General features: G+C 44.2%; 1 protein-coding gene across 1 annotated transcript; it reads right to left on the reverse strand.

The window, feature by feature from the left end:
- Nucleotides 1-10,327: 10,327 nt before the first annotated feature.
- Nucleotides 10,328-92,703, reverse strand: LOC309560018 (uncharacterized protein). Its single transcript, XM_082263513.1, has 3 exons — nt 92,669-92,703; nt 60,251-61,294; nt 10,328-11,373 (listed from the first exon to the last, which is right to left on the reverse strand). Exons 2-3 carry the CDS (start codon nt 61,265-61,267, stop codon nt 10,357-10,359), a joined length of 2,034 nt encoding a protein of 677 aa, XP_082119639.1. The 5' UTR covers nt 61,268-61,294; nt 92,669-92,703; the 3' UTR covers nt 10,328-10,356.
- Nucleotides 92,704-144,179: the final 51,476 nt, after the last annotated feature.

Raw genomic sequence — 144,179 nt, forward strand, 5'->3', positions numbered from 1 at the left:
AATCAGAATTCATACCAAAGCAGTAGAGGGATTCTTATTGGATCCGCTGGGAACTGCTGCTTTTTATTTGCTTCTTGTTGAGTAAGTCTGATAATCGAATTAGACAGAGAGAATGACATTACACAAGAATGGCGTGTGGCCGTTAATTTAATGGGATGGTGTAAAGAGCAAATACAATAAGGTTGTAAAAGCCACAACTGCTAGGAACCAGATATTACTTTTGGCAGCTTACAGCTTTTATAGAATAGGAAAATGGCTATTATGAAAAGGAACTATTTTCCTTCTTTGCCTTCTTAAAGAGGAACACATCCATCAATAAAACATTGTTCTTGTGTGTGGACACCTTCAGTGTTCTAAGGCCAGACTGGTGTAGGAATAGAAAGAAGACACAACAAATCTGTATGCGGAGTGCTGGGTGGTTTTGCAAACCTTTCTGGATAATACATGGTAGGTGGATGTGTTCTCACCATAATATATGGCTGATTCTCACACACCATTGTATTGGCTGATTGGTTTATGGGGATATCAGCAAAGATAGGTAAAGGGGGGTGTTTGGTATGAGAATTTGATTGTACTGGTTTGTGTAGGTTGTATGATAATTTGATTGTACTGGTTTGTGTAGGTTGTATTACAAGTGTTGACTTCCTTTACAGGTAAACCTTTTGGCCAGGTAGAGACATACACCAGAAAATGTTGGCTTTCGGTGATCTGAAACTTCAACGCATGGCTCCATAGGAGCCTTTGTGGACAGGAGAGGCAAAGTTGTATTCAAATAAAACATAAGTTAGAAAAGCAAGGCAGCGTAAAAATTGTAGCTGCAAAATGTTAAAAAAAAAACAAGTCAGCCTAAAAAAAAAAAAAAAACCTCTCCATTGTGGGTGGAGGACTTGGTCCACGCTTTCCTTTATGTCCCGGATGTGGCAGAAACATTCGATCTGTTACATACTGGCTTTGCTGGTTGCAGTCACCTTCCTATATATCAGGGATATGCAAACTGTGGCCCTCCAGCTGTTGCAGAACTACAAGTCCCATGAGGCATAGCAAGATTCCCGATAGCCATAATCATGGCACGCAGAGGCATGATGGGACGTGTAGTTCTGCAACAGCTGGAGGGCCACAGTTTGCATCTCTCTGCTGTATATGTTCTTAAGTTGCATATGCTCAAAAGACGATGGAGCCCTTTCCGCATTACCCATAATGGGGAAATCAACTGTTTGGGGAGAGTTGCTCTTTCCTTGGCACAGGTAATCAATAATCGTCGGTATACTTTACAAAACGTGGCAGTATTCATTTACAGGCTTGCCTTCCACCACTATGAGATCAAGTTCTTTCACTTGGTGTGGAGTGCACCACATGAACTGGAAGCCATTCAACAAGTGCAAAATGATTCAAAAAGTAAAAGGAGCCAGGGGCTTATGAATTTCAGAAAAGGATATGTTTTTTTTTCCATTATAATTTTTTTAAATTAATATTGCCTTTAAAATGTCAGTGTTTAAATGCAAGTGAACTCATTCAGTTCTGCAGAGAGCTGGATTTGCATGTAAATCTGTTCATGAGGGTTTCAAGAGAAACTCCAGGCAAACCAGTTTAAACACAGTTGAACTATATTGCCTACCTTATGATTACTTGAATTGTGGTTCTGTTCAGCCAGTCTGGTTATTTTATAGACCTCTGCCATACTGCACAGCAAACAATATAAAAGATGTCCTGGTTCAATTTTGCAGTTTGTGGTTATTGGCCAGTGAATTCTAGCAGTGTGAAGATGGTGATTCACCGTACAGCAGTAAAGCCTAAATAGGCAATTGGAGTGTCCCCTACCTGGCTATGCATGGTGCCTCAACTTTGTGAATCACAAGACTGGCTGAACAGAATTACAGATCCTTGGGTGGTATGTTCTGCTTGGCAGATGTCTGACTGGGTGTTGTCTCTGGCATTAGCAGTCCATTTACATTTTGCAGGGGAAACAATAGTGGAACCGGTATTGAAACTCACAAAACATTATCGGGGAAATTCATAAAGGGGGTCATAGACATCCTTTAGAATTCGGTCAGAGCACAGCCCCAAAACAGTTGGTGTCTGCGCCCGTTTCATGTACCCGTCACAGACAGGTGGCCATAGTGCGACTTACAAGACTCCATAATGAATGTGACCTACAGCCATTTATTATAAATGGACTGCAATAGTCCAGCTGTAGAAGGAAATGTACTCACTTCATGACATTCTATGCAAAATATTGAACAGCTTTGGGCAATATCTTTTTATCCAGCCATGGGCCAAAGCCAAACTGTCATTTCTGTTTCTCAACACCAGTCAGTCCCGATGGCTACAACAAGCAGCAGCCATTTTGTGAACTAAAATGTTTTTTTCACAATGGAGTGCAGACATTACTGTGAAGCATAAATAGTAACTAGGCCAATGAATTAACAAGGCAGCCTGTCAGCAAAGAGTAACAGTTGTTGAAGGCTGCATTAACACCTGGGCCTTTTTAATTTCACAACGCTCTGGTAAAGTGACATAATCACACAACGCGCTTTTCAGATGCCATTCATTTTAATGGCACCTGAAAATGCGGTGCAGTTGTGCCGCGATTGTCGTGTGATAAATTGTGCTGCAATTGCCACAAACCACATCACGTGAAGCTTGTCACCCCAAAAAGGGTTCAGGAGCCTCTTTTGGGTGACAAACTTCACGCAATGCAGTTTGTGGTGACTGCAACACAACAATCCCTGCAGAACCGCACCACATTTTTAGATGCTGTTAAAATGACATCTGAAACAAAAAAAGTGGAGAAGCCAGGAAGGTAAAATATAAGCAGAATAAATGTAACATCGATCTAGCACACAAAATGGCTGCTTCTGTGTAACCAATGGCCACGTCTAAAAAAATCCACGTATGTTTCACAAGCACCACTGCATGTGCCCTTTTCACAGCCACATAGCACAGTGCATGCCTCAATGACTGCTGCAAGGTAACACAAAACCTAATTTTCTTGTTTTCATCAGATTTTTTTCTTTTAATTTAAATACCAACAGAGAGTACATATATTACCTGGGCCCGCTGCATTCACACAGCCCGGCCCGCTTTCAGAAAAGTGGCTTTACTTCTACTGTGATAACTCTTGCAACCAGAACTGTACTTACACAATGTTAACGGTGGCCATATTGGCCCTGGAGCAAAGCATGCTGGTCTTTGTTGTTGATGTCGGATTCCAGTGCTACACCGTAAAGTGCTTTTTTAGCTTTTCGTTGGCTACTGGAGGATGTTCAGCACCAAAGACCACCAGGTTGGTAAGGTTGCAGTGATGCCACGTACGTGTCTCAGCCACTATGACCATGGAGAAACAGTGACTGCATGCCATAGGTTACATAAGGGAACTCTAATGCATGAGCTGGTAATGTCCTCTCCAACTGGATTCTGTTCCTGCTGCTGGAAAATGGTTTTCTAGAATGGGTTAAAAAAAAAAAAAAAAGCAAAATGTAATTTTATTGTAAAGAATATTCAACTATTACAAAAAAATAAAACACAAAAACGACATGAATATGTAAACATGTATTTTCCCAATGGGCTCAGTGCAACAGGTCCAATAAAATTCAGTTTCCAGAGTTTTATCAGGAGTGTCCGGCTTTTTTTTGTAGGAGACTGGTTGGTTACTTAGAGGTCTCATTTCCTCAACAATACTGTTCATAGCAATACAAGACAACATACACTATGTTGCCAAAAGTATTGGGACACGCACATTAACTTTAATGGCATCCCAGTCTTAGTCCGTAGGGTTCAATATTGAGTTAGCCCACCCTTTGCAGCTATAATAGCTTCAACTCTTCTGGGAAGGCTGTCCACAAGCTTTAGAAGTGTGTCTATGGGAATGTTTGAACATTCCTCCAGAAGGGCATTTGTGAGGTCAGGCTCTGATGTTGGGAGAACTCCTGGCTCTCTGCTCTAATTCATCCCAAGGGTGTTCTATTGGGTTAAGGTCAGGACGTCACATTCCTCCACCCCAAACTCGCTCACCCATATCTTAATGGCCTTGCTTTGTGCACTGGTCCAAATCATTTGGTGGTGGGGGGGGGGGGGGGGGGATTTTGGTGTGGGGCTGTTTTTGGCTCCTTAGTTCCAGTGAAGGGAACTCTTAAGGCGTCAGCATACAAAAGCAAGTTTGTGGTGGAGGAACTTGACTGGCCTGCACAGTCCTGACCTCAACCTGACAGAACACCTTTGGGATGAATTAGAGCAGAGACTGAGTCAGGCTTTCTCCCAACATCAGTGCCTGACCTCACAAATGCGCTTCTGGAAGAATGGTCAAACATTCCCCTAGACACACTCCTAAACCTTGTGGACAGCCTTCCCATAAGCATTGAAGCTGTTATAGCTGTAAAGGGTGGGCCAACTCAGTATTGAACCCTACGGACTAAGACTGGGGTGCCATTAAAGTTCATGTACGTCTAAAGGCAGGTGTCCCAATACTTTTGGAAATATAGTGTATGAAAAAAATGACACATGAACATGAGATGGTAAATGAAAGAGGGAAACAATTTCATGTCTGTGGGGCCTGTGCACAACCACTAATTGCTCTCAGGGGTAGCAATCTGTTGGGCATGTTTGGAAAGCTGTCCCGATCACTATTGGCTCCCCTTGTGCTAAGAGTTGTGTTCCTGGGGCCCCTTTTAGTGAGAGTCGTGTACAGCAGGGTCCACCTGTCCAATCCTGAGCACATTTCTGTCATGCATTCACATCAGAGGGCTGCTCGCCCCCATTTCCTACTTTAGTTCTAGAGGAGCAATGACAGATCTTGTTTTGAATTCTTTTAGCAGAATGTCACTTGAAGTATTTAGCAATCAAGCCATCCTCCCAAAAGGAATAATTATATTAAGGTAGTAGACACAAAGAAGACTCACATGTTAACATAGAGCTACATTATAGTGGTTGTAAATCCTCACATATACGCAGCGATGTAACTGGCCTCAGGTGATACAGAGATGAAACAAAGCCAACGTTGTACCCGTTTAACTGCAGTCTTCTCAACAGCCAAAGTCTAGGATTTATAAAGCTTGCCTGAAAGTTCAGAAAATAGTGGGTGGAGAGCTGAAGTTACACGCTGCAGAGCTCAGTGAGGAGAGCTCTGAGAGCTGAAAGGAGGAAAAGGACAAGCCCTCCTTCACACAGGAACAGAGCGGAGACTGCCAATCAGCTGGAAAATGCTGTTCTGGGTTGCCACCAGTGCTGCTAATCTCACCAAAAAACCATATCATGTGGTTTTGTAAACTTATGTATAAAGGAAAGCTGAAATAGCAGTCTGATGTGCAAGGCACCACCAGTACCTTCCTGCAGAAGAATATTAGTTTGGAGCACAGCATTCAATGCCTGTACATGGAATTTCCACACCCATATCTTCTACCAGATCGGTTATTTTGGCACACTGTATGTGTACTGGGATGCCAAAGGGAATGGATAGCACCCATTACAACGCACAGGATGTCACTGTACCTCTAATTGGTACAACAGTGTAAGTGCAGCATTAAAAGTGGTTGTAAACCCACCTTTATAACTTCTACCTATAGGTAAGCCTATAATAAGGCTTACCTATAGGTACTGTAAATAAATATCTTCTAAAATTGCACCGTTTATGAGATATTTACATTGCTTGCAGCCGATGACGTCATTGGCACATGCGGTCTGAAGAAACGCCCGCCCATACTGTTCTTCAGAGCCCCGTGCCATGACCGGCGGCTCGCGCGCACATTCACGGGAGTGATGTCACGCGGCTCTGGCCAGTAATACAGCTGGAGTCCGCAGACCCGGAAAGGAAGACAGGGGAAGATGGATGCGGCCACCAGCAGGGGACAACGCAGGCTTTGTTTGCAGGAAAGTGTCACATAATGTGCTAGTATGCAATGCATACTAGCACATTATGCATTTACTTTGCAGGGAATAAGAAAAAGAATAAGAAAAAACTGAAGACTTTACTTCCTCTTTAAGGGTTAGTTCACAATAAAAATGCCTATGCAGGTAATAGGTGTCGGTAGATGGAAAAAAAACTGCAGCTACACTACATTTGGATAATGCCCTTGCTATAGGTGTAGGTCACCTATGTACTTCCCAAAGCCTGGCTGAAAAACTCCCTGGTCCTGCCTTTTTGCTAGGACATTGCCAACCGTTGCTGCTCACCCTCACCATTACAAGAGCGAGCTCTCAAAACCCCACGTGCGCAGTTCACCATCGCAGAGCTCACCGCTTTTGCAACAGGAGAACAAGAGCACATGCAAGCTTGAATCGGAAAAGGAGCTCGCACCAGTGATGGTGGGGGTGAGCAGGAACATCTCGGAGTGTCTTAGCAACAAGGCAGGACAGGGGGATGCCGTTTCTGGGAGTTTTTTGGGCAGGCTACAGGAGGTACATAAATGGCCTACACCTTTAGCAAGAGCATTATCTAGCTTTACAGGCAGAAAATATCCAAGCTCAACCGCACAATTGAGACATACATGCTGAGATTCAGTGCTCAGGCTGGGGGGGTCCCCACTCCCCTTACAAACATCCAAAGCAGAAATTCAGCTCGGAAACTTGATGACTCCTTCGTATTACCCTTTATTTGGCTACATCAGTGTTTCTCAACCTTTTTCAGTCAAGGCACCCTTTAAAATTAATGACAGTCTTGAGGCACCCCATTCTAAAATGTAAAAAACTATTCTAATATCTACACATAATGCAGAAACATCCACACATAGTACACTCAACATTAGTGGTGAATTTTTTTTTTCTAAAGCAAATACACTTTGCACACACTGGTACTGGCTAGTATTCCAATGTTTCTCCTCTCCCTTAAAGTGGAGTTCCACCCATTTGTTTCACTTTAGATCTATGTAATCCCCTTTTAAAACGACTTTTACCAATGGAAAGTTTTTTTTTTTTTTTTTTTTTTTTTTGTTGCTAGTAAATACCTGATTTTCTGCTTTATTTATCCTCTTCTCACTTCCGGGTCCGGTCGGCGATTACGTCATTCAGCGATTCGCAGTGTGTGCTGGGATTTATCTCAGGGCATGAAATCTCGCATTATTACACAGGAGATGAGCTGTACTGTGTGTTCTGCCCCGCCTCCGCCCCGCCTCCTCTCAGTGAGCTGTATGTATGTAGTGTATTCAGGCCGTGCTCCGCCCCGCCTCCTCTCAGTGAGCGAGGACTGAAAGCATTATATCCTCACTGAGCTCACTGAGAGGAGGCGAGACGGAGCACGGCCTGAATACACTACATACATACAGCTCAATGAGAGGAGGCGGGGCAGAGCACACAGTGCAGCTCATCTCCTGTGTAATAATGTGAGATTTCATGCCCTGATATACATCCCAGCACACACTGTGAATCGCCGAATGACGTAATCGCCGACCAGACCCGGAAGTGAGAAGAGGATAAATAAAGCAGAAAATCAGGTATTTACTAGCAAAAAAAAAAAAACTTTCCATTGGTAAAAGTAGTTTTAAAGGGGATTACATAAATCTATGTAATCCAATTTATTAAAAATGGGTGGAACTCCACTTTAATTTCTCTCCAATAGTCAGTTAATGTGACCCCGGTGCTGAGAGAGAGAAGCACAGGAGGGTCAACCATTGAGGTCATTGGTTGTTAGGAGGCCAGTGTCTAGAACAGCCTTTGTCAACCTTTTCAACACAGAGGAACCCTTGAAATAAATGTCTGGTCTCGGGGAACCCCTGCTAAAAATTAAGAATCTATAACTCATGAAACATTAGTGTGATGGTCAGTGGGAAGAATGTTCCTTACTCTTGTCATCATTGGGAAGAATTACCTCCTTACAGATAGCTAAAAGGAACAATGGCGTCATTGGAAACTTATCTAAGAGGCAGAAATTGCCCATTGCTCAAGGAACCCCGAGCAACCTCAGGAGGAACCCTAGGATTCCATGGAACCCGGTTGAGAAACCCTGGTCTAGAAAGTCATAATGGTTCATGTTGAAAACCCGTGGTTTTGCGTAACTAAAGGGCAGCTTGTATACAATTTTTGATCAATTTTTAGGCATTTTTTTGCCAAGGCACCACTGAAGAAACCGCAAGGCACCCTGGTTGAAAAGGGCTGGGCTACATCATATATACAGGCAAGCATTGATCCTGATGTAGCCAAATAAAGTATAATACTAAGGAGTTATGGAGTTTCTGGCTGAATTCCTGCTTTGCATTATATAGTTTAGTTCAAAGGTGTACAGTTTGTTTTTATCTACAGACGCCTTTAACCTGCATAACCAATTCTTGGAAAATGTGAACTTCCCCTTTAAAAGTGCTGCTGTCTAGTGAGAGAAATATCAGGACTGCCACGGATAACCTTCTGAAATTGCTCGTCTCTTGGTAGTTATGCTCACCCACTGGCTTCAGTGTTATGTGAGTGCTGGGCCTGTAACAAGCATGCAGATCAGGAAAAGTAAAGTCAGAAGTCCTTATTTACCTATTGAATCCACAGGTTCAGTATGACAGCCAGGCAACTAGCATTTGCAGAACAAGAAGTCTGAAATGGCAGCCGCTGCATCCTCTTAGGAAAGGTTCGCCATGAAGAGCAGTGATTCCACACAAGTGGATTTCTATATCTCCGCACAGGATAATCCAAGTCCACCCCGCCGTCCTTCATCCAAAGTGGAATAGGTTTGGTGACTTATTTTAAAGCATTGGCTACACCTTTCCTCATGTCTCCGGAAACACTCAGAATAGGTGAGCAGACATTCACCCGTCTGAGGCGGCTCTACAAACACTGGAACTAAACGGTAAAAAAAAAAGTGCTTGCCTATGAAAACCAGAAAGGTTTTACCTTCATTCTCTGGCGCAGTGAAAGTAGGAATGAGATTATTATGGGTAACAGTTGAACTTTTCAACCCTCGCTGTGGTCCACGGTCCAGAAGACAGAACTCTGGCCTTTTGTTCAGTCTTTGCACATTCGTACATGCTCCTTTTATGTACTGAAATAGCTTTCTCTGAATCCACTGCACAGTGTAAGCTTCTCGCAGTGTGCATTGGAAGCTGAGGTCAGATAGAGCCTACCTCCAATATCATCTAGCTTTTCTCCCCACCCTGACTGTCCATGGTCTTCTCCTTTTATTCATTGGTTTTTAGCACTGTCAATTGTGTATGCTCAGTATCACGGGTGGGTATTACCTAGGGCGGTATGCACGAAAAGCCTGCCTAGGAATGCCTACTCCTCAAGAATGCTATCCACCCATGAAGGCACTTTTACATAATTTCTCCTAGGAACCAGCTTGCATCTGAGCTGAGGGCACCTGAGAAGAGGGTGTTGTGATGTTTTCAGCAAGGTATGTACAGCACCCTGCTGGCCCCTCCCACCAGCCACCATCTGCCTGAATTGTATGGAGAAAGCCAAGGACCCGGTGATTTCACTGGATCTAAAATAAGTCATATGGTGAAAAAAGAAAAGGTTTTTATATAAAAAATAATAATTAGCATATTAATAAAAAAGGAAAGGAGAGAACCAGGCAAGGCAAGGTAAAACATTAACAGATTAAACCAGCAATAAGTAGGCCCTTTGACTTCAGGTCTCATGTACAATGTCTGATTTGACTTTAAGCCCCGTACACACACACAGATCGTCGTCATACAAACGTCGGCGGACGAAAGATCTGCCGATTGTACGCGTGTTAGTATGGTGCCTCCGACAGCTGTCTGCACACAATCCGCGGACAAGAGTCTTTCTTGCAAACATGAAAATTTTTGTCTGCAGACACCAGAACGGACGATTGTTCGCCTGTCAGTACAGAAATCAGCCGACAGACCGCAGATTTGCAAGACTGGGCATGCTCAGAAAATAAAAAACACAGGGAAAGTTAACCATTACATGACATCACTTCTGCAGTCAGCTGAAGTCTGCGGACAAAATTCTTGTGCTGTCCTTGTGCAGTCTTTGCACTTTTCAACAGACACCGACATCCCGGGGAGAAAAGACGAACATTTGTATGACGACGATCTGTGTGTGTGTGTACGGGGCTTTAGTCTCTAGAACAGTGGTCTCCAAACTGCAGCGGGGGGGGGGGGGGTCAGATGTGGCTCTTTGCTTGCTTTTATCTGGCCCTTGGGGAACTTTTTTACCACTGATAATCCCCTCCCACTGACACCAATGAAGGGGCAGAATTCCTCCCAATGACACCAAAGATGGGGCACAATGACAACAAAAATGGGGCACAATTTCACCCAATGACACCAATGATAGGGTGCTACTCTGCCCACTGACACCAAAGATGGGGCATTAAGTTTCTCCCACTGCTGTCTGGTCCTTTTCTACTCCCAATGCCCACAGTCTGGCCCCCGTTAAGTCTGAAGTTTAGAAAGTTTGGAGACCCCTGCTCTAGAACAATCAAAGTGCCGTGTCTTCCTTTCTTTCCACCAGGAGATGGTCATTTTCTTTTTGATTGAGCACTGTATCATAGCCAACAACCTTTGAAGACTGCCTGAGCGAGGATCGCGCATGGCGTATGGATCGGAATCCAGTCCATATAGCTCGGACCTCCTTCAACAAGTCTTGCTTGATACTTTCACTGACAAATATATTGACAAAAGGGTCCAGAGCACTGCTAAGGCTGGTGAGGGTGAATGTGACCCGATAAGCTGGTCGTAATTTATCCTCCATAGCACAGGGAATGGGATAGCGCTCGCTGACATAGGAACGGAAGAAAAGCACGATGTGATACGGGAGGTAGCAGATGACAAATATGCTGGTCATGGTTAGGAGGAGTCCGATGATCTTACGCTTCTGATCTTTCTCCAAGCTATGACTCCTATGGACCACACGGACAACAGAGCAGTAGGAGACTACAAGGATCACCAACGGGATCAGGAAAACGACGAAGATGCGAAAATAGTTGACGCGAACCATCCACATGTCCAGCGGATATTTCTCATAGCAAAGCTTGATATTGTGACTGGAATTGAAGAGCTCATTTCGACCAAGGAAAACTGAATGGGTTCCTAAAATGATAATCCAAACCACAACACAGATGATTAAGGCGCCTCTCATAGTCCGCAAGGCTTTTGCCCTGAATGGAAAGACGGTTGCTACAAAGCGGTCAGCGGCAATACAGCTAAGGAAAGCTATGGTGGTGTAGAGATTGGCATTAAAGAAAAAGCCGACAATCTTACAGCTGACAGCCCCAAAGAGCCAGTCTTCTTTAGCGGTGTAGGCAATCCAAACCGGGAGGGTGCAGATGTACACCAGGTCAGAGGCACAGAGATTGGCCAGATACACCCCCAGAACATTTTTTCGCTTTACATGTTGGTATATCACGCCTGTAGCTGCCACGTTACCAAGCAATCCAAAGAAAAAGACCAGTCCATAGATGACGGGGAAGAGGGTGCTCTCATACGGAGCAGTGTAGTTTTGGGTGCACACCATGAATGTTCAGCTGTAGACACCACCTAAGGGGAAAAAATAGAGCAATGTAAACCAAGTGTAAAAGCAATACATATTTTCATGTAACAATACTGAAATAACACACTGCATTGCCAACTTCATGAACATATAGGGGTTGATTTACTAAAACTGGAGAGTGTAAAATCTGGTGCAGCTCTGAATAGAAACCAATCAGCTTCCAGGTTTTTGTCAAAGCTTAATTCGACAAGCTGAAGTTAGAAGCTGATTGGTTACCATGCCCAGCTGCACCAGATTTTTGTACATATTCCCATAATGTTGTAATTTTACTAAAAAGTATTATCATCCTTGTACTACATGTACAGATATTTAGAGCATGGCATAGACTAAAATGCCAATTTATAACAGCAGAGAATGCTATTCACAGGACACAGCAATGTCACTCCATACTGCACCTGCATTTTAGGCTGGCCATAGACGGTTCAAATCTTGGCCGATTCTGCAGGAACCAGCCAAGATTCTAAACGTGTGGGCAGGCTGAATGTACCAAGTTAATTGATCAGCCTGCCGGATTTACTTATGATTATCGCTATCGACTGCTATAGCCGCTAACAATAAGCATGGTCTTCTCCCGGTGGGTGCAGACAATGGCTCGGCTGGAGGGATTCCCCTGTCAGCACTGTCTGTGTTGATGGGAAAACCATGCAAATATTTCTTTCAGGTTGCAGGAAAAAAAATTTGCACTGTCTATGGCCTGCCTTGGGCTTCATTTTAAAATGCAGAGCATGCAACGAAGCATAATATACTACACAAAAATAGTGCCGAGCAACAGTATGTGATAAACCACTATTTAAACTGCATTGTAATGGAGCCTGCGGTGTCCTTCCGAGTGTTATCTGCAAACGCTGCAGATAACCCTCCAGGACAGATGCCGGCAGACAACCCTCCAGGACAGATGCCGGCAGACAACCCTCCAGGACAGATGCCGGCAGACAACCCTCCAGGACAGATGCCGGCAGACAACCCTCCAGGACAGATGCCGGCAGACAACCCTCCAGGACAGATGCCGGCAGACAACCCTCCAGGACAGATGCCGGCAGACAACCCTCCAGGACAGATGCCGGCAGACAACCCTCCAGGACAGATGCCCGCAGATAAACCTCCAGGACAGATGCCCGCAGATAACCCTCCAGGACAGATGCCCGCAGATAACCCTCCAGGACAGATGCCCGCAGATAACCCTCCAGGACAGATGCCCGCAGATAACCCTCCAGGACAGATGCCCGCAGATAACCCTCCAGGACAGATGCCCGCAGATAACCCTCCAGGACAGATGCCCGCAGATAACCCTCCTGGACAGATGCCGGCAGATAACCCTCCTGGACAGATGCCGGCAGATAACCCTCCATGACCGATGCCGGCAGATAACCCTCCATGACCGATGCCGGCAGATAACCCTCCATGACCGATGCCGGCAGATAACCTTCCATGACAGATGCCGGCAGACAACCCTCTGATGATATCACACTTCGTAAGTATTTAACCACTTCCAGCCCAAGGACGTCATATGGACTTTGAGTGGGGATATCTGAATGATGGGTGCAGCTGCAGGCATCATTCAGATATCATGCAGAAATGTAAGGATGGTGGCTCTGCCCAGGGAGAGAGGCTAATATATGTGCACTAGTGCAGTATTAATACAAATAAGGTGTAAAATCACATAAAATATGAATATATAAGGTGACACAGTGCTAGGTCAACAGAATTAAATCCAAATAAATATGAGTAAGAGGTAAATCAATAAATTATTAAAAAGGATTACTGTATTTTCTGGCGTATAAGACTACTTTTGAACCTCAAAAAAATCCTCAAAAAATGGGGAATCTTCTTATACGCTGAGTATAATATCTCCAAGGTTCCCCGAGTATAAGTATTACCGGTAGATGTAATTTCTCAAGACGCTGGCTGTGTGAGAATCCAGTACCGGAATACCGTATGTACCGTAGCTTCGGCTACATACAGTGTACCGCGCTGAGCCAATCACAGTGAGCGATGTATTCTATTATTGAATGCAAAGCCTGCTCGGATTGGCGGAGTAACATCAGCCCGCCTCTCTGACTCTGCCAATCCTAGCAGGCTTTGCATTAAATAATAGAATACATCGCTCTACGTGATTGGCTCGGCGCAGTATACTGTATGTAGCCGAAGCTACGGTATACCAGTACAGGATTCCCGCACAGCCAGCGTCTTGAGATTACATCTACCGGTAATACCTATACTTAGGGTACCTTGGAGATCTATGAGAAATCTGATGTTTTTCAATGGTGTTGCCTTGCTTCGGAAGGGAGGTAGTCTTATACTGCGAGTATAGCCCAAAACCTATGTTTTAACTTGAAAATTAAGGGGGTCGTCTTATACGCCCAGTCGTCTTGTATGGCAGAAAATACGGTATATATAATAAATATAAATGTATATAAAAAGTGAAAATTCATTGACGTATAATATAAGGTGTCCCACATTCAATAGTCCATGCAGGTATCCAACAGAGGATAAACGGTGTGAATCTTCCACCCAGGTGATAGGCCAAGAATCTGCCAGTGGCGGAAGTTCACCATAGAGAATTCCAAGGCCCAGATGGTCCCCGGCAGTCTCTATGACTCTGAGGCTTGGACAGGCTGTTATGACTTCCCGTTTGGCCTGGCAGTTGTAAATATTGGATAGGCCGAGATCGGTTTTTTTTTTTTTATCTCAGTCTTTTCAGCCTAGAGGAGAGATGTGGGACCTGAGTACCGGTCATGCCCCATTCTTATTACAATAATAGTATTAAGAGTAAAAGTGATCAAAAAAAAAAAATGGGGAGGGGAGCTGGAATTTAGAAAAATAAGGTGAACAGCTTCATCTTCTTCATATATCCTTGGTGGAGGAAGACTCACAGTAGGGTGGGACAGCTGACTTTTACATTTTTACAAGCTTCCCCTTCCTTTCTTTATTTTATTAACCACTTGCCAACTGCATAACACAGTGATACGGAGGCAAAGTGGCTCTCCTGTGCTGGATCAAGCATCTAGTATGCGATCCGGAACTACCGGTAGAGGGCGCGCACTGGCTGTGTTGTGATTAGACAAAGCACAAGCTGATCAGCGGGTGCCAGCAAATGGATGACCGCCGACACCTGCTGATCGGCAAGGAGAAAGACAGGACAGAGCTCTGTCAATATAAACAATATAAACAAACAATTTGGAGAAAAATCCAGCACATCCCTTAGTAAAAGCAGCACACTGTACACACATAAACACTGGTTAGGCACAGCATTTATCCCTTTGATTGCCCTAGATGTTATCCCCTTCCTGCCCAGTGTCATTAGTACAGTGACAGTGCACTGTGCACTGATCACTGTATTAGCATCACTGGTTTCCACAGTGTCACACAGATGCTATAATGTTCATGTAAACTAATCAATATACACTTATTGTGATTTTGTTTTACCAAAAATATGTAGCAGAATACATATTATAAATAAATATATTAATTACAGTCCGAGCAACCCAACCTAGGCACAGTGATCACAACGCGCAATACATAGAGAACTAAAAAATTGTAACATTAAAAAAAGTTATGTGTTGGCACCCAAGTGCCACAAAAACCTGAATGTAACACCCTCTTACATATAAAGATTTAACAAAATAGTGCAGCGCTACCCTAAAATTCCAGCATTAGTGATACTCAAACACCTCTGAATTAAATTCTAAACATAGCATATCATAAAAAACATCTTCACACTATCAAATGCAGTCCCAGTTGCATAAACACCGCAGTGCATTTAGTATTCAGCATTCAGTGACCGCCACCTTTGGGTGAAAAACCTGCTCACCACAACTTATTAGACTCAACGTATTAGACTCTGTTGTGGCGTCTGAAGTTGCGGTGAGCAGGTTTTTTCACCCAAAGATGGCGGTCACAGAAGTGAAGACTGTTTTTTCACTGAATGCACAGCGGGATTTATGCAATTGGGACTGTATTTGTTTAGCAGAATACATAATGGCCTAAATTGATGAAAAAAATCAGATTAAAAAAAATTATTTATTGGGGATCAAGGATTTTATAACTACTGTCTGCAAAGTGTTTACATTGTTATTTTGCCTATTAATAAAGACATTGGAAATCAAGACAGATGATAATCTGACACAAAGAAAAGTCCCACCTCAAAATGAAATTGTACTTATGTACTAAAGGTTAGAATCGTTTTTGGACACTAGAGGTCAGTATAAAGCAAGCATTTCCTCCAATAACCAACAGATGACAACTTTTTTCTTTTTTGAGTGGCTTTACACTTTGCGATAAGTGATCGATAGCCAACAACACAACTGATCGATATGACACACACACACAGAAGCGGAATTCAGTCAATAGCTGGAAAACAGGATCATAAGTTATTGATTACATCTCTGTTTCCACCATGGATCTTTATAATCGACCAAAATATGATCAGATTTATGAATTAAATAATATCAGTTCAGCCAACGGATGCGAAACAATGGATACATTTCCAATCTGGCCGATTAAAAATGGATTTTTGTAAAATCTTACCGTAAAATCCTTTTCTCTTAGCTCATCGACAGACGTAGTCCTCGGTGATACACCACCTTCGGGTTATGTTACCTCCGCAGGAGCAGGACTAGACAGGAAATTAAAAAGCTCTGGCCACACCCTAGGGGCAGTCCCAGAGGGTATATCCTCTCTCTCTCTGCCTCAGCAAATCAGTTATGTGAAAAAGCAGTGCTTAGAGAATTTAACCCAACCCAACTCCAAAACAGAGGGGCGGGGACTACGTCTGTCGATGAGCTAAGAGAAAAGGATTTTACGGTAAGATTTTACAAAAATCCATTTTTCTCTAGCGCTCATCGACAGACGTAGTCCTCGGTGATACACCACCTTCGGGACGTCCCAGAGCAGTATCACAACTGAGGGGTGGGAAAATGGAAATCAAATCCCAATCTAGAAGGCCCAACCGGTGCCAACTAGAAGTTTACAATGCTCATCCTTAATGATGAGACTCAACAAAAAAATTTTTCAAACAGAAAAAAACCCTCGAGGTAGACCACCGGTCTCCTCAAATTGCGGCCTGCAAAACCTTGCGGCCAAATGAGGCATCCGCCGATGCCGTCACATCAATTTTATAGAATTTAGTAAAGGTATGTACCGACGACCAAGTGGCCGCCTTACATACCTGGACCACTGACGCCTGATGGCGAAAGGCCCAGGAAGTACTGAGCGCTCGAGTGGAGTGCGCCCTAACAGGGAACGGAGGACTCTGACCCTTAATAGAATAAGCCTGTACCACCGTTTGTCTAATCCATTTGGCAATGGTCGCGGCAGATGCAGGCAAACCCTTTCTGGGGCCATCCGTGATCACAAAAAGTGAATCCGTCTTACGGAATGATTCCGTAGCTTTCAGGTATACCCTGATTGCCCGAACCACATCCAAGGAATGCAACGCATGTTCCCGATGATGCTTGGGCTGAGGACACAAGGAAGGTAGTACAATATCTTCATTCAGATGAAAATCTGAAACCACCTTAGGAAGAAAAGATGGCTTAGGATGAAGTACTACCTTATCCCTATGAATCACTAGGTATGGGGACTGGCATGATAATGCAGCCAGTTCTGACACCCTGCGAGCAGAAGTAATAGCCACCAAGAAGACCACCTTCTGGGATAAAGTAAGCAAGGGAATCTCCCTGATGTTTTCAAAGGGAGGTTTCTGTAGAACCGACAAAACCAAATTAAGATCCCAGGGCGGTAAGGGCGCGCGGACTGGAGGAGCCAGGTGCCGCACCCCCTGGATGAAATTCCGCACCAAGGATTTGGTAGCTAAAGGTTTCTGAAAGAAGATTGCTAATGCTGAAACTTGACCCTTGATGGTGCTCAAGGCTAGCTTCTGCTCAACCCCTTGTTGCAAAAAGGCCAATATTCGAGACACCGAATAGGTACGTGGAGGAAATCCTAAAGATTCGCACCACGCAATATAAGTCTTCCATGTGTGATAATAGACTTTGCTGGAAGTCGCTTTCCTTGCCTTAATAAGGGTAGGAATGACAGAAGTAGACAAACCTCTGTCCTTCAGTACTTGGGTCTCAATGGCCAGGCCATTAAAACCAGCGACTGTAAAGCACGAAGGTAAATAGGTCCTTGAGACTACAGACACTCCCTGAGACGAAGTTCCCACGGAACGTCTGCGACTAACCTGTCCAAGTCGGCCAGGCCGGCTTGAAGAGGCCAGCCTAGAATTTCTAGGACCACTGGCGCTGATTGGATCTGAACCAGGCGTCCCTAGAGGTATCTGGCCCCGACCATCCGAGAAAGTCTGGTCGTTTTCTGTTCCCACACATTTATCAGATACCTGATAGTTATCAGGCAAGGTGATCTTTTCTGGTTGAACCTCAGGGACCGAAGTCACCCGACTAGAGGCTACTTGGCCTATCTGGTCAATCAGATCCGATTCCTGTGAGGTATCGGGACTAATCTTGGGAAAAGGTAAAGGAAAAGATCTATACAGGGAACGGTAACTACCGCTTCCTGTACTTAAATGTTGGAAGGGAAGAATCGCACCGGTAGTAGTGGTTGATGCTCGATCTGATGTCCTGAATACCGGTGAAAACGTCCCCCCACCCAGAAATTGGGTGGGGGCGCACCTTCAGGCTGTGTACTCCTTTACTTCGGGTTTGGCTGGGTTGGTCCTCTGCTTGTCCGACCAGCCCTTCTTGAACCCTCCTGGAGGAGTCTTGCCTTTCCCGGAAGTACCAGCCGGGCGTCCTTTATGGGCGGTAAAGAAAGGTCCTCGCTTGTTGCGAGGTTCCTTAGCTTTTGCAGCCTGTGGCAAAAAAGTACTCTTGCCCCCGGTGGCATCCTTAATGATTTCATCTAGGTTGGCTCCAAATAGACGATTCCCCTGGAAAGGGAGATTGGTCAAAGTCTTTTTGGAACCTAGGTCAGCTGACCAGCATTTTAACCACAGCACACGTCTGAGGATCACTGCTAACTTAGATGCATGCCCTAACAAGGGAGTAGTGTCCAAGGCTGCGTCACAGATAAACCGTAGCCCTTGTATGATCTGTTCTATCAAATCAGATGTCTCCTGGGGAATATCTTTTCCCCTAAGATCTTGGCGTACCATCTTCGCCCATTCTGTAAGTGTCTGGGAAACTAGACCAATAACAATTACTGGTCTAAATGCTGACCCTATCAGAGAAAAGATAGTGCGGGACTCCGCTTCTATCTTTCGATCCACCGGATCCTTAAAGGACGAAGTGTCCTCCACTGGAATAACCGTGGCTTTATTCAGCCTGGAAATAGGCGGATCCACGACTGGTGGTACCGTCCATTTCTTAATGATGGATTCCTCAAACGGATAGCGTCTAGCAATACGCTTGGAAATAGTAAAGGTACGTCTAGAATGCTCCCATTCTCCTTTAATCTGATTACCAAAACATTTAGGTACAGGAAAAGACTTCGCCGTCTTGATGGGCTTATTAGTACCAAAAGGCATCTCTGTTTCAGTTGCCTCTGCCGGTAAAGCCTCAAGTTTTAAGGTTTCTTGCACTGCCACAACTAGTGCGTCCACCAATGCTTCTTCCTGAATTATAGCAGGAGAAGAAGCGTCCTCCTCACTGTCTGAGGGGGCTTTACCTGGGATAACAGCCCTTGCAGAGGAACCTGCAACTGCAGTGACCATCTCTGAATCAGAGTCAGAGGTGTCAGATAGTATAGGGGTAGGCGGGGGTCGCTTCCTTGACCCCCGTCCCTGACAGGCCGCCTCCACCCGAGCCACCATAGACTGCAAAATTGCTGTAAATGACTCTATACTCTGTACACCGGCGGGTCCCGAGGCCCCCTCGAGGGAAACAGGTGGGGGAATCTGTGTGGCAGGGTCCATAATAACTCCAGTTACTTCCTGGATGATATAATTCAAAGTAAAGAAAAACTTTTTTTTTTTTTTTTTTGACCCTCAGCGCCACAAAAAACCCCTTAGTGTTACCTGCTAGGGATCCCTATCGATCGAGAGAGAGAGAGATAGACCCCCAGGCTCACCACTTGATGTTCAGAGTTGAACTGCAACAGCTTACAGCGCTGTCTTAGACAAACAGGAAGTCTTTTGGCTGGCTGCCCAGGAAGAAAGGAGGCGGCTCCGCCCCTCTGTACGCCTTCCGGCGCCTCCCCCAAGCTCCACGAGGTGTAGAATCACCTAAAACATGGCCGCCCCCATGCTGGAGACACGAGGCTACGCCAAAATGGCGGCTCGTGCGATCCAGCAAAAAAAAAAAAAAATGGCGGCGGCCTGTGCTGACTAGTGGTGTGCTGCAGGCACACAACACTCTCTCTGCATGGGGATATGGCGTGTTTGGCGGTACCGGCCCTGGCGGACCGCATGGCCGTTCGGGAGGCCTGCTATTAGCTGGAGATCTGACTTGGAAGGCAGTCTACATGTCCATGGCTTCTGACTGGTAGGTAGCTTATACTTAACCCATAAGATTCCCAGAATGCCACAGATTACATCTTAAAAACATGTATACAATAGATTGTTAGCTCCCAAACCAAGCCTCCTGGCTTTTGCACACATAAAATCACACTCAAAGTAGGAGGATTTGTGACATGTTATAGGATAGAAAGAAACTCTTTCTTACCATACAGAGAGGGGCCCGCGTTCACCACAAAACCCGTCAGGGAAAACAGGGGGAACATACTACTCACCATACCGGAACCAGGCGGGCACCAACTCCTGACAGTACCCCTCTCCACCGGGGCGGGAGGGCTGTCGACCGATACAGACGCCGTGACTCATGGTCTTTGGCGTTTCAGCGAGACGTTTAACTCGCGGGTTCAGTCCTTTAATGGGACTTTGTCGCGGCCGACTCAGCGCGGAGCTATGGCCTGCACGCGCTCGTAGGCTGAACTGGGGTGACCACCGGATCTCAACATCCAGCCCGTCGCCCAGTTCAGCTTTCTTGCTTGAAGATCTCACAGGAACACTGGAGAAAAAAAGCTGTCCAAAAATCCTTTTAGAAAAAAATTTCTTGCCAGGACCTAAGATCCCAGCAAGGTATCTAGGTCCTTACTCCTAACTAGACAGAAAATAACTGATTTGCTGAGGCAGAGAGAGAGAGGATATACCCTCTGGGACTGCCCCTAGGGTGTGGCCAGAGCTTTTTAATTTCCTGTCTAGTCCTGCTCCTGCGGAGGTAACATAACCCGAAGGTGGTGTATCACCGAGGACTACGTCTGTCGATGAGCGCTAGAGAAATGCAATTGATTGAATATTTTGTAAACTTAGTCTAAAATAAATTGGAAGGGGGGTTATTGCTATTCGATCAGTTTTGGGTTGTTATTATTATACAGGATTTATATAGCGCCAACAGTTTGCACAGCGCTTTACAATATGAGGGAAGACAATACAGTTACAATACAATTCAATACAGGAAGAATTGAAAGGCCCTGCTCGTTAGAGCTTACAATCGAGAAGGGAGCGTCAAGTGAAACAGAAGGTAACTGTGGGGGATGAGCTGATGGAGAAAATGGAAGTACAGATGTTAGGTGTGGGTAGGATAGGCTTCTCTATATAGAAGGGTTTTCAGGGATCATCTAAAAGCTAGTAGAGTAGGAGATAAATCGGACAGATTGGGGTAAGGAGTTCCATAGGATTGGAGAGGCTCTGGAAAAATTATAAGTTCAGTTTTGGATGGATTGAGTTTGAAGAAGTGGTGTGACATCCAGACTGATATATTTGATAGTAAATTAGTGATACGTGAGGAGACTGAGGGAGTGAGCTGAGGGGTGGATAAATAGATTTGGGTATCATCAGCGTAGAGATGGTATTGGAAGCCATGGGAGGCTGTCAGCTGACCCAGAGAGGAGGTGTAGTTTGAAAATAGGAGGGGTTAAAAGAACAGAACCTTGGGGGACCCCAACAGAGAAAGTAAGAGCAGGAAGTAGAATTGTAAGTAACGCTAAAGGTGCGGTTGGATAAGTAGGAAGAGAATCAGTGAAGGAGTACAGTCACGGAGACCAAAGGCGTGGAGTTTTTTGAGAAGGATGGGGTGGTCAACCGTATCAAAGGCAGCAGAAAGGTCCAGGAGTAGGAGTACAGAGTAGTGCCCATTGGTTTTGGCCCTAAGTAGATCGTTTGTTAGTTTTAGGAGAGCTGTTTCTGTGGAGTGTTGAGGCTGAAATCCAGACTGAAGGGGATCAAGAAGGCTATTCTCGGCAAGGTGGTCGCACAGTCGGTTGTAGACCAGACACTCAAGGAGTTTGGATAAAAAGGGGAGCAAGGAAATAGGGCGTAGGTTGTTAAGATTGGTTGGGTCCAGTGAGGGCTTTTTAAGTATGGGGCTGACTAGTGCATGTTTTAGAGAGTTGGGGAAGATGCCAGAAGAGAGGGAGAGATTGAAGATGTGGGTTAGAAAAGTGTAGAATAGAGCCAGAGGGTGAACATAGCATTTGCGAGGGAACAGAATCCAGAGGGCAGGTGGTTAAGTGGACATTAGCAAGTAGTTTAGCAACCTCGTCTATAGTGGTGGGGTTGAATGAGGGAAGTAGTGATTGCACCTTTGGGCATGAAGAGTAAAGCATGGAAGGTATTTGAACAGCAGAGATCTCCTCACGAATTGTATACATTTTCTGTTTAAAGTGGTTGGCGATCTCTTGGGCAGTGAGTGACTTAGTGAGTGGAGGACAAAGTAGAGAATTAAAGGTAGCGAAGAGTTGCCGGGGGTGGGATGAGAAGTTGTTAATGAGAGTGATAAAATAGGTCTGCTTGGCAGTGTGGAGACTGGAATTGTATTTTTGGAGGGCAGATTTAAATTGTTTGAAATCTTTCTGAGACCTAGTCTTATGCCAGAGGCGCTCAAGAGCATGGCTATACTTTTTCAGACTTCTAGTGTTATCTGTTTACCAAGGTTGAAGAGGTCGGGGCCTGATTCGATGTGCAGTGAGTGGGGCCAGTGTGTCCAGGGAGGCTAAAAGTGAAGCGTTGTAGAGAGAAGTGGCTAGGTTGGTGCAGGACAGGGGTGCAATTTTGTCAGAGGATGGTCGGTAGCAGAGTAGAGAAGAGAAGGGTTGAGATGCCGTAGGTTTCTATGGGTAACTGTAAGGCAGTTGGAGGGAAAGGAGGTGGAGGAGAGGGAGAGTGAAACTAATAAGGTAGTGATAAGGTAGTGATCAGAGAGAGGGAAAGGATTGTTTGAGAGGTTGTACGGAGTGCATAGGTGGAAGAAAACAAGGTCATGGATATTGCCTTCAGAGTGAGTAGAAGCATGTATCCATTGCTTCAGATCAAAGGAGGAGGTTAGACTGAGAAGTTTGGAACTGCTAGGAGTGTTAGTATTAATAGGGATGTTGAAGTCACTGAGAATGATTGCGGGGATTTCGGTAGAGAGAAAGTAGGGTAGCCAGGCAGAGAAGTCATCAAGAACGGTTGACACTGGTCCAGGGGGGCGGTAGATCACAGCTATTCTTAGAGAAACAGGGGAGAAAAGACGAATGCAGTGTACCTCAAATGAGGAGAGGTAATGAGAGGGAGGTGGGTGAAGTACCTGAAAAGTGCTATGTGGGGCTAGAAGGATCCCGGCACCCCCTCTTTTGCATCCACTGGGTCTGGGGGAGTGAGTCCAGAGAAGACCACCTTGGAATAGGGCAGCAGAAGACGCAGTGTTGGATTCATGAAGCCAGGTTTCGGTAATTTAAGTAGATTAAATGAGTTAGCGATAAATAGGTAAATGGAGAGAGGTGAGTTTATTACAGACAGAGCGGGCATTCCAAAGGGCATGGGTTGGATCATTTTGATTGATTCGCACATGGATCAGATGATAAAATTGAATTGTGTGTGGCCACTTTAAAGTACAGTCATGGCCAAACGTTTTCAGAATGACACAAATATTAATTTTCACAAAGTCTGCTGCTTCAGTGTTTTTAGATTTGTTTGTCAGATGTTACTATGGTATACTGAAGTAGAATAAGACCCCGTTCAGACAGGGGCGACACAACTTGGTGGGGCGACCTGCTGTGCACCGCGACCTCGGTGCGACTTGCACGGACTTCATATCATTGAAGTCAATGCAAGTCGCCTCCAGGTCACCCCAAAGTAGTACAGGACCCTTTTTCTAAGTCGAAGCGACTTGTGTCGCTCCTATTAGAACGGGTCCTGTACTATTCAATGGCGAGCGACCCACCGCGACTTGTCAAGCGACCAAGTTGCCTGACAAGTCGCGCTAGTGTGAATGGGGTCTTAGTCCCCGTTCACACTAAGGCGACCTGGTCGCCTCACAGGTCGCCTCCCATAGGGAAGCTGCGGACCCGTTCTAATAGGAGCGACACAAGTCGCTCTGACTTAGAAAAAGGGTCCGGAGCTTCTTTGGGGCGACCAGGAGGCGACCGCCATAGACTTCAATGTTATGAAGTCCGTGGCGGCCGATCCGAGGTCGCGGCGCGCTGCTCGCACCGCGACCTCGGAGGTCGCGGTGCGAAGTAGCGTCGCTTGTATGTGAACGGGGCCTTCCAAGCATTTCATAAGTGTCAAAGGCTTTTATTGACAAATACATGAAGTTTATGCAAAGAGTCAATATTTTCAGTGTTGACCCTTCTTTTACAAGACCGCTGCAATTCCCCCTGACATGCTGTCACTCAACTTCTGGGCCGCATCCTGACTGATGGCCGCCCATTCTTATATAATCAATGCTTGGAGTTTGTCAGAATTTGTGTGGATTTGTTTGTTCACCCGAGGAGGATTGACCACAAGTTCCCAATGGGATAAAGGTCTGGGGAGTTTCCTGGCCATGGACCCAAAATATCGATGTTTTGTTCCCCCAAGCTACTTAGTTATTAATTCTACCCTATGGCAAGGTGCTCTATCATGCTGGAAAAGGTATTGATCCTCACCAAACTGTTCTTGGATGGTTGGGAGAAGTTGCTCTCGGAGGAAGTTTTTGTACCATTCTTTATTCATGGCTGTGTTCTTAGGCAAATTTGTGAGTGAGCTCCACTCCCTTGGCTGAGAAGCAACCCCACACATAATTGGTCTCAGGATACTTAAATGTTGGCATGACACAGGACTGATGGTAGCGCTCACCTTTTCTTCTCCGGACAAGGTTTTTTTCCGGATGTCTCAAACAATCCCCAGCAGTCCAATCCCTGGACCTTTTGCAGGATATTAATCTGTCTTATGTTTTCCCTGGAGAGAAGTGGCTTCTTTGCTGCTCTTCTTGACACCAGGCCTTCCTCCAAAAGTCTTCTCCTCACTGTGTGTGCAGACGCACTCACACCTGCCTGCTGCCATTCCTGAGCAACCTCTGCACTGGTGGTGCCCCAATCCCGCAGCTGAATCAGCTGTAGGAGACGGTCCTGGCACTTACTGGACTTTCTTGGACGCCCCGAAGCCTTCTTCACAAATGCAGTGGAAATGTTTTTTTGGGATTAAACTCATTTTCATGGCAAAAAGGGACTTTGCAATTGCTTGCAAATCATCTGATCACTCTTCATAACATTCGGTAGTATATGCAAATTGCCATCATAAAAACTGAGGCAGCAGACTTTGTGAAAATTAATATTTGTGTCATTTTCAAAACTTTTGGCCACGGCTGTATAACTAAAGGCGAAACTTTTTTTTTTTGGTTTTGGATAGAGTGGATTAGAACCCCTGTCAGTTTTTATTGCGGTCAGGGATCCATTAAGGAGATTCATCCTCTCTATTTTTCTTGTTTACGATTATCATTCAAAGTAAAATAAAAAAAAAAACACATTATGGGTTGACCCCAGAAAAGTAATAGAGGGGAAATCTTCCAATGAGGACACTAGTTCTGCTGATCTGGGGGTCCCCAAGGGATTCCCTCACTTTGAAGGGATTTCCTCTCACTTCCTGTTTAGTAATGGGACAGGAAGTGAAGAGAAAAATCGCTGAAATGGGACACGGGTGGCAGAAAAAAAAAATCTGACAGGGGTTACAACTCTCTCTATACATACAAAAATATAGTTTTGCCTATAGTTCTACTTTAAGATTTTAACAGTTGATTCTTGATGAATTAGCTTGCAGACCAATGGACCAGGTATCTGACTTGCAGACACTCAGACCCTCAGTGTTTTCTTAGCTTAACACGTGAAGCACAATAAAATAAACTTGCCGTTTACAACTTTCAGTGCTGCTGTTCCTACCCTTTCAGTGCTGCTTTCCTGAACTTGCAGTAGTCACAAGAAATAGTTAACACCAGACACTGCAGTCTCCAGTCTGCCTGTTAGTTTGGAGAAGGTAAGGGGGAGATAGAGGAGAAGGTAATGAGGGGGGGGGTTAGAGGAAAAGGGGAGTACCTTGCATTCCTAAGATATAGGGCTGTGTGTTTCTATAGATGCGCACAGTGTGAGGAAGCACAATTCTACTCCCAGAATGTAAGAGTGGCTACATAAGATGCTGCAAGTGAAAGGAGAGATTCTGACACCAGAAACCTGCAGCAGTAGTCATGGTGTGGAACATAGCCAATGGTTATTAGATAAAGAAGCTGCATACTCCATAACTGATTAAATCAGCTGCTGAAAATGCTTGAGCTTATTAGGGGATTAGAGGACCTTAACTACGAAGAGCATTTGGAGGTGCTTGATTTATTCTCCCTGGAGAAGAGACATGATAGCAATTTACAAATACCTCAACAGTGTCCTGAGAGAGGACATGATAGCAATTTACAAATACCTCAACGGTGTCCTGAGAGAGGACATGATAGCAATTTACAAATACCTCAGCGGTGTCCTGAGAGGGGACATGATAGCAATTTACAAATACCTCAGCGGTGTCCTGAGAGGGGACATGATAGCAATTTACAAATACCTCAGCGGTGTCCTGAGAGGGGACATGATAGCAATTTACAAATACCTCAGCGGTGTCCTGAGAGGGGACATGATAGCAATTTACAAATACCTCAGCGGTGTCCTGAGAGGGGACATGATAGCAATTTACAAATACCTCAGCGGTGTCCTGAGAGGGGACATGATAGCAATTTACAAATAGGTAAAAAGGCGCTGGTAATCTTAATATATCACGTGTTATAAAAATTAATAGGTGATTTAAAGTGTAATATATGTGATTAAAAATTGCTACAAATATATATATGATCTACTATTGGTGCAATTAGCAAAGAAAAGTGCATACCAGTGCAATTTCAATTCAGAAGTGTTTGTGCTTCATCCACCGCTGCAATACAAAGAAAGGGGGAAAGGAGATACAGGGTGCTGCAGATCCCCGGAGAATATCTTCCTAAGACCCAAAAAAACGATTTTGTACTGCCGAATTGCCCAGTGCCAGGAGGGCACAACAAATAGTAAGAGGCTAATTGTCACCTTATAGTGTATGTTTTTTGGAGAATAAAACAGTATTTCACTATTGGAGGCTATTTGTTCTTCTATATCTTTATGTGTATGGGGGGACTACATGGTCCAACTCGAGTAATATAGGAGCCAGAGATCCAAGCAATCGAGGAGAGGTCTGATCCACCCAATAAAGGGATCACAGGCGTTGGGGGTCCTTGTGACCTGCTGCTAGCTGGTAAGAGGCCACGGTTGTCACATCCCAGCACCTGGAGCACTGTGAATGGATTAATAAGAATTCACCAAGCACAATTTTGATTGCATGCTATTGCTTGGACTTTTAAACACTACTTGGAGCACATTTATATATTTATACTTTTTTATATATTCTTATGTGATTTTTTTTATATATCCTTATGTGATTTTTGTATGGAATTCTTTATATATTTATTTATTGGTTCACTGATCCACACCTTTGTGGATTAATTTACTTTGAGAAGCACAAGCACTTCTTAATTGACGGTTGTCACATCCCAGCACCTGGAGCACTGTGAAGGGATTAATAAGAATCCACCAAGCACAATTTTGATTGCATGCTATTGCCTGGACTTTTAAACACTACTTGGAGCACATTTATATATTTATATTTTTATATAATCTTATGTGATTTTTGTATGGAATTCTTTATATATCTATTTATTGGTTCACTGATCCACACCTTTGTGGATTAATTTACTTTGAGAAGCACAAACACTTCTGAATTGAAATTGCACTGGTATGCACTTTTCTTTGCTAATTGCACCAATAGTAGATCATATATATATTTGTAGCAATTTTTAATCACATATATTACACTTTAAATCACCTATTAATTTTTATAACACGTGATATATTAAGATTACCAGCGCCTTTTTACCTATGATATATACCTATTTATTGTTTTATTACAATTAAAAGGGCAGCAGGTTCAACAATCTTTTATTTAAAGGGCCAGGCGCCTTCTCTTTTCTTTTTATAGCAATTTACAAATACCTCAACGGTGATTAGAGCATAGAAAAAAAAAACGATTCAGTCGCAAGGAATGCATGAGGACACAAGGCCAAACAATGCAATTAGAGGAGAAGCGTTTTAACCTCAGGCTACGGAGGGGCTTCCTTACAGTAAGGGCTACAAGATTGTGGAATTCTCTGCCACAAATAGTAACTGCGGGCTACTTTTAAAAGACTCTTGGACATACATCTCAAGGACATTAACATTCAGGGGTATGGGAAATAATTCACACCTACACAGGTTGAACTGGATGGACTATTGTCTTTATTCAACTTCAACTACTATGTAACTATGAAAAAAAATGGGGGTTTAATATCTCATAGAATTTACCATAAATTCAGACACAGAATCACACATAATATGCTATTTTAATTGAACTGCTGCATGTCTAATCCCCAGTTCACACTGATGTCATTTGACAGTTCCAAATCTCATGACAAGTCTCACCCCATTGCTGGCAATGGGACTGTTCATGTCGCAGCAATTCTGAAAAAGGTTCCTGCACTATTTTTGGGGATTTCATGTGCGACTTGCATTGACATCTGTGAATGAAACTGCACAGATGTCAGAAAGCCGCACATGAAATCATACTGAACAGCGGCGTTAAAATCATGTTTAACTAGCGCGATTTCAAAGCTGCATTTAGTGTGGGGGCTTAAACCTCTTTTGTTGGTGACAGGTGCCCTTTAAGCTGCCAAGCATCTCTGTATAACTGCTAATTCAACAGCTCTGAGTGCGGTTATGAATAGTCAGGTAGCACAAAGTAGATAATATATTTCTTTACATACCAACTGCTGCCCACAGCAACGGAGAAGCATTCATCCAATCACCAGCCTACGCACTCAGAATATTTTAGCTCTGTACGATGTATATGTGACCATCATAAATATTGGCAGTTCTCTATGTGGACAGCAGTTCCTATGTCAACACACAATGACAAGTTTAAACTTTCAGTAAGTTGTATTTGGACACACCTACGCATTTCCACCCAGCAGCTGCTTGCAGATCAATGCATGTCACTAGCAGAGACATTTAAAGGATACGGCAGGCAATCACAATGCACTCAGTGTAGATGGAGCTTATAATAAGTACAGCTCATCATCGGTACTCTATCAGCACCTGTCTGTTGTATTAGCCAGTGTTTATCAACCTTTTCTCAGTCGAGGCACACCCCAGAAATTATAGACAGTCTCAAGGCTCCCTTTAACCACTTCAATACCGGGCACTTTCACCCCCTTCCTGCCCAGGCCAATTTTCAGCTTTTAGCGCTGTTGCATTTTGAATGAAAATTGCGCGGTTATGCAAAACTGTACCTGAACCAAATTTATGTAATTTTCCCCCCACAAATAGAGATTTCTATTGGTGGCATTTGATCACCACAAAGGTTTTTTCTTTTTTGCTAAACAATTTAAAAAAAGACCGAAAAGTTTGAAAAAAAAAAAAAAGTTTTTTTGTTTATGCTATACAATTTTGTAAATAAATAAGTTTTTTCCTGCACTGATGAGCACTGATGAGGCTGCACTGACAGACACTGATGGGGTGGCACTGATAGGCAGCACTGATAGGTGGGACTGATAGGTAGCACTGATATGCAGCATTGGTGGGCACTGATAGGCGGTACTGCTGGGCCCTGATAGGTGGCATTGATGGGCACTGATAGGTGGCATTGATGGGCACTGATGGGCACTAATGGGCACTGATAGGCGGCACTGATGGGCACTAATGGGCACTGATAGGCGGCACTGGTGGGCAATAATGGGTACTGGTGGGCAATAATGGGCACTGGTGGGCGGCACTGATAGATGGCAATGATGGGCACTGGTGGGCAGCACTGATGGATAGGGCACTGGGGGGCTCCCTGAGCCCTGATTGCCATCCCTGGTGGCCATAGTGGGCATCCCTGGGGTCATGGGTGGGCATCCCTGGTGGTTCTAGTGGCACCCCCCCCCCCCGAGGGTCTGCACTGGTAATTAATGATCTGATTACCAGTGCAGACCCCCCCCCCCCCCGTCAGGGGAGCCGCAGATCAACGCTCCTTTACTCGTGCCTGTCAGGCACGTACTGAGGAAAGCCGATCAACGGCTCTTCCTGTGTACTACGTGACCAGCTGTGATTGGACGCGGCTGGTTACATGGTAAAGAGCCCACGTCAGGGGAGTCAGACTGACACGGCGGCAACACCGATCGCCGCTCTGCGCGCCCCCCGGGGGCACCCCATCCTAAAAGTTTTACATAATGCAGCAACATACACACACATAGGACGCCCAACGTTAGAGGTACACGTTGGTACTGACTAGTATTCCAATGTCTTTTTCCTCAGTTTTTCTCCATCATCCAGCTTATATGACCCCAAAACTTATGTAGAGAAGCAGGAGAAGGTCAAACAAACATGATGCTACGCAGGCGACTGACATCCTTCTCCTTATCAACTGATGAGGTCATTGGTAGTTAGCAGGTCGGCAGCTAGAGGGTCATAACGGTGCACAATGAAAACCCGTGACTTTGTATAACGTAAAAGGCATACAATTTTTTGGACATTTTGCTGAGACACCCCTGAAGAAACCTCAAGGTACACCAGGGTGCCTGGGCACCCTGGTTAAAAAAGGCTGGTATAAGCACACAGTGTGTGTAGCTGGGTGTACGTATTTGGGCAAGGATACCACACAAAACTATCTTTCTGAATCATCTGAGTAACTACAAATGATGTTTGGAAAGCCAAATATAGTCATGATAAATAGTAAGTGAACCCAATGAAGGTGTTGGAAAAATTCCTCAAAGATTTTGGTCCATAGTGACATGATAGCATCACACAGTTGCTGCAGATTTGTCGGTTACACACCCATGATGTAAATCCCCCGTTCCACCACATCACAAAGGTGTTCTATTGGATTGAGATGTGGTGAGTGTGGAGGCCATTGGAGTACAGTGACCTCATTGTCATGTTCAAGAAACCAGTGGTGAGATGATTTGAGCTTTGTGACATGGTACATTATCCTGCTGGAAGGAGCCATCAGAAGATGGGTACACTGTAGTCATGAAGGGATGGACATGGTCAGCAACAATACTCAGGTAGGCCGTAGCATTTAAAATGAAGCTCAGTTGGTACTAAGGGGTCCAAAGTGTGCCAAGAAAATATCTCCCACACCATTATACCACCACCACCAGCCTAAACCATTGATACAAGGCAGGATGGATCCATGATTTCATGTTGTTTACACCAAATTCTGACCCTACCATCTGAATGTTGCAGCTGATATCGAGACTCCTCAGACCAGACAATGTTTTTCTAATCTTCTGTAGCCTGGAGCAGATCATCATTATCTGACACTGCAGACTTACTTTCTGTTCTCTCAGACTGCCTCTGTACTTCCCCAGTGTTGGTCTCGGGGGATTCATGCATCGTACTGCTGATACTGGAAGAAAGGCATTGTGGGAACTGTAGTCTTTTGCAGGGTGCTGATCATGTGCCTGGATTGCTAAGGAAACTACCATCCTAGAAGCAAAGGGTGAGTGAAGTATTTTGGGAGGAGCTATAAAACTATCTGCCTAACAGGTTTGAAGTCTCTTGCTCCTGGGACCCATTGTGTGCACATCAGCTGGCTGGGTGGTGTGCGAGTCAGCAGATTGCGGCCTATTGCACGAGGCCTGACCCGCTCGCAGAACTCGGCCTCGGCTGAGCGGATGCCTGTCGCAGCACTGTGGATGTCTTTGCAGTGTCGCTGAGAGAGAGAAAAGGTCGGCTGAATACCACGAAGCAGCAGAGTGCAGCTATTTCCAGACCACAGCGCGTGGAAGACTTCATTGCCTGTTCTTGGTCCAGACTGCAAGTATTACCCTTCTTCATTACACTGAACACAGACACTGAAGCAGATATCAGACCCCTTAGGATTACAATCTATCATCTTGACCCTCTTGTTATATTAGGCCACACTGGAAATTGTTTCATACAAGCTCCAACTGCCGGTGAAGAATATAGCAAGGCCATGCAAAGGGGGGACATTGTTGCAGAGTTGCTTATAACCGCTTCTGGACCGCCCGCCACAGTTTTACTGAGGCAGGCAGCCCCTCCTGCGCGAACCGACGTAGGTCTACGTCGGTAGCGCGCCTGCAGCGTGCTCACGCACCCACTCGTCAGCGGGGACTCTGATGCACGTGGCAGGTGGCTACGATTGCTGCCAGCCACCCGCGATCGCTCCCCGCTGAGAGAGAAGAACAGTCAGCTGTTGTAAACACAGCTGACCGTTCTTCTCTCTGGAATGATCACAGAGCCCATGTGATCCCTCTATGTAGGATCACAAGTCTCTGTGATCATTTCATAAGCCCCGCCCCCATAAAGTTAGAAACTTGCCCCTAGGTACACATTTAACCCCTTGATCACTTACTGTCTTAACCCTTTCCCTGCCAGTGTCATTATTACAGTAATAGTGCATATTTTTAGCACCGATTACTGTAGTAATGTCATTGGTACCCCCAAAAGTGTAAAAAATGTCAGTTGATCTGTCCGCCATAGTGTTGCATTCCCGCAAAAAAGGAACAGATCGCCGCCATTACTAGAAAAAAAAAAATTACATAAATCTTTCCCGTAGTTAGTAGATGCGATAACTTTTGCGCAAACCAATCAAAATACGTTTATTGCATTTTTTTTTTTTTTTACAAAAAATATGTAGCAAAAAACAAATTGGCCAAAAATGTTTAAAAAAATTTTGATATTTAAATTTTTTTTTTTGGGAATGTCATATAGCAGAAAGTGAAAATTATTGGGGTTTTTTTTTCAGAATTGACGCTTTTGTTTTTTTATAGCGCAAAAAAATAAAAAATTTAAAAATCGCACAGGTGATCAAATAACACCAAAAGAAAGCTCTATTTGTGGGGGGAAAAAAGGACATCAATTTTATTTAGGCACAGCGTCCCACGACCGCGCAATTGTCCGTTAAAAAAATGCAGTGCCGAATCGCAAAAAATGGCCTGGTCATTAAGGGGGAAAATCCTTCCGGTCCAGAAGTGGTTAAAGGGGACATGTTTCAGTTCTATTGCCGTAGCTCTCATTAGCTACATATGGTATCTCTCATAATACATATGGTACAGGTTAGCTTAGAGTCTGAGTACTGCTTTATAATAGAAGAGAATATATATATATATATATATATATATATATATATATATATATATATAGTCAGAATATAGAAGATTGTGTCTAGTACTGTTATTTGATATTATAACATTTGGTTTATCTGTTGTCTTTGATATCAGTCTTGCTGAACTCTGATAGTTTATGCAGGGTATAGCTGACTGACAATTTTACACGCGTATTCATTGAGTAAAAGCTAAAACTCATTTATTGGCACACAATTTGGTCTTCTGCTGCTGTACCCCATCTGATTCAAGGTTCGATGTGTTGTGCGTTCAGAGAGGGTATTCTGCATTCCTTGGTTGTAACTAGTGGTTTTTGAGTTACTGTTGACTTTCTATCGTCTCAAACCAGGCATTTCCCTCCACACAACTGCCACTCACTGGATATTTTCTCTTTTTCGGGCCATTCTCTGTAAATCCTAGAGATGGCTGTGTGTGAAAATCCCAGGAGATCAGCAGTTTTTGAAATACTCAGACCATCAGTCAGTCTGTCACCAACAACCATACCACAGTCAAAGCCACTTAAATCCCCTTTCTTCTCCATTCTGATGCTCAGTTTGAACTTCAGGAAGTCGTCTTCACCACATCTAGAAGCCCAAATGCATTGAGTTGCTGCCATGTAATTGGCTGATTAGCAATTTGTGTTACCAAGCAATTGAACAGGTGTACCTAATAAAGTAGCCAGCAAGTGTATATAGCGGCTTCAATTTATGCAGCGCTTTACACATATACTGTATATTGTGTATTCACATCAGTCCCTGCCCTCCAGGAGCTTACACTCTAAGGTCCCTAACTCACAGTCATACTTACACATACTAGGGCCAATTTAGACTGGAGCCAATTAACCTACCAGTATGTTTTTGGAGTGTTGGAAGAGACCAGAGTACCCAGAGGAAACCCATGCAGGCACAGGAAGAACATGCAAGCTACTGCAATACTTGAACAAATGACAAAAAAATGACATGGTGTATACAGTATCTCACAAAAGTGAGTACACCCCTCACATTTTTCTAAATATTTTGTTATATCTTTTCATGAGAACACTGAAGAAATTACACTTTGCTACAATGTAAAGTAGTGAGTGTACAGTTTGTATAGCAGTGTACATTTGCTGTCCCCTCAAAATAACTCAACAAATAGCCATTAACCACTTGCCTTCTGTGCACTTAAACACCCTTCCCATCCAGGCCAATTTTCAGCTTTCAGCGCTGTCACACTTTGACTGACAATTGCGCGGTCATGCTACACTGTACCCATATGAAATTTTTATCATTTTTTTCACACAAATAGAGCTTTCTTTTGGTGGTATTTAATCATCTCTGGGATTTTTATTTTTTACAAAAAAAAAGAATAAAGACAAAAAATTTTGAAAAAAAAAAAAAGTTTTTCTTATTTTCTGCGAGTAAATTTTGAAAATAAATTTTTCTCCTTCACTGATGTGCGCTGATGAGGCGGCACTGATGGGCACTGATAGGCTGCACTGATGGGCACTGATGAGGTGGCACTTATGGGCACTGATGAGGTGGCACTTATGGGCACTGATGAGGAGGTACTAATATGCCGCACTGATGAGCACTGAGAGGCGGCACTGAGAGGCAGCACTGAGAGGCGGCACTGATGAGCACTGATAGGCGGCACTGCTGGGCACTGATAGGCGGCACTGCTGGGCACTGAGAGGCGGCACTGCTGGGCACTGAGAGGCGGCACTGCTGGGCACTGAGAGGTGGCACTGCTGGGCACTGACAGGTGGCACTGCTGGGCACTGAGAGGCGGCACTGATGGGCACTGATAGGCGGCACTGATGGGCACTGGCGGATGGCACTGGACACTGACGGGTGGCACTGATGAGCGGCACTGATGGGCAGCACCATCAGTGCCCACACTCAGTGCCCATAGTGCTGCCAGTCAGTGCTCATCAGTGCCTAGATGAGCAGGCACTGATGGGCACTGACTAGCAGCACTATGGGCACTAATTGTGGGCATTGATGGGGGCACTGATGGCGGGCACTGTGGGCACTGATGTGGGGGCACTGTGTGTGTGTTTTTACCTTTTAGTAATCAGGGCACTGGTGATCGGTGCCCTGATTACATTCTCCTGTGTCCCCAGCGGCTGTCGGCTCCCCCTCCTTCCTCACACTGCAGGCTCCGTGTGAGGAAGGAGCGCCGGCGATGAGAGATGATCTCATATGTTTACATATGAGATCATCGCTCATTGGACGGCCAGATCACGTGGTGAATGGCCGCTGTGATTGGCCATTCACCACGATCTGTGATCGGCTGTGTCCAAGGGACACGGCCGACACAGATTTTCCCCGCAGCGCGCTCGCGGGAGCGCGCTGGGGGCGTGTCACTGGGAGGCCGTTTAAAAACGGCCTCCCGAAAATTCGAGTCCGCGCTGCAGCCGTATATAGGCTGTAGCGCGGACGGGGGGAGGTTAATGTCTAAACAGCTGGCAACAAAAGTGAGTACACCCCTGAGTGACAATCTCCAAATTGGGCCCAAAGTGTCAATATTTTCCAGCACTGCCTTAACACTCTTGGGCATGGAGTTTACCAGAGCTTCACAGGTTGCCACTGAAGTCCTCTTCCACTCCTCCATGATGATATCACGGAGCTGGTGGATGTTAGAGACCTTACGCACCTCCACCTTCTGTTTGAGGATGCCCCACAGATTAGGTCTGGAGACATGCTTGGCCAGTCCATCAGCTTCTTTAGCAAGACAGTGGTCATCTTGGAGGTGTGTTTGGGGGGCGTTTTGTTGGACTACTGCCCTGCGGCCCAGCCTCCGAAGGGAGGGGATCATGCTCTGCTTCAGTATGTCACAGTACATGTTGGCATTCATGGTTCTCTCAATGAACTGTAGCTCCTCAGTGCCAGCAGCACTCATGCAGCCCCAGACCATGACACTCCCACCATTATGCTTGACTGTAGGCAAGACACACTTGTCTTTGTACTCCTCACCTGGTTGCCGCCACCACACACTGGACACCATCTGAACCAAATAAGTTTATCTTGTCTCATCAGACCACAGGACATGGTTCCAGTAATCCATGTCCTTAGTCTGCTTGCCTTCAGCAAACTGTTTGTGGGCTTTCTTGTGCATCATCTTTAGGAGGCTTCCTTCTGGGATGACAGCCATGCAGACCAATTTGATGCAGTGTGCGGCGTATGGTCTGAGCACTGACAGGCTGACCCCCCCACCCCTTCAACATCTGCAGCAATTCTGGCAGCAGTCATACGTCTATTTCCCAAAGACAACCTCTGGATATGACGCTAAGCACATGCACTCAACTTCTTTGGTCGACCATGGTCAGGGCCGATGCTTCCACTAGGCAAACTAGGCAGCCGCCTAGGGCGCATTGCAACCTAGGGGTGCAGCCATGAGTCGGTACTCTGTCCATCATGAATGATCCTTGTGAGCTGAGGGGAGGGGGTGGCAGTGGGGGAGGAAGAATGGACAGAGGAAGATGCCAGGTGTCTGGGGCAGTGGCTGAACTACCAGGCCCTGGCTTTCCACCACTGTTGGGGGGGGCCAAGAGGCAGGAAGGGAGCCCAAAGGAGTGCTGCCTGCATGATGATCCTCTTTGGCTGGAGCTGAGTGGTGTAAACCCTGGGCAGAAAGTGACTCTCTGCACTGAGCTGGTGGGCAGCCGTTCATTTCCCTGGGTCGATATTAAGCAGGGAGCGGAGGAGAGCTGAACCTGACCTCAAGCTTGGCACTGGAGGCCGGCATCTTTACTGGTGCAGAAACGACGAGGCACCAGAATGGTCTGAGGAGGTTGGGGATTAGGGACGTGCGGAGTTCTCTGACTGCTGCTTCTCCCTTCACCAGGAGCCGGTTGGAGATGTGGTGAGCACTGTGGTCCAGAAGAGGAGCATCCTAGGAGAAGGCATCAGCAGGATCACGGTGAAGGTGGGAAGAGTGCGGGCCACTCTCTTCATACCGCCCAGTGAGTGTCCCCAGAACAGGGGATCAGGGTCCCCCGGTGTGACATGGAGGAATATGGGGGTCATTGTGTATGACAGCATAACAGAGGAGCCATCAGATCAGGGTCACTGGGTATGACAGAGGAGTTTTTAACCCCTTCCCTTTTTATTTTATTTTTTTGGGGGCGGGGGAGGGGGGGGCGCAAGTAGCTGGTCTTGCCTAGGGCGTAAAATAGTCTAGCACCGGCCCTGACCATGGTGAGGCTTGTTCTGAGTGCAATCTATCCTGTTAAACCACTTTATGGTCTTGGCCACCGCGCTGCAGCTCAGTTTCAGGGTCTTGGCAATCTTCTTATAGCCTAGGCCGTCTTTATAACAATTCTTTTTTCAGATCCTCAGAGAGTTCTTTGCCATGAGGTGCCATGCTGAACTTTCAGTGGCCAGTATGAGAGAGAGAGCGATAACAACAAATTTAACACACCAGCTCCCCATTCACATGCGAGACCTTGCAACACTAATGAGTCACATGACACCGGGGAAGGAAAATGGTTAATTGCCCCAATTTGGAACATTTTGACTTAGGGGTGTACTCACTTTTGTTGCCAGAGGTTTAGACATTAATGGCTGTGTGTTGAGTCAGTTTGAGGGGACAGCAAATTTACACTGTTATACAAGCTGTACACTCACTACTTTACATTGTAGCAAAGTGTCATTTCTTCAGTGTTGTCACATGAAAAGATATAATAAAATATTTACAAAAATGTGAGATACTGTACATTCTTGTAATTAACAACAATGCAGATTTATCATTTGGAAATATTAGGTATACTAGTACATTTATCACCACTTCAAATCCATTAAAAAAAAATGAAAATGGCATTGGATGTTCCAGATTAGGAGCCAATGATTAGAACCCACTTAGGAAGTATGCTGATAAAACATACAGTATCTTATTTAAACCTCAGATATCTAGGATCTGGACCAGCAGATGTAAACAGACTTGTGGCCATTTACACCCGCCTACCTCAGATCTGATCCAGTTCACTTAAAACAAATGGAAGTGGAACCATCCTCCTCCGTCTAGGCGGTTTGAAATGGAGTTAGTCAGATTAAATTAAATTAGACAGCGGAATCCATTTACACCCAACCTGAAGAATTTCCTGCAACCAAGAAAGTAGCTCCGTCTATGGGCGGCCTTAGACGATACCCAAAATTAAAAAAAAAAAAAAAAAAAACACTATACAAAACGAACGTACTGAGTATTGTTCAGCTGAATTACACAAAACCTATAACCAAAGAGAAATGTGATTTCAGCCTACTGCTACAGCAACCCCCAAGTAGGACCATCCATCCAAAAATTGGGATGATGGTATTATACAAGAGGATTTCTCAGCAATCAGCTCTCACATTAGATTACACATGGTTGTATTTCCCCTAGTTAGGCCTATTCCTGGATTCTATAGAAAGGAAAACACTATTAGCTAATTGATGACTTTACAAATGACATTGAGAAAGCAGTTAAGGACGTTTTTGTGTTCTAACATATGGGTGTAAATGCAATGGTAAACAAATAGCTTATGCTTTTCCACCACAATAATACCATTTTATAGGTCGCATTTCTTCTTGGTGCCCCAGTTCTCTCTCACAGTTAGTTGTTAAAGGAGAAGTACAGCCAAATCTCATTTAGCTGTACTTCTCCTATGGATCACAGGAGTGCAGTTCCCACTGTCTGCTGACAGCACCAATGGAGTCGGGATCCGCCCGCATGCCTGGACCAGCACCCGGCTCAGCCTCTCAGTGAGCTGCTATGTCCTGCTATGTGAGCTGCTATGTCCACAAATGAATGCCCCATCCCTAATTTACATAATACTCAGTCTACACACAAAAAAGTGTCGCAAAATCTTTTTGAGAATGTTGGCAACTATGCTGCAGTAGTTGTCAGATCCATACATGTGGATGGAAACACCATAGAGAATAACGAGGTCCCAGATGGAAGCCTGAGGCCCCGTTCACATACAAGCGACGCTACTTCGCGCCGCGACCTCCGAGGTCGCGGTGTGAGCAGCGTGCCGCGACCTCGGAGCGGCCGCCACGGACTTCATAACATTGAAGTCTATGGCGGTCGCCTCCTGGTCGCCCCAAAGAAGCTCCGGACCCTTTTTCTAAGTCGGAGCGACTTGTGTCGCTCCTATTAGAACGGGTCCGCAGCTTCCCTATGGGAGGCGACCTACGGCGACCTGTGAGGCGACCAGGTCACCTCACAGGTCGCCTTAGTGTGAACGGGGGCTAAGGCCTAAACCACAGTGTAAATTTCTTGTGTAAACCTTTTCTCAGTGTAAACATTTTTCTTCTACAGGAGTTTGCAGCATCAAAAATACAGTAAAATGCTGCGCTATTGCTTGCGCGCGCCCACGTCTGGTGTTATTGTATTCTATTGCTCAGAATTCTGGTCAGAATGCTTTACCCCAGGAACGCGATCGAAGGTTCTGTTGAGCGTTTTTTATATGCTCAAAGGCTAGAGACATGTATACTTGCCATCGATCATGGATGGGGGTGGATTAATTGTACTATGGTTCCCATTCTAATTTTTATTCATAGGCCATCAGTTTAAAGTGATCATGCAAAAAGCATTTTTGCAGAATTTTGAATGCAGTGTTTGATTTTGGATCTCATTTAGCAGTTAAATCTCTGTAAACTAGTTAGAACATGGAGGGCAGAGAATAGGTTTGCAGGTACAGGCAATGTACACACATTGTGTGGCGTCTGGAGCTCAGGAAAGCTACTGGTTGGCAGACTTGTATAAAGTACTCGAAATTTCTACTTGAGTAAAAGTACAAGTGCTCGATCAAAAAATTACTTGAGTAGAAGTGGAAGTGCTCGCAGAAAAAGTTACTTAAGTAGAAGTACTAAAGTATTCAACATTTTTTTTACTTAAGTATTGCAAGTAGTTTTTTCAAAAAATTTGCTACTTAAGTACTAAAAGTAAAAAGTACCAGTAGTTTTGAAAAAAAAATTCTACTCAAGTACTGAAAGTAGAAGTACAAGTACTGTGTTATGCAGATATTAAAGAAATAAGTCAAAAGTTTGAACATCATATTGTTTTTATTATTTCAAATGATTTATTCAAATGATTAACCTGTGTTTGTTAGTAGTTTCTTGATGCACTTTAAGCGCTGTAGCACCATTTATTTGTTTGTTTCATATTTTCTTTTTATTGGAAAGATTTGGTATAGCAGCTTTTATTATACACAGCCTTTATTTTCGTATGCGCTGATTTACAAATGACATTATACACATTTTTTTGAGCTTTATGCAACCTGCCATCTACTGTTCTGGCACTGGTAATTTTTTTAAAAGTAACGAGTAACTATGCAGCACAAAAAAAAAATACTTGAGTAGAAGTATCGAAATCATCGAAAAAATGTAGTGAAGTAAAAGTAGAAGTAGGAGAAAAAAATTCTACTCTAGGAAAGTACAGATACCGCATTTCGGTACTTAAGTACAGTACTTAAGTAGTTCTACTTCGTTACTATACATCTCTGCTGGTTGGTAATTTTTATAACCCAACTTTGCATACAAGAAGGACTTTACTTTGTGAACACGATGACTACTCAAACTGGCAACATTTATTTTCCCGGGAACTTTTTTATTTTTAGGAACTGACAATCAGAAAGAATGCTCACGGGAAATTGTGATACAAGCAGCTGAAGATATCCTCCAACACGCAAGACTGAAATTCAAGCTACAGTCCTCTGAAGGGTAGTGTATAAAAACCTCGGTGTAGAACAGCATCTTATGTGGGTGAAACAAAAAAAAAAAGGAATCATCCAAGGATTTTTGTTGCGTTTTACTCCAAGACAAGGTTCGGCAAGAACACGTTGTATAGGAGAAGTCACCTCTGCTGAGGTCGGCATTCTTTATACTTCTCCTGGCTTTGACATGACTGCAGGAACATGCAAAACAAACAAAAAAAAATTGGTTAAAATGTACTACCCCCAGAAGTATGGTGGTAACCCCCAGAAAGAGGGTTGGCTGACATTTTACGTCAAGGTGTAGTTTACTTACTATAGTGTGATGTGAACAGATGATCACTAGTCACTTTACCCACTTCAGCCCCGGAAGGTTTACCACCTTTCCTGCCAAGGCCATTTTTTACGGCACTTCGTTATTTTAACTGACAATTGCGCGGTCATGCAACGCTGTACCCAAATAAAACATATGCTTTTTTTCCCACAAATGGAGCTTTCTTTTGGTGGTATTTGATCAACTCTACGGTTTTTAACAAAAAAAAAGGCCGACAATTTTGAAAAAAATATATATATTTTTGACCTTCTGCTATAAAATATACCCAATAAAAAAAATGTAAAAAAACAAAAAATTTCCTCATCAATTAGGCCAATATGTATTCTGCTACATGTTTTTGGTATAAAAAAATTCCCAATAAGCATATATTGATTGGTTTGCGCAAAAGTTATAGCGTCTAAAATCTATGGGATAGATTTATGGAATTTAAATTTTTTAAATTTTTCTTTACTAGTTATGGCGGCGATCAGCAATTTTTAGCTGGACTTCGACATTGCGGCAGACAAATCTGACACTAAAGCCCCGTAAACACGTCCCGAATGTTGGCCGAACGATCGGCCGTCTTTTGTCCAGGGCTGTCATGTCGGCTGAAAACTGCAAAAGACTGCACACTAATTTTGTCGGCCAACAACAGCCGACTGCAGAAGTGATGTCATGTGATGGTTAACTTTCCGTGTTTTTTTTCTTTTCTGAGCATGCCCAGCCTTGCTAATCGGCTGTTTGTCGGCCGAATTCTGTACTGACTGGCGAACAATCGGCCGTTCTGGTGTTGGCCAACAAAAATTTTAATGCCTGCACAACAGATTCTGTTCGGCCGAAAAGTCGCTGTCGGTTGTCGGAAGCATCATACTAACAAGCCGACAATCGGCCGATCGTTCGGCGGCCGAATATTTACGGCCGACAATCGCTACGTGTGTACGGGGCTTAAGTGGCACTTTTTGGGGACCAGTAACACCAATACAATGATCAGTGCTAAAAAAAAAAAAAAAAAAAAAAAACACTGGTCACTGAACTAATGACACTGGCAGGAAAGGGGTTAACATCGGGGCGATCAACGGTTAAATGGGAGTGCTTGCTAACTGTGTGGGTGATGTTTTAACCCCTTCCCTGTTGGTGTCATTAGTTCAGTGACCGTGCATATTTTTTAGCACAGATCACTGCATTGGTGTCACTGGTCCCCAAAAAAGTATCAAAAAAGTGTAATTTAGTGTCTGGCGCAATGTTGCAGTCCCGCTATAAGTCGCTGATCACCGCCATTACCAGTAAAAAAAAAAAAAAATGCTATAAAAAATACCACATAATTTGTAGAAGCTTTTGCGCAAACCAATCAATATACGCTTATTGGAATTTTTTTTTTTTTACCAAAAATATGTAGCAGAAAACATATTGGCCTAAATTGATGAAAAAAAAAAAAAATAGATTTCTTACATTTCTTTATTGGATAGGTTTTATAGCTGAAAGTAAAAAAAATTTGATTTTTGACTTACCGTAAAATCTATTTCTCTGATGTTTATTGACGGACACAGCTCCTGATCTTCTTAACCATTGGGTTATACTGCCCCCTACAGGAGTAGGACACTAGGCAGGAAAAAACGCCTATAGGCAGTCCCAGGGGGTATACTCCCCCTCTCTGCTATAGGTACTCTTGTTACAAGCAGTGTCAGAAGTATTAAAACTCCACAGAGGGGTGGGTGCTGTGTCCGTCAAACATCGGAGAAATGGATTTTATAGTAAGTCAAAAACCCCATTTTCCCTTTTATTTATTGATGGACACAGCTCCTGATCTACTTAACCATTGGGATGTCCCAAAGCAGTATTAAACATGAGGGGTGGGAACAGCAAAAAATTCCAAAAGGCTAAAACAGTAGCCAACCAGGCAACAGGAGCTCAACCAAAACAACTGGAGCCCACCTGAAAACAAACAATACACCCTAAGAGGACCAGGTCCTCTAAACAGCAGCCTGCAAAACCTTGCGGCCAAAAGAAGTATCCACAGATGCCAACGCATCCACTTTATAGAACTTTGTAAAAGTGTGCACCGATGACCAGGTGGCTGCCTTGCAAATCTGCATTACCAACGCCTGATGACGGAAGGCCCAGGAGGCACTGAGCGCCCAAGTAGAGTGTGCCTTGATAGGGAAAGGAGGAACCTGACCCCTGATGGAATAGGCCTTTCCAAGGCCCATCTGTAAGCACAAATAGTGGGTCTGACTTCCTAAAAGACTCCGTAGCTGCCAGGTACACCCTAATTGCCCGAACCACATCCAAGGCATGCAAGGCAATTTCCTTAGGATGTTTTGGCCTGGGACACAAGGAAGGCAACACAATGTCTTCATTCAAATGGAAATCAGAGACAACCTTTGGAAGGAACGATGGACAGGGGCGAAGAACCACCTTATCTCTGTGAATCACCAAGTAAGGTCAACGACAGGATAATGCCGCCAGTTCGGACACCCTGTGTGCAGAGGAGATAGCCACCAAAAAAGCCACCCTCTGAGATAGCGTAAGCAAGGGAATCTCCTGAAGATTCTCAAAGGGAGGCTCCTGGAGGACTGAAAGCACCAAATTGAGGTCCCAAGGCGGCAACGGAGACCGCACTGGAGGAACCAAATTTAGAACACCCTGAAGAAAGGTACGCACCAGGGAGTGTCTGCCAAAGGGTCATTGGAAGAAGATGGCGAAAGCCGACACCTGGCCCTTGACGGTATTCAAGGCCAATTTCTGTTCAATCCCCCGTTGAAGGAAGGTCAAGATCCGAGCCAGCGAGGATGAACCCCAAGAGACTCACACCACGAGATGTACGTCTTTCACCTGCGAGGTTAGATCTTCCTAGAAGTAGATTTAACAGCGTTGGAATCACTGATTCAGACAAACCCATCCTTCAGCACCTGGCTTTCAACAGCCAAGCTATCAAAGCCAGTGACTGTAAAGAAAGATGGAAGATTGGCCCTTGGGACAGCACATCCTCCCTGAGGGGAAGCTTCCAAGGAACATTGGTGACCAGCCGCACCAGATTGGCGTACCAGGGCCGGCGAGGCCAGTCTGGGGCCACTAAGATGACCAAAATCCCTTCTGCCTCGATCCTGCGTAGAAGTCTTAGTCCAAGTAGCCCAGGACCACGATCCCCCGCTGAAGTTTCAATGCCAACACTTTCGTGAAGACCCAAGGAGCGGAGGCGAGGCCAAAAGGGTAACCCCACAAAATTGATAATGCTCCTCTCCCACGGCAAAGCACATATTGGAATTTGAAGGTAAGCATTCTTGAGGTCAATGGAGGCAAGAAAATCCCCCTGATGCACGGAAGCCACCACCGTACGAATGGACCTTCTGCACCCGCACAAAGCAGTTCAGCGCTTTGAGGTTCAGAATTGGACGCAACTTGCCTTTCTTCCTGGGAACTGTAAACTGGTTTGAGTAAAACCCCTGAAAACGTTCCGAAGACCGAACCGGGACACTCACCCTTTAAAGTAAAAGGTCTAGCACCGCCACAAAAAGAGCCTATAAAAACGGACCAGGGACAGTCGCACGTTGGAAGGAAGACCCTTTCCGGAGGGTAAGAACAAAACTCTATCTTTTAGCCGGACCACATGACCTTGTGGACCCACTTGTCATGTACCAGGGAAGTCCTCAGGTTCGGAAACCAGCGAAAACATCCCCCACCCCAGATACGGGTGGGGGCACACCATCATCCAAGGGCCTTGTCCGCGGGTCTGGAAAAGCCCGCTCCCGACTTGACAGACCCTGTTCACTTGGATCCTCCAGGAGGAGGCCCAGAAGGGCTTCGATCCCTTTTCAGTCATCCCTGAGGGATGAAAAAACTGCTTTTGAGCCGAGGATGGCCCACGTCTATGATGAGTGTCCTTGTCCTTACTAGCCTGCAGAAGAAAGGTCCTTGAAAAGTCAAGGCCTTTTTAGAAGTCTGGTCTGCAGACCAGCATTTGAGCCAAAAGACATGCCGAAAGATCACTGCCGAAACAGAGATATTGCCTAGCAAATCGCTTTAGGGACCCCAAGGGGACGCTTTGGTCATCCCCACGCTTTAGTGACAATTCTGTCGAAATAGGAGGGGAAAGGGAACACCTTTGCCGCTCTGGATGGCTTGTGAGTGCCAAAAGAGAACCTGCACCTCCATCGCAGCTGCATCCTCCATCTTTAGGTCTCATGCACAGATAAAATGAAGTGCGTGCGACATTTTTGTGCGCGGTTGCAGAAGTGGAGGAATCCTCCTCACTATCTGAGGATTCATGGTGTGTGGTTACAGACCCAGCAGGGTGATCCATGCCCGCAGCCGCTGAATCAGATTCAGAATCTGATGAGACAGAGGAGGCAAGGGAAGGCGGGGGGTGCTTTTTGCCAGCCTGTCGTCAAAAAACCACCTTCACCCAGGACACAAAGGAATCCAGGACCGCCGTCAGTGCATCGATGGATGGTGGGGACCCGGAGGGCCCCGCAGCCTCAGAGAGGGGATCAGTTGGGGAGATGGGGATCCAAAGGGGGACCCCAGGAAAAAAAAAGTACAAACACTGCTAAGGAACAACCCCCACCGCTCTGGCAGCACCATTCGGGTGCCAGTCACAGAGCACCAATCGATCCTCAGCAGAAAAAGAGAGAGGACCCCACCCGACTCACCACCCCGCAGAAACCATGCACCGCAGCCACCAGAAGAATTTGCACTGCACGAGCGGCGATCAGGAAATGAAAGGATCCAGGATTTAGCACCAGAGGATGAGGAGGGGCTCCCACGTCTGAAAACGCCGCCCAGAAGGCTCTACAAACCTGACCGCCGCTGTTTTCTATAGCAAAATGGCCGTCAGACTACACAAACATGAACACCGTGCATTGCAGTACAAGGCTGCAACAAAATGACAGCACATTGAGGTTCCCAGGGACCCAGAAGAGATCCCTAGGCCTCAAGGACAGGCCTAGGTCCCCCACCCTGCACAGCAGAATGTCCACTCGCCGGCGGCGCAACCCCCCCCCCCCATACCCATCACCAGCATAGCACCCCGTCCCCACCCCAGGAGGTGGACCAGACCACCCACACAGCCCCAGCATAAGTGGAGGGTAGGATGGGGGACGGCTGACAGTAAGGAGGGGTACCCGGGGGTCAGACCGTCCCATTGAGGGGCCCACGTCCACCGCAAAACCCTCCAGGGGGAGACCGCTACTACTATACCAGGAACCAGGCGGGCACCGCTCCAGACAGAACCCCTCACCATCAAAATGGGGGGCTGTCGGCCAGGAAGAATGCTGCAACTCGGGCCGAGACCCGGTTGTATGCGACCTCGCGAGGTGTTTAACCCGCAGGCCAGCCCCCGTCTGGTGAGGCTGAGGTCTGCGCGTGCTCGCTGGCCAGACTGGGGTGACTACTGGATCTAGATTATCCAGCCTATCGCCCAGTCTGGAAGTTGATTGCAGATCTCACAGGAAAAAGACAGGAGAAAAAAATAAGAAAAAATTTGCCAGTACCATAGATCCCAGCAAGGAACTAGGTCCTTACTCCTGACTAGGCAGAACAAAAACTGAGTACCTATAGCAGAGAGGATTATACCCCCTGGGACTTTTTCTGCCTAGTGTCCTATTCCTGTAGGGGGCAATTCGAAATGCCAGGGGTGCGTTTGCGATGCGGGAACAGGCTGCGAATTCGCAGCCTTCCCGCATCGCATAAGTGTGAACCGGCACTAAGATGATCAGGAGCTGTGTCTGTGTCTTTCAAAATTGTCGGTTTTTTTTGTTTATAGCACAAAAAATAAAAACCACAGAGGTAAACAAATACCACCAAAAGAAAGCTCCATTTGTGAGAACAAAGGACATCCAATTTATTTAGGTACAGCGTCCCACGACTGCGTAATTGTCTGTTAAAGTAATGCAGTGCCATATCGCGAAAAATGTCCTGGCCATGAAGCGGGGTAAACCTTCTGGAGGTCAAGTGTTTAAACACCACTGGGTTTTTTAGTTTTTGATAAACAAAACGAAAAAAGACCAACAACAAGTTTGTAAAAAAAAAAAAAAAAAACAAACAACAACCTCCCTTTTTTTTTAGTTTCGGTTAAAAATTTTTGCAAACAAGTAATTTTTCTCTTTCGCTGATGTGCACTGATGATAGGCTGCACTGATGGACACTGCCCTGATTATCTGTGTACTACTTTCCTCATGCTGTGACAGCATTTGAGAAAAAGACTGCCGATAACGGTCAAGTCTGTTTACGCACCTCGGGGGGGTGTAGTTCCAGGACAACGTCCTCCCGGAACAGAGCAGCGCTGTAGCCGTCTTTCGGCTATAGTGCGGTAATGAAGTGGTTATTAGCAGCCATCTCCATTAGCAACCAAATCTTTTCAGTGACAGTATTCTTGATGTAAATTATCTTGATGTTTTCCCAGGCTATCTACTGGTTCCTCAACTGGGACCTCATGTAGAGTGACCTCTCCTGTCCTCAGACAAGCTCCCAGATCACAGAGCCTCAAGCACCAGGACTCATTGGACAGGCAAACTTCTGCTCCAGGCACATGTACAGGCCTCATCACTCAGCTGCTTTTCACACACCAACCCCAGGCCAGAGACTGGGTAAAAAGAGAGGTCACCTGGCCCTCTGCAAATATTTATACTGCCCCCCCCAAAAGGGAAGTTCAACTCTTTCTCCTGCCTCCCTCCGCCTTTACATTTGTCATTTTTTATTTTTTTGGGGGGGGGGGGCGGGGAGAGCAGGCATCTGATTTTTACAGATACCCACCACCACACTTCCACCACCACACTTTCAGTCAGAAGTTTAACACCCCCCTCCTTCCCCCGCACCCTTCTGGGACTCACATTGGTCCCAGAAGGATGCTGGACCAATCACAAAGTGCAGCACAGCTCGCGCATACGCAGTTGGAAGCCGGCTCTGAAGCCACAAGACTTCACTGCTGGTTTTAAAAAAAAAGTGTATTTTTTCCCAAAAAATTGCGATTGTAAGACGCGCAAATATGGTGTGACAAAGTATTGTAATGTTCTCCATTTATTCTCCAGGGTCTCTGCTAAAAAAAAAAAAATAGATAGATAATGTTCTAAGTAATTTTCAGGCAGGGTCTTGGCAAACTTCTTATAGCCTAGGCCATCATTATGTAGAGCACCAACTCTTTTTTCAGATCCTCAGAGAGTTCTTTGCCATGGGGTGCCATTTTGAACTTCCAGTGACCAGTATAAGTGTGTGTCAGGAAGGCTCTGGCAGTGGATGAGTTAAACCCACAGGCTAATCCTGGCTCCACCCTTCTCATCAAGGAAGAGCACTATTTAAGCTGGATCAGCACACAGGTTCAGTGCTGTCTCGTCTTCAGCTTCCCCTGTTGTTCCCTGCATCTGCTACCTGTCTCCTGTGAAATACCAACCCGGCTTGCTTTTGACCACCCCTGCCTCCTGCCTGCATCGACCTCGGCTTGACCTTGACCATCCTTCTGCTCCAACGATTTCATCTGATCTGCTCTTCCTGTGTATGACCCGGCTTGTTTAACTCACTTTCAGTTCCTGGAAGCTCCCAGTCACACCCGCTGCCTTCTCTCCACTGGAGTTCTGTGGCCACCTGACATCCTACTCTGCTATTAACCAGCACCAGCACGCCATCAGGCACTCGTGTGACTCTGTACTCCTGCGCCTCCTGTTTACACTACCAGGGGCCCTGAGTCAGAGGTGTAAGAGAGGCCTTCCTCAGCATATTCAGGCTCCATCCGCCAGGTATGTGATAGTACGAGACAGCCATGTCTGAGCCTGAGCGAGGAACCTCTCCCATGGATGAACTTTGCCAACACCTGGCTGGCCTTACACAAAAGCTTACAGGAAGGTTATGTTCAACTGGAGGACCGGTTCCTATCCCTCTCCTCTACTACCTCTGCTCCCAGTACTGCTTCCTCATCCTCCACCTCCATCAGTTGTGATGTTACCTCCAGAACCCAGAGTGCCTACACCAGAAAGATTCTCTGGTGACCGCAGCAAATTTAGAGCCTTCCGCACTGCTTGTGAACTGTACTTTGCCCTACAGCCTCGCACCTTTTCATTGGAAACCACAAAGGTTGGATTTGTGGTTTCCTTGCTACTGGGTGAGCCCCAGTCATGGGCCCACCGCCTATTGGAACAGAAGGCTGCTTCCCTTAATACTCTATCCTCCTTCTTTGAGGACATGGCCCAGATTTATGAAGACCCTCAACGCACCGCCACTGCAGAAACTGCGCTTTATTCTCTCCAACAAGGCCGCAGAGCGGTCGAGGACTATGTCTCTGATTTCAGACGTTGGAGTGCAGATACAAATTGGAATAACGCAGCTCTCCGTTACCAGTTTCGTATGGGACTCTCAGAATCCCTAAAGGATGAACTTGCCAGAGTTGGAGTGCCACATTCCCTGGATGATCTCATCAAGCTCTCTATTCAGATCGATCGGAGGTTAAGGGAGCGCAGGTCTGAGAGGTCTACCGGAGTTTATCGCCCTGTATGGATGCTTCCTCGGGTCCCCAGTCCTCCTGGTCCCGCTCTCGTTGAGAATTCAGGATCTGCTGGTGATTTCGCTGAACCTATGCAGCTCGGCCTACTCCGTCCCTCGCTCACCCAGGAAGAACGCCAACGCAGGCGTCTGAATAATCTGTGTATGTACTGCGGGGAACCAGGTCATTACGTGAGGAACTGTCCTGCCAAACTCCGTAAGTGCCTGTCTATCTCCCCTCCCAGGCCTTTCACTCAGCTTAACAACTCTTCTCATCTAAATCTCTCTGTTCTATTACAGTTCCCAGGAAGAGTTATTCAGGTTCCAGCTATAATTGACTCAGGAGCCTGTAGTTGCTTTATTGACCAAACCTTTGCTGCCCAGCATCAGATCCCTCTGCAACCCAAGACTCGGAAGCTTTCTGTTCACCTTGCGGACGGATCCGCTATTAAATCCGGACTAGTCTCACAGGAGACCATACCAGTACCTGTCATCATTGCTTCCTGCCATAAAGAACTCTTATGTCTTGATGTCATCGCCTCACCCTTGTTTCCTATCATCTTGGGGATGCCGTGGCTGCAGGCTCATAACCCACACATCAATTGGATTACACAAGAGATCCAGTTCAACTCTTCATATTGTTGCCAGCACTGCTTATCAGATTCCCCTGGTTCACCTTTGTTATGTATGGACTCAGACTCCGAAGTTTATAAATCTGTTCCTACTGCCTACCTGGACTTTCTGGATGTCTTTAGCAAAAAGGGGGCGGAAACTCTTCTTCCTCACCAGTCTTATGACTGTCCAATCAAGTTACTCCCCGGGGCTGAGGTACCTTTCGGTAGGATTTTTCCCTTATCTGAACCAGAACTCTTGGCCCTAAAGGACTATATTGATGAAAAGCTTGAAAAAGGGGTTCATCCGCCCTTCCACCTCTCCGGCCGGAGCGGACATTTGTTGAGAAGAAGGATCATTCCCTTCGACTTTGTGTCGACTACCGTGAACTTAAAGTCACGATCAAGAACCGGTACCCCTTACCCTTGGTACCCAAACTTTTTCAAAAACTCAGATCAGCAACGATCTTTACAAAACTGGATCTTCGAGGAGCGTATAACTTGGTCCGCATACGGGCCGGGGATGAATGGAAGACGGCATTTCGTACCCGATTTGGGCACTTTGAATACCTGGTGATGCCCTTCAGTTTGTGTAATGCACCTGCTACATTTCAGCATTTTGTCAATGATATTTTTCGAGACTTTTTAGACCTTTGTTATTGTCTATCTGGACGACATTTTGATATTCTCTTCTTCTTTGGAAATTCACAGGGAACATGTAAGGAAGGTGCTAACTCGTCTTCGACAACATGATCTATACGCCAAACCAGAGAAGTGTGAGTTTGAGCGGTTGAGCATCCAGTTCCTGGGACTGATAATTTCTACCGGAGGCATAGAGATGGACCCTCAGAAGGTTGCTGCGATTCTGGACTGGCCTGCTCCCACTGTTAAAAAGGAATCCAACGTTTCATTGGTTTTGCAAACTTCTATCGAAGATTCATCAGAGGATTTTCAACCATCATTTCCCCTATTACCCAATTAACCAAACAGGGCAACAGGTTCTCCTGGACTGCTGAGGCCCAGTCTGCCTATGAAAACCTCAAACAATTATTCACGTCAGCATCCATTCTTAAGCATCCTGACCCGGTTCTACCATATGTCCTGGAGGTTGATGCTTCAGAAACGGCAGTAGGGGCAGTACTCTCCCAGCGCCAAGGAACCAAGGGCCTTCTGCATCCAGTTGCATTTTTTTCCCCGTAAACTCTCTCCAGCCGAGAGGAATTACGATGTAGGGGATCGTGAACTCCTAGCGAATAAGGCAGCACTGGGGGAGTGGACATATCTTCTGGAAGGGGCAGCTCATCCTATTCTTATTTTTACAGATCATAAGAACCTGGAATACTTAAGGACAGCAAAACGCCTGAGGCCACGTCAAGCCAGGTGGGCATTGTTCTTCGCGAGATTCTGCTTTCACATAACATACAGACCTGTGTCAAAAAAATACTAAACCAGATGCCCTATCCCGAATGTTCGCAGAATCTGAAGAAACTGATCTCCCGGACACCATTCTATCTCCCGGAAACTTCCTCCTGTTGCAGGAAGACTTAATTTCTCGAATCAAGCAGGCTTCTGTAGGAATTCCCTTGCTCCCTGAGACACCTTTACAAACCAGGGATGGTCTATTATGGCACCAGGACAAGATCTTTGTACCGGAAGGTGTACGCATTTCTGTTCTGAACCTGTGCCATGACCATGCGTTGGCAGGACATTTTGGGGCCAGCAAAACAGCCGAATTAGTACTCCGTACATTTTGGTGGCCCCATTTACAGGAAGACTGTAGGAAATATGTGGGGGCGTGCACCACATGTATCCGGAACAAAAGCAGCAGGACGAAAGCATGGGGTTTGCTCAAACCACTGCCCATCCCAGACAGACCTTGGAAAATGGTGTCAATGGACTTTATAGTGGAACTTCCCCCTTCTGAGGGGTGTACAGCCATTTTTGTAGTCGTCGACCGGCTCTCTAAAATGGCACACTTCTTACCCATGAAAGGCACCCCTTCTGCGTTGGAAACAACACAAGTGTTCATTAAAGAAATTGTGAGGCTTCATGGGGTCCCAAATAATACTGTATCTGATCGAGGGGTACAATTCACCTCAAGATTCTGGAAAGCTCTATCTGAGGCCCTGAAGATTGAGTTATCCTTTTCCTCAGCCTACCATCCTCAAACAAATGGACAGACGGAAAGGACGAACCAGACTCTGGAACAATACTTACAGTGCTTTTCCTCCTTCTCTCAAGATGACTGGGTAAAACTGCTGCCATTAGCCGAGTTTGCATACAACAATACTAAACACTCAGCTACCTAGCAAGCTCCTTTTTTTGCTAACTATGGTTTTCATCCATCTTTTCTTCCCAATTCTATCCCTGAATGTCCCGTTCCAGCTGTGATGGAAACAGTAACCTTCCTCGAGGCTAACAATAAATTGTTACAGGAAGCAATTACCAAGGCACAGGAATACAGTAAAAGAAACTTTGACAAGAAGAGACGTGGGGAGTTAATCCTGGAACCTGATAGTGAAAAGTGCAGCGCTAAAACAATAAGACAATAAAAACATCAATGGATAAATGAAAAGTCTATGAATGGCACGCAGTAGTCTTGTAAAAAAAGAGGAGAAAACAGTCCAATAAGAAATCCCAATGAAAGTGCTCAGTGCTGATCAGTAAACAGGACACAAGTGCTTGTTCAGTGCAATCCTTCACCAGAGGTGCTAGCCTCTCACCTGTAGGCTGTGAAAAGACAGCCTTAAAAGTACACTCCCAGCAATGTGAAAATCCTGACCAGGACAGCAATCACAGAGGGCATCTCTCCTTTTTGTAAAGGTGTTCACAACGATCCCCATGTAATAGAAAGGGGGCAGACCATAGTGCAATATGTTTCAAACACCACAATTTATTAATAAAACAAATGGACAGCCTCTTACTTCAAGGTAATGCAAAAACGAGCAGTACAGCAATCCAGCTGATCTCCAGACAGAGCGGAACGCTCTGCTAACAGGGGCTACGAGTGACGTCACGATCTCCTCCCCCTTGCGCACGCGTATCGTCCGTGGGTGGGACTTCCTCAGCGTATGGGCGGAGGGGCGGACGTCACTCTTTTTATATGCATCACTCCGCTCAATTCAGCGTCGCCTGGAACCTGGCGATCAGGTATGGTTATCCACAGTTAACCTGAAATTAGCCTGTCCTTCAAGGAAATTGGGACCTAGATTTGTAGGACCATTCCCAGTAAAAAGGAGAATTAACAACGTAGCTTTATGAATTGGAACTACCAGCTTCCTTTAAAATCCACCCGGTTTTTCATGTCACCCTGCTAAAACCTGCCACCCCTGATCCTTTTCCTGAGCGAAATACAGGTCCCCCCGAGCCAGTAATTGTGGACGGTGAAGAGGAATTTGAGGTCGAAGCAATTATGGGTTGCAGGAAAAGGAGGAATCAGGTACAGTACCTGATTAAATGGAAGGGGTATGGTCCTGAAGACAATTCCTGGGAACCTGAAGAAAATATCCATGCCAAAAGACTCATACAGGCTTTCAACTGGGCCCACCCAGCAAGAATGGCCCAGTTGGGCATCCGGAGGCTGCCCATTGGGGGGGGGGGCCATGTCAGGAAGGCTCTGGCAGTGGATGAGTTAAACCCACAGGCTAATCCTGGCTCCACCCTTCTCATCAAGGAAGAGCACTATTTAAGCTGGATCAGCACACAGGTTCAGTGCTGTCTCGTCTTCAGCTTCCCCTGTTCCCTGCATCTGCTACCTGTCTCCTGTGAAATACCAACCCGGCTTGCTTTTGACCACCCCTGCCTCCTGCCTGCATCGACCTCGGCTTGACCTTGACCATCCTTCTGCTCCAACGATTTCATCTGATCTGCTCTTCCTGTGTATGACCCGGCTTGTTTAACTCTGCTTACTTTCAGTTCCTGGAAGCTCCCAGTCACACCCGCTGCCTTCTCTCCACTGGAGTTCTGTGGCCACCTGACATCCTACTCTGCTATTAACCAGCACCAGCACGCCATCAGGCACTCGTGCGACTCTGTACTCCTGCGCCTCCTGTTTACACTACCAGGGGCCCCGAGTCAGAGGTGTAAGAGAGGCCTTCCTCCGCATATTCAGGCTCCATCCGCCAGGTATGTGATAGTGTGAAAGCGATAACACCAAATTTAACACACCTGCTCCCCATTCACACCTGAGACCTTGTAACACTAACAAGTCGCATGACACCAGGGAGGGAACATTGGCTAATTGGTCCCTATTTGGACATTGTCACTTAGGGGTAACTCGCTTTTGTTACCAGCGGTTTAGACATTAATGGCTGTGTTGAGTTATTTTGAGGGGACAGCAAATTTACACTGTTATACAAGCTGTACACTCACTACTTTACATTGTAGCAAAGTGTCATTTCTTCAGTGTTGTCACATGAAAAGATGTAATAAAATATTTACAAAAATGTGAGGGGTGTACTAACTTTTGTGAGATACTGTATATACATACTGGTTAGTTCTGGTTGGAACAATCCCTCCGCTACTGCTATCTTGCAGCGCCCATCCAGGAGATCGTTGGGTGCCCTCTGTCCTATAGAACTCCAATGGGATTCCCTGAAGAAGCTGCATAGCGAAACACGGAGTGATCCTTTGGTAGATTTGTGCATTAGAACCCTTCTGATCCAGGCATAGGAGGTCGGCCATCTTGATATTATTCAGACATAGACCCTACTGTATGTTGGACCACTTATGGGTTCTTTTGGTTCAGAAGCATGTTGTTGCACTGTTGTGCTTCCTTATTTCAGTGATGGTTTTTATGTATTTAGATCTTTTATACTAATACATTTTGCATGTATTTATACTATTAAGGAATGTACGTTTTCTTACAAGATTAATCAGTAGATGCATTAAAAGTCCTATCATTCTTGGGGGTTATATTCCCCCCCCCCCCCCCACACACACACACACACACACACACACACTTTTTACTTTTCTATATTATTGGATGTGGCACCACTATATATAGGATCAAGTCTCAGTTTTTGCATATAAAAACATAGATAATTTGGTGAGAGTGAAGGGCAGTGTGAGGGTTGTCAACAGCTCACAGGGACACCCTCCTGAAATAGGGGGCTTTCCCTGAAAATGAGGAATGTCAGGTCACCCTACTATACTGCTAAAAAAAAAAAATTAAAGGAAAACTTTGAAAACACATCACATCTCAATGGTGAAAAATATCATGCTAGATATCTATACTGATATAGACTGGGTAATGTGTTAGGAAGGAAAGGATTCCACATCGTTTGATGCTAAAGAAAATTATCAACCTACAGAGGGCTGAATTTAAAAGACACCCCGAAAATCAAAGTGAAAAATAAAATGATGCAACAGGCTAGTCCATTTTGCTGAAATTTCATTGCGGCAACTCAAAATGGTACTCAGTAGTTTGTATGGCCCCCACTTCCTTGTATGTATGCCTGACAACTTCAGGGCATGCTCCTAATGAGACGATGGATGGTGTCCTGGGGTATTTCTTCCCAGATCTGGACCAGTGCATCACTGAGTTCCTGAACAAGCTGAGGTGCAAACTGGTGGCGTCAGATGGACTAAAACATAATGTCCCAGAGGTGTTCTAATGGATTTAGGTCAGGCAAGCATGGGGGCCATTTAATGGTATCAATTCCTTCATCCTCCAGGAAATGGCTGCACACTCTCGCCACATGAGGCCGGGCATTGTCGTGCACCAGTAGGAACCCAGGACCCATTTCACCAGCGTAGAGTCTGACAATGGGTCCAAGGATTTCATCCCAATACCTAATGGCCAGGGTGCCATTGTCTAGCCTGTAGGAGGTGTGTGCGTCCCTCCATGGATATGCCTCCCCAGACCATCACTGACCCACCACTAAACCAGTCATGCTGAATGATGTTACAGGCAGCAAAAAGTTCTCCATGGCTTCTCCGGACCCTTTCACATTTGTCACATGTGCTTGGGGTGAACCTGCTTTTATCTGTGAAAATCACAGGGCGCCAATGGTGGACCTGGAAAATTCTGGTGTTCAATGGCAAATGCCAATCGAGCTCCATGGTGCCCGGCAGTGAGCACAGGGCCCACTAGAGGATGTCTGGCCCTCAGGCCACCCTCAAAGTCTCTTTCTGATTGTTTGGTCAGAGACATTCACACCAGTGGCCTGCTGGAGGTAATTTTGTAGGGCTCTGGCAGTGCTCATCCTGTAACTCCTTGCACAAAGGAGAAGATACCGGTCCTGATGACTAAGGACCTTCTACGGCCCTGTCCAGCTCTCCTAGAGTAACTGCCTGTCTCCTGGAATCTCCTCCATGCTCTTGAGACTATGGTGGGAGACAAAGCCAACCTTCTGGCAATGGCATGCATCGATGTGCCATCCTGGAGGAGTTGGACTGCCTGTGCAACCTCTATAGGGTCCAGGTATCGCCTCATGCTACCAGTAGTGACACTGACCCTAGCCAAATGCAAAACTAGCGTTTGGAGGTCCTCTCATTGTTTCCCATCTAGTGCACTTGTTGTTCATTTCCTTAACACCAAAGCAGCTAAAACTGATTAACAACCCCCTCTGCTATTTAACTGACCAGATCAATATCCCAGGAGTTTAACTGAATTGATGCTATATTCAGATTAATAAGCGTTCCCTTGATTTTTTTGAGCAGTGTATAAAAGACATACATTTGACACCCAGTAATGTATCCATGGACTCAGGTTTGATAAAACAAAAGAATGGCAATTTTATTCCTACATAAATGCATAATACTCAATACATACATACATACATAAATATAATACTTTGTACAATATTTTTAAAGTACCATATACAGGTCGCAAAAATTTTACATTTTCTAAAACCAGCCATGTAGCAGCAGCAGGTCCAGCAATCCAGCACTACTAGAAGACCTAGTATACATGGGCATTTTACATGCATTTTTTATTAGATATTTAAGATGGTCTTGTAAGGAGAAAAGAATCACTATCTGATCTCAGAAGCCTGTGTACACTAGCCCTTTACCTGGTTTTATGTATGGGAAGATCCATAAGGCTGACCATACATTATACAATTTTTGTATGCAATCAGGCAGGCCCTTGCACTACATAGTTGAAGGTAAATCTAAAGAAAATGAAAAGAAAATTATATAATGTATGGCCAGATGGCCCCTGTGCACATGGGCAGTTTGGTCCATCTGCATCAAATCCTAGTGTTTTCAGGTGTCTGGTAGCACAGGTGCAGTGTCCAGTCATGCTGCCAGTAGCCTGTAAAATCAGGATGAAATATGCAGTGGCTGGAAGCTGTAATGAATGATACCCATGTTTAGGCCAGTATGCATTCAGGGATATACGCCCAAAAATTTCTGCATTTGGGGCAAAGTTCTCTGAATGCATATGGCCTAAATGTGCATGCCTCTCAGTACAGCATTCAGCAGTCACGTATTTCAGCCTGTCAGATTTTAGGGCTGGATGCTGTGTATCAGTGCCTGCTGGGCACCTGACAATCCCGGGATTTGACGCACATGGGCCAAACCATCCATGTGCATGTAGCCCTAAAACTGGCCATACACTAGAAGAATTACGTTCAAAACCTTAATTTCAAAAATGTTCGATTTTCGAATCGTTCGTTTTTGACCACAGTGATGGGAAAATTCAAAGAAGCTGGTATGGAAATGTTTTTCCCCAAGTGAATACAGTTCTCATTTGGGAACTTAAATTCAGACCAAAATAGAATGTTAAAAGGAAAAACACAATTTTGAAGTTTTTTACGATGACATTTGTCAAGTCCCTGAATGAACTGATAAGAATTTTTATAAGAATGTTCATGTAACTGTTCAAATCTACAAGTGTATGGCCAGCTTAGATGTCCAATAGACACTACCCTGTGAACAGAAAAGAAAACCACATTTGGTGATTTGCCAGTCAACATGATGGTTGTGAAGGTAAAGAATAGGGGAGGCCAACTCTGTATTTAAAGCTGAAGCTAATTTGTCTATTATTTTTTAATGATACAGCACTAAACACCCTAGCTATGTGTAATGGTGTATACTCCATTATCTGCAGACAGCGGCTTCTCATAAAACATCTTCCATTCAGTGCTTCCTTCACAGCCACCTGAACCGTTCTGGTGGTGTGAAGGGTAACAGCCGTTGTTGCTTGTAAGAAAAGTAGCGCTGCTCGCTGGCCCCCTTCTGCCCGCTCTGCCATTGATATTGCCCATACACACCATTACATATAACTAATTTGTTTAGTGCTATATCCCCAGAAAAAGGCATTTTGTGTAATATCTGAAGGCTACTCTAGTCCTCCGTTACCCTCACTTCCTGTCCTGCTCACAATTTGCAATAGGAAAAAAAGTAAAAAAAAATAAAAAATTGGGGAGGGGTTCATGCCTTCCCCTAACGCTACAAAAAGCATTTTATTATGGTCTGTGTAGCTATTTGACACTCGCTTAACACTAGCTGGTGTTCTTGCAAAACGCTTGCTGCCATCCCATTGCTGCATGGCTGATCTCAATCTCAATGTTTACATGTTGGCTGCGGCTGCATCCCCCATCACCTAAAAATCTCAGTTCTGCTTGCTGAGATCGAGTGGAAAGGCAACCTGGAGAGAATAATCTCCCTTAGCGCTGAGAGGTTCATTAATGGAGCCAAGTGTTGGAACCAGTGTTTTGGCACTGGGCTCTTGGACACAGCCCGGATCTGCAAGATGCTGGGATTTTGTTGAAATCCCAGGTCAGTCCCGCGGAATCCAGGATAGTTAGGAGGTATAAAGTTGTACAGACATGGAATCATTCTCTTATTTGACTACAAATGATCTGCAAGCATTCAGGGTTCATCTTTCCTAGCCTCCTTTTTTGCTACATATCATTCGCTTCACTAGCACAGGTGCAGTTTAGCGAGAACATGTCAGCTTCTAAACCTTGTCTAAGCCAACAATACTCCTAAAGTACTTATTATTAGGTACCCATGTTATTCTTTAAACCTTTTGGTTCCTATGTAAAGCTCACTAGATTTCAATCCTAAACTATGGACAAGGCCTCTACTTCTACACTTAAAAGCATTAAATGGCACTATGCCTCCACCCACCATTCTATATTTTAATGTTAGAACCGCAGTGGGCACTAAAGGCTCTGACTATACACTGCTGCATGGCTAGGGTGCGAAATCCATGAAATTCAGGGAGAGTCAGAAATTAATTTACAGACTAACATAGGTACTTGCGGGGAAACATAAGGTGCCTTCACATCCGCTGTATTGTTAACCAAGACCTTGTTTTGGACCAGATAGGTTTATTTTTCCTTGGATTTTGAAAAGACCATCAAATGTTATATTAAACTATTACTACGCAAATCAAAAAAAAACTGGGAAAGTAAATATTATGGACATTTGTGCTCCTATACTATTGCCGATATCCAAGAATGACTTGATTCCCTGCCGTGCTACTCTGCTCATCTAACGTAGCAAGATGAACTTCATATAGTATGTATTGTCTGTACCAGCTACTTAACATTAAAACCTTCATATGGCTACTCTCAAATAGAGCAAACTAAAGTGGAAAAGTCAAAGAATCTTTAAAGAAATGGAAATGTGACAGAATGATTCCAGGTGATCTGACTTAACCAAATCAGTATTGGTGGGTAGATTCGCTGTAGACCAAATTAACATTGTTGGGTAGAGATACTTTAAATCGATGCCTCTGGATTAGATAAGTTCAATGAGACCAATCGGACCCTAATATGCAATTATTGTTACTGTACAGACCATACAATATTTGGTGCTCTATTCATTTACATTATGAAAGAGATGTGAGAAAAGTGTACCAATCTCCCTAATACTGCATTGTATTCTGAAATGTGTTCATTACCAATGGCAAGTGCAAGTGTGTGCCCTAAAAAACACACAGATCAATATTAACTATTTTTTTATGAAATATAAATTTATCACACTTGGCCTTTAGTTCAGTAGGTTTTCTCTGTTGTGGCCCAACCATCTTATAACACCATGAAAGCATTCTAATACTGTATCAATTATTAAGTATTACTACGCAGTCCATCGGTCGGTTTTATTTTTCCTTTAGAAAAAGCAGCATCAGAAGTTTCCTTTTCTTGCGGTCAATATCTTCAGTAAAAGTTTAAAACCAAATTTATGGACATGAAAACTGTAAACTGGCAGCTAGCTTACTCCATTAAAAAGGGATAGCGTTGGTCAGGAACCTAGGACATCACATTTTCAAGTTTCTATGTCAAAAGATCTCTTTGTAGATCCAAATTGCATTTTTTTCCTTCCTCATCTATAACCGTGTCTGTACTTTGGTTTGGTGTGTGCAAAGAAGTCCATTGTTCTTTGGGGCATCATCGCAATCAAAATTAGGGCGCCCCGTTTTGTTTTTTTCTCTTTTACCTCTGGAAAGCAAACAAAAGTAGATAGCTCGTAGTTCCATCATAAGGTCTCGCTTTACTCCATCACTAACAAATATATTAATGAAAGGGTCTAAGGCACTGCTGACACTGGTGAGGGTAAAAGAGATCCTGTATGCTGGACGAACTCGCTCCTCTATGTCACAGCTGCCATATTTAATGTCACTCACATATGAGCGGATGAAAAGGACCACATGGTAGGGGAGGTAGCAGATGATAAAGATGGTGATCATGGAAAGAAGAAGGCCAGTCACCCTCCTTTTTTGCTCTGCCTCCAAGGTAGAGGTACGCTGTATCACCATGATAATGGAGCAGTAAGAAAAGACCAGAAGAACCAATGGGATGAGAAAAACCACAAAGATACGAAAATAGTTGAGATGAGCCATCCACCGCTCCATAGGGTACTTCTCATAACACAATTTCACATTTTGGATGGAGGTAAACAGGTCGTTTCTGCCCAAGAAATAGGAGTGAGAGCCAAGAATGATCAACCAAACCACAACGCATATCACCAAAGCTTTTCTCATGCTTCGAATGGTCCGTGAGCGTAACGGGAAAACTGTAGCAATAAAACGATCTGTGGCTATACAGCTAAGAAAGGCAATAGTGGTGTAAAGGTTGGAGTTGAAGAAGAAGCCCACAATTTTACAGCTTAGAGTTCCGAAGACCCAGTCCTCTTTGGCAGTGTAGACTATCCAGGCAGGGAGGGTGAAGATGTACAGTAGGTCTGAAATACAAAGATTGGCCAGATAGATGCCCAAGATGTTTTTCTTTTTAATTAACTGCACAATAACTCCGATCGCCGTCAGGTTTCCCAACAATCCCACCACAAAAACGCTGCCATAGATGATGGGAAAGAGGATGGTTTCATAGTCTTTTGGGAAAGTGCAATTTGTCTCGTTAGACATTGATACAATGCAGCTTCAGTTGCGCTCCTAGCAAACAACAGTAAATAAAATCAGAACTGTCTCTTCCAATCATAATTATGCTTGTGCATTTAGTTGGCATTTTTACACAACACAGACACACAAAACTACAGATGCTGAAATTACAGAATGCTAAAGTCTTATTTGAAGAATCTGTAGATGAAGATTACACCATATTGGTGAAACTGGTGTTATATTGGTGTTACAAGCTTATAACGAAATCAAAAACAGACTCTGCCAAGATAAAAATTTCCCATATAATACAATCTAATCTATGTAGGGCTACAGGTCCAGAATACTAATTACAGAGTTTATTAGCTTGATCTGTTACTGACTGCTTCCAATGATTTTACAATATATAAAAACACCCAAACCTTTATGTATAAGTGATAGTTTTAGATCTAAGATAATAGGTTGCCGATACAGCAACAAAAAAGAATTATTGTCTCTGTAGGTTCCAGCAAATGACCCTGCATGAACAAGCTCTTGGGAATAGCTGACTAATTATATATTGTTTCAGACACCAGACATTGTGACGGTAGGAGTTGCCTGCCCATTCTCATTCACACCCTGAACATGCATGCTGGGTAGAGAATGTAAACTTTCCATACATATTAAAGAAAAAAAATAGAAATATTCTGAAAATGTAAAAAAAAAAAAAAAAAAATGAGTGGATTAGTTTTACAAATTGAATTGGTTTACAACACTTCTTTACTTGAAGATGCTGCTGGGGAAGAAACCTTTGTGATTATCCAGAAGCAGCAGAATGAGTCCTTCAGGAATGAGAACTCTGGAGGCAAAAGCTCCTCGACCTTTTTATTATGGTCCTTATCATTTCATTCCATAAAACATTTTTAATGTCTTTAGGGTGCCTCTGGCATGCTAGGATGTGCTTTATCATCCTTGTAGCATTTGGAAAAGAATACTTCTTCTCAAAACATTTTCAAATTGTAGCTTTGGGGCTCTTTCACACGGACGTTCCGTATGTCCGTAAATCACCCCATCCGTTTGCAGGTGATTTACGGACATAATGAATGTCTATGGGATTGCGGATGTCAGTGGATGACCATCCTCTGACATCTGATTTTCGTCCATTCAGCTCTGTTCCGTTTTTTGGAACGAACAGAACCCTATTTTTGTTCCGTTTAAAAAACGGAACGGATGCAAAATCGGATTTCAGCGGTGTCATCCCTTTAATTTTTCCTCTAATGCTGGGGTAGTGTGAGCATACACGTACTGTACATAAAATAATAATTTGTGAAAATCACCATTCTGATGTGGTACTTCCCATGTTCAATAATCATGTGAGGTATATTTCTAATTTAACTTTATAGTTGCCATCTTTTCGTACCATCTTAGACTTGTGGACTGACATGTATTTCTCTTGAAATATCCATAACTTTGAGCACCAAGCAACTTCATATTTTCTCTTGAATTTTGAAATGTTATATTCAATTATTCCAGATTATAAAGATAATGTACAGCAGGTCTACATCCAAGGACAAGGACACACACCAATGCACCTGTCTAATGTGAACAGAGCACATAGAGAAAATGTTTTTTCTCAGTGTCCTTGTGTTACTTAACCACTTGCCGACTGCGCACAGTATATTTACTGCGGCAGTCAGCCCCTCACAGGCAGAGCGGCGTAGGTCTACGTCGCTAGCCTGTGAGGCTCTGGGGAGCGAGTGCGCCGCCGGAGGCGCGCTCCCGCTCCCGCGCTGTCACGGACCCCCCCACCCGATGTCCGCCGGTCACTCGGCGATCGTCGGGGGAGAGGGAGAATGGCAGGCGGCTAGTGTAAACAAGCCGCCTGTCATTCTCCCCTGTGTAGAAACAATGATCATATGGTTCTACTATGTAGGACCGTTGATCATTGTTCCTACACCTCAAGCCACAGCCAATAACAGTTAGAATCACGCCCCTAGGGACACACACAGCCCCTCCCTCTCAAATAAAGTTAACCCCTTCACTGCCAGTGTAATTTTACAGTAACAGTGCATATGTATAGCACTGATTACTGTAGAAATGTCACTGGTAACCCCAAAAGTGTCAAAAATGTCAGTCAAGGGTCCGATCTGTCCGCCGCAATGTCGCAGTACCCCAAAAAAAAACAAAAAACGCAGATCGCCGCCATTACGCGTTAAAAAAAAAAATGACAAAAATCTTTCCCTTTGTTAGTAAACGCGATAACTTTTGCGCAAACCAATCAAAATACGCTTTTTGCGATTTTTTTTACCAAACATATGTAGCATAAAACAAATTGGCCGAAAATGTTAAAAAATTTGGATTTTTACATTTTTTTTGGGGGGAATTTCATATAAAAAAATTTGAAAAATATTGTTATTTTTGCAAAATTGACGCTTTTTTTTGTTTATAGCGCTTGATCAAAAAAAAAAAAAAATCGCACAGGTGATCAAATACCACCAAAAGAAAGCTCTGTTTGTGGGAAAAAAAGGACGTCAAATTAGTTTAGGTACAGCGTCGCACGACCGCGCAATTGTCCGTTAAAGTCACGCAGTGCCGAATCGCAAAATACCCCCTGGTCAGGAAGGGGGTAAAATCTTCCGGGGCTTAAGTGGTTAAGCAGCTCTACATACCTTAGGGCTTGTTCACACTTTTGCAGACAGCTGTGTTTTTCTGCAGTAGAAAAAAAATGCAGCTGTCCCCATACTTACAGATATGGTGCTGCTCATTGCCTCCTTCATTCTTCGGCTCTCTTTCTGCTCCAGGGGCAGTCCCTCAAGGAGGATGATCTTGCTCAGTCTATCCACAGCAATACAAGCCCTGGGCTCTACACTGTATACTGTATATCAAGTCTAAAGGAGAAAGTCAAAGCTTCAGCTACAGTCCCCGCCTGTTGGCCACTCCCCACTTACACGTTTCACCCAGAATGGCCCTAGTTATAGAGGCAGCTCTTTGGAAGGAAACACAGAAAACAAAGCTTTTCTATGTGCCCTGCTCATACTTGAAAGCAGTTGTCAGCTGCTGTACAGAACGGTAGGAAAATCTTCAACAAGTCTGCATTTTGCAGCACCACATCCCACATAAAACGTAGTGAGAACGCACATTGAAAAAAAAAAAACCACAGGCAGAACAGAGAATAAAAAATGCCTTCTTCATTCTTTTAAGCCTTCCAAGGACTCTTTATTAGACAGGAAATTTCTAGAGAGGCGATGAGGTTTGTGGTTTGGAGAGGGAGAAAGCAGTGCACACTCTGATCAACACAAGTGGCTGGATAGAAGTGTAGATGTTTTCCCTTCAAGTGCAAGATCTACCGATACTTTATAACCATATGCACAAAAGGCTTCAAGAATAATTGAATAAAAAAGGTGCTTATTCGCCATGAGATAGCAGCCCAAATATATGCAGATTGGAATCATATGTCCAAGGTGCAGCAGATAGCCACTGGTGGGTGTTGTTGCCAAACTAATTGTTGCCAAACGAAAAGTCTGATCCCCCCACCCCCCAAAATAAGTAGTCCATCCTCTGGGGTCTCTTATTGCACGTGTGTACGAGGCATAAGGTTGTTCCTGTTTGAAAGGAGTCTGTCTAGTGATTGAATACTATAAAAAAAAAAAAAAAAACGGGACTGTTGGTGAATTTTCATTCAATCAGCACTGCAGCACTGATCTGTGTATTCTAAAAGTGGAGGAGTCCCCACTGTCAGAATATAATAAAGCATAGCAGGGAGGATCCCTTCATCCAGCTCATTTGTCTGGTTGGGGGAATTAATTTAGTTTTTTTTACAATCTGCACTTTGACTAAAAATTCTGAATCATATATGGCCTACTTTACTCCTCAGCTGGGGGTAACTGCTCACTTGTGAAATACCCATAAGCTCTGAAGACAATGTCAGCCTGACTACAATTGCTGCAATCAGATAATAATCATCCCAGTAAGGGGGATTTACTAAAACTGGAGCACACAGAATATGGTGCAGCTGTACATAGTAAACAATCAGCTTCAGACTTCAGCTTGTTTAATTAAGCTTTGACAATAAAATCTTGTGCGTTTTGTGATCCGATGGTGCCACCATGGATTTTGAAATTTGACCAACCAAGCTTTCAATTTCACCTGATGTTGCTACAGAAAGGAATATTCATGTCTTGGAATCATCTTTTCTTTCCAGGAATATTCTTTTTTGCATTAATTCTTATTTAGTTTACGATTTTATTTCTTGTACGAAATCATTAATTTTTCAAAAAATTTCCAACATGCCTGATCACTCAAATTCGATAACCGCATGAAAATTGATCATTGCTGCAGCCCACAAGTGGTGTGAAATTCGAAAATTCTTAGATAAGATTTTCTAAAGAAAGTTATTTTCGAAATTCATCCCATGTATGGCCGGTGTAACGTGAGAATTACCTACCCCGTGAGAAAAACCTACCCTCGTCACTTCTGGCCAGGAACAGCTGAGCAGCGCAGCAGTGCGCATGCTCACAGCCCCGGATACCTAATGAAAGAGCTGAGGAGCTGAGTAGTGCGCATGCGCACTAGTATGAAATTATCACTGTTCCGTGAAAAAAACCTACCCACGCGGCGGTTACATTAAAATATCTCGGCTGCAATATGAGTCAACTCCGCTCCTGTCCCTGTGACTTCCCTCATCTCGGCTAGTAAATATAAAAGCGGCTGGCGGCTCCGTGATTTATCTTTTCATACAGCCGCCGCTTTTATATTTACTAGCCGAGATGAGGGAAGTGACAGGGGTAGGAGTAGAGATCACTCGTATTGCAGCACAGCTGTTTTAATGTAAACGCCACATTACAAACAGTGCCGTGCAACCGGAAGTGACGAGGGTAAGTTTTTCTCACGGGTAGGTAATTCTCACGGAACACCGGCTTTAGAAGCGGATTGGGTTCCATGCAGAGATTCTGTGTGCTCCGGTTTTAGTAAATCCCCCCATGTCTTTAAAAATGTGTATAAATCATGTCTTGGCTATACAAGTCTATAGGGGTTGGTTTAAGTATAAGGGGTTTCACATGTTCCGAAAAACAGATCCTTTTCTTGTTTACAGAGATTCCGCAACACCTGTGATAAGGGTTTTAAGCAATTTCACAAGCAAACACTAAAAAGGAGGCCATTGTAAAAATAACACCGCCAGCCCCACCTCATTCATAATTCCTTGCAGGCTCTACACAATGGCTTTATTGCTTTCTTTGGGAGGGAGAAGAGTTAAGTACACAAATGACTCTCTGTTTCATGGAGCCTTAAATTATATGGAATTTTCCAACCTCAGAATAAACCCTCTGAAGTACCCAATTTCCTCCGCCATTATCGGTTGCCATGTCCAGAGGCAGCGCACAAACATCAGCACTTGTATTATCACTGGGAGATGCAATGTCTGTCAGGTACAGGAGGCTTCATCATGATAGAATATGAACACATGCCTCAAAACAGGACCATCCCTCAATCTGTTCTAGGAACCCGTCATCCATACTCCATAAAGGGCAACTATTCTGTGAAGTCAGCCAGTATTGTTTGCAAAGCAGAACATTTTCCTCCTGGAAATCTGCAAGACTGCATTCACACCTGCACTTTTGCTAAATGCACCACAAAACACACAAAATCGTGCATTTTCCTGCAGATTTTGGAAAAGTGCAACAATCGTGGATTGCGCTTGCAGTGCCATTCATTGTTAATGGCACCCCAAGCGTAGGTATTTTGCTACACAGAGTTCACCCTAAAAATATGCTAAAACTTGCACTGAAAAAACGCCCAACACTCCATGACCAAAAAAGGAGCTACTTTGGGGCATTTGTCACGCGTAGGGCAGCCCATTCAAGTGAATTGGCTTCCCTAGGCGTGACGCCCATTAGGGCTCTTTCACACGAGCGGTCCGATCAGATCCGCCTGTCAGTTTTTTAGGCGGATCTGATCGAATCCTCCATGCAGCTCTATGGGGCAGCGAGTGTCAGCGGAGGTCACCTCCGCTAACACCCGCTGCCATCCGCATCCGATCCTGTGCTGAAATCTGGACGGATGGAAACCCTATTTTTCCATCCGTTCAGTAATCGGAGCGGAGCGGATCTGATGAGAGCGGACAAGCGGTCCGCTCTCCTCCGATCCCCCATAGAGGGCGGCGGGTGCTGAGACACCACCCTCTCCGCTCTGCAAGCGGAGACGGAGCTGTCATCCGCCCGGCTCAGCGGGGATCGCGGATCGATCCCCGCTGAGCAACAAGGATCCGCCTGCGGAGGCGGACCGTGTGAAAGAAGCCTTAAAGCGTAAAAGAAGTGCAAAGAAAACGTGTGTTCCCACTATGCTCAGGTGCTAAGGCTGGCCATAGAAGACTCATCTTTTTTTCACAGGGGCTGATCGAAAAAAAATGAATTGATTCCCCCATCCTCACAAGCAAGGTGGATGGAGGAATCCTCCCCACTGTGCCATAGTATTCTGACTGTGGGACGCATCCACTGTCAGAACACTCTGATCAACGCCTGCAGCTGCTAATCGTGAAAAGTTTTCCAGTATTCCTGACCGACTTCTGTTGTGCGAGAATGGCCATTAAATCCCAAAAAAATAAAAAATCTACATTATTGCTGCTCACCAGTCAGTAACTACTTGTCTAACAAGGTACATACAAAACAGTATGGTAGACAAGTGGTTAAAGCAAGCTCAAAGCTACTGCTGCAGCTATAAGCTTGAAAATTACTTTAATAGCTGGCAAAGGGCTTTCAGATAAAAGTGATCCGAGCCAGAGACGTAACTAGAACCTTCAGGGCCCCGGTGCAAGAAACCATGAAGGGCCCCCCGGACCCCTGGCCGGGGCCCTTCCCTTCAAGCCTGAGGCTCTTCCATCTGATCCTGAGGCCCTTTACTCTCACTGCGGGGCCCTTTATTACGGTCCTGCAGCAGGACCCTTTCACAAGTTCTGCAGTGGGGCCCCTTCCAGCCATTTAGGGGCCTCCCCACAGTGGTGGAATGCCAGGGCCTGGTTGAAAGTGTGACCTTTGCGATCCTGAAAGTTCACCCACTGGTGTCAGTAGTTTTTATTTTTTGGTATTTTAATTGTATTATTTTTTTTATCATTTTATTTTATTTTTTTTACAGTGTCACTGACTATGACTCTGTCTATTCAGAAAAGGAAGGAGCTGGTAAATTACATATTTACTGACCCCTTCTTGGTTCTCTATTGTGGCACATCCCCTGCAGCAGCCGGCAGGAGAGGGGAGGGAGCACAGTGGGGAGGGGGGGGGATCAGGGGGCACACAGGGGCCCAGGGACAGCATAACACAAGTGAACTGGATAGGAGGAACCAATTTCCTCTATTTTCCTCCTGCAGCTACAGGAGTAAAATGGAGGACAGTGATTTCTCTACATGCTGCCCCCGCCGCCCCTCCTATGCAGGTGAACAGGGGAGCCGCACAGGCCCCCTGGAGCATGGGCCCGGTTGCAGTTGCAACCCCTGCAACCCCTATAGTTACGCCCCTGATCCGAGCAGTTTCAGAGCCACCCAATCACCTTTTTGGGGTGCTGAAAGTGTGACACTAATGAAGAAAAGAAAAATTAAAGCGTACAAAAAAAAAAAAAAAAATGTAATGATATGAAAAATAATAATTTTTTTTTAAAAGAACCCCCGTCACCCCCAATATCAACACGCAGTGTAGGGTGAGCGTGTGTATAAAAACAAAATAAAAAGTCTCTTCCCACCTCATGCATCGGCATTTAGCCCCTGTGCATCCAATCCCTGCATTTTCTTGTGCTCGGGATCCAAATCCAGCCCTGCTGCTTGCAGCCTATCAAAGTCTATGACAGGCTGAAATATGCTGTGGCTGGACACTGTGTTGCATGGGACTCATATTTAGGACCGTGGGCATTTAGGTATGTATACCTGAATTCCAGGGATGTATTCTATTCCCTGAATAAATACAGAGCGAAAACACCACTTGTACCACTTGGTAAAGCATCCAGCACCAGCAGCGTATTTTAACTGGTCATAGACTGACAGGCTGCAGGCTGAACATTGAACCTTTGTCTCCTAGGTGAACACAAATGCTAGGATTGGGCGCACAGGGGCTAAATGCCCAGTGGCCACGTGACCCTTTTGGTTAAAATATATTGTTCTCAAGGGCTCTATGTACTGTATAGTTATAGTTAGCTGTAAGTATATAAAAAAAATATCCTCCTCAAAATCAGAAAATCAACCCACGATACACTTGCCATTGGATGGGAATATTGGTAGTAGTAGTAGCGGAGGTATCATGGATAACCTTTTGAAACCAGTAGTTCCTTCTCTGCTAAATACTTGCAGACTATTTCTATAGACAGTTGTTGTATTGTGTCATTGACCATAGAAGTGTGGGGGTGTTTTTTTGCAAGTCAGAACTTGCTTGATGGAATTTGTTTGGTGATGGACAATATAGAGGACAAGGAGGAGGACACAACAAAAGAGATAGATCGTTTCGGAACAATCAGTATTTAGCCAAGTAGAAAACCCCATTCTACTGTATCTATCTTCATCATCTCAGTGGGAATTTGGGGAGGATGGGACACATTCCTTTACACGTCCTATTTTTTCTAATTATTCAAATACCAATTGGTCATTGTTTCAGAAAAAAAAAAAAGTTGGTGTATTGTAATCTGTAGCAACCAATTCTAAGTTTTAACTGTCTACTGCAAAAAAAAGAAAGGCCCTATTCACAAAACTTTACCATGATAGGGATCTTAACCACTTTAGCACTGCTCACTGTGGTGCTACTGCGGCACAGTGGTTCGTTATCGTCTGGCGACGTAGACCTACGTCACCAGACATTCCCCTCTCTCGGCGGGGCGCGCGCGCCGCCTGAGGTTCGCTCCTGCTGTATTCAGTTACAGTGGGAGTCGGGCCAGGGGAGGAGCGGCGGTGATCACCGCTGCTCTTCCCCGATCGTCTGGGATCGAGTGTGGAGATCCGCCCGCTTGTGTAAACAAAGTGGGCGGATCTCCTGACAGGCAGGGTCAGATTGCATGATTCAGCATAGCTGAACCTGCGATCTGTGCCTGTGTCACATAGTCCCCTCCCCCCACACACGATAGTAAGCACCAGGCATACATTAACCCCTTGATCACCAATAAAAGTTAACCCCTTCCCTGGCAGTGTAATTTTTACAGTAACAGTGCATATTTATAGCACTGACTGTAGTAATGTCACTGGTACCCCTAAAAAAGTGTCAAAAATGTCAGTCAAGGGTCCGATCTGTCCGCCGCAATGTCGCAGTCCCGCAAAAAAAAAAAAAAAAAAAAAAAAAAAAAAAAAAAAAAAAAAAATCGCAGATCGCCGCCATTACTAGTTTAAAAAAAAAAAAATACAAATTACAAATTTCCCGTAGTTAGTAGCTTCGATAAACTTTTGCACAAACCAATCAAAATACGCTTATTGCGATTTTAACAAAAATATGTAGCAGAAAACAAATTGGCCTAAAATGTTAAAAAAAAATTAGATTTTTACTTTTTTTTGTGGGGAATTTCATATAAAAAAAATGTGAAAAATATTGTTATTTTTTCAAAATTGTCGCTCTTTTTTTGTGTATAGCGCAAAAAGTAAAAAATCGCACAGGTGATCAAATACCACCAAAAGAAAGCTCTATTTGTGGGGAAAAAAAGGACGTAAATTTAATTTGGGTACAGCATCGCGCGACCGCGCAATTGTCTGTTAAAGTAACACAGTGCCGAATCGCAAAATATGGCCTGGTCAGGAATGGGGTAAAATCTTCCGGTCTTAAAGCGGTTAAAAATACGCTCATTGAGAATTTTTTTGTCAGACATGTAGCTAAATACATTTTGGCCTAAATAAAAAACATAAATTTAATATATTGGATATTTTTTAACTGTCAAAGTAGAAAAATATTGTTATTTTTTCAAAATTGTCGCATTTTTTTATTAATATCGCAAAAAATAAAAATCGCAGAGATGATCAAATACCACCAAAAAAAAAAGCCCTTTTCTTGTGGAAAAAAAAAAAGGACGTAAATTTAGTTTGGGTACGGCGTTGCATGACCGCGCAAATGTCAGTTAAAGTCGCACAGTGCCGAATCGCAAAAAGTGGCCTGGACGTAAGACAGCAAAATTCTCCGGTGGTAAAGTGGTTAAAGTACACTAAAGCCTGGTACATACTATGAGTTTTTGTTTTGAAAAAAAAACCTGACAGCTCCGCTCAGAGTTGCTGTACTAACTATCTGAAGTTAGTATAGCGATCTCCTCTGCTGAGCTGCTGTGTTCTGAAAGGGAATGGCAAGGAGTCGGCTGATTGGAGTGTTCTTGTGAGGGAGAGGCGTGGCACACAAGAGCCGAATGTTGTCTGTTTTTTTTTGGATTTGGTCGATGTCTCCTGACATTCAGCCCCTGTGTACAGGGCTTAAGGTGACACAAAAGTGGGTAAATCCCTGGTCATTACCAGGGCCACCAGAACCACTGTCTCCATTACTATTCCTGTTCTGGTGAAAACCCATAATTTGCCATTTTCTTGCACCCTGTGATAATGGGAAATAAGAAAAATAGAGAGGGTGAATCTCTATAATGGGGGCACAGACAGCATAAAAAAAATAATAATTAAATTTAAAAGGATGAGGTTACGGTAAAGAGACAAAAATGTTATGCCTTGTAGTCATTTTAGCGATTTGTGTTGTACTAATTTGTATAATCAATATATTTTAACCTGTCTTTTTGTCAAATTAAATTAATAAACTTTCATATATTTTTATTTATGGTTTGATGAATACTATTGTGATATGGTACCATTAAAAGTCCCAAATAGTCCCCCTGTGATTTCCTCTTGCGGCTTACCTCACTCTACACCCCTGTTATCAGGGTTGGGAGGGGGCTGAGGTAGCATGTAGACCACATACCATTACTTCTTTACATTTGAATTGGGATGTAGGTACCCGAGTTCTTCTGAGTATCATTAGATACAGCTACACACAGTTATAGTGTCTAGTTAAAGCTTGTAGGAGGAGTTTTCATTCTACTCTGACTGTCCTTTGAGGCTGCATGACCCCTGACCCTCTATCTGGACAGTGCTGATTGGCCCTGTGCCGATCACATGCACCCTCCCAAGAAAAAAAAAAAAAAAAAACTCTGCACATGCTCAGTTTGGTGAGCATTGTTAGAGTGCCTCCAACGAGTGGGATTGGGGATTTTGGAAGAAGGGGAGGATCAGAGAAGACAGGATCAAACTCATTTTTTACAATGCGGAGGATTACTCCCCAGGTTCCACAATGAGTATAATAAGCATGCTTTACTGCATATACACACTGATTTTACTGTTGTGAATTTAGCAACACTAACTGCTGTAGTAATATGGAGCTATGTAGTCTTCTAGAAACTGTTAAATAGTGACTCGAACTTAAGGCTGGGTTCACTCTAATGGGAATTGACTGCAGGTTCTTCCGCATCCAATTCGCATGTCAGAAGATTGTGACCGGGCCTCTCTATGGAGCCTGTTCACATAACTCCGGAGCGAATTGCACAGGAGTCCTGTGTGTCTTCTGGTCCCTTTCAGGTCCGATTTCAGCCAAAATTTGGATTTAAAATCGAACCTGAAACAGTGAACAGGGACGCACCAGACCCCTGCTGTGAGCTGCTCCTTGCGGCACTGTGAAACCAGCCTAAAGTGGTTGTAAACCCTTACATATACCCAGTGAAAAGACTATCCTCAGGTGATACACAGATATGAAACAAATGCTCTCACATAAGTTGTACATGGTTATCTGCAGTCTTTTCTTCTTTACATCCATTCAAAGTCCAGAGTTTTTTAAAGCTTGTCTGAGCTATCAGGAATTAAGGGGGTGGCATCTGAAGTTACACACTGCACAGCTCAGTGAGGAGAACTCAGAAAGCCAATTGGAGGGAATGGCACAACTCCTTCACACAGAACACAGAACTGGGCTTTGGCTGTCAACAACAGGCTGTGTGCTGGAGGTCCCTCCCCTATCACCTTTCTTTTCTTGTGGTCAGGAAATCTTTTTAGAAGTGATTAATGCTGATAGCAGAGGAATGAAGCAGCAGACATAAATGACACTCATCCCCATTCACATCGGGCCAATTTGACATGTGACTTGACATGTCAAATCGGAGCCTATTGCCAGCAACAGCACTTTCGGAATCGGTGCGACGCTGACTTTGCAGCGCCGCACTGATTCCCAAAAGTAGTTTCTGAACAACTTTTGGCGACTTCAGGGGCAATTTCAATAGACATCTGTGCAGTACTCCTGTGCAATTTGCTCCAGGTATATGTAAAAATGGCTCCATAGAGAGCCAGTCACATTCTCCTGACATGCAAATTGGATGCGGGGAAGAACCCGCATCCAATTCGCAATAGTGTGAACCCAGCCTCAAGTTCGAGTCACTATTTAACAACCACTTTAAGATGTGAACATCTATGGCCAGAATTAGCTTCCGTGGTACGGTTATCAATGCTACATGTCTTCCTGCTTTGCTTCCACCACAATGCATGATGAAAGGACATGCACATTAACCACATTACACAGCACAGTCTAGATGACACGTCCTTTTGATCCTACTCAGCTACATAGAACTTCCCAATTCTACCCACAGCCCAGGGCCAGACATTAGGTCACGCGATCCAAGCTCTTGCAAGTTGTTACTAGAAAAACAACAACCTGCAAAAGGAATTTCTGCGGTGGCTTTTATGTAGGGAAGGTAGGGACACATCTTCTGTATGGTTACATGAGAAATACATGGGCATTTTTCAGAACAGATCAATGGCAAAACAAAGAGACCCCTGAAATGGCCATCTGTAGACTTGAATAAAGTAGGTGTAAGTAAAGAATTAATATTTAAAGTGATGTAAATGAAATTTTTTATAAAATTAATGAAATGTTTTATGTCCAAACATAAATAGAATATACCTTCTAAACCTGGGTATATATACAGAGTATTTTTTGTTCAACCAATAGGTTAAACTCAAAGGAAGGAAAAAAAAAAAAAAAAACACACACACAGATTCCTGCATCCAAACAAGTCATGTAAATGCAGGGACCTCCCCTGTTGCACTACTGTGTTCTGGATGACAGGGATTTGGGGATATGGTAGAAAGATGATCCGCACACCAGTTGTCGCTCTGAAGAAATCTTTATTTTATTTGAAAGTCACAGTGTACAAACGCAGATAAAATCAGTTAACATGTTTCAGCCTATAAGGCCTTAGTCCTCATTTATGACTAAGGCCTTAAAGGCTGAAACATGTAATTTGATATATCTGCGTTTGTACATGGTGGTTTTCGAATAAAATAAAGATTTCTTCAGAGCAACAACCAATGTGCGGATCATCTTTCTACATTATTTACTCAGCTAACGACTGTGGATCGAGCACCCGGGAGCTCTATCATCAATTTGTTATATGGGTAGTAGTGCTGATTCCTCTGTTTGCAGTTTGGGAATATGGGGACTACAAATAATGGCATGCTCAACATAATAGGGCAAGCCAGCCATAGATAGCTCAAAATTCAGTCGGTTCAGCAGGAAGCGGCCGAATTTCGATCCTTCTTTGGGCAGGTTGATTGTACTAAAGTCGATCAATTGACTTCAGTACAACCAGCCTGTCCGTTTTTTTTTTTTTTTTTCCTCGTGCGATTGTTGCTGGCAGCTATAGTCACCAGCAGTGACAATTGCATTCTGACAGCAGGAAGACCTCCCCAGAATACAATAGCACGGCAGGAGGGATTTCCCCATCACCACGGACTGTGTTGATGGGGTGATCAAACATTTTTCTTTCCTTCAACTCATGGAAGGGAAGGAAAACTGCATAATCTATGGCCAGCCTTCCAGTGAAAAAGATGAACAGAGGGTTGATGTTGTTTGCTAATCCAAAACTGATGTATGTTCTGATTTGAAGTAATGAGAATAGTAAAATGGTATGTAAAAAAGGACAGGTAAGGGAAGCTAAACCAGCTGTGTAAATAGGGAGGTCTTCAACCCAGTAGTAGAACTGAAGCAAAATAAATTGTAAGGGTAAGGATTTTTTTTTGTTTTTTTTTTTAGATTTAGAACAAGGTAGAAGCAGATAAATATCTGAATTACAAAAATATATCATAGGACACGTTCCTAGAAAAAGGTATTTAAAAAAAGGAGCAAAAAAAATTGTAAGCTTAGCCTCTTTCACACGGGCGCTCTGTTTTTGTCGTCCGTTTAGTCACTTTTTTTTTTTTTTTTACGGACACGGATGACACTTGTGTCATCCGGTCCGTATGTCCGCATATCATCCCATCCGTTTGCGGATGATATACGGACATAATGTATGTCTATGGGATTGCGGATGTCAGCGGATGACACAGCTGACATCCGATTTTGCGTCCTTTCCGTTTTTTAAAAACGGAAGAAAAATAGGGTTCTGTTGCAAAAAACGGAACAGAACTGAAAGGACGCAAATCGGATGTCAGTGGTGTCATCCGCTGACATCCGCAATCTCATTGACATGCATTATGTCCTTATATCACCCGCAAACGGATGGAGTGATATACGGACATACGGAATGCCCGTGTGAAAGAGGCCTAAGGACGTTGAACGATGACCCCCTGATATATATATATATAATTTAAATGGATAAACAAACTATTTATATAAAAAGTTATGTCTTTATTACAAAACCCTCAAAGCAAACATATGATAAGGGCAACACATAGACTAAAGGATATATAAAAACAAGGTTCAGGTAATAGACAGTAGAAGTTGCCTACGCGTTGCATGGTCAAAGCCGCTTCAGTTTCTCAGCATCTGACTGAATATCTGGTATCAAACGTATATAAACCAATGCATAATACAAACAAATCAACAAAAAATAAAAAAGGTGCAAATGGTATGAGATTGAACCATAGAAAGCGATGGGGATGTGTACGCAAAATCTGACAATAGGACGAGACAATCATGAGATAATTCATGGTATCAATTAGCTCACAATAGCTCATTGACATCTCAAACGTACACAGCACTTACCAAAAAGCAACCAGGTAAACAGCTTACCAACAGCAGCCCAGTATATTCAATAAAGGCATAGTCCTAATAGGGGGCACAAATAACTCACACTCCAGTGGGTATATGGGAATCCACAGCGGCTCCTGGGCCTCCCGAGGACCCGAACCCCCAGCAACCCATACCATCAACATAAGCCATCTAAGCACACAGAGGGGACAACTGATTGGGACCTCGGCGGGTCTTCTCTCTAATGGCAAACTTTATGATCCACCTGTCAGAGGAAGGTAAAGGTGCCAACACATCACAATAGCTTTCTATGTTGTTTTGGAAGGTTCACTTTCATACTATTTTTGAGTGAAGGCCAGTAACCTCATCAGTTTGCACCTTTATTTTATTTATTTTTTGATTAGAGTTTAAGTCTTTAATCTATGGGGGCCTTCTGGATTTGCCTATAACTGGTGAACCCCATTTGTGATTCTGTGCTTTTTTTTGACATAGCTTGCAGGTGTGTTGAGGCTGTTTGTGTTATTCACTCCACTGCAGGGGTTGGCTCATTTCCACTGCAGGTTCCTGTACATAACCCCTGAGGACGTTAGACAAAAGCTGACGAAACGGCATTGGGTGGTGTTTGAGATACACCATTTCCGGTCAGTTGGAACGCAGGTGGAGTGCAAACTGGCGATGTATCTTATACAATACATGCTGATCCTTGTCTTCTTTGACATAAAAGTGCAATACAACCTTCTTTTTTAAATAAATGATTTGAAATACTGCACCATGAGTGTTCTTTCCTTTCCCTCTCTATATGGCAACACTGGAGCTTTGAATACACTATCTATAATAGCGTATTCAAATATATATATATTGAATGGATGATAACTGATAACAGCGGTTTGAATTCATTCCTGTGACCTCATGTATGACATCTTGGATTTTCCCCGTATGCGTAGTTTGACACCCTGTAATTGGGGTCAATTAAGTCTGGTGAGTGCATAGTGATTCTGCATGCTGGTGGAGAGGAACCTTTTCTATTCTCGCTGAGGACGTTATTCACATGTGGGATCTATACATGAACTTTACAATTTTTATATATTTTCTATAATTTAAATGAAGATGTATTTGTTTTTTCACTACTGTTTATTCACTATGGGGACATGTATTTTATTACATAGGAGTGCGGTTCCTTTTTTCCTTTTCTGTACATTTGTCTCCCCATAGTCTAAACGGATGTGATGGCAATATGAAGCAATATACATAAAGGTTCCCCTCCCCCCTCCCTTTTTCCATGGGATAGGGGGTTTCATATGAATGTATATAAAAAAAAAAATTTTGTTGATTTGTTTATATTATGCATTGATTATTTAGGTTTGTTGATACCAGATATTCAGTCACATGGTAAGAAACTAAAGCCCTGAAAAAGCGGCTTTAACCGCGCAACGCGTAGGAAACCTCTACTGTCTGGCTATTACCGGAACCTTGTTTTTTTATATATCCTGTGGGCTATGTGTTGCCCTTATCATCTGATACCATCTATGGTTTAAGAATTTTGTAATAACATTATAATTTTTTATATAGTTTGTTTATCAATTTAAATTATAGATATCAGGGTGTCATTGTTAAACGCCCTTACCCTTACAATTTCTTTTGCTTCTTTTTTGAAGTACCTTTTCTAGGAACATGTCATATGTTGTTATATTTTTGTAATTAAGATATTTATTTGCTTCTACATTGTTTTAAATCTGAAAAAAAAAAATAAATAAAAAGGAGAATTCACAAAAAATAGAGAAATACAGAAGATTGGTCTCCGAATCCTTTCCAGCATGCTGGAAATGTGTTCAACTCTATTAAACCGACACCCCATTTAAGGATAATTAATGCCAAATACTAGATTGTCTGCACTTATAAAGCAAAGCATAGGGAGGCTAAACTGTTGGCTTTCTCATGAACATCACGGTGAATGGCCAGTTAAAAGATATTTTTTTGTTTAAGGTTTTTGGCTATAGATACAATATGGCAATTTTCTTTCTAGCACTTAAACTGAGGAAGGTCATATCTACAGATATTGGATTTGGTGGAAATAAAAATTATTTCACCTTTTGTCTTTGACTGTGTGAAAGTTTTTGGAACAAAAACATTCTTTTAGGATGCTCAACTTACAACCTGAACATGGCCCCCGGGCACTTACTGTGTGGCCTGCATATTGTTTCCAAGAAAGCCATATTGTTTCCAAGAAAGATTAGGGTGAGCAAAATTCATATGATTCACTGGTGTCAGTGGATACACAAATTCTTTCCCCTCTTTCATGTCAGAAACTGAAAAACTTGCTGGCAGCTAGAAAGAAGAAGTGACTGTTTTTGAAATCTAATAGGAAGTTGTTTAGGTAACCAGTTGCACCAATGTTTTTTTTTTTTGGGGGGGGGGGGGGGGGGAGAGTATGTCCAATCAAACAACATTATACATTTTGATGTGTAGCACTGCCCCCTTGAGGACTGCCAAATTTCACACTTGCGGGTCCCCCTCAGTTACCGTTAGCAACCTTAAAATGCACAGTCTCTCACTTTTCCCCCCATGGCTCATACAATACTCAGTCCAGGGTTATGTAGTTGTTTTTGGGTTTTATTATAAATTAGGGTTGGGAGAAGGGAATAGTGGGATACTCCGAATTAACTATGCACAATATTGGAGGACTTCTAGACCTCGGAACAGCCAGGCTGTTGATCCACCTTACCACTGAGGTAAATTTAGATTTAAGTCTCTTTCCTAAGATGACTTGACTTGATGAACTAAGGTTATCTTCAAGACACGCTACTCATTATCCTCTTTCTTGAATGCCGACACCCGTCCACTGACTATCCTACACGTGAGGTGGCCCCCCTCAGGTCAGGACCCTTGACACGAGCCCCTGTACTCATAATACTGTTTTTCTAGGGTCTCCAGTGTCTCCCCTCCAGTCAGCTCTCCTGGACCTCCGGTTAAGCTCCATTCCTCTGGCCCTCAGGACGACCTCCTGAGGCCACGTGCCACTGCTACAGAGGAGGAGGCAGCTGCCACCCTCCCTCCGGGACTCTGCTCTCCAGCCAAAGACCCCGCAGCACATGTGCTCCTGGTTTTTATACAGTATCCCAGAATGCAACGAGGCAACCTGCCCCTGCCTATCACCAGGACTGTACCAAAGCCTATGCATCCATTTGACAGGTTTCCTCCCACTGTCCAACATGCCTCCCTATAGTCCAGCGTGAAACACTCTCTAGACATAATGAATCACCTACTGAGCACAATAAGCCGACCTCACTAACAGATCCTGCTCTTTAATAGGCAGAGAGCAATATAGATATGCCTTCTGCTCCTCGGATAGGCAGACAGAGCCAAAAACGATACTCTCTCACAAGCACCTACCTAGGAGGGTGCTACAGATGCAATAGACACCAGGCAGAAAAAAATAGGGCTTGGGTGATCCTCAAAGACTACTACAAGCCTGGGAGTATGCAGTATGCAAGTCATCCAATAGATGCACAATGGAAGCCAATAAACTACATTTTAATATCAGGACTCCCATAATAGAAATTAACAACCTTCACCTACAGTAAGTGGCATAGGGGGCAAAAGGGAAAATAATATTTTTTGTACAGTATATTTATGCTACATATTACTACCCCTGCTGTTTTGCTATCCAGCACTGTTATGCATTATGCAACAGTAAAATTACTGCTAAGCCCTCATGTGCTCTAGGCATTTGCCCTGTTCTTCTGAACACCTTTGCTCCTAGCAGGAGAAAAGTAGTGTAAAAATATGCCTAAAAATTGGATTTGTGTACTTACCGTAAAATCCATTTCTCAGATTTCATTGACAGACATAGCGCTCCATAAATCATAACTACTATGTTAGATTGCCTCCTCCAGGAGTTGAACTAGGCAGAACAATACTTGGCTATGCCCATGGGCCATCCTCAGCTGGTATATAGCCCCCCTCTGCTCTAGGCAATCAGTTTAGTAGCAAGCAGTACTGAAAGTATCAGAACTCCATAGAGGGGTGGGTGCTGTGTCCATCGATGAACTCAGAGAAATGGATTTTACGGTAAGTGCAAAAATCCCATTTTCTCTTATGTTACATAGTTAGTGAGGTTGAAAAAAGACATCAGTCCATCCAGTTCAACCTATGATGTGTGTGTGTTTGCTTTTAACCGTACATTGTGTACCCCTGTATGTTGTGGTCTCCAAGGTGCCCATCTAATAGTTTTTTGAAACTATCAATGCTCCCAGCTGATACGACTGCTTGTGGAAGAGAATTCCACATCCTTACCGCTCTTACAGTGAAGAACCCCTTACGCATTTTAAGGTTAAACCGCCTTTCCTCTAGTTTTAGTGAATGGCCACGTGTCTTATTGTATCTCCTCTCTCTGAATAGTTTGTTCCTTATGCTAGGGTCGCCAGTACAGTATTTGTACATCGATATCATATCCCCCCTCAATCGTCTCTTCTCCAGAGAGAATAAGTTCAGTGCTTGTAGTCTTTCCTCATAGCTGATGTCCTCCATTCCCCTAATTATTTTTGTTGCCCTTCTCTGGACTCTTTCCAATTCCAGCACATCCTTCCTGAGGACCGGTGCCCAGAACTGGACAGCATACTCCAGATGTGGCCGGACCAGAGTCTTGTAGAGCGGGAGAATAATCTCTTTATTTCTGGAGTGAATCCCCTTTTTTATACATCCCAGTATTCTGTTGGCTTTGCTTGCAGCGGCTTGGCATTGCATTCCACTGCCAAGCCTGATGTCTACCAGTACCCCCAAGTCCTTTTCCATCCTAGACTCACCCAGAGGTTCCCCCCCCCCCTAGTGAGTAGCTTGCTTTCTGGTTTCTGGCCCCCAAGTGCATTACTTTACATTTTTCAACATTAAACCTCATCTGCCATGTAGTTGCCCACCCCCTTATTTTGTTCAGGTCCGCTTGTAAGGTTTCCACATCCTGCATAGAAGATATTGGCATGCTTAGTTTAGTATCATCCGCAAATACTGAGATTGTACTAGATATCCCCTCCTCTAGATCATTTATGAATAAATTAAACAGGATTGGTCCCAGGACAGAACCCTGGGGGACCCCACTTTCCACACCCGCCCAATCCGAGTACTCCCCATTAATCACCACCCTCTGGACTCTCCCCTGGAGCCAGTTCTCTATCCAGGTACTCACCCTATGGTCCATACCTACCTTCCTTAGTTTGTACAGTAAGCGTTTGTGGGGAACGGTGTCAAAGGCCTTTGCAAAGTCCAGATACACCACATCCACAGGCTTCCCTTTATCTAGGTGGCAGCTCACTTCATCATAGAAGGTTAATAGATTGGTTTGGCAAGAACGATTTTTCATGAATCCATGCTGATTACTACTAATAATACAGTTTTCATTACTAAAGTCTTGTATGTGGTCCCTTAACATCTCCTCCAAAATCTTGCAGACTACAGATGTTAGGCTGACCGGCCTATAGTTACCCGGGATACATCTCGGCCCCTTTTTAAATATTGGTACCACGTTGGCTTTTTTCCAATCAGCTGGCACCATACCCATCTGTAAACTATCCTTAAAGATCAAGAATAATGGTCTGGCAATCACCTGGCTGAGCTCTTTCAGAACCCTCGGGTACAAGCCATCCGGTCCCGGTGATTTATTTATGTTAAGTTTCTCTAGTTTAGTTTTAAGTCTATCTTCTGTTAGCCATGGCGGTATTTCCTGAGGTGTGTTGTTTAGTTCGGCCTTACAAGCTAGGTTTGTGTAGCCCCCCAATTCTTTTGTGAAGACTGAAGAGAAGAAATTACTTAACACTTGCGCCTTTTCTCTGTCCTCAGTGGCCATATTTCCTTTGTCATCTTTTATGGGGCCAATGTGTTCTGGCCACGCTTTCTTACTGTTTATATACTTAAAAAACTTCTTGGGGTTCTTTTTACTCTCCTCCGCTATATGTCTCTCGTGTTCTATTTTAGCCGCCCCGATTTCATCTTTACATTTCTTATTACACTCTTTGTAATGCTTAAATGCTGCCAATGACCCCTCAGCCTTGTATTTTTTGAAGGCCTTTTCTTTAGCACTAATATGCATTTTTATGTTGGAGTTTAGCCACCCAGGGTTTAGCTTTGCTCTTTTAAATTTATTTCCCTTTGGAATGCCAATCCCCTTGTTAAGTATGCTCTTGAAGTACTCCCATTTTTCCTCCGTGTTCTTTGTTCCCAGGGTTCTATCCCAATTGATATTTTCTAGCAGCGAGCGCAGTTTTGGGAAATTGGCTCTTTTGAAATTCAGCGTCTTAATATTACCCTTTTGCTTCCTATTACTGTAATTAATACTGAAACTTATTGACCTATGGTCACTGTTTCCCAAGTTCTCCTGTATTTCTATATCCGTGAGCAGGTCTGTATTGTTAGTAATCAGTAGGTCAAGTACCGCATTGTTTCTTGTCGGTGCATTCACCATCTGACCCATGAAATTGTCCTGCAAAACATTTAGGAACTGCCGAGCCTTGGCTGAGTGTGCGGTTCCTTCTGCCCAGTCTATATCAGGATAATTAAAGTCCCCCATTATAATGACATTTCCCATCCTTGCTGCCAATCCTATCTGTAAAATGAGGTCCACCTCCCCCTCCTCCCTCTGGTGGGGGGGGCCTATAGCATACGCCCAATATTACCTTCCCCACCGTGCCTTCCCTTTGAAGCTCTACCCATAGGGATTCTGCCTCGTCCTTAGCTCCATTATTAATATCATCCCTCATATTTACCTGTATACTGTTCTTAATATACAAACATACCCCTCCCCCTTTTTTACCTTCTCTATCTCTGCGATAAAGGGAATACCCCTGAATGGTCGCCATCCAGTCATGAGAGCTGTCATACCAAGTCTCAGTTATCCCCACAAAATCTAAGTCCTCCTTGAAACATCAGCAGCTCCAGCTCTCCCATCTTGTTGGCCAGGCTTCTGGCATTGGTATACAAACCTCGTAATTTTGACCGGTTACAAATATCCTCATTTGAGGTTTTTAGGCTGCTCTTGTGATTTTTTCCCCATACCCACCCTGGGTATAGGAGCTCCAAACACCCTACCGCTAATGCCCCCATTTCTGCCCTCTGAATCTTGCTTTCCACTGGCTAATTCTACATCTGTACCCTCCCCCCCATTCCCTAGTTTAAAAGCCCCTCTAACTTTGTGGCCATCCTCGCACCCAGTACGGCTGCACCCACCCCATGTTCATCAACGGACACAGCACCCAACCCTCTAAGGAGCTCTGATACTTCTAATACTGCTGGTTACTAAACTGATTATCTAGAATGGAGGGGGGGGGTTTATATACCAGCTGAGGACGGCCCATGGGCATAGCCAAGTGTTCTTCGTTCTGCCTAGTCCTACTCCTGGTAGGAGGTAGGTAATAATATAACCCAGTAGTTATGATTTATAGAGCGCTGCGTCCCTTGAACGATAGAGAAACCATGTTTTGCAAAAGGGTTTAGGTGCATCAAGTGTTTTGCGTTCATTCACTCAACTGGCCCGAATATTAATTTATTCTGGACATTGAAATGAATGCTCAAGTGCTAAACACGATAAGCGTCTGGGCATATTTACATGTGTCGGGCGGTGTTTGTGCTAAACACGCAAAAGTTTTTTTCTTTTTACTGCCACCAAACACTCCTGCCTCTAAACCCCTGAAAACACCTGTGTGTGCATGGACACCTAGATGAACACTGAAGGGCGTGAACATGGAGGGGTGTTTAGAGGCAGAAAAAAAAAAAAAAAAGAGTCCAATGCCCTTAAAAGCGGTCGTTTTTTGCCCTGTGCGCAGGAGGCCTTTAAGCTCCTAGAAGCTATTATGAGCATGTTTTTGTGCTCCTCAAAGCTAAAGCCACGTACACATGATCAGATTATTGGATGAATATTTATCAGTTTTTTGTTGCATGCAAGTCTCATATTGAAAGTGAAGTGGTTACGAACTTTTCGTACGACAGAATACAACTTCAGAAGTGATATAATGTGTGGATGTTTTTTTTAAGTAATCATTCATTTTTGTGCATGCATAGTTTTGCGCTTACTAGTTTTTTTTCGGACGAAAGCTACAAATTAAAATGAAAATTGGATGTTATGTTCAACAATAAAAATGGTATAGCCTGCACCTTTAGCTTTTGTTGCCCGAAAAGTCAGAATCAGCTGTCGAAAGCACTGTACTAACGATCAGAAAATCGGCAGATCGTTAGTCGTACGAAATTTTAACTTTTCCGATTTCCCTATCCTGTGTACAGGCCTTATTCGTGTTATCCTATGTGTCCATGCACACTATTTTACGCTAGAAGCATTTTTTCAAGCTTCAGCGTTTAGTAGCAGAAAAAAAAAAAAAATGTTTTTGTAGCATTTTTGGGAGCGTTTTCCTGGCAGAAAAAAAACAAACATACTAAAAACGCTCACAAAATATTTTTTTCCCCCCTTCATGTACTGTAAAATGGTAATGCTCCTAAAAACTACTAAAAGTTGGCACAAAATGCTATTACCAGCGTTTTTTGAGCTTATAAAAAAATGCTAGTGTGCATGGAGCCTAATTGTGGGTGTCCAGTTGATTTTATGACAGTTGAGCAATTAGATTAGAACTATACTGCTGATTTTGGCCAAAGCATGCTTGTAGTTTACTCCGTTTTAGGTGGCAAGTTATACTCAGTAAATAGGATATTGTGATTTACAGACTGCAACAAGTGCATGCTGTTTCACTGTACTAGTTGGGAAACTAGTAAGTTATGCAATAACTGATTCAACAGTAGGTTATTCACAAGATGTACTGGGATTTAGATAAGGGGGAGAGATTATTGCTAACTATAGATACTGAATATAGTTTGTGACCTTTAACAGATGTCATTGATCACACATTAATATCCCTATATAGACCACCAACCCCCTCCTGACTTGCTCACTACTGCCTGAAAGCTGACAGGTCCCCGCTGAACCGGCAGAATTTCTATCCACCTATGCCACAGCTTAAAGCGAAGTTCCACCCAAAAGTGGAACTTCCGCTTTAGGTAGTCCTAACCCCCTGACATGCCACATTTGGCATGTAATTTTTTTTTAGGGGGGAGCGGGTACCTAGTTTTGACAGGTACCCGCTCCCACTCCCGCTCGGAGCGCCGCGGCGCCCTGAGCGGAAGTTCTCCTCTCCCCCTCCCTCCTTGCAATCTTCTGGGACATGTCAGAGGTCCCAGAACATTGCCAGCCAATCAAGACGCGCAGCGCAACTCACGCATGTGCAATGCGTACCCGGCTGTGAAGCTGCAAGCTGTCACAGTCGGGTGCCCGCACCAGTGATGCCTGCGCCGCCGAGACCAGAGGGAGAGGATCGAGGCTTCGGGCAGCCACATCGCTGGACCATGGGAAAGGTGAGTGTGTGTTTATTAAAAGTCAGCAGCTACACTTTTTGTAGCTGCCGACTTTTAATAAACACAGAAAAGGCTGGAACTCTGCTTTAACTGGAGGATTGTAAATACCTTGTCCAATTATAAGTGCACCCCCCCCCCCCTCCCTTTCATTAGGCAGTGCACATTCTTGGCTGCCTTTCCCACCCAAGTGTGAATGTTGTTGAATAAAACCGGCTAAAACTCCTTCTGATGCTCGATCATGTGTGCACAAGGTGGAACAAACAGACATCAGCCTATATGGTTTTCTTTAACCACTTTAAGACCGGAAGGATTTGCCCCCTTAATGACCAGGCCACTTTTTTCAACTTGGCCCTGCGTGAATTTAACTGACAATTGCGCGGTCGTGTCATGCTTAGACATATGCCGGTTTTCGGTAATTCGATATATCGCGGTATTGCATAGCCACGGTATTGTTATTGTGGCATTTTTAAAATACCGAGTTTCTCTGTCAAGTCTGCCTGACTTGTGAATTGATACATTTCAGTGAGCTGGATGACTCATTCACTCACACAGCTAACACCTTTCAGCAGAAGTCTCCTAACTATAAACAAAAATGATTACATTTGTATCTTTTCCTTCCCTCTGCCAGGGAGAAAGGAAGTTTAACCTCTTAAAGACTGGATCTTTTTCTGACACTTGTTGCTTGCAAGTTAAAATCAGTTTTTTTTTTTTTGCTAGAAAAGTACTTAGAACCCCCAAACATTTTATATATTTTTTTAGCAGAGACCCTACAGAATAAAATGGCAATTGTTGTAATATTTTATGCCACACTGTATTTGCGCAGCAGTCTTTCAAACGCAATGATTAGACTTTAATGAATAAAAAAAAAAAAAAAAACGTAACAGTAAAGTTATCCCAATTTTTTTTTTTTGTTACACAGAGAATCGTGATCTTTATTCCAAGCTAAAAAATCGTGATTCTCATTTTGGCCAGAATCGTGCAGGTCTAATATACACACACACACACGCATAGCAGCCCACATTACATTATTATATAGCCATCAAGCAGTGTCTGGCCTACCTGGTGATGACTGGTCCTGGCGCTCTGATCCGATGGCCTGGTCTTTAAAGGGGCAAATCCTTGCGATCCAGAAGTGGTTAAACCTGCAGGAGGACCGTTGTTTTTATCTATTAATGACTTTACTATTGCTTTAGGCCTGGTTCACATGTATGCGGGTTGGCGGTTCACATGTATGCGGGTTGGGGGCCCACATTTGCACAGGCATAGCAGCCCATTGATGTGAATGGGCTTGAGCTGCTATGCCTGCGTTTTCAGCTGAAAAAAGGTGCATGCAGAATTAAAAAAAATGCAGTGGCCATGAAATCCATCCTTCTTTTGCACCATGCGACTTACCTGCCGTTGCTGCACACGCAAACTGTTTTTAAATGCCGTGCCCACGTATACAAAAAATGCAGAAAGCTTGCCAGAGCAGGAACTGCAGGTTAGTCGCATGGTGCAAAAGCAGGATGGATTTCAAGGCCACTGAATTTAAAAAAAATGCTGCATGCACCTTTTTTCTGCGGAAAATGAGTGCATAGCAGCCCGTTCAAATCAATGGGCTGCTATGTCTGTGCAAATGTGGGCCACCAACCCGCATACATGTGAACCGCCAACCCGCATACATGTGAACCACCAACCCGCATACATGTGAACCAGGCCTAAAGCAATAGTAAAGTCATTTTATAAACAACACCTCCTTCAGGTTTAACCACTTCTTGACCACAAGGATTTGCCCTCTTAATGACCAGGCCATCGGATCGGAGCCGAGCGCCAGGACCAGTTATCACCAGTTAGGCCAGACACTGCTTGATGACCTATTTTAGGCCTGGTTCACAGAGTCTGTACTGACTGACTATATAATAATGTGCATAAGTGAACCAAAGCCCCTAAATTCAGAAATGAAATTGAAGTGAGGTGGAAATTTAATAATTTAAATTTAATAATGGAATACCGTGATAATACCGTATACCGTGGCAAAACCTTAATCAATTAATCGCAGCATGAAAATCTGATACCGTCACAAGCCTAGTCATGCTGTACCCAAGCTAAATTTACGCCCTTTTTTCCCCATAAATAGGGGCTTTCTTTTGGTGGTATTTGAGCACCTGTGCGATTTTTATTTTTTGCGCTATACACAAAAAAAAGTGACAATTCTGAAAAAAAAAAAAAAATATCACATTCTGCTATATAACATTTCCCCCCCCCCCCAAAAAAAATAATTTAAAAATTTAATTTTTTTTTAACATTTTAGGCCAATTTGTTTTCCGCTACATATTTTTGGTAAAAAAAAAAAAAAAAAATCGCAATAAGCGTATTTTGATTGGTTTGCGCAAAAGTTATTGCGTCTACTAACTACGGGAGAGATTTAGGTCATTTTTATTGCTTTTTTTTTTTTACTAGTAATGGCGGCGATCTGCGATTTTTTTGTGGGACTGCGACATTGCGGCAGACAGATCTGACCCCTGACTGATATTTTTGACACTTTTGGGGGGACCAGTGACATTACTACAGTATTCCGTGCTAATAATATGCACTGTTACTGTAATAATGACACTGGCAGGGAAGGGGTTAACATTGTGGGTGATCAAGGGGTTAAATTTGAGCTTAGGGGAGTGATTCTAACTGCGGGGGGGGGGGGGATGTGGAGTGACCATAGAGACCTGTGTTCCTATATAGAAGGATCACAGGGGCTCTGTGGTCATTCCAGAGAGAAGAACGGTCAGCTGTGTTTACAATAGCAGACCGTTCTTCTCTCTCAGCGGGGAATGACGAGCGGGGGTGTGAGTGTGCCAGCGCGCCCTCGCCCCCTAGCCTCTTCCTCGCGACCACCAGACAGTTACGGCGCTTTGCGCAGGAGCAGCTGCCTGCCGCAGTACATCTGCGGCGGGCGGTCGTAAAGAGGTTAAAGACCCAGCCTCCGTCTTGTCTTTCCATTGAAGGATATTGCAGGCTGTCTCTTATGGTTGTCTATCATAAAATTTCTATAACCTAAATCGTTCAGCTAATCAAAATCAAAGTAAACGTTAGTATTAGGGCCGGTCAACACTGGTGCGATGCAAGACATCGCATGTGATTTGCGCCACTTTGCTGTGCAATGCAAATTCAGTTATACAAACTGTATGGCTGAATTTGCATCGCATTCGGACCAAACTCGTGCAGGATCCTTTTGTCTGCACCAGAATCGGATCATATGGCTGTTCACACCCATGCAATCCGATTCCTGTCCGACTTTACAGTTCGCACTGCAATCTGCGAACCGATCTGGGGGTGTCATTAACTTTTTATTGACACCCTCAGCGGTTCGCAGAGGGCAGTGTGAACCGCCGGCGATTCAGGTGTGATGTGGGAACCCGCACTAGATTCGCAGGGTTTCACGCATCGCACAAGTGTGAACCGGCCCTAATACCCAATACCAGAAAATCTAAACAGGTGCAGGAATGCTCACTTTTAGATCTCATGCACACTGGATGTTATAAAAAAAAGCCAGTAGCGTTAGCTGTAGAATGAGTTTTTCGCAGTAGCCTTTTTAAGCAAAACTATACTCCCATTAAAGCTTACGGCTCAAAAATTCTGATAAACACTAAATAGCCGTGTTTTTCAGCTGAAAAACCCACTAGTTCTGGGGGGGGGGTCCAGCCAGAAAACGCCCCTCAAAAACAGCTAACAACAGCCTATGTGTGCATGGGCAAATAGGAAAACAATGGGAGTTTATTGGCTGTAGAAAAAAAAAACATAAAAAACGCCCAAAACAGCAGCTGTAAAAATGTCCAGTGTGCATGAGGCATTAAAGGGGAAGTACAGCCAGAGCTCGTTTGCTGCGTCCACCTACTTAGGGCAAGTATGACTATTCAAAAAAAAAGAAGAAGGTTTCCTACACTTCTGTTTTAGGCCTAGTGCACAGGGGCTAAATGTGTACAGCAGCCAGGCCGACCAAAGTCGGTGGGTTGAACGAAAAAAAAAAAAAAAAAACTAGTAGTGTGTACCAGGCTTTAGCCATGGGACAAGACCCGGCTTTAGCCATGGGACAAGACCCGGCTTTAGCCATGGGACAAGAGCAGGCTTTAGCCATGGGACAAGAGCAGGCTTTAGCCATGGGACAAGAGCAGGCTTTAGCCATGGGACAAGACCCGGCTTTAGCCATGGGACAAGAGCAGGCTTTAGCCATGGGACAAGACCCGGCTTTAGCCATGGGACAAGAGCAGGCTTTAGCCATGGGACAAGACCCGGCTTTAGCCATGGGACAAGAGCAGGCTTTAGCCATGGGAGAAGGAGTTATTGGAAGCTTCTATATTTAAAAGAATTTATTATTCACAAAAGACACCCAAGCTTGCTGTACACACTTTGATTGCTTACGTTTAGGCTCCATTCACACCTGAGCATATCGTTTTCAGGCGTTTTTTTGGGCTTTTTACAGGCGTTTTTTGCAGGCGTTTGGAGGAAGGCATTGACATCTAACAAAAACGCTTGTAATCAGCCAAAAATAAAGCTCCTGTACTTTTTTGAGCTTCAGGCATTTTTTCTTCAGGAGACAATACGCTCAGATGTGAACAGGAGCCATTGAAATGAATGGGATTTTGCTTGTTGGGCGTTTTGAGACTTCAGAGATGAGCGTTTTACGAGCTGAAATAGGCTCAGGTGTGAACAGGGCCTAAGTCTAATGGGCCATACACACTATAAGATTTTCTGAAGACTTTTTCCTTTAGACTTACCAAAACCATATAATATGAGGTCAAACCTAAACACTTTCAATTTGTATGCAATCTGGCAGGCCCTTGCACTACATAGAAAAGGTAAATCTGAAGGAAATCTAACCACAAAAGTTGGATAGTGTGTATCCAGCCTAAGGCTGGCCACACATTATACAATTTTCCTTAGATTTAGTAAAACCATAAACCTAAATACTTTCAATTTGTAAGCAATCAGGCAGGCCCTTGCACTACAAAGCTGAAGGTAAATGTAAAAGGAAACTGAATAAGAAAACTTTATTATGTACGGCCAGAATAACCACTTTACCACCGGAGGATTTTGCTGTCTTACGTCTGGGCCACTTTTTGCAAATCGGCACTGTGCGACTTTAACAATTGCGCGGTCATGCAACCCCGTACCCAAACAAAATTTATGTCCTTTTTTTCCCCACAAACAGAGCTTTCTTTTGATGGTATTTGATCACCTCTGCGATTTTTACTTTTTGCGCTATAAACAAAAAAAGAGCGACAATTTTGAAAAAATAATATTTTTCACATTTTTTTTATATGAAATTCCCCCCCAGAAAAATGTAAAAATCTATTTTTTTTTATCATTTTAGGCCAATTTGTTTTCTGCTACATATTTTTGGTAAAAAAAAAAAAAAAAAAAAAAAAAATCTCAATAAGCGTATTTTGATTGGTTTGCGCAAAAGTTATTGGGTTTACTAACAAAGGAAAAGATTTCTGTCGTTTTTGGTGTTTTTTTTTTAACGAGTAATGTCGGCGATCTGCGATTTTTTTTGTGGGACTGCGACATTGCAGCGGACAGATCGGACCCTTGACTGACATTTTTGACACTTTTGGGGGTACCAGTGACATTTCTATAGTAATCAGTGCTATAAATATGCACTGTTACTGTAAAAATTACACTGGCAGGGAAGGGGTTAATTTTTATTGGTGATCAAGGGGTTAATGTATGCCTGGTTCTTACTGACGTGTGTGGGGGGAGGTGACTGAGTGACACAGGGACAGATCGCAGGTTCAACTACGCTGAACCCTGCAATCTGACCCTGCCTGTCACTTAGGAGCTTCCGGCGGCGCGCGCGCGCCGCCGAGAAAGGGGAATGTCTGGCGACGTAGGTCTACGTCGCCTGACGTTATCGAGCCACTTTGCCGCAGTAGAGCTCTAGTGAGCAGCGGCAAAGTGGTTAAGTGTTCACACTGAACGCGGGTACAAAGCAGGGACACAAATCTATGCCTTCCCTAGTACAAGCACCTCCCCCACAGTAAGAAAACACCATCTAGGCACACAGTTAACCCTTTGAATACCCCTTCCCAGCCAGTGTCTTTAGTACAGTGACAGTGCATATTTGTTTTAACTTCTATCACTGTATTAGTGTCACTGGTACCCAAATGTGTCAAAAGTGCTAGTTAGTGTCCGATTTGTCCGCCCTAATATCGCAGTCCCACTATTCACCGTTACTAGTAAAAAAAAAAAAAAAATAATAATAAAAAAAAAATTATATATATATCTGATAGTTCGCAGATGCTATAACTTTTGCGCAAACCAATCAATATTATTGGGATTGTTTTTACCAAAAATATGTAGCAGAATACATATTAGCCTAAATTGATGAATAAATTTGATTTTTCACATTTTTTTTATGGATGCGTTTTAAAGCAGAAAGTAAAAAATATTGTTTTTTTTTTTCAAAATTTGTGGTCTTTGTTTATAGCGCCAAAAATAAAAACCGCAGAGGTGATAAACACCACCATTATGCAAAATGGTAATCTGGATACGATTATTGGCATTATGTAAAATGGTAATCTGGATACTATCATTCGCATTATGCAAAATGGTAAGAAGTCGTGGGATGCCGTTTGGGTTCCGCGGTGTTGGCGTGAGCACGAAAGCCAGATTGCCTCGGATCAGAGATGAAAGAGAAGACTCTATGGTGGATGGGGTACTCTGCTGTGATGGGGGGGCTCCCATGTATCTGGTTTACAAATTAAACTTTGCAATCAGCCAAACTGAAATACTAGGGACATTTCTGGTAAACATTTAAAAGGGACAAACTATTAAAATGTACAAGTCTGAGCAGGCAACTGTGACTCCCCCACCCTGAAAGATCATTGATAAGCAGTTGCAGGAACAGATCAAGACATGCCATAGCATAGTAAGGTACTAAGGGACCGATTTGCACTGCTAAACTAATAAAAAGCATGCACCGCTTTGCAGAACTTTCATGACATTTTCTAGGAAATATTTAGCATGCTCCTATTTTTGATGTTGGCAGATATGAAAACACACAGATAACAGGCATGCACACACATGTACTATACAAAGTTTTAGTTACCTGATTGAGTTCTGTTCCTCCTCTGGCTCTTACACACAGCTCTGCGGTGACAATACTCAGCTCAGTACTTTATGTGTCTGACTCATCCCACTTCCCCACAGTCACCATGGGGGGGGGGGGGACAGAAGGACAGACTGTGTAGCATGTTGTACCAACCCCTCCTTCGCAGAGACTATGTTATCTCTTGACTGAATTAGTTCACGCATGGAAATTTAATCTCATTCCTTAGCTCCAGGTTTCTACTCTATTGTATGAAAACTGTATTGCTCTGTCTAATCTCTTCAAGGAATAAACTGATTTGTATCAGTTTGCAGTATAATCCGTTTTAGTCCCAATTATCGTACACGAGCGCGCATCCATATATCGTTCTGTGAATGGAAGAAAGTGACGAAGCTGGTTGAGCAAGTTAGGAAGGGGGGGGGGGGGTCTAAAGCCGGGTACACACAATCAGAATATCGTACAAAAAATATCGCTTTCAAAGTGATCGTATGATAATCTGATAGTCAGTACACAAGTTTCGTCTGAAATTTTCCGAAGAGACAAACACCAAAAGTTTTCTCGTACGATACCAGATCATATGATTTTCGTTTAATCAGTACAGTTTTTGTCCCAAAATCCAATACATTACATCAGTTCTGAATTTATATTCTGTGGTATGAGAATTTTCGTACTTTAGAAACCTTTTCGATAGGGAGACTAGCATGCAAAAAAAAAAAAAAAAAAACACACACATGATCATTCGCGCGATAATCTCATTGTGGCTTTAGGGCTTAAAATTTCCAACCTTAATAGACTCAGAACATCATCATTGGCAGTCTTACATTTCCTAGAGCAGTGTTTCTCAACCGGGGCGCCAACTTGGGTTCCCCAGTTGGCGCCCCGCGCACAAGACACAGTTTGCCCCCCGATCAGAGATGGATGGGAGGCCTCTGATGAGGGAAACTCTACTGTGATGGGGGGGGGGGGCTCTCATGTATAGAGGGGACTCTGAGGTGAGGACTATGATAGGGGGACCCTGTGGCGATAGGGGCCCCTGATGTACAATATAGGGAGTCCTCTGACGTGAAGGTAGGACTCTGATGTGAAGGTATGTCATTGAGGTGATGGAGGAGCCTCTGATGTGACAGGGAGGGAGTCTGAGGTGATGGGGGAACCTTCTCATGTGAAGTTAATTTCATCAAGGTGGTTGTGTGCTTCATCGTAGGTTCAGGTTTCCCATCGTTATGTTTTTTGAACGCTGTCCTGGAGAAACCCAGGCTAATCCAGGCAGGACATTGGTTTAAAAAAAAAATACTAGTACAACAAACAAATATTCAGGCGCTCTATAGTGGACCATGTAATGATGTTAAAAAACAGATACAATAATATGCGATAAGTCAGCAATAGGTGAATAAATCACCCAAAATATCCATCCGCAGCTATGAGTAACCTATATCGCAACCAAAATTGGTGGCAATATAAGAAAAACAACCCAAGAGACCTCAGAATGTAGCGCTAAAATTACTTACCTAGGTGGATGCAACATCAGTCTGATCCTGCATTTTTTCCCTGCCGCTTCTAAGACCTAAGACCTAAGCGATCAAACTGATCATTCAGTTCTCAGTCTTCAGTGAGCAGAGAGCTGGTGACTGTCAGTCATCGGCTCTCTGCTCTGCCCCTCCAGGGCCCACTGGAATGCCAGACTGTGGAGGGGGTGGAAGCAGCTGGCTCAGGCTATAATGGCACTTTTCCACTGCAAGTACCGGCTCGGCTCTACTCGGCCCTGCTTGGCCCGGTTTGCTTTTCCACTGCTGGTACCGCATGGTACGGTTCGGTATGGTTTGCTTTTCCACTAAAGTAGTACTAAAGTTAAGTGGGTGGGATAACCACGGGGTGGGTGGGATTCTCTGACCAATCAGTGGCTAGTAGTGACTGCATGCAAAGGATTGTGGGATATGGTACCTCTTGGAACCACAATCGAGGTGGTACTGTTTTTGAGAGCCGTACCGTTCGGTTCCATGCAGTGGAAAAGTGCCGCCGTACCTTTACCGTACCTACACCATACCATGTGGTACCAGCAGTGGAAAAGCACAAAAGCAAGCCGAACCATTCGGTTCCATGCAGTGTAAAAGCGCCATAAGTGGCATATTCAGAGGCTGAGCCAGCTGCCATTTAGGCATCTAGGTGGATCCTGACATTAAAGTTGGGATCCCTCCAGAGCCTGTGCCGGCTGAGTGAGGTCAGCCAACAGTTGACTTTAGCCCGCTGTCAGCTAAATAGGGGGAGAGGGGGGTCACAGGAATGCAGAATGAAGTGCACTCCTGTGACCCAGAGGAAAAGCAGACCAAAAGAGTATTGGCCCCACTTCTCCTTTAATGGTTAGTGCTTCTGCCATACAGCACTGGAGTTCATGGTTCAAATCCCAGTTAGGGAACAATCTGTATTGAGTATGCACATTCTCCCTGTCATTATAAGACATGTTGGTAGGTTATACAATTACAAATTGGCCCTAGTAGGTGTGTGTGTGTGTGTATGCATGCAGGTTAATTGGGGTCCTTGAATTGCAAGCAGGGACTGGTGTGAATTTACAGTATGTAAACCACTGCGTATAGGGTGGATGCTGCTCCCTATTCTAGCAATCTCTTCAATATAATGGCTTATAAGCGTTCCTTGAAAAAAGAAGGAGGATCATCCCCTTTGAAGAATGTGTAGGCTAGTATTTTGTTCAGTGTTAAGTGTTAAGTCACACTGAACTGTAGGCTAATCTTTTGTTCGGTTTTAAAGTCACCCTGAAATGTATGTGGGCTGAAGGCACTGTCCACTTTGATGCCTAAACCCTTTTTTTATATAATGCTAACCCCCCCCCCCGTGCAGTAGAGCATGAAGGCTTTGAGGCAAAAAAACACAAGCACTACACGGAAGGTAGAAGTGAAGCATCAGGTATATAAATAAACAAAGTTTCACTTCCACACATGGATTAAAACCATTTCCAACAAACAATGTATACCATTGTAGGAGTTATCTTTTGCAAGCAAGACCTTCTTTCTGTTTGTTGCAGGAGGTTACAAGTTTCCCTTCTACTAAAAATGACTGCAAAATTAAAGTCCCATTTATTGTCTAGGGCAGAGTCCTCCAAACTGTGGCATTTTACCTCCCTTTATCCATGCCCTAACGATGGGGCACTATTCCTTCAACTGACACCAACAATGTAATTTTTTTACTCCTACTAACCACCAAGCCTATGGCATTGTATACCTCCTATTGGCCACAGTCTGCCCCACTAAAGTCTGAAGGGCAGTAAACTGGCCCTTGGTTTCAAAAGTTTGGAGACCTCTGGTCTAGAGCAGTAGAAAACAACTTTGATGTCTGGGGCCACAATTGAGGCCCCCTATATCAACAAAGAGCCACATATAACATTAGTTTAATGTAATGCTACAGATAGCTGTCAGAGTATGCAGACTTGCACTAAGAAATGGTCAGATACTGCAGACATCCTATGGGCAGGAGATGGTCAATAACAGCAAGTATGCCATAGGAGATGGTCAGAGAATGAAGACATGCTATAGGAGATAAAACAGATAATGTGGAGTTGGTACAGGGATTGTTGGAGACTGGGGACATGCTTCAGGAGACTGTTAGGGGTTGGTCACACATTACAGTAGAGAGGACTGTTCGACTTCACTGCTAAAGCAACTACCTAATGAAGTCAATGCTTGCACATTTGTGCTCCTTACAGCACCCCTAAAAATGACTTCTGCCACATTTGATCCTTGTTTTAGCAAGATCCATTACAAGATCAGAGAAGAAGAAAAAACTAAAAAGGGGATGAAAGTGCAGAGCTCCTCTTTAACTCAAAAAATGATATGGTCTCAGGCTCCTCTAAATGCCTTATTTTTTTTGCTGAGATCCAACTTCCTGTTAGAGGGTGACTTTGTTTGTTCTCCATGGTCCTACTGCATGTTGGAAGGTAACCACCCACTCTTGCTCACTTCTGTGATGAAATATTGAATTTATAGTGCACATAGAGCAGTTTGGGAGCTCATAGGAGGATGTTACAAGGAGGCAGAAAAACACATTAGGAAATTGTTTTATGGAAAATAGATTACAGGGCCATTAAGTAGTGGATGTGTGTGAATTAGAATATCATTTAGGGTCACTTTAACAATTCTTCCTCTGATACAACAAGTGAGCAACATTTAATAAAAGGGCCGAAACATACCTAGGAACTATAGACCGGTCAGTCTAACATCGATAGTATGTAAAAGTATTGGAGGGGATGATAAAGAACTACCGTATTTTCCGGCATATAAAAGACGACTGGGCGTATAAGACGACCCCCCTAATTTTTAAGTTAAAACATAGGTTTTGGGCTATACTCGCCGTATAAGACTACCCCCCTTCCGAAGCAAGGCAACACCATTGAAAACATCCGATTTCTCATAGATCTCCAAGGTATCCTAGTACTGTAATACATGTAATCTCTCATAATATCTCCAAGGTACCCTAAGTATAAGTATTACCAGTAGATGTAATCTCAAGACACTGGCTGTGTGGGACTCCTTTACCGGTATACCGTATGTACCGTAGCTTCGGCTACATACAGTATACCGCGCTGAGCCAATCACAGTGAGCGATGTATTCTATTATTGAATGCAAAGCCTGCTCAGATTGGCAGAGTCAGAGATGCGGGCTCATGTTACTCCGCAAATCCGAGCAGGCTTTGCATTCAATAATAGAATACATCGCTCTCCCTGATTGGCTCAGCGCGGTACACTGTATGTAGCCTGCGCTACGGTACATACTGCATACCGGTAAAGGATTCCCACACAGCCAGCGTCTTGAGAGATTACATCTACCGGTAATACTTATACTTAGGTTACCTTGGAGATATTATACTCGGCGTATAAGACGACCCCCCATTTTGGGGGGATTTTTTTGAGGTTCAAAAGTAGTCTTATACGCCAGAAAATACAGTATATCCAAGAATTTGCTGATGAAAACAGTATCATTAGTAGTAATCAGCATGGCATTATGAAAGGTTGTTCTTGCCAAACCAATCTTAATATTCTACAAGGAAGTGAGCTGCCATCTAGATAAAGGAAGACCGGTGGATGTGGTGCATCTGGATTTTGCAAAAGCATTCGATACAGTCCCCCATAGATGCTCAAATTACAAATTGAGGTCTTTAGGCATGGACCATAGAGTTTGTACATGGATAGAAAACTGGTTACATGGGCGCGATCAAAGGGTGGTGATAAATAGCGAATGCTCAGAATGGTCTAGAGTGGTAAGCGGAGTACCCCAAGGCTCTGTCCTGGGACTAATTCTGTTTATTTTTTTTATAAATAATATAAAGGTTGGTATAAATAGCTCAATATCAGTGTTTGCAGAGGATACAAGGCTAAGTAGGGAAATAACTTCACAGCAAGATATAGAAACCTTACAAGAGGACCTCAAAAAAAAAATAATGGGGTGGGCAACTATATGACAAATTAGGTTTAATGTATAAAAAAAATGCAAAGTAATGCACTTGGGGGCTAAAAACATGAATGCAAGTTACTCGCTAGGGGAGAGAACCTCAAGGGGAATCCAGGAAGGAAAAAGATCTAGGGGTCCTAGTAGATCGCAGACTCAGCAATAGCCATGCAATGCCAAGCTGCAGCACGCAAAGCTAGCAGAATATTAGCATGTATAAAAAAGGAAATTTACTGTAGAGATAAAACAATAATCCTGCCGTATAAAACTCAGGGTCGGCCACATCTGGAGTATTCCGTCCAGTTCTTGTCACCAACCCTCAGGAGGGAGGTGCCAAAACTGGACAGAGTCCAGAGAAGGGCATCAAAGTTAATAAGGGGACTGGAGGACCTCAGTTATGAGGAAGGACTACAAATCGATAAACTTATTCTCACTTCAGAGGTGATATGATATTAAAATATAAATACTTCAACAGTGATTCTAGCATAGGGAATACAGTATTCAGTCTCAGGGAGTGTCAGAAGACACAGGGGCACTCAATGAAATTGGAGGAGAAGCAGTTTAACCATAAACGGTGTAGGGGTTTTTTCACTGTCAGGGCGGTAAGGATGTGGAATTCACTTCCACAATCGGTGGTGTCAGCAGGAAGTATTGATAGTTTTAAAAAAACTCTTGGATGGGTATCTTAGTGAACTCAGTATACAGGGATACAGGAAAGGATTATAACATGCACAGGTTAAACTGGATGGCCTGGTGCCTTTATGCAACCATACAATGCAAGTATGCTTAAAGAGGAAGTAAACTCTTCAGTTTTCCTTCTTCCCTGCAAATTAAATGCATATTTTGCTAGTATGCATCGCATACTTCACAGGTTGCCACTGAAGTCCTCTTCCACTCCTCCATGACAACATCATGGAGCTGGTGGATGTTGTGGTGCTTTTCCACTGCATGGAAATGTACCGGTTTGGCACGCTTTTGTGCTTTTCCACTGCTGGTACCGCATGGTATAGGGTCGGAACGGTTCGGTACGGTACGGTATAGGTTTGCTTTTCCACTGCATGGAACCGAACGGTATGGTACGGTACGGCTCTGAAAAAACAGTACCTACTCGATTGTGGTTCCAACAGGTACCAAACTGGTACCATATCCCACAATCCTTTGCATGCAGTCACTACTAGCCACTGATTGGTCAGAGAATCCCACCCACCCCGTTGTTATCCCACCCACTTAACTTTAGTACTACTTTAGTGGAAAAGCAAACCTGTACCGTACCGAACCGTTCAGACACTATACCATGCGGTACCAGCAGTGGAAAAGCAAACCGGGCCAAGCAGGGCCGAGTCAGTACGAGCCGGTACTTGCAGTGGAAAAGTGCCAATAGAGACCTTGTGCTCCTCCACATTTTTTATACACACACATATACACACAAACCTGATTCCAAAAAAGTTGTGACACTGTACAAATTGTGAATAAAAACAGAATGCAATGATGTGGAAGATTCAAATTTCAATATTTTATTCAGAATACAACATGGATGAAATATCAAATGTTTAAACTGATAAAATGTATCATTTTAAAGGGAAAATGTTGTCCCATTCTTGTCTAATACAGGCTTCTAGTTGCTCAACTGTCATGTCTTGTCGCATCTTCCTCTTTATGATGCATCAAATGTTTTCTATGGGTTAAAGACCTGGACTGCAGGCTGGCCATTTCAGTACCCGAATCCTTCTTCTACACAGCCATGATGTTGTAATTGATGCAGTATGTGGTCTGGCATTGTCATGTTGGAAAATGCAAGGTCTTCCCTGAAAGAGACGACGTATGGATGGGAGCATATGTTGTTCTAGAACTTGGATATACCTTTCAGCATTGATGGTGCCTTTCCAGATGTGTAAGCTGCCCATGCCACATGCACTCATGCAACCCCATACCATTAGAGATGCAGGCTTCTGAACTGAGCGCTGATAACAACTTGGGTTGTCCTTGTCCTCTTTAGTCCGGATGACATGGCATCCCAGTTTTCCAAAAAGTACTTCAAATTTTGATTCGTCTGACCAACAGTTTTCCACTTTACCACAGTGCATTTTAAATGAGCCTTGGCCCAGAGAAAACGCCTGCGCTTCTGGACCATGTTTAGATATGGCTTCTTTTTTGGCCTATGGAGGTTTAGCCGGCAACGGCGAATGGCACGGTGGATTGTGTTCACCGACAATGTTATCTGGAAGTATTCCTGAGCCCATGTTGTGATTTACATTACAGTAGCATTCCTGTATGTGATGCAGTGCCGTCTAAGGGCATCCAGTATGGTTTTCCGGCCTTGACCCTTACGCACAGAGATTGTTCCAGATTTTCTGAATCTTTGGATGATATTATGCACTGTAGATGATGATAACTTCAAACTCTTTGCAATTTTTCTCTGAGAAACTCCTTTCCGATATTGCTCCACTATTCTTCGCCGTGGCATTGGGGGAATTGGTGATCCTCTGCCCATCTTGCCTTCTGAGAGGCTCTTTTTATACCCAATCATGTTGCCAATTGACATAATACGTTGCAAATTGGTCCTCCAGCTGTTCCTTATAGCTTTTTCCAGCCTTTTACTGCTACCTGTCCCAACGTTTTTGGAATGTGCAGCTCTCAAAATATATACACACACACACACACACACACACACACACACACACAGTGGGTACGGAAAGTATTCAGACCCCCTTAAATTTTTCACTCTTTGTTATATTGCAGCCATTTGCTAAATTCATTTAGGTTCATTCTTCTTCCTCATGAATGTACACATAGCACCCCATACTGACAGAAAAACACAGAATTGTTGACATTGTTGCAGATTTATTAAAAAAGAAAAACTGAAATATCACATGGTTCTAAGTATTCAGACCCTTTGCTCAGTATTTAGTAGAAGCCCCCTTTTGATCTAATACAGCCAGGAGTCTTTTTGGGAAAGATGCAACAAGTCTTTCACACCTGGATTTGGGGATCCTCTGCCATTCCTCCTTGCAGATCCTCTCCAGTTCTGTTAGGTTGGATGGTAAACGTTGGTGGACAGCCATTTTTAGGTCTCTCCAGAGATGCTCAATTGGGTTTAAGTCAGGGCTCTGGCTGGGCCATTCAAGAACAGTCACGGAGTTGTTGTGAAGCCACTCCTTCGTTATTTTAGCTGTGTGCTTAGGGTCATTGTCTTGTTGGAAGGTAAACCTTCGGCCCAGTCTAAGGTCCAGAGCACTCTGGAGAAGGTTTTTGTAAAGGATATCCCTGTACTTGGCCGCATTCATCTTTCCCTCTATTGCAACCAGTTGTCCTGTCCCTGCAGCTGAAAATCACCCCCACAGCATGATGCTGCCACCACCATGCTTCACTGTTGGGACTGTATTGGACAGGTGATGAGCAGTGCCTGGTTTTCTCCACACATACCGCTTAGAATTAAGGCCAAAAAGTTCTATTCTGGTCTCATCAGACCTGAGAATCTTATTTCTCACCATCTTGGAGTGCTTCAGGTGTTTTTTAGCAAACTCCATGCGGGCTTTCATGTGTCTTACACTGAGGAGAGGCTTCCGTCGGGCCACTCTGCCATAAAGCCCCGACTGGTAGAGGGCTGCAGTGATGGTTGACTTTCTACAACTTTCTCCCATCTCCTGACTGCATCTCTGGAGCTCAGCCACAGTGATCTTTGGGTTCTTCTTTACCTCTCTCACCAAGGCTCTTCTCCCCCGATAGCTCAGTTTGGCCGGACGGCAAGCTCTAGGAAGGGTTCTGGTCGTCCCAAACGTCTTCCATTTGAGGATTATGGAGGCCACTGTGCTCTTAGGAACCTTAAGTGCAGCAGAAATCTTTTTGTAACCTTGGCCAGATCTGTGTCTTGCCACAATTCTGTCTCTGAGCTCTTCAGGCAGTTCCTTTGACCTCATGATTCTCATTTGCTCTGACATGCATTGTGATCTGGAAGGTCTTATATAGACAGGTGTGTGGCTTTCCTAATCAAGTCCAATCAGTATAATCAAACACAGCTGGACTCAAATGAAGGTGTAGAACCATCTCAAGGATGATCAGAAGAAATGGAAAGCACCTGAGTTAAATATATGAGTGTCACAGCAAAGGGTCTGAATACTTAGGACCATGTGATATTTCAGTTTTTCTTTTTTAATAAATCTGCAACAATGTCAACAATTCTGTGTTTTTCTGTCAGTATGGGGAGCTGTGTGTACATTCATGAGGAAGAAGAATGAACTTAATGATTTTAGCAAATGGCTGCAATATAACAAAGAGTGAAAAATGTAAGGGGGTCTGAATACTTTCCGTACCCACTGTATATATATATATATATATATATATATATATATATATATATATATATATATATATATATATATATATATATATATATATATATATATTTTTTTTTTTTTTTGCATGTACTTTTCTTTTCACAATGCATTGCATATCAGCATATTACACAGATCTGTAAGATCACCATTATTGAGAATAGGTTTTGGTATGTTATGTGCTACTTTGTATTATAAAGCATAGGTTTGTATTGGATTCTTAAAGCGACAGGTAATCTTACATTTAAATTTTACATCAAAGGTTCTAAAATATCAAGTATGCTGTGGCTCTGGTTTTTTAGTCTCCCACTGATGTTTTTAGACTTCTTATTTTTAGACTTCTCCTGATCCTGTCTCTCCATGATCGAAAGAGCAGTGTCCCATCGCTCTGGGATATACATTTGAAGGGATTTATGGTAAATGCTGCAGTTGCTGGAGGGACTTTTCCTGTTGGACAACTATTTATACGTATTAAAAAGATATGTGGTCTTGGTGGATGATTCTATAAAAGCCCTGGTGGGTGAAGGCCTTATGAACTCTACATGGAGACTGGCAGATGTTAAATGTTTGGTGGTGATAGATATCCCTAATGAAGATAACTTAGATTTTCTAAACCCTTTGGATTTCCCTTTCCATACAAAACTGCTACTGAACTATTTGGAATGTACAATTGTTTATGGTATTGGGTATCACCACCAAGTATATAAAACTTGTACAAAACACGGTCATTGATGTTTTTATGGAACAATATGAGCCTCATGGAGGTCTATTTTTATACGGTGAATAATAAAATGTATATTTTTTATACAATATTTTCTTTTGCTATATTTGTTGTCATGTAATTGTCCCACATAGAGGTATATTGGGAGTATTCTCATACACTTTGATGAAGAGCAAACTGTAGCCTAGTATGTGCTTTATAAGACAAAGCTACTTCTTCCAGAAATAAAACAAAAACCATGAGTGGTGGGGTGACGTCAGCTGAGTGATGGAAAAACATTTGAATATTAGTCAGTACCAGTTTACAAAAGTGTATTTGCTTTGGAAGATTTATTCTTCTCCAACGTTGTGTGTCCTATTTGGGCTTGTGGATGTTGCTGCATTATGTAAAACTATTAGAATTGTTTCTCATTTTAGAATGGGGTGCCTTAAGATTGTCCATAATTTTTAAAGGCTGCCTTGACTGAAAATAGGTTTGGAAACACGGATCTAATACCTATGGCCAGTGTAGAACACTTTATTAAGCACAGGGGCAGCCCTGGGTCTGCCTGTCTCCGTGGCGCGTGCGCGCCGCCGGAGGCTCACTCCCGCTGCGTTTAGACACAGCGGAAGTCAGGCCAGAGGAGGAGAGACGGCGATCACCGTCTCTCTTCCCCGATCGTTGGGGAAAGAGTGAGAAAATCCGCCCACTTGTGTAAACAAAGCAGGCGGATCTCCTCTGTGACAGGCAGGGACAGCTCACAGGATTCAGCATAGCTGAACCTGCGATCTCTGTCTGTGTCACAGAACCCCCTCCCCCCAGTAAGCATGAGGCACACATTTAACCCCTGGATCACCAACAGTGTTAACCCCTTCCCTGCCAGTGTCATTATTACAGTAACCGTGCATATTTTTAGCACCGATTACTGTAGTAATGTTACTGGTCCCCCAAAAGTGTCAAAAATGTCAGTTAGGGGTCCGATCTGTCCACCGCAATGTCGCAAAAATTGCAGATCGCCGCCATTACTAGTAAAAGAAAAAAAAAAAAAAAACAATAAAAATGATAAATCTTTCCCGTAGTTAGTAACTTTTATGCAAACCAATCAAAATACGCTTATTGCGATTTTTTTTTACCAAAAATTGGCCTAAAAAGGTTAAAAAAAGTTTGATTTGTAAACTTTTTGGGGGGAATGCTATATATCAGAATGTGAAAAATATTGTTTTTTTTTTTTTTTTTTCAAAATTGTCGCTCTTCTTTTCAAAAATTAAAAATTGCACAGGTGATCAAATTGCACCGGTGATCAAATACCACCAAAACAAAGCTCTATTTGTGGGGAAAAAAAAAGGATGTAAATTTAATTTGGGTACAGCCGCACAATTGTCCGTTAAAGTAACGCAGTGCCGAATCACAAAATATGGCCTGGTCAGGAAGGGGGTAAAATCTTCCAGTCTTAAAGTGGTTAAAAATACACTCATTGAAAATTTTTTTGTCAAAGACATGTAGCTAAATACATTTTGGCCGAAATATATGACAAAAACTGAATATATTGGAAATTTTTTAACTGTCAAAGTAGAAAATGTCAATTTTTCGCAAAGTTTTCGCTCTTTTTTTTATTAACCACTTAAGCCCCGGAGGATTTGGCTGCTAAACGACCAGAGGGTATTTTGCGATTCGGCACTGCGTGACTTTAACGGACAATTGCGCGGTCGTGCGACGCTGTACCTAAACAAATTTGGCGTCCTTTTTTTCCCACAAACAGAGCTTTCTTTTGGCGGTATTTGATCACCTGTGCGATTTTTTGATCACGCGCTATAAACAAAAAAAAGAGCGTAAATTTTGCAAAAATAGCAATATTTTTCCCTTTTTTTTATATGAAATTCCCCCAAAAAAAAATGTAAAAATCAAAATTTTTTAATATTTTCGGCCAATTTGTTTTATGCTACCTATGTTTGGTAAAAAAAAAAATCGCAAAAAGCGTATTTTGATTGGTTTGCGCAAAAGTTATTGCGTTTACTAACAAAGGGAAAGATTTTTGTCATTTTTGTTGTTTTTTTTTTTAACGCGTAATGGCGGCGATCTGCGATTTTTTTTGCGGTACTGCGACATTGCGGCGGACAGATCGGACCCTTGACTGACATTTTTGACACTTTTGGGGTTACCAGTGACATTTCTACAGTAATCAGTGCTATATATATGCACTGTTACTGTAAAAATACACTGGTAGTGAAGGGGTTAACTTTATTTGAGAGGGAGGGGCTGTGTGTGTCCCTAGGGGCGTGATTCTAACTGTGATTGGCTGTGGCTTCAACTGTATGCAGAGTGATCAATGGATCTACATAGTAGATCCATGTGATCATCTCTCATACAGAGAGGAGAATGACAGGCAGCTTGTTTACACAAGCTGCCTGACTTTCTCCCTCTCCCCCGCCGATCGCAGAGTGGCCGGCGGCGATCGGGTCCGCTGGTCACACGCGCGGGGGGGTCCGTGACCACGCGGGAGCGCGCCTCCGGCGACGCGCGCTCGCTCCCTAAACCCTCACAGGCGAGCGACGTAGACCTACGTCACTTTGCCTGTGAGGGGCTGACCGCCGCCGTAGATAGTCGTGCGGCGGTCGGCAAGTGGTTAATATCGCAAAAAAAAAAAAAAACGCAGAGGTGATCAAATACCACCAAAAAGAAAGCTCTGTTTGTGGGAAAAAAAGGACGTAAATTTTGTTTGGGTACAGCGTTGCATGACCACGCAATTGTCAGTTAAATTCGCGCAGTGCCAAGTTGAAAAAAGTGGCCTGGTCATTAAGCAGGAAAATCCTCCGGGGCAAAAGTGGTTAAATAGCACAACATAACAAAAAGCTCATTAAACAGAAAAACATTTTCAGGAGATTTTGCAGAAATCACATCATGTGGCAGTATATATTGTGTGGTTCATTTTCTTTGTGTACTGGGCCCATGTGTACACACACCATTAAGGAAGCCTTTCTTATAGATTCAGGAATAATGTGGTCTATATACTAATTGAAGTGTGAGCCAGATACCTGTCCTACAGATCAACTCCTTCCTGCTCAAACAATGCGAGCCTGCAGAGAAAGATTACCTGCTATTGTTTTTTTTACAGCCAGGGCTGCCACTTAACACGTTTACTTGCTTCACAACTCCCTTCAATACTGGCACAATGCAGGAAGTTGCTGTAAGTCACAGATCCCTACTGAGCCCTATTATTGTTGCTAGTCTTTATATGGTACCATCATATTCCACAACACAGCATAAAACAAACAATGCAGATGTCTACCATCTCGTCTCCTGGCTTTGAGCGGTGACGGTAATTAAATTCACACAACCCTCACGTATTTCAAGATGCAATAAAGCCATTTATTAATGCATCTCTTTATGGGCAGCGGATTTTTTTTTGAAAGAGACCATCAACCATAAGACCATTTCACATGGTGTATAGGTATAGAAAATGCACATAAAATAACACGTTAAAAGTGAATGCGGGTACAAGATGGATTCACAAAAATGTATTTTTTTCCCCCCCAGACAGGGATACCTCTTGGGCAAAGGACACAGTCATTAGGAGGTCCTGCATTAAAGTCATAAAGGCACCTGGTAATTTGATCATCAGATCATCGCCTGCAAACATCGCTTCTTCTGAGCACACCTTATCTCAACTCCTGGCAAATATTTGCCTACTAGTTTTTTTTTTTTTTTTTGCTGTCTGAATTGCTGCTGGGAAAGATCCTCCAACTGTCCCAATTCCCATTGTCTCAAGTACAAAAAGTGAAACAAATTCCGAAATAGTCAAGTTGTCACAGGAACAGAGGGTGATGGGAAAGGTTCCAATCAGGAAGCCTGTTCTGGTGACAACTGTCTAAAAACCTGGTGCTCAGCCTGCGGCTCTTTGGTATATGATGTGCGGCCCTTGGACCTCAACAGTCTGTAGTGGGAACATTGATCTCTACTAGCCTCATATAACGTTCCCAGTCTCGTTTGGTCTTCTGCAGCATATCTCCAGCTAATAATGTATCCAGACAACACTCTCGGACTATCATTTTCTCTATTTAGTTTTGCACTGATAGTCCTCTCATACATTTTATTGAACATTATGTGCGGGCCTTTGGTGATGTTGGGGCCCATGTTTGAGGCCCTCTTTAGCTTTTAAAGAGGAAGTAAACCCTCCTCTGACACTTTTACCTATAGGTAAGCCCAGTGGTGGGATTCAGCCGGTTCGCACCGGTTCCATAGAACCGGTTACTAACGTTCTGCGAGTTCGCAGAACCGGCTGAATCCCTCTGCGCGTCCGAGCGCAGTACAATTGAATGTCCCGCGCTCGGACCGCGCAGCCGCAGACGTGGCGGCCAGGGAGCAGCAGTGCGCCCCGACCCGCCCATTCTGTGACAATAGCGAATGAGAATTCGCTATTGTCACACGGATTCTCCTCCTGGCCAATCAGGGAGCGGGTCCTCCCGCTTCCTGATTGGCCGAAAGGCAAACACCGTGCCATTGGACGAGGAGGAGGCGCCGCGGGAGGACTGTAGACTCGGAGACGCGGGGAGCCGGGGACTGAAGAGAAGCTGCGAGAGAGGCAAGTGCGGGGGGATCGCTGGCACTCTGCAATCATTGGGGGCAATGCTGTGGCTGGCACTCTGCAGTCTTTGGGGGCAATGCTGTGGCTGGCATTCTGCAGTCATTGGGGGCAATGCTGTGGCTGGCAATCTGCAATCATTAGGGGCAATGCTGTGTTCTGGCACTCTGCAATCATTGGGGGCAATGCTGTGGCTGGCACTCTGCAATCATTAGGGGCAATGCTGTGGCTGGCACTCTGCAATCATTGGGGGCAATGCTGTGGCTGGCACTCTGCAATCATTGGGGGCAATGCTGTGGCTGGCACTCTGCAATCATTGGGGGCAATGCTGTGGCTGGCACTCTGCAATCATTGGGGGCAATGCTGTGGCTGGCACTGTGCAATCATTGGGGGCAATGCTGCGGCTGGCACTGTGCAATCATTGGGGGCAATGCTGCGGCTGGCACTCTGCAATCATTGGGGGCAATGCTGTGGCTGGCACTCTGCAATCATTGGGGGCAATGCTGTGGCTGGCTCTCTGCAATCATTGGGGGCAATGCTGTGGCTGGCACTCTGCAATCATTGGGGGCAATGTGCATTGAAAGGGGGCATGCTGGTCTCTCTGCATTGAAAGGGGGGCACGCTGTTCACTGTGTATTGAAAGGGGGGCACGCTGGTCTCTGTGCATTTAAAGGGGGCACGCTGGTCATTCTGCTGGGAAAGTCGGAACTGGTTACTAAAATTTTTGAATCGCACCACTGGGTAAGCCTATGATAAGGCTTACCTATAGGTACTGTAAATATCTCCTAAACATGCACCGTTTAGGAGATATTTACCTTACATGCAGCCAGTGACGTCACTGGCGCATGCGCTCTGAAGGAACGGCCGCTGGTGCCGTTCCTTCAAAGCCCCGTGCTGTGACCGTTGGCTCCCGCGCCCCGGAAGATTTTACCCCCTTCCTGACCAGGGGGTAGTTTGCGATTCGGCACTGCGTGACTTTAACGGACAATTGCGCGGTTGTGCGACGCTGTACCTAAACGAATTTGACGTCCTTTTTTCCCCCATAAACAGAGCTTTCTTTTGATGGTATTTGATCACCTGTGCGATTTTTTGATCATGCACTATAAACAAAAAAAAGAGCGAAAATAACAATATTTTTCACATTTTTTTATATGAAATTTCCCAAAAAAGAATGTAAAAAAATCAAAATTTTGTAACATTTTCGGCCAATTTGTTTTATGCTACATATGTTTTTTTTAAAAAAAACAATCGCAAAAAGCGTATTTTGATTGGTTTGCGCAAAAGTTATCGCGTTTACTAACAAAGGGAAAGATTTGTCATTTTTGGTGTTTTTTTATTTAACGCGCAATGGCGGCGATATGCGATTTTTTTGTGGTACTGCGACATTGCGGCGGACAGATCGGACCCTTGACTGACATTTTTGACACTTTTGGGGTTACCAGTGACATTTCTACAGTAATCAGTGCTATACATATGCACTGTTACTGTAAAATTACACTGGCAGTGAAGGGGTTAACTTTATATGAGAGGGAGGGGCTGTGTGTGTCCCTAGGGGCGTGATTCTAACTGTGATTGGCTGTGGCTTGAGCTGTAGAAACAATGATCAACGGTCCTACATAGTAGAACCGTATGATCAGTGTTTCTACACAGGGGAGAATGACAGGCGGCTTGTTTACACTAGCTGCCTGCCTTTCTCCCTCTCCCCCGACGATCGCCGAGTGACCGGCGGACATCGGGTCCGCCGCTCACACGCGCGGCGGGGGGGGTCGTGACCGCGCGCTCGCTCCCCAGAGCCTCACAGGCTAGTGACGTATATATACGGCAAGTGGTTAAAACCAGAGTTCCAGCCTCCCCCTCCAAAAATTAAAAGTCAGCAATGTTTCCATCGGCTGTCGGGTGCTGCCACCGCCATTGCCGATAAGGAACCTGGCAGTGAAGCCTTGCGACTTCACGGGCGGGTCCCTACTGAGCATTCGGATTGGCTCGGCGGTGGGGAAAGGAGGAGGGGGCCAAACCTCCGAGGGACAGCACCGCGGCGCCATCTCCCGGAAGTGGGGGGGGGGGGAGGTTACCTGTCAACAACAGGTACCCGTTTCCCCCTCCCCCCTGAAAGGTGCCAAAAGTGGCACCGGAGGGGGGGGGGAAGCAAATGAGTGGAAGTTCCACTTTTGGGTTTAACTCTGCATTATTGCATTCTATGCATTAAGATAAAAAACCTTCTGCGTGTAGCAGCCCCCCTAATACTTACCTGAGCCCCATTTCTCTCCAGCGATGTACACAAGTCATTCATCTGTCCGGGACTCTCCCTCCTGATTGGCTGAGACAGCCACAGCACCATTGGCTCCCGCAGCTGTCAAAGCCAGCCAATCAGGAGCGAGAGGGGGTGGGGCTGGACCGCAGCTCCGTGTCAGTTTGGATGCCCCCAGAGCAAGCAGCTTGCTGTGGGGGCACTCGACAGGAGGGAGGGGCAAGAAGCAGTGAAGAAGGACCCAAGTAGAGGAAGATCTGGGCTGCTCAGAGCAAAACCAACCGCATAGAGCAGGTAAGTATAACATGTTTGTTTAAAAAAAAAAAAAAAACAAACAAACACACGACTTAACAATCCCTTTAAGGCTCCGTTCACATGTAGGCGTTTTTGGGGAGTTTTTCTGCTCTAGGATCAGCTCTCAAAACGCCCAACAAGACAAATCCTATTTATTTCAATGGCCCCTGTTCACATCTGAGCGTTTTGACGCTGTAAGCAAAACGCCCAACGCTCAAAAAAGTACATGAGCTTCTTTTTGGGCAGATTGCAGGCGTTTTCCATTGGTTTCTATTCAATCTAAAAACACCTGAACAAAAAACGCCTGTAAAATCGTGGTAAAAATCGCTCGAAAACGCTACGCTCAGGTGTGAATGTAGCCTAAAAGTATAAAAGCAACGGTTTTTCTCCATTCAAAACAAGAGAGGTGGATGGAGGAGTCCTCCCACTGTGCCATTGTATTCTGACAGCAGGGTTTCCTCCGTGGTCAGGATACATTGATTGTTGGCTACAGGTGCTGATCGGATGGAAAGTTTTTCAGCAAGGCCATCATACAATAGAAGTCAATCTAACCATCCACTTCTGTTACCAGGGAGGGCCACGTACAGATCGAAATGTGGCCAGTTCAGCATGGGGTCATTGATCCTTCTGTACCTGCCTTAACAAATTCCTTCATCCTCGCAAGGTGAAATGGAGGAATACCCCCCACCTGAACATTGTATTCTGATAACAGGAGCCGGCTCTGTAAGAATACACTGATCAGTGGCAGCCTCTGATCAACAACAGTTTTCCAACTTGCCCATTTAACAGTAGTCAATCTATTGATCAACTTCTGTCAAATAGGGATGTCCACACAAAACTTTGATCGGTTTGTCAGATTTAGAAGGGTTATCCCCTCACTTTGGTGAGATTTCTTCCTAAAGTGGCTTTCAACCCTTATGTAGCGCTACATCCCTGGGAGCTGCTGGTTATGGGTTCCCCTGGGTTCCCATTAGCAACAACATGACAGTTTTTTCCCAAGTGTTTTAGCTCAGTCAGGAAACAGTCCAGTAGCTTTGGTTTTTGTGTTTTCATTTGGAACTTGGATAGGAGAAGGGAATGAGTGGGATACTCCAACTTTATACACTATGCACAATAGGCTGGGACGACTTGAAAATGCTGAGTAACGCTAGTCATGGCTAGGCCGCTGTTTCACTTTGCCCTTAGCTGTGAAGTATATTTAAATTAGCTTTCTGAGGTATACTGTATCCTGAGGTAAACAGTACTGTACTGCAGAACAACTTCAGGGCCCTTCCTGGCACCCCCTTTGTTCCTAATCTTCAGGATCAACTACACGGCACCCCCTTTACTGATACACTCCTTGTGTGAGCTGGCTCCTTGATCCCGACTTCTCTGGAGTGGTCACCTCTCCTAGGCAGACCCTTAGGCAGATCTCCTGGTACTCACAATACTGTTTTTCCCAAGAGGATTCTGCCAGCAGCTCCACTTGTCAGCACTCTGTATCCTCTGCTGCTCAGCTCCACACCTGGTTCACTAGGCCAATTGCCTGAACCACCATGCTCACACCTACAGGAGGAGAGACAGCTGTCAACCTCTCCTGGGACTTTGCTCCCTCCAAAAGATGCCCTGTCACATGCTCCCTCCGGATTTAATGCCAATCCCAGAATGCCCACCCACTGAGACAGCCATAAACCCTGGAGTGCTACTAGCTAGTTTTCCTCCACTGCCCAACAAGCTCCCTCATTGGATACCAGTGGGGACACTCCCTTAGACCCAGTAAATCACACCTGGAAACATGTGACAGGCAAAACTAACAGATCAAGCTCCCTTGATGAGCAGCAGGAGCAAAAAGATGCTTTTACCTAGCACCTGTCTAGGAGGGTGCTACACTTACATATATCCAGTGAAGTGCCTAGCCTCAGATGATACAAAAACCTCCTACATTAAGTTGTACTTGTTTATCTTCAGTCTTCTCTTTAGTTTGTTTGAGCTGTCAGAAAAAAGGGGGCGGAGAACTGAAATTACACTCTGCAGAGTTCCATGAGGAGAGCTGATTGAAAGGAAGGGACACATCCCCCTTCACACAGCACACAGAAACAGAGCTGAGGCTGCCTGAGCTCCCTCCCGTCACCATTTTTCTCTTGGTGTCAGGAAACTTGTCAAATGCTTCATGCTGATAAAGGAAAGAAGCAGCAGACAGAAATGACACTTTGTGCTCTGAACTGAGTACACACTATAAAGCAGGGGTCCTCAAACTACGGCTTGCATGCGGCCCGCCAGGGTCCTGAACCGGGTCCTGAGGCCAGGATGTATCATTCATGTTTTTTTTTTTTCTGAATCACCCAATTAGAGCCAGAGGCTCTAATAGGATTCAGAAAAGGGTGGACCCGATGCGCAGAGCACTGTGCCCTAGCCCACCCATTTGTGCGACAATAGCTTAGCTATTGTCACACAGATCCTCCTCCCGGCCAATCAGAAAGCAGGTCCCGCTTCCTGATTGGCCAAAAGGCGAGCTCATGCCATTGGCCGAGGAGGAGGCAGGAGGAGGTGGGAGGACTCGAGGAGACACGGGGGACTGAGGAGAAGCCGCCGCTGCAGGTAAGTTCACTGACTGGTCTCTCTGCATTGAAGGGGTCACGGCACGCTGGTCTCTCTGCATTTAAAGGGGGCACCCTGTGGGCACTCTGCATTGAAAGCGGGCGCTCTGCATTGATGGGGCCATGCTGTGGGCACTCTGCATTGATGGGGGCACGCTGTGGGCACTCTGCATTGATGGGGGCACGTTATACCTTGATTACTGAAGGCCCCTTTCACACTTTTGTGACCTCAAAGTCACGCAATTTTTACAGCGTTTTTTTGCCGCAAAGCAATGCCTATTACATTTTTCTGTTTGCTCCCCCCAAAAAATTTTGAGCACCAGCCACCACTATATAAATAAAATAATAAAAAATAAGCGCATTGGAATTCGTTCATATTTTTTTTCAAACTATAGACCGGCCCCCAACAGTGTCTGAGGGACCGTGAACTGGCCCCCTGTTTAAAGTTTGAGGACCCCTGCTATAGAGGGATATGCTTTGTTTGATTTCATGTCTGGCATCTACAGCTACTTTAAGCTGGCTATAGAATTCCATCCGGTTCCTGAAAAAACTGTCCATAATTCACATTGTAGGGGTCCCCGTCAGTACCCTCCCACCCGACATCCTTCAAATGAAAAATCAAAGACGCCAGGTGGAAATTTGTCAGTCGAACAGTGGCTGCATCCAATCACATGCAGCCACTGTTTGAATATTTTGAAAACAATAGCTGCAGTGGGAGATTTGTTCATCTGGGCTGAAAAGCGTGGGTGGGTGGGGGGGGAACACTTTTTCGGGACTTTTTTTAGTTTTATACGTTTGTATGGTAAGTCTTCCACCCTACTGGTTTTCTGGGACAGAAAGTGAAGGTAAACCTCCCTGACAGAAAAGCAAGCAAAAACAAATCAAACATATCCAATGGGTTCCTAACCTTTCTCAACTCTTTTAGAGCAGTCGCAGAAACAGGAGGAGATGAGAGCAAACCTTCCACTTGAGATACCTCTTCTGGGGATATCCTCTTGCCTTTGTGAAATTTCCTCTGATCTCTTGTTGTGTCTATGAGACAAGAAGGGAAGGGAGTTCTCCATAATAGAACCAAAAAAAATAATGGTGGCCTTACCATTCCCTACTACATGCAAGAAAACATTGCATTGTATTGCTTTACATATATATTAGCCCTCAGGAAAAAACCTTCATGCCAAGACCGCTGACAATCAAATTATTATTATTATGTTTTTTTTTTAATCCGCAGTGGTGCCAAAAACAAACAAAAAACCCAGTAAGACCCGGTCCACACTAGCGCGACTTGTCAGGCTGACAAGTCGCGCTCCCTCGCGGTCCATTGACCGCTACAGGACCCGTTCTAATAGGAGCGACACAAGTGGCTCCGACTTAGAAAAAGGGTCCTGTACTACTTCCTGGTGACCTCAGAGCGACTTGCATAGACTTCCATTATGTGAAGTCCATGCAAGTCGCTCCGAAGTCGTGGTGCATGGCAATGCACAAGTCGCCCCCAAAGTAGTACAGAGTCGTGTCGCCTTAGTGTGAACCGACAGTCAGTGAACACAAAAAAATTCACTTTGTCCAGCCCTCGAAGGGGTATGACCTCTACCCTGATACCCCGGGGCGCAAGGCTCCGTGAAAGGGACAAAGGGTTCCAATAGTCCACCTAGCCAGAAGGCCTGGCAGACCCCATTCTTCTGGGCCAGCTGAAGTCGACCCCGAATACTTGTCCGAGGGACTCTCCCGAAGAGAGACCCCCCCTAAACACAGAGGAGGAAGGAGCCTAAGGGCCACACATTCTCCCCCTAGACTGCAGGGCAAGCCTGAGGACTCACACCCTCCATCCTAGTGAGACGAAAACACACACAAAAGTGAAAGGTGACAAAATGTGGGAGAAAAACAAATAAATAAATAAGTGGCCGTGCATGTCGGTGCACTGGCGGGGCCCTGAGGCCTGGTAACAAAAATTTCCTCAGACTTGAGCCAAAAGGCCCAGCCCTATAAGGCACAGTGCAGAAAAAGTGTTTGAAGCTGTGACCATGTGCCGGTTCACACATTGGGGTCCCACACCCAAGTGTTACTAAGAGCACCTCTGGGGCGACCACTCCCAGAGGGCAGAGACACTGTGGACTCTCTGCCTTCCCAGCCCATAGCCAGACAAGGTAGAATGTTCAAATCAGGGAGGTAATGGGCTCTTCCAGCTTACCCGGGGAAATTACACCCATGCCTCAACTGCCTGTGAGCACCCCGCTTCCAGCCGGTACTGGCCTTCCAAGCCGCCATCACTCCAGCAGGTTTGCATAGCCGCCACCCAACCTTGGTCAGGTCAGATGACAGCACAGCGCCCCCCATTAGATCACTGATAAGAACAGATGCTACACTTGATCTACACTACTACAATTGATCTTAGCCAAAAGGCAGAGAAACTATGCGGACAACAAAAAAAAAAAAAAAGGAATTATTACGTTTCCACAGCATAAAAATATAGATGATTTCCATAGCACCTTATATTGGGGGAAAGCACATAAACCATTAATTTAATGTAATGCAAATAAACATATCTCTAATAATGGCAGGTAATGGTAAAAAGACACACATTCTCACCCAACATTAAGGGGAGACAAAATAACCCCATCGGTAAATATGAAACTAGCCTATTTTTAGGTTTTCATACAATTGTAACAATGATCAATTAACAGTTTCCGTAGATGTAACAGAAACTCAACTGGCTGTAACAGTTAATCAGTTTAGTCATCCCTAATTCAAAGTAGATGGGTGCATTACCCAGGAAAAATCACTAGAGGGTGCAGCGAACTCCTGTACAGTTCTCTAATGGCATACAAACATACTTACATTGACACCGAAGTTCACTGAGCCCCCGTTCAAATCGGCAAATCGCATGCAAAATCACAGCCTATTGCCAGCACTGCCACTGTCCCAAATCAGTGCAATGCCGAACTGATTTCCAAAAGAAATTCCTGCACTACTTTTGGTGACTTCCAGGGCATTTTCAATAGACATCTGAGCATGGACCCACAGAGATGTCATTCAAATCGCCCCCCAACTCGCACTGAAAGGCGGGTTTGAAATCGTCCGAGTTCAGCTGAACTCGCACAATTTCAAACCCACGTTCAATGTGAACATACCCTAAATGCAATTCTAATTATTTCTTGAAAAGGTTATTTAAAGTAAATTTGCATGAATGGACCCATGTGTAATTGGGTGTCAGAGGAAAACCACAGTACACCACAGCACTTCCAACTGAAACAGCTACTTAAAGCAAAAGTAAAAGGGCATTTACATAATAAATAAAAAAAAATCCTCTGCAAGCAAATGGAATAATGTGCTAGTATATATCACATACTAGCACATTATGAAAGACTTACCTTTGAACGAAGCCCTCCAGGGCTGCGCTGTCACTGCTGACGGGGCTTCTATAGCAATGCTGAAGGCATTTTACAAAATACACTAATTTTGGTAGCATAATTAAAATTGTGGAATGTATATTCCTTTCTAAAGAACATTTTCTTTTAAACAAGTTGTTAGGGGTAAAGTTCCGCTTTAAGCAGTTTAAGACTTTACTGCGGCAGGCTGGCTCTTCTGCGCGAACTGACGTAGCCCTACGTCGGTCGTGTGCGCCACCACCGGCGCGCTCCTGTTACACTAGGCAGTGGGGAGCCTGATCCATGGGGCCGGAGGCTGCTATTGCCGCTGGGCACCAGCGATCGCTCCCCGCCGAGAGAGAAGAACGGTCAGCTGTTGTAAAGACATCTGACCGTAAACACAACTGACCATTCTTCTCTCTGAAATTATCACAGAGCGCTTGTGATCCTTCTATATAGGATCACAGGTCTCTATGATCATTTTACAAGCCCATCCCCCATACAGTTAGAAAACACTGCCCTAGGCTCACATTTAACCCTTCGATCACCCCTAGGTTAACCCCTTCCCTGCCAGTGTCATTATTACAGTAACAGTGCATATTTTTAGCACTGATTACTGTAGTATTGTCACTGGTCCCCCCAAAAAGTGTCAAAGATGTCAGTTAGGGGACCGATCTGTCTGCTGCAATGTCGAAATTCCACAAAAAAAAAAAAAAAACGCAGATCGTCACCACTACTATTAAAAAAAATAAAAAATGACAAATCTTTCCCCTAGTTTGTAGACACGATACATTTTGCGCAAACCAATCAAAATACGCTTATTTTTTTTTTATCAAAAATATGTAGCAGAATACAAATTGGTCTAAAAGGATGAAAAATTTTGATTTTTAATTTTTTTTTTGGGGGGGGGGGGGGGATGTTATATACAGTGCATTGCGAAAGTATTCAGCCCCCTTGAACTTTTTGACCTTTTGCCACATTTCAGGCTTCAAACATAGAGATGTAAAACTGTAATTTTTTGTGAATAATCAACCAAGTGGGACACAATCATGAAGTGGAACGAAATTTATTGGATATTTCAAACTTTTTAAAAAAATAAAAAACTGAAAAATTGGGCGTGCAAAATTATTCATCCCCCTTAAGTTAATACTTTGTAGCGCCACCTTTTGCTGCGATTACAGCTGTTAAGTCGCTTGGGGTATGTCTCTATCAGTTTTGCACATCGAGAGATTGGAATTTTTGCCCATTCCTCCTTGCAAAACAGCTCAAGTTCAGGGAGGTTGGATGGAGAGCGTTTGTGAACAGCTGTTTTCAGTTCTTTCCACAGAGTCTCGATTGGATTCAGGTCTGGACTTTGACTTGGCCATTGTAACACCTAGATATGTTTGTGAACTATTCCATTGTAGATTTGCTTTATGTTTTGGATCATTGTCTTGTTGGAAGACAAATCTCCATCCCAGTCTCAGGTCTTTTGCAGACTCCATCAGGTTTTCTTCCAGAATGGTCCTGTATTTGGCTCCATCCATCTTCCCATCAATTTTAAACCATCTTCCCTGTCCCTGCTGAAGAAAAGCAGGCCCAAACCATGATGCTGCCTCCACCATGTTTGACAGTGGGAATGGTGTGTTCAGGGTGATGAGCTGTGTTGCTTTAAGGGCCAGTTCACATTATTGCGAGTGCGGCGATCGCATTTAATTCAGAGCGCACTGCTCCTTCATTACATGCGATCGGATGTACGGATGCGAATTCAGCCATACACTTTGTATGGCTGAATTCGCACTGTATCCGCACCAAACTCGCACATGACCCTTTTTTCCAGCCGCATAAGGATCGGATCGCACAGTGGTTCACACTTGTGCGATCCGATCCTGTGCAAACTGTCAGAGATCGCACTGCAATATGCGATCAAACTGGGGGTGTCGTTAACATTTAATTGACACCCCCTGCATATCGCATATGGCAGTGTGAACTGCCAGATGTGCGTTTGTGATGCGGGAAAAGGCTGCGAATTTGCAGCCTTCCCGCATCGCACAAGTGTGAACCGGGACTTACGCCAAACATAACGTTTTGCATTGTTGCCAGCCAAAAAGTTTGATTTTGGTTTAATCTGACCAGAGCACCTTCTTCCACATGATTGGTGTGTCTCCCAGGTGGCTTGTGGCAAACTTTAAACGACACTTTTTATGGATATCTTTAAGAAATGGTTTTCTTCTTGCCACTCTTCCATAAATGCCAGATTTGTGCAGTATACGACTGACTGTTGTCCTATGGACAGAGTCTCCCACCTCAGCTGTAGATCTCTGCAGTTCATCCAGAGTGATCATGGGCCTCTTGGCTGCATCTCTGATCAGTCTTCTCCTTGTAGGAGCTGAAAGCTTTTGAGGGACGGCCAGGTCTTCGTGGATTTTCAGTGGTCTGATACTCCATCCATTTCAATATTATCGCTTGCACAGTGCTCCTTGGGATGTTTAAAGCTTGGGAAATCTTTTTGTATCCAAATCCGGCTTTAAAGTTCTCCACAGTATCTCGGACCTGCCTGGTGTGTTCCTTGTTCTTCATGATGCTCTCTGCGCTTTAAAACGGACTTCTGAGACTATCACAGTGCAGGTGCATTTATACGGAGACTTGATTACACACAGGTGGATTCTATTTATCATCATTAGTCATTTAGGTCAACATTGGATCATTCAGAGATCCTCACTGAACTTCTGGAGAGAGTTTGCTGCACTGAAAGTAAAGGGGCTGAATAATTTTGCACGCCCAATTTTTCAGTTTTTTATTTAACAAAGTTTGAAATATCCAGTAAATGTCGTTCCACTTCATGATTGTGTCCCACTTGTTGATTCTTCACAAAAAATTACAGTTTTATATCTTTATGTTTGAAGCCTGAAATGTGGCAAAAGGTCGAAAAGTTCAAGGGGGCCGAATAGTTTCGCAATGCACTATAGCAGAATGTGGAAAATATATATATTTTTTTTCAGTAAGGTCGCTCTTTTTTTGTTTATAGCGCAAAAAATAAGAAAAAAAAAAAAAACGCAGAGGTGAACAAATACAACAAAAAGAAAGCTCTATTTGTGGGGAAAAAAAAAGGACATCAATCTTATTTGGGTACAGCGTTGCACAACCACGCAATTTTCCGTTAAATTAATGCAGTGCCAAATCACAAAAAAACGGCCTGGTCATTAAGAGGGAAAATCCTTCTGGTCTAGAACTGGTTAAGCTAGAGATGTCACGACGTAAAAATTGGTTTCATTCGTTAAGTAAATCATTTTGTTTCATCATATTGGTCGTGCTAAAAGGATTAATTTTTGGGAATTCGTTTTGTAGATTTGTTGTTCCGAATCAGTTCGTATTTTTGGAAGTTCTGTTATTCTTTTGTTATTTCAGAAGATTGGTCATAACTCTGCTAATCTAACCCACAAAGAGAAATGGAATGAGCTGATTGGATGATATCAACTGGAGTCGCATGCGACTGAAAGTAACGAATGGTATGAAATTAATTTCAGATTCATTTGTTAGGTTTCGGAGATTCTGATGGATCCACCTCCATCCAACCCAAACACAATAAGTAGGAATCATCTTATTACACTTTTAGACCTTACTGTATTTATTGTAATATGTTTCCATTTCATATGTAGTGCATTTTTTTATAATGAAAAATGTTAATGCAGAATTAAATCGGCTGAATATAGAAGAGTCAAAGACTACCTCGCCGCTCTCATCCAAATAAAACAAATCAATCTGAATTATTACATATTAATTAGTTATGTTTTGAAGTTGAATTAATTTCCCCATTCCCAAATGACTTTATTGGGCTGCACACACGGGAGAGAATGGTTTCTTAAATTCAACCCCAATACAAAAAAAAAAAAAAAAAATTTTATGGGAATATTCACACTATGCTCACTAGAATAAAAATAATGGATCTCGTTTGTTATGTCCTTATGTTATTTTGGATGCTTCAATCATTAACAAAAAGGCCCAAACTACCATCACCATTACACAAAAGTTTGATAAGAAAACAAAACCCAGTCACTGTGTGGAGGTGGAGGGCTTCAATCAGAAGGACAGTAAAATCGTTGTCGACTGGGTCGGCTGTGGTCACATAGCCCTTCCTTTTTAAGGCACAGTGGTGTAGTGGTTAGCACTTTCGCCTAGCAGCAAGAGGGTCGCTGGTTCGAATCCCAACCATGACACTACCTGCCTGGAGTTTTGGAGTTTGCATGTTCTCCCTGTGCCTGCGTGGGTTTCCTCCGGGCACTCCGGTTTCCTCCCACACTCTAAAGACATGCTGGTAGGTTAATTGGATCCTGTATAAAAAAAAAGAAATTGGCCCTACTGTGTATGTATGCGAGTTAGGGACCTTAGATTGCAAGCTCCTTGAGGGCAGGGACTGATGTGACTGTACAATGTATATGTAAAGCGCTACATAAGTACCTGAAATAAATAAAATAAAAATAAATAAATATTTGAAAAATTTATATTGCTTTTTTTAAATAAATTTTAATTTTCTTGAAATTATTTTGTACATGTGTCTTATGTTGTGCCTTTAAAGTCCCCTTTTGTGTATAGGGGTCTCTATATGAGAAGACCTGTTCCTCCAATTTTGGTTTATTAGGATGTCGACATGCTCTAGAAAGCCCTTTCCCTTTTGTTATATTATCATCGTGTCTTCTGAATGAAACAAATACATTTGTTGTTTTAGCTGAAATTCGTTACTGTTGCAATTGGGAGATTGGGATATATCTAATTCTCAGAAAAATGGCCTAGAAGAGCCACCTGGTGGTGGAGGATGGGATAGTATCCTATGTGCTCTTTCAACAGAAAATTACTTGAAATGGTCTTGCCAAAAAGGTGTTCAGCTGGCCACACAATGATCAAAATTCACCCAGTTCAGCAGAGACTGAACAAATTTCAATGAGTGTGTGGCCATCCCTGCTCAAGAGAAGTTGATTGTTTGATCAAAATTCTTTCCATTGTGACAGTCCATGAATGTCCTGGGGGAAGGGGATTCCTCCATTCACCTTGTTTGTGTGGATAGAGGAATCTGCTAATGTATGGCCAGCTGTAAGCAGCCAGTGTTCTATAAAGTTTGTGGGCTATTTACCCCTGTGTGTGTTCAGGCATTTCAAATTAGAAAACATTATTTCTGCACAGGCAATTTTCCATATCCTCCAGTCTAAGATTGCGATTAAAAAATTAAGCAGTGGTAGCATGCATATCACATATTATTGGAGTCATCTTCCATAGTACTCAAAATGCCCTCCGTGGCAGGCGTAGGTGTGGGCAGCCTATTGCATTAGGGTTTGCACCCCAAAGCTCAAACACACTTGCGTGCATGTATACACATACATGCATACACACACAAACATTTTAAAAAGCATAAAAACATGGTCGGTGTGTCAGTAGGGCAGAGATTGGGGTCGGTAATTTTATTTCTCTTTTTTTTTAAAAAAGGAGCCACATTGGGTGGGGGGGGGGATTGGTGAAATATCAGGGGTCTAAACAGACACCGGATGTATCACTTTTGAGACTGCGGACAGAGATTCCTCAGTCCCTTTTTTTGCACTGGACAGTGAATGAATGGGAAAGTGTTCTGTGCTGAGCAACTTCCTGGTAATTCAACACAGTTTACTGGGCTTCAGTTATGAATGAACACAGTGAGTGATGATCGATACCGATCAGTCACTGTGGTCATTCAGAAAAGGAAGGGTCGAGTAAATGACATTTACCAGCCCCTTTCCCCGCTATACATCCTGAAATATCCCCCTTGTGCCTGCAGCAGCCAGTGGGAGAGGAGGGATGCCAGAAGCGCTGCAGGCGGGACCCTGGACAGCAAGGGGAATAAGTGCCTGGCACACACCTATGATGGCAGGTGTGTGCGTCTGCATTTTTGCATACCATGCTTCACCCTTAACTCTTCCTCCATTAGGATTGCCAATGAGGTATGACAGGTTTAAACTGCAGTCTGATGCCCACGTTTAAAACCACTGAGATCTACTTTAATAAGCAATTAATTTGTTTATTGCCAGTCTGTAAAATGATTGGAGTTAATTGCATCTTAAAGAACAGTAGGTTTCATTGTAAAATGGAATTAGGACCAGTTTAGATAAGAGATCAGAGGAGGACTCTGTGCTTTTACCCCTCCCCTTTTCACATTGTTCTTTACAAAGCTGTTATTTCATGGTCATTGTGTAATCCTGACAGCTCTCAGCCTTCTAGATCTGTCCATTGTCTGACTGGTCTAATTAACATTGTGTAGCATTTTCCTTTTGTTAAAAAAAAAAAAATGGAAAAAAAAAAGAAACCTGGGGCTATAATTGCTTTTACTTGTGTTGGTTCTCTACATTGAAACCACATAAGAGGTAGTAGAGCTAAATACAGAAATCAGAGAGTAGGTATGAGGGTTTACCCCAGCAAATTAGTGCAGAATTATTCCATAATAAACAAAATGCACTGCCTGTCCTTTGAAATTTGATCACCTGGCTTAAGGACCAATAAAGGGGCTTGTGGATAAGCCATCCGCTTCCTTTGTACTATAATGGTGCCTTCACACCAGTGAATGCACTCGACAGGTAGTCTGTGTCCAGGGCCAATAAGTCGCATATGATGACTGCACGAGCGATAACGTGTGATTGGCTGCAGAAGCAGGCAGCCTTCCATTGCTTTTAATGTGGCTGCCTCCCGCAGCTAATTGCTTGGAACCCTCTTTGGAGTTTGTCTATTGGGCTTAAGCTTGGATAGGAAAAGCTGCTGACACAATGCAACAAGAGCATACTGGTCCACCTCAAGCCAGTGGTTCATCCTTGACACCTAGTAGTCCATGGAAAGTGCCGGGACAAGGTTACCCAGCACCCAGGGCAAAGATGCCAAACTGCGTCCCCTCCTTACCTTAGGGTTAGGGTGCCCCCATCCTTGCAATAAACCATTGCGCCCAGGGTAGCCGTCCCTCCTGCACACCCCTTGACCCAGCCCTGTCAATGGATATAATTGCTTGTGAGAGTTTAAAGCCGACCATAGATGGACCGATATATGGTCATTTTAACAGACGGGGCCCGAATTTCGATTCATCTGTGGCTGTTCCCGATCAACAGCAGTCGATTTAAGGACTGACGGCTCTCCAACGAGCTTGTTTAAATTGGTTTGCAGCATTGATCAATGTACTCTGTGGTGGGTGAGTCCTGTGATCAGAATACAATGGCACAAATGGGGTAGATCCCCCCCAATCCACCTTTAGGCTCCATGTACACGGGACGCTGGAAATGGCCGTTTAGGAGCAGTTGGGCGTTTTTTTCAGAAGCCCCTGAACCCATCTACATTTTATCTTATCTGTCCATGTACACCAGGTCGTTTACAGTCATTTGCAGGCAGTTGCGTTCAGGGACTGTTTTTAGAACGCAATTATTTGCGTTCGAACGTGTGTTTCCCGGCGTTTCAAACGCACAAACGCGTCCGAACGCGATGACCCGCGTTTAGCGTTCGCGTTTTTCCATTTTAAATGGGAATAATTTTTTTTGACCTCTAGGAACGCTTCTAAAACGCAAACGCCCGCAAACGCTGCTAAACGCCGCTAAACGCGGGTACAAACGCGACCGGACGTTTCAAACGTCCTAAAAATTCCAGCATTCAAAGGGACTTTTAACAACGTCCTGTGTACATGGAGCCTTATTGTGTGGATCGGGGGAAATACGTTTCTTTTTTTTTTTTTTTTTCAATCAGCCCGTTAAAAGATCAAAAAAAAAATGGTGTGTATGGCCAGCTTTACTTACAACCTTCCCCCCCCCCCGAACTAGGTCATCCCTGTCTTGCTTATATTCTCCATATCTAGGTATAATTTATGTGAACATTTCATTGTTCACCCTTCCACACTTGCTGCACTTTTTATATTTTTTACCACTTTTTGTCAGTTGGATGTGCTAGCAGCTTTTTTTGGTTATCGCCGCGTTTACATATTTTTACTGCTACACTTATTATTGAATTCTATTTGTTATCAATAGGTTCTATTGGTTTACCCTTTTTCCAGTAAAACAATAAGATTCATATTCTCATTGTGTCAGTGTGTCCTTGAAGATTACAATTATAATGTTGGAACCTAAAGTGTCCAGTGGGTTGGATAGTTCTAAGGATCAGGTGAGTGCAGAGGAACATCCGCTAACCAGCAGCCCTCAAGGGGGGCGGTGCTACATAAACATTTACATTGGGACAATATGGGTATTTCTACTAGTTTTTCTACACAATCCGCACAAATGGCTAAAACTAAAACTCTTGGTGACATGTAATGGTTCCATGGAAAGGTGCATTCCACCACAGAGTTACAGCAAACAGCAGAAAATGTATAAAGTAGAATGTATTTACTCAAGAAGCCAGGAATTATATTAGTTTATACATCCTGTATACGCTGGGCTGGATCTGGAGACCTTTGTACAGAATGTTACATTTTATAAAGGCATGCCAGCTTTACCAATAAACAAGAGTCAACCATTGACCTCTCAAAAGTAAAAGTCTGAATGGTATTAGCACAATTTAAAATTCTGAAAGCATGAAAATGTGCATCGATATATTGACAATATACTGTATATCTGCTATGATTCTAGCCGTCATGCAGATCTAGTGACTTAAAGCTAAACCCCGGCTAGGCAAATATTGTCTAAATACAAGAATGTATTTTTACTTGAATAGATAGCGTTGGAGACGCATCATGGGAAAATGTATAGTTCACAGCCTGTAAATTGCACTTTAGGAATCCAGTAAATTCCTGAACAGGAATGCCCCAAGTTCAAACTTTTACATAAGGAATGTAATCTGTATAAAAGTCACATTGTATTTTTTTTCCATTTTTTTCCATTCTCCCCAACAAACATTGCTCAGGGTGTTTTTACAAGCCAAAATGGACCAATTATCATAAATGACGCTCCCAATTCGAGCAATGACTGTAATGATCAGAGGCCTCTTATACACATGTTCTGTGAGCCTTTTTATTCTTTCATCCATTTTTTTTTTTTAAACCAAACACACCACACACACACATATTATATATATATATATATATATATATATATATATATATATATATATATATATATATATATATATATATATATATATATATATATATATATATATATATATATATATAGATGTGAATGTACAATGTATATGTAAAGCGCTGCGTAAATTTACAGCGCAATACAAGTACCTGAAATAAATTTTAAAAAATGGATTTTTGTATAATCTTACCGTAAAATCCTTTTCTCTTAAGCTCATTGACAGACGCAGTCCTCTTGATTAATAACACATTGGGTTATACTGCCCTCTACAGGAGTAGGACACTAGACGGAAGGAAAACGTTCTGGCCACACCTTAGGGGCAGTCCCAGAGGGTATATCCTCTCTCTCTCTGCTACAGGAAGTCAGTTATGTCACAAAGCAGTATCAGAGAATTTAACCCAACCCAACTCAAAAAACCGAGGGGCGGGTACTGCGTCTGTCAATGAGCTTAAGAGAAAAGGATTTTACGGTAAGATTTTACAAAAATCCATTTTTCTCTGTCGCTCATTGACAGACGCAGTCCTCTTGATTAAGAACACATTGGGACGTCCCAAAGCAGTGCCACAAATGAGGGGTGGGATAACAGAAAAATTTAAATCTAGAAGGCCCAACCGGTGCCGACTATAAGTCTTTAAAGGCTCATTAAACCACAGGATGAGACTCAACTGAAAATCCAACGGAAAAAAAACCTTGAGGTAGACCACCGGTCTCCTCAAATTGCGGCCTGCAGAACCTTGCGGCCAAAAGAGGCATCCGCCGATGCCATCACATCAACTTTATAAAATTTTGTAAAGGTATGAACCGACGACCAGGTAGCCGCCTTGCAAACCTGGACCACTGACGCCTGATGGTGGAAGGCCCAGGAAGCACTAAGCTCCCGAGTGGAGTGCGCCTTAACAGGGAACGGGGGATCCCGACCCTTAATAGAATAAACCTGTACCACCGTCTGTCTGATCCATTTGGAGATAGTCGCGGCAGATGCAGGCAACCCCTTTTTGGGGCCATCCGTGATCACAAAAAGTGAATCCGTTTTACGAAACGAGTCTGTAGTCTTCAGGTATACCCTGATTGCCCGAACCACATCCAAGGAATGTAACGCAAACTCCCGAGGATGACTGGGCTTAGGACACAGGGAAGGCAATACAATATCTTCATTCAGATGAAACTCTGAAACCACTTTAGGAAGGAAGGATGGATTCGGACGAAGAACCACCTTATCCCTATGAACCACCAGATATGGGGAACGACAAGATAATGCAGCCAGTTCTGACACCCTGCGTGCAGAAGTGATAGCCACCAAGAAGGCCACCTTCTGGGATAAAGTAAGCAAGGGAATCCCTGATATCTTCAAAGGGAGGTTTCTGAAGAACCGACAACACCAGATTAAGATCCCAGGGCGGTAAGAGCGCGCGCACTGGCGGAGCCAGGTGCCGCACTCCCTGGATGAAATTCCGCACCAAGGAATGAGTAGCCAAAGGTTTCTGAAAGAAGATTGCCAACGCTGAAACCTGACCCTTGATAGTGCTCAAGGACAGCTTCTGCTCAACCCCCTGTTGCAGAAAAGCCAAGATTCGGGTCACCGAATAGGTACGTGGGGGAAATCCAAGGGATTCACACCACGCAATATAAACCTTCCATGTGCGATAATAGACTTTGCTAGAAGTCGCTTTTCTTGCTTTAATTAGAGTAGGAATAACTGAAGCTGACAATCCCTTGTCCTTCAGTACCTGGGTCTCAATGGCCAGGCCATTAAAGCCAGCGATTGTAAAGCAAGATTGAAGATCGGTCCCTGAGACCGCAGATCCTCCTTGAGAGGAAGTCTCCAAGGATCGTCCGCGACCAGTCTGCCCAAGTCGTCGTGCCCGGCTTGACGAGGCTAGTCCGGAATTACCAGGATAACTGGCATGCCCTCCACCTCTATCCTGCGGAGAAGCTTCAGCAGCAACTTGAGAGGAGGGAAGACATACAGTAGCTGATACTGCCCCTACGGGGCGATCCGCGCGTCTGCTGCATCCGCTAGAGGATCGCGGGTGCGGGCTACAAACCTCCGCACCTTCCTGTTGAGCCGAGATGCCAACAGATCCACCTCCGGGGTGCCCCAATGAAGGCACAGCTGGTGAAATCCTTGGTGCTCGACCTAGGCTGCCCTAGAGCTGCTCGGTCCAGAAAATCAGACAAAGTCTGATCGCTCTCAGTTCCCACACATTTATCAGAAACTTGGACTCTATCGGAAGTAGTAACTTCCTCTGGCTGAGCATTGGAGACCGAATGATCTTTGCAAAAAGTGAAGAAAACGTCCCGCTCAAGGAACGGAAACTACCGCTCCCTGTAGCATACGAATGTTGAAAGGGAAGAATCGCACCGGTAGAAGTGATCGACACTCGATCTTGTATCCCAACCGTATGACCTCCTGAACCCCTTTGTATGGGATTCAGGAAAGCCCTGGATCTGGAAACCGGTGAAGACGTCCCCCCACCCCAGAAATGGGTGGGGGCGCACCTTCAGGCTGTGTTGGTTTTATCTTCAGGTTTGGCTGAGTCGGATTTTTGTTTACCCGACCAGCACCCTCTGAAACCCCCTGAGGGGGCTTTGGAGCCCTTCTCGCTCGCCCCAGCGGAGCGAACAAACCTTTTATGAGCGGAAAAGGAAGGTCCTCGCCTGTTGCGAAGTCCCTTGCCCTTAGCAGTCTGTGGCAAAAAAAGTGCTCTTGCCCCCAGTGACATCCTTTATAATCTCATCTAAGGTGGCCCCAAACAGGCGATCCCCCTGAAAAGGGAGATTAGTCGAAGTTTTCTTGGAACCTAGATCCGCCGACCAGCACTTTAACCACAACACACGTCTGAGGACCACTGCTGACATCGATGCATGCCCTAACAAGGGAGTGGCATCCAGGGCGGCGTCACAGACGAACTGTAGTCCTTGTATAATTTGTTCCATCAAATCAGATGCTGCCGGGGGGATACTTCTCCCCTTTAAGTCATGGCGTAACAATTTGGCCCATTCTGTCAATGTTTGTGAAACTAAACCAATGGCAACCACTGGCCTAAAGGTTGACCCTATCAGGGAAAAAATGGTGCGGGATTCCGCTTCCACTTTTCGATCCACCGGATCCTTAAAGGACGGAGCGTCCTCCAACAGGATAACAGAGGCTTTATTTAGTCTGGAAATTGGTGGGTCCACCACTGGTGGTACCGTCCATTTTTTAATGAGGGATTCCTCAAACGGATAACGCCTAGCAATGCGTTTAGAAACAGCAAGGGCTCGTTTCGGATGATCCCATTCCTCTTTAATTTTATTGCCAAAACATTTGGGTAAAAGGAAAAACCTTCGCCATCTTGGCACGCTTACTAGTACCAAAAGGAATTTCCATCTCGGTTACCTCTGCCGGTGTAACCTCAAGTCTTAAGGTTTCCCGGACAGACACAACTAGTGCGTCCACCAGCGCTTCTTCTTGTGCTATGGCGGAGGCAGATACGTCCTCCTCACTGTCTGAGGAGACATTACATGAGACAACAGCCCCAGCAGAGGGACCTGCAGCTGCAGTGACCAGCTCAGAATCTGTATCTGAAGTATCAGATGCAATAGGGGTAGGCGGGGGTCGCTTTCTTGACCCCCGTCCCTGACAGGCTACCTCCACCCGGGATACCAAAGACTCCAAAACTGCTGATAATGCATCAATAACCAGTGGGGTACTGGAGGGTCCTGTGGCCACCTCGAGGGGATCAGGTGGGGATACATGTGTGGCAGGGTCCATGATTATACAAGACACTTGCCTGCGAACAAAAAATAATTGCAAAGAAAAAACTTCTTTTTTTTTTTTGTAATCCCCCAGCGCAACAGCGCCCCTCAGTGTTACCTGCTTTGGACCCCACAGAGAGAGAGAGAGAGAGAGACCCCAAGGCTCACCACCTGATGCAAAGAAGTTTCTATCAACCTGCCTCAGCGCTGTCTTCTTACAGACAGGAAGTCTTTTGGCACTTTTCCCGGGTAAAGGAGGCGGCTCCGCCCCTTTACACGCCTTCCGGCGCCTCCCATGCTTCTCCACGAGGTAACTGGTCACTTCCAAAATGGCCGCTCCCATGCTGGAGACACGAGGCTACGCCAAGATGGCGGCCCCGTGCGACCTGCGGGGAAATGGCGGCGGCCTGTGGAAGATGGCAGCGGCCTGCTGCGGCATGCGGAAGCGCTATCGGCCTGCGGAGAGCTGAGGGAGGATGGCGGCCTGTGGGAGGATAGTGGTCTGCGGGAGGATGGCGGCCTGCGGATGGCGGTAGTCCAGGCACAGGCATCGGCCTGTATTGCAACCTTATCAGGTAGGATGCTATCACCCTTATACATGGCCATCATCACAGTAATGCCACCGACTTCAGTCATGATCCCTTAACAGTGCCCACGTATACAGTGACTTTAGATAGTCAGCTCCCAAACCAAGCCTCCTGGTTTCTTATTCACAAAATCACACTCAATTGGGGGATCTGTGACCTGTTACAGGATAGAGAGGGGACCCAGAAACCTGAGCGTCCGACCATCCTAAGGAGGTGCCCGCGTCCACCAACCAACCTGACAGGGGGGGAAAGGGGGACCATTCTACTCACCATACCGGAACCAGGTGGGCGCCAACTCCCGACAGAACCCCTCTCCACCGAGGTGGGGGGGCTGTCGACCAATACGGACGCCGTGACTCAGTTTCCAACTGGTCGTTGGCGTCCAGGCGAGACGTTTAACTCGCAGGGTCAGTCCCCGTCCAGTGGGACTATGTCGCGGCCGACCCAGCGCGGAGCTAGAGCCTGCACACTCTCGCAGGCTGACTGGGGTGACCACTGGATCTCAACATCCAGCCAGTCGCCCAGTTTCAGCGTACTTGCTTGAAGATCTCACAGGAACACTGGAGAAAAAAAGTTGCCTAATAAAAAGTTTTCTAAAAAATCTTGCCAGGACAATGATCCCAGCAAGGAACTTGGGTCCTTACTCCTAACTAGACAGAAAAAACTGACTTCCTGTAGCAGAGAGAGAGAGAGAGAGGATATACCCTCTGGGACTGCCCCTAAGGTGTGGCCAGAATGTTTTCCTTCCGTCTAGTGTCCTACACTTGTAGAGGGCAGTATAACCCAATGTGTTATTAATCAAGAGGACTGCGTCTGTCAATGAGCGACAGAGAAAACATATATATACACACATTAGAGCTGCACGATTCTGGCCAAAATGAGAAAAAAAAATTGGGATAACTTTAATGTTACGTTTTTTTTTTTTATTCATTAAAGTCTATTAATTGTGTTTGAAAGACTGCTGCGCAAATACAGTGTGAGATAAAATATTACAACAATCGCCATTTTATTCTGTAGGGTCTCTGCTAAAAAAATATATAAAATGTTTGGGGGTTCTAAGTATTTTTCTAGCAAAAAAAAAATGATTTTAACTTGCAAGCAACAAGTGTCAGAAAAAGGTCTAGTCTTTAAGAGGTTAAACTTCCTTTCTCCCTGGCAGAGGGAAGGAAAAGATACAATGTAATAATTTTGTTTATAGTTACTGGGAGACTTAATGCTGATAGGCATTTGCGGGAGGCTTTTTTTTTTTCACAACTGTTCTCTCTGCTTCCTCACAGCTATGCAAAGAATCGAGCATATGTCAGGTTTAGATCGTCAGGGGGGGTGAATCGAGATCGCGATTTTCACACGATTAATCGTGCAGCTCTAATATACATTTTATATATATATATACATATATATATATATACACACACACACACACACACACACACACAGTATCTCACAAAAGTGATTACACCCCTCACATTTTCGTAAATATTTTATTATACAGCTGCAAGAAAAAGTATGTGAACGCTTTGGAATGATATGGATTTCTGCACAAATTGGTCATAAAATGCAATCTGATCATCATCTAAGTCACAACAATAGACAATCACAGTATGCTGTAAACATTCACAGTGCAGGTGGAAAAAGTATGTGAACCCCTAGACTAATGACATCTCCAAGAGCTAATTAGAGTGAGATGTCAGCCAACTGGAGTCCAATCAATGAGATGAGATTGGAGGTGTTGGTTACAGCTGCCCTATAAAAAACACACACCAGTTCTGGGTTTGCTTTTCACAAGAAGCATTGCCTGATGTGAATGATGCCTCGCACAAAGGAGCTCTCGGAAGACCTACGATTAAGAATTGTTGACTTGCATAAAGCTGGAAAGGGTTATAAAAAGTATCTCCAAAAGCCTTGCTGTTCATCAGTCCACGGTAAGACAAACTGTCTATAAAATGGAGAAAGTTCAGCACTGCTGCTACTCTCCCTAGGAGTGGCCGTCGTGTAAACATGACTTCAAGAGCACAGCACAGACTGCTCAATGACGTGAAGAAGAATCCTAGAGTGTCAGTTAAAGATTACAAAAGTCACTGGCAAATGCCAACATCCCTGTTAGCGAATCTACAATATGTAAAACACTAAACAAGAATGGATTTCATGGGAGGATACCACAGAGGAAGCCACTGCTGTCCAAACAAAACATTGCTGCATGTTTACAGTTTGCACAAGAGCACCTGGATGTTCCACAGCAGTACTGGCAAAATATTCTGTGGACAGATGAAACCAAAGTTGAGTTGTTTGGAAGAAACACACAACACTATATGTGGCGAAAAAGAGGCACAGAACACCAACATCAAAACCTCATCCCAACTGTGAAGTATGGTGGTGGGGGCATCATGGTTTGGGGCTGCTTTGCTGCGTCAGGGCCTGGACGGATTGCTATCATCGAAGGAAAAATGAATTCCCAAGTTTATCAAGACATTTTGCAGGAGAACCTAAGGCCATCTGTCTACCAGCTGAAGCTCAACAGAAGATGGGTGTTGCAATAGGACAATGACCCAAAGCATAGAAGTAAATCAACAACAGAATTGCTTAAACAGAAGAAAATACGCCTTCTGAAGTGGCCCAGTCAGAGTCCTGACCTCAACCTGTTTGAGATGCTGTGGTATGACCTCAAGAAAGCGATTCACACCAGACATCCCAAGAATATTGCTTAACTGAAAAAGTTCTGTAAAGAGGAATGGTCAAGAATTATTCCTGACCATTGTGCACGTCTGATCTGCAACTACAGGAAACGTTTGGTTGAAATTATTGCTGCCAAAAAGGAGGTTCAACCAGTTATTAAATCCAAGGGTTCACATACTTTTTCCACCTGTACTGTGAATGTTTACATGGTGTGTTCAATAAAAACATGGCAACAATTTCATTCTTTGTGTGTTATTAGTTTAGGCAGACTGTGATTGTCTATTCTTGTGACTAAAGGCCCGTACACACGTGCAGATTGTCGGCCGAAAAGATTCGGCCGATTTTCGGCTTGTTAGTATGATGCTTCCGACAGCGCACTTTCAGCCGAACAGAATCTGTCGTGCAAGCATTAAAATTTTTGTATGCCGACACCAGAACGGCCGATTGTTCGCCAGTCAGTACAATTTCGGCCGACAGACAGCAGATTTGCAAGACTGGGCATGCTCAGAAAAGAAAAAACACAGGGAAAGTTAACCATCACATGACATCACTTCTGCAGTCGGCTGTTGTTGGCCGACAAAATTCGTGTGCAGTCTTTTGCACTTTTCAGCGGACACCACAGCCCGGGGACAAAAGACGGCCGATTGTTCGGCCGACGATCGGTACGTGTGTACGGGGCTTTAGATGATGATCAGATCACATTGTATGACCAATTTGTGCAGAAATCCATATCAATCCAAAGGGTTCACATACTTTTTCTTGCAGCTGTATCTTTTCACGTGACAACACTGAAGAAATGACATTTTACTACAATGTAAAGTGGCAAAAAGATTTATCTTGGTCTCATTAGACCACAGGACATGGTTCCAGTAATCCCATGTCCTTAGTCTGCTTGTCTTCAGCAAACTGTTTGTGGGCTCTCTTGTGCATCATCTTTAGAAGAGGCTTCCTTCTGGGATGATAGCCATGCAGACCAATTAGATGCAGTGTATGGTCTGAGCACTGACAGGCTGATCCCCCGACCCCTTCAACCTCTGGAGCAATGCTGGTAGCACTCATACGTCTATTTCCTAAAGACAACCTCTGGATATGACGCTAAGCACACACACTCAACTTCTTTGGTCAACAATGGCAAGGCCTGTTCTGAGTGGAACCTGTCTTGTTAAACCGCTGTAGCTCAGTTACAGGGTCTTGGCAATCTTCCTATAGCCTGGGACACCTTTATGTAGAGTAACAATTCTTTTTTTCAGATCCTAAGAGAGTTCTTCACCATGAGGTGCCATGTAGAACTTCCAGTGACCCGTACAAGAGTGTGAGAACACCAAATTTACCACACCTGCTCCCCATTCACACCTGAGACCTTATAACATTAACTATTCACATGACACCGAGGAGGGAAAATTACTAATTGGGCCCAATTTGGACATTTTCACTTAGGGGTGTACTCAATTTTGTTGCCAGCGGTTTAGACATTAATGACTGTGTGTTGAGTTATTTTGAGGGGACAGCAAATTTACACTGTTATACGAGCTGTACACTCACTACTTTACATTGTAGCAAAGTGTCATTTCAGCAGTCTTCAGCGTTGTCACATAAGATATAATAACATATTAACAAAAATGTGAGGGGTGTACTCACTTTTGTAAGATACTGTGTGTGTATATATATATATATATATATACACACATATACATACATACATACCACACACATACATATACATACATATACACACACACATATACAGTGCATTGCATTTTTTTGAAGAATCAACAACAAGTGGGACACAATCATGAAGTGGAACGAAATTTATTGGATATTTCAAACTTTGTTAACAAGTTTTTTTTTTAGAGAACTGGCTCCAGGGGAGAGTAGGATTGGGCGGGTGTGGAAAGTGGGGTCCCCCAGGGTTCTGTCCTGGGACCAATCCTGTTTAATTTATTCATAAATGATCTGGAGGAGGGGATATCGAGTACAATCTCAGTATTTGCAGATGATACTAAATTAGGCATGCCAATATCTTCTATGCAGGATGTGGAAATCTTGCAAGCAGACCTGAACAAAATAATGGGGTGGGCAACTACATGGCAGATGAGATTTAATGTAGAAAAATGTAAAGTAATGCACTTGGGGGCCAGAAACCAGAAAGCAAGCTACTCACTAGGGGGGGAACCTCTGGGTGAGTCTAGGATGGAAAGGGACCTGGGGGTACTGGTAGACAACAGGCTTGGCAGTGGCATGCAATGCCAAGCCGCCGCAAGCAAAGCCAACAGAATACTGGGTTGTATAAAAAAGGGGATTCCCTCCAGAAATAAAGAGATTATTCTTCCACTCTACAAGACTCTGGTCCGGCCACATCTGGAGTATGCTGTCCAGTTCTGGGCACCGGTCCTCAGGAAGGATGTGCTGGAACTGGAGAAAGTCCAGAGAAGGGCAACAAAAATAATTAGGGGAATGGAGGACATCAGCTATGAGGAAAGACTACAAGCACTGAACTTATTCTCTCTGGAGAAGAGACGTTTGAGGGGGGATATGATATCAATGTACAAATACTGTACTGGCGACCCTAGCATAAGGAACAAACTATTCAGAGAAAGGAGATACAATAAGACACGTGGCCACTCACTAAAACTTGAGGAAAGGCGGTTTAACCTTAAAGTGCGTAAGGGATTCTTCACTGTAAGAGCGGTAAGGATGTGGAATTCTCTCCCACAAGCAGTCGTATCAGCGGGGAGCATTGATAGTTTCAAAAAACTATTGGATGGACACCTTAAAGACCACAACATACAGGGGAATACAATGTATGGTTAAAAGCAAACACACACACATCATAGGTTGAACTGGATGGACTGATGTCTTTTTTCAACCTCACTAACTATGTAACTAAATAAAAAAACTGAAAGATTGGACGTGCAAAATTATTCAGCCCCTTTACTTTCAGTGCAGCAAACTCTCTCCAGAAGTTCAGTGAGGATCTCTGAATTATCCAATGTTGACCTAAATGACTAATGATGATAAATAGAATCCACCTGTGTGTAATCAAGTCTCCGTAAAAATGCACCTGCACTGTGATAGTCTCAGAGGTCCGTTTAAAGCGCAGAGAGCATCATGAAGAACAAGGAACACACCAGGCAGGTCTGAGATACTGTTGTGGAGAAGTTTAAAGCCAGATTTGGATACAAAAAGATTTCCCAAGCTTTTAACATCCCAAGGAGCACTGTGCAAGCGATAATATTCAAATGGAAGGAGTATCAGACAACTGCTAATCTACGAAGACCTGGCCGTCCCTCTAAACTTTCAGCTCATAAAGGAGAAGACTGATCAGAGATGCAGCCAAGAGGCCCATGATCACTCTGGATGAACTGCAGAGATCTACAGCTGAGGTGGGAGACTCTGTCCATAGGACAACAATCAGTCGTATACTGCACAAATCTGGCCTTTATGGAAGAGCGGCAAGAAGAAAGCCATTTCTTAAAGATATCCATAAAAAGTGTCGTTTAAAGTTTGCCACAAGCCACCTGGGAGACACACCAAACATGTGGAAGAAGGTGCTCTGGTCAGATGAAACCAAAATCAAACTTTTTGGCAACAATGCAAAACGTTATGTTTGGCGTAAAAGCAACACAGCTCATCACCCTGAACATACCATACCCACCGTCAAACATGGTGGTGGCAGCATCATGGTTTGGGCCTGCTTTTCTTCAGCAGGGACAAGGAAGATGGTTAAAATTGATGGGAAGATGGATGGAGCCAAATACAGGACCATTCTGGAAGAAAACCTGATGGAGTCTGCAAAAGACCTGAGACTGGGACGGAGATTTGTCTTCCAACAAGACAATGATCCAAAACATAAAGCAAAATCTACAATGGAACGGTTCACAAAAAAACCTATCCAGGTGTTAGAATGGCCAAGTCAAAGTCCAGACCTGAATCCAATCGAGAATCTGTGGAAAGAACTGAAAACTGCTGTTCACAAACGCTCTCCATCCAACCTCATTGAGCTCGAGCTGTTTTGCAAGGAGGAATGGGCAAAAATTTCAGTCTCTCGATGTGCAAAACTGATAGAGACATACCCCAAGCGACTTACAGCTGTAATCGCAGCAAAAGGTGGCGCTACGAAGTATTAACTTAAGGGGGCTGAATAATTTTCCACGTCCAATTTTTCAGTTTATTTGTTAAAAAAGTTTCAAATATCCAATAAATTTAATTTCACTTCATGATTGTGTCCCACTTGTTGTTGATTCTTCAAAAAAAATGACAGTTTTATATCTTTATGTTTGAAGCCTGAAAAAGGTCGAAAAGTTCAAGAGGGCCGAATACTTTCGCAATGCACTGCGCATATAATATATATATACACACACACACACACACACACACACAAACACATACATACATACACTATATTACCAAAATTATTGAACGCACATGAACTTTAATACTTTAAGGACCAGGCCTATTTCTGACACTTCTTGTAAGTTAAAATCAGTATTTTTTGCTAGAAAATTACTTAGAACCCCAAAACATTATATACTTTTTTTTTAGCAGAGACCCTAGAGAATAAAATGGGAGATCGTTGCAATACTTTGTCACACTGTATTTGCTCAGTGGTCTTACAAATGCAATTCTTTTGGAAAAAATATAAATTTTTTTAAATTAAAAGAAAAAAAAAAAAAAAAAAACAGTAAAATTGGCCCAATTTGTTTCTATAATGTGAAAGAGAATGTTACGCTGAGTAAATAGATACCCAACAGGTCATGCTTCAAAATTGCGCACGCTCATTTAATGGCGACAAACTGTTTTGTTTTTCTTGGGTGATTGTTTGACCATACATCACCTGAGCCTTTGAGTATTGTTTGAATTAAGGCTAGATGCAGTGTGATTATGTGGTGCAATTTATGCCCCGTACACACGTGCAGATTATCTGAAGACTTTTGTCTGTAGACTTACCAAAACCATATAATATGAGGTCAAACCTAAACACTTTCAATTTGTATGCAATCCGGCAGGCCCTTGCACTACATAGAAAAGGTAAATCTGAAGACAAAAGTCTTCAGATAATCTGCACGTGTGTACGGGGCATTACATGCAACTTTAAAAAGTTCTGCATGTTCTGTGGGGCCAAAATGCGCACTGGAATTGCACCAAGTAGTACAGGAACCTTTTCCAAAATTGCACCAAACAGGCACCATTGAAAACAATGTGATTTCCATTGTCATGCAATTCTGTGTGGCTCAAGTCGCATCTGAACTTGTACTAGTATGAACAGAGCCTTAGTAATGCCTCGTACACACGTGCAGATCGTCGGCCGAACGATCGGCCGTCTTTTGTCCCCAGGCTGTCGTGTCTGTTGAAAAGTGCAAAAGACTGCACAAGAATTTTGTCCGCCGACTACAGCCGACTGCAGAAGTGATGTCATGTGATTAACTTTCCTTGTGTTTTTTCTTTTCCGAGCATGCCCAGTCTTGCAAATCTGCTGTCTGTCGGCCGAATTCTGTATTGACTGGCGAACAATCGGCCGCTCTGGTGTCGGCATACAAAAATTTTAATGCTTGCACGACAGATTCTTTTCGGCCGAAAGTGCGCTGTCGGCTGTCGGAAGCATCATACTAACAAGCCGAAAATCGGCCGATCGTTCGGCGGCCGAACATTTTCGGCCGACAATCTGCACGTGTGTACGGGGCATAAGTGGATGTTCTGTGCGAGGAGAGAGACTCATGTGAGTAGTCACGCAAAGCAATACAAGCCTGGATGTTTTGGCCAGAGCACAATATGACCTTTGTAGTGGGTCATCATATCTAGAAAGGCGAGTGTCCCAAAGCGGAATCAAGGTGGAGGTCTTTTTGTTGCACGTTTCTTTACTGGTATTTATGGTGGGCTTTTCCCTCACAAATTTGTCATTGTGCATTTAATGACTTTCGTTTGTATTTAACACTTTGATATTGAGATTTATGACACATTGGTTTATTAGCACGTGTATATTTGATTATTTGTCATTTATTGTAGATCTTCATTTATTAATTTATAGATATCTATGAATTTGTTATATTTATACACAATTTTGGGGCGTTTTTTTTTCCCTTCATCATTTTGTTGCCTGCAGCTGAGGTTTTGGTTGATTTGTGCGCATAAAACTTTCATATACAATTCTAGATTGTAAGCTCTAATGAGCAGGGCCCTCTAATCCCTCCTGTATTGAATTGTATTGTAACTGTATTGTCTTCCCACATATTGTAAAGTGCTGAGCAAACTGTTGGCGCTATATAAATCCTGTATAATAATAATATATATATATAAAAAAAAAAAAAAACAGCTTTCTTTTTCTTCAACTCATATCACAGGTCTTGTACCAACTCTATACAAGCTGTAATATCCTGCATGAACACTAGCATGCATACTTTCAGAGTTGACACATCAATAGCCTGACCAATAAAATACCAACCTTGTGACCACTGTGATGGTAAAAATATTTTGCGACTTCCTCCCCAAAGCAGGATATTATGTAAAAAATTCCAGCAATGACATTTACAACTGTGCGGGTCGGCACAAGCCCCAATTACTAAGGGAACAGTCAGATTTCTCCAGAATGTTGTGCATTCAGGAAGTAGTCAATCAATGTCAAAATATCGCCTATTGTATGCAGTTTTGCAAAGTATGCAAAATCTGAATGCCTTCATGCCCCTAAACTTTAAACAAAAAACTTGTATCTGTATTACACATTTGTTTATTGCAGATTTTTTTAACAGATGTACTGGTGCCTGGCACGCAACATTGACTAGTACCTTCAATTTCAGGAGGGAAGAGAATGGTGTTCATTACTAACAGAGGTATGAGCAGAAAAGAACACGTGGACTTAAAGCGGAGTTCCACCCAGTGAACGTTTTTTTTTTTTATAAAAATACCCCCGGGACAGTCAGGGCTAGTGCATTCCACAATGGCTAGCCTCTGATCTGTCCCGGGTTGCACTTACCTTGAGCCCCGGTTCACATTTGTGCGAGTGCCGGGTTCGCATGTAATATCGGAGCGCACTGCTCCGACATTACATGCGATCAGCTGTGCGGTGCAAGTTTAGCCATACAGTTTGTATGGCTAAATTTGCATCGCACCCGGAGCATACACGCACAGGAGGCATTTTTGCAGCTGCATCAGGATCGGATCGCACAGCGGTTCACACTTGTGCGATCCGCTCCTGTCTGAACTGCACGATCACACTGCGATATGCGATCAAACTGGGGGTGTCGTTAAGATTACATTGACACCCCCAGCGTATCGCATATGGCAGTGTGAACTGCCGGGGGTGCGTGTGCGATGCGGGAACAGGCTGCGAATTCGCAGCCTTCCCGCATTGCATAAATGTGAACCGAGCCTGAAAAAGTATTGTCCAGCGCTGCCATCTCAGGTGTGGGCAGCTTGAAGCCAGTGGGATCCTCTTCTGTGTCTTCTTCGGTCCCACGATGCACTGCACCGGCCCCACCGTCACTTCCGGTGCCGCAGCGTCAACCCTGCACTGCTTCTGGGCATGCCCAGAAGCTGTTTTGCAAGGTATGACGGCGCCTGCACTGGAACTGATGCCGGGGCCGGTGCAGGCGCATTGATTCCTGGGAGCGATGACGTTCAGCTCCCAGGAATCATTGCATGCCAGGAAGTGACGACTCGCCGCGGCCGCCGAGGGGAGGAAGAAGAAGTAAGGTAAGTATATTTTCTTCTAATCGAGGCAAGTAAAAAAAAAAAAAAAAAAAAATTGCGATTATCCATTTGTTTTTCAGGTGACCCGGAGCGAGAAGATGGAGGCAAGTATAAATTTAGGGCGGAACTCCACTTTAACAGTGGTTCAGGAGACTTGCAGTGCTGCATCTTGGCCTAGGCGGGCAAGGAAAAAAAGCTGCAAACCGCACAAGAAAAAAAAAAAAAAAAGCCTCCTCCTGGCTCCCACACAAAAAGGGTCCCCGCCGGCTTGCTCGACACCTTTAGTATAGCGCCAGTCTTATGAGGCAAAATGGGCCGGAGGGCAGGGTCCAGGAGGCAAGTCAGTCTGGCAGCCCTATAAAGCGGTCACACTGCTACCTGCCGGTAAGATAATACCGGACGGTGAGGACATTCAGACAGACCACAGCCACAGACCACACTTAATACAACTGGCCTGACGGCCGCCAATAATAAGAGTGGCACTGCAGCCTAATGCTCCACCTACCCTCCTCTGCCCCCGGGTATGGCAGGCGTCATGTTAATAATATAATTTAATTTCTTTAAACATCCTTGTCCTCGAGCAAGCGTACTGAATTGCATCATTTACAATTAAGACTTTTACTGTAATTGTATATGATGGCAATGATATTTTGGACCTGCTCACCTCCATATGTGCTATCGCAATATGTCACTTGATTAGTAAGATTACTCCTTTCTTTTAGGATATTTGGACTTGTGTTAGCTGCCACCGATTATTTCACATATTTATACAATGACTATGGACTTCCTAGTCATTATACAAATAAGTGAAATAATCCTATGATTACAATCAGTGGCAGCAAACACAAGTCCAAATTTCTTAAAAATAAGGAGTAATCTTTCTAATCCCGTGCCATGATGCTGAACTAAAGGGCACCGATAAGGCTGCACTGATGGCCACTGATGAGGTGGCACTAATAAGCTGCACTGATGGGGCTGCACTGATAAGGCAGCACTGATATGCTACCCTGATGGGCACGGATATGTTTCACTGATGGTCACACTGATGGCCACTGATGAGGCTGCGCTGATGGCCTCTGATGAGATGGCACTAAGAAGCTGCACTGATAAGACAGCACTAATGGATGAGGCAGTAATGAGGCCGCACTGATGGGCAGTAATGAGGCCGCACTGATGGGCAGTAATAGACTGTGGTTGTGGTCTGTGGTTTAGATGACAGGGTGGATCATAAACAGGAAGGGGTGTGGCACATACAGGAAGGGGTGGGTCATATTTAAATTAGGGGGTGCTCAAGTTTAGTCAGGCCTAGGGCAGCACAAACCTAAATACACCACTGGAGACTTGGCAATGTGGCTCTTCATGGACTTCTCATTAAAAGGATTCAAGAAGCAAAGGGTTTCTCAAGAGTATAAGACTACAGGGTAGCAATAAAGTGCAGCAAAGGGTACAGTAAGCCCAGAGTCACAGGGCGTCAATCCGGATGAGCCCCTTTCCTGGTGTCCGTATGGTGGTGCACCCAGCTATCACCCCTTTCATCGGTAGGTAGGTGAGGCTTTTATCATCTGACTGCTTGCCACCATGAATCAAAGCCACCTGCAGCTCTGCTGGGGGTCTGCAAAGGAGACAGGGGGTGTAGGGGGGTGTCTTTCCTGGCAGCTGGCTAGGAACTAGCATATGAAGCAGGACCAGGGACTGGCATGTGACACGAGCCAAAACTTTTTTTTTTTTTTTTTTTTACGTTTTGGATAGAGTGGAGAAGGATTAGAATCTCTTGAGTTTTTACTGCTGTCTGAGGCTCCATTATAGAGGTTTCTGATTACTTACTGTCTTGGTAACAACAATGTCCCCTGACAGGAAGTTCGGGTCATTTTCTAACATTGCTACTCCTGTAGAGTAGGGAAAGAATAAAATCCCTTTCCTATTTCTGTTTGAGCACTTCCTGCAGATTTTCTTTTGTCTTGTAAAATGTAAAAAGAAGGGCACATTTCTCTAAGGCCCTTTTCACACATGGGAGTCCATCGGTGGACTCCGTTTTTCTCAGCAGGGGATCGATCCACCGATCCCCCGCTGAGCAGGCTCTGTGTCCGCGCTGTGTCTCAGGCTCTGTCTCAGGCCTGAGCAGGCTCTGTCTCCTCGCTGTGTCTCAGGCCTGAGCAGGCTCTGTCTCCTCGCTGTGTCTCAGGCCTGAGCAGGCTCTGTCTCCTCGCTGTGTACGGAGACAGAGCTGTCAGGTCCCCGCTCTTCTCTATGGGGGAATCGGATGAGAATGGACCGCCTGTCCGTTCTAATACGATCCGATCTGCTGGGTTTCCAACCGTCCAGATTTGACGGACCGGATGAGATTGGATGTCAGCGGACATGTCTTCGCTGACATCCGATGCCCCATAGAGATGCATGGGGCATCCGTTCAGATCCGCGTGAAAAACTGACAGGCGGATCTGAACGGTCCGCTAGTGTGAAAGGGGCCTTCGGCTTCTTTCATATTAACGGTCCGATCAGGTGCACCTGTCAGTTTTTCAGACGGACCCAATCTGACCTTCCACTCTCCTCTATGGAGAGGCGGGTGTCAATGGACAGGTGTCCGTTGACACCTGCTGACATCCGATCCGCTAAAAACAGCCAGATGTCGGGCGGGAGTGGCCTGGCGCGGCATGCTGTGAGTCGCAGGTGACCGGAGCTCCGCCAGACCGATATCTTTACCGCAAGATCCTGCTCCCCCACGGGCATTTCACTCACCGTACTGCCACTCTGTGGTCCCCGGCTGCTGATGCGTCATGTCTCTACCTAAAAAGCCACAGATTCCGTGGCTAAGCTGGACAAATACCGCCGGCAAGATAAGTAGGCTGCTTCTCAAGATGGCACCGAGCAGAGCCTGGAGGCGGGGACGGCTGTGGGAGCAGACACGGCCAGAGTACTAGAGGCCATATCAGCTTGTCAGGCTACTCTGACCACCAAAATAGAAGAAGTCAAGGTAGACATCTCTTTAATAAGGCAAGACATGCAGAAACTGCATGAGTGGGTCACTGAGACAGAGCACAGAATTAGCCATTTTCCCTCCCCAGTGTCATGTGACTCGTTAATGTTACAAAGTCTCAGGTGTCAATGGGGAGCAGGTGTGTAAAATTTGGCGTTATCGCTCTCACTCTCTCATACTGGTCACTGGAAGTTTAACATGGCATTTCATGGCAAAGAACTCTTGAGGATTTAAAAAAAAAGAAAAGAATTGTTGCTCTACATAAAGATGCCTAGACTATAAAAAGATTGCCAAGACCCTGAAACTGAGCTGCAGCACGGTGGCCAAGAACATACAGCGGTTTAACAGGGCAGGTTCCACTCAGAACAGGCCTTGCTATGGTCGACCAAAGAAGCTGAGAGCAGGTGCTCAGTGGCATATCCAGAGGTTGTCTTTGGGAAATAGACGTATGAGTGCTGCCAGCATTACTGCAGAGGTTGAATGGGTGGGAGGTCAGCCTTTCAGTGCTCAGACCATACGCCGCACACTGCATCAAATTGGTCTGCATGGCTGTCGTCCCAGAAGGAAGCCTCTTCTAAAGATGATGCACAAGAAAGCCCGCAAACAGTTTTCTGAAGACAAGCAGACTAAGGACATGGATTACTGGAACCATGTCCTGTGGTTTGATGAGACCAAGATAAACTTATTTGGTTCAGATGGTTTTAAGCATGTGTGGCGGCAACTAGGTGAGGAGTACAAAGACAAGTGTGTCTTGCCTACAGTCAAGCATGGTGGTGGGAGTGTCATGGTCTGGGGCTGCATGAGTGCTGCCGGCACTGGGGAGCTACAGTTCATTGAGGGAATCATGAATGCCAACATGTACTGTGACATACTGAAGCAGAGCATGATCCCCTGTCTTTGGGGGATTCCAACATGATAACGACCCCAAACATGCCTCCAAGATGACCACTGCCTTGCTAAAGAAGATGAGGATAAAGGTGATGGACTGGCCAAGCATGTCTCCAGACATAAACCCTATTGAGCATCTGTGGGGCATTCTCAAACAGGAAGGTGGAGGAGCACAAGGTCTCCAACATCCACCAGCTCTATGATGTCGTCATGGAGGAGTGGAAGAGGACTCCAGTGGCAACCTGTGAAGCTCTGGTGAACTCCATGCCCAAGAGGGTTAAGACAATGCTGGAAAATAATGGTGGCCACACAAAATATTGACACTTTGGGCCCAATTTGGACATTTTTAATAAGGTGTGTACTCACTTTTGTTGCCA

Source organism: Pelophylax lessonae, assembly GCF_965119305.1.
Source record: "Pelophylax lessonae genome assembly, chromosome: 7".
Taxonomy (NCBI): Eukaryota; Metazoa; Chordata; class Amphibia; order Anura; family Ranidae; genus Pelophylax; species Pelophylax lessonae.

What these genes read in the sequence shown, in the direction of transcription:
- LOC309560018 (XM_082263513.1), bottom strand. Translation starts at nt 61,267, where the DNA reads ATGTCTAACGAGACAAATTGCACTTTCCCAAAAGACTATGAAACCATC. An exon ending in TTTGCACACACCAAACCAAA is followed by an intron (nt 11,374 to 60,250) that starts GTACAGACACGG and finishes TGCACCCAAAAC; the next exon opens with TACACTGCTCCGTATGAGAG.